The sequence below is a fragment of the Mauremys reevesii genome, linkage group 4 (assembly GCF_016161935.1).
Source record: "Mauremys reevesii isolate NIE-2019 linkage group 4, ASM1616193v1, whole genome shotgun sequence".
In the NCBI taxonomy this organism is placed as follows: Eukaryota; Metazoa; Chordata; order Testudines; family Geoemydidae; genus Mauremys; species Mauremys reevesii.
The window spans coordinates 141101010-141243841 of NC_052626.1; the positions used below are offsets into that span (position 1 = coordinate 141101010).

The 142832-nt window shown below is 49.5% G+C and overlaps 5 protein-coding genes and 3 pseudogenes across 10 annotated transcripts in view; 4 read left to right on the plus strand and 4 right to left on the minus strand.

Moving 5' to 3' along the window:
- Positions 1 to 26009: 26009 nt before the first annotated feature.
- LOC120404033 lies at positions 26010 to 28589 on the minus strand (annotated as a pseudogene).
- A 2162-nt stretch (positions 28590 to 30751) lies between these two features.
- LOC120404815 (mas-related G-protein coupled receptor member H-like) lies at positions 30752 to 43638 on the plus strand. Of its 2 annotated transcripts, none has more exons than XM_039537804.1 (2): positions 30752 to 30873; positions 42082 to 43638. In XM_039537804.1, exon 2 carries the CDS (start codon positions 42088 to 42090, stop codon positions 43090 to 43092), a length of 1005 nt encoding a protein of 334 aa, XP_039393738.1. In that variant the 5' UTR covers positions 30752 to 30873; positions 42082 to 42087; the 3' UTR covers positions 43093 to 43638. The 2 variants fall into 2 exon arrangements, with proteins under 2 accessions (XP_039393738.1, XP_039393739.1); XM_039537805.1 differs by lacking the exon at positions 30752 to 30873 and adding an exon at positions 32906 to 33065.
- A 7012-nt stretch (positions 43639 to 50650) lies between these two features.
- On the minus strand, positions 50651 to 51838 carry LOC120405182 (olfactory receptor 13-like). Its single transcript, XM_039538568.1, has one exon. It carries the CDS (start codon positions 51798 to 51800, stop codon positions 51438 to 51440), a length of 363 nt encoding a protein of 120 aa, XP_039394502.1. The 5' UTR covers positions 51801 to 51838; the 3' UTR covers positions 50651 to 51437.
- A 5184-nt stretch (positions 51839 to 57022) lies between these two features.
- LOC120405238 (mas-related G-protein coupled receptor member H-like) lies at positions 57023 to 73775 on the plus strand. Of its 2 annotated transcripts, none has more exons than XM_039538664.1 (2): positions 57023 to 57093; positions 72528 to 73775. In XM_039538664.1, exon 2 carries the CDS (start codon positions 72534 to 72536, stop codon positions 73536 to 73538), a length of 1005 nt encoding a protein of 334 aa, XP_039394598.1. In that variant the 5' UTR covers positions 57023 to 57093; positions 72528 to 72533; the 3' UTR covers positions 73539 to 73775. The 2 variants fall into 2 exon arrangements, with proteins under 2 accessions (XP_039394598.1, XP_039394597.1); XM_039538663.1 differs by lacking the exon at positions 57023 to 57093 and adding an exon at positions 71042 to 71218.
- Positions 72606 to 107625, plus strand: LOC120405239 (mas-related G-protein coupled receptor member H-like). 4 transcript variants are annotated; one of them, XM_039538669.1, is made up of 3 exons: positions 87001 to 87167; positions 104425 to 105215; positions 105305 to 105432. In XM_039538669.1, the coding sequence occupies exons 1-3, from the start codon at positions 87159 to 87161 to the stop codon at positions 105342 to 105344; spliced, it is 840 nt and encodes a 279-aa protein (XP_039394603.1). In that variant the 5' UTR covers positions 87001 to 87158; the 3' UTR covers positions 105345 to 105432. The 4 variants fall into 4 exon arrangements, with proteins under 4 accessions (XP_039394602.1, XP_039394603.1, XP_039394599.1 ...); XM_039538668.1 differs by lacking the exon at positions 87001 to 87167 and adding an exon at positions 72606 to 72634 and having other exon boundaries at positions 104425 to 107625; XM_039538665.1 differs by having other exon boundaries at positions 104425 to 107625.
- LOC120404035 lies at positions 82491 to 83345 on the minus strand (annotated as a pseudogene).
- A 10167-nt stretch (positions 107626 to 117792) lies between the features above and the next one.
- Positions 117793 to 118852, minus strand: LOC120404036 (annotated as a pseudogene).
- Positions 118853 to 136229: 17377 nt separating this feature from the next.
- LOC120405448 (mas-related G-protein coupled receptor member H-like) overlaps positions 136230 to 142832 on the plus strand; it is an 11021-nt gene continuing 4418 nt past the window's right edge. Inside the window, exon 1 of the mRNA XM_039539120.1 lies at positions 136230 to 136397. The gene's annotated coding sequence lies outside the window, so the exon portion shown is untranslated. The remainder of the gene's footprint in view (positions 136398 to 142832) is intronic.

Below are 142832 nucleotides of genomic sequence, written 5' to 3' on the forward strand. Positions count from 1 at the left end.
CTCCTGACAGGTAGGAAGGGACACTTTTCTCTCCTTGGTGTGCATTGTGTAATGTCTGCTTCACAATGGAGGCCTGTCTACAGACTGAGCCGAACGCTAATCAAGAGACGGTGCAATCGACAAGAAAGAGGCACACAGGGAAAAACAGCCAGTGGGAGGTGTCCAGTTTATGAATAAAGGCAATGGATTGGGGAGTGTAACTGGGACCACGGAGAGACATCCAGGATCTTTTCCACTGATGGGGCAAGCTGACAGTCTGACTTGCCTCCTGAACGGATGATCACAGCCAGGCCTGAGCTTTTGCTCTGTAAGATAGGCAGTAACTAGTTCAGTCCATCTAGGGTCTAGAATGAGACAAGCCACACAAGATCTGGTACATAGCCCTCTGGAACAGGGCGGGAGCAGACGTTATTCCGAAGGGTAGGCGACAGTATCAATAAAGCCTTTTATGAGTCAAAATAGTCAACAGCTCTTGGGACTTTTCATCATGGTGCATCTGTAAATATGCTTGACTCAGATCAATCTTACTGAACTTTTGTCCCCCAGCCAGGCCTGCGAGGAGGTCATCGATGCGGGGAAGCGGATATTGCTCTGCACACAACACTGGGTTGACAGTGACTTTAAAATCACCGCAAATCCAGAGGGAGCCATCTTTCTTCACTATTGGAACGATAGGAGTGGCCCATGGGCTATGGGTAACTGGTATTAGGACTCCATTGGTCACCAGGCGCTCCAGGTCCGCTTCAACTTTTGGCCTGATGGCATATGGCACAGTTTGGGCTTTCAGATATTTTGGTGGACTGTCAGGTTTAATGTTCAATATCACAGTGATTCCCATCATACTTCCCAGATCCTCTCCAAAAACAGCAGCATGTTTACTTAGTATAGGGGTTAGACTGGTTTCTTCTTTAGTCATTCGGTGCACTTCTGCCCTGTTCAGCTGAATCTTCCCAAGCCAAGACCTACCCATTAAGGCTGGGTAAGTACCTCTCACCACAAACAGTGGCAATTTTGCAGCCTGTCCATTGAGCTCCACCTTAACATCAATAGTGCCCAACATGGGCACAGTTTCTCCCGTATACGTCTTCAGAACAGTTTTTGTTGCTTTAAGCGGAAGATGCTGTAGCTTTTCTTTATACACAGTCTCGGAGACCTGCGAGATGGCTGCACCGGTGTCCAGTTCCATGCGTATAGGTTTGCCGTCCAACAACAGGGTTACCCAGTATTCATGTGAGCCCACTGCCAAAGACAAAACATGCAGTGGCACTTCCTCTTGCGATGAGGTGTCACCTTGATCATCCTGGGTCTGCTCTAGGGTATGCAGGGTCCCCTTTTTGTTGGCCAGACCACAGGCCTCTTTTTCTTTTGTTTACAGGCACACTCAATCTGTCCCTTTTTGCCACAGTGTCGACACACCAGGTCCTTACACCAGCATTCTGATGCCTGGTGACCCGGGTTACCACAGCAGTAACATTCCTGACTCTGCACAGATTTGTGGGTAGGTTCTTGTGACACTTTTTGCACCCTAGGGGATGCACCGATTTATTGCACCTCCTTTGTAGCCAGTTCCATGGAGACTGCAATATCAACAGCCTTCTGTAAGGTAAGCTGAGCGTCTATCAGTAGGCGCTTCCGTATAGCTTCACTGTACAGGCCACACACTAACCTGTCACGTAGGGCATCATTTAACATCTCTTTAAATTCACAGTGTTCTGCTAGTTTTTTTAAAAATTGCTACAAATTGTACAACTGTTTCATCTTCTTTTTGGTCTCTTTTGTGAAACCTATATCTTTCAGCAATTACCAGGGGTTTTGGGGAAAAATGGGACCCCAGGATTTCCACAATGTCACTGTAAGATTTGGTCTCAAGCTTAACAGGGTGTAGTAAGCTGCGTAGCAGGGAGTAGCTTTCAGCCCCTACAACACTTAAGAATATTGGCACCTTCTTCGCTTCTGTAATGTCATTTGCAATAACAAAAAGTTCAAAACGCTCAGTATACACATGCCACTGCATTATATTTTCATCAAAAGGTTCCAGTGGCCTGGTCAGAGTAGCCATGATTTTAGTTTCACTTTCACAGTCAGTACAAACAAGCAGTTTTTGTTTGTTTGTTTGTTTGTTCTTTATCTTGACTTCTACTTCCTTCTGTTGCTGGGGCAGCACCGGAATCCCATCCTCGTCGCCACTTGTTATATCCTTGAGGGCAGCCGGTTTAGGAAGAAATCACTTGAGGCCAGAGAGCAGACAGCTAACAAAGCTACCATTTATTTACAGACACGGAGCTCACCTGACCAGCTCAAGCTGGCTGGGCTATCCGCTAATAATCTAACTCAGTTGCCATAGGAACAAAAACCATGACAACCAAATACACAACAAGTAGCGCCAGCGTAGACGTGGAGGGCAGTGTGTGTGTTGCCTGTGGCCGGTGGAGTCGGGGGGATAACCCCCAGCAGGCACAGATACGGCTCCCTCACGCTAAGGGCAGGCAGTAGCAAAGTGCCTGACTGGCCTGGTTTCCCCAGGCAAAGGCGACTGGTGCTTGCCAACAGTGGGAAGGCAAAGTGAGGAAAGGCAGCTTGAGCGTTGTTACTGAGCATGCTCCATCCACATGAGTATGCTCAATACAAGCCAAGCAGCGGATCTGCGGGGGTGGGGCACATGACCCTGCATGCCCCCAATATGCATCATCTCTGTCCCCGGGGAAGCATCACAGCATTTTTTGTCAGTCCATCTGTAACAATGCGGCCACTGGCGGGACGCTACCGAGAGTGGACAAATTGCTTAGAGCAGGGCAGTCACAGGCATTGTTGCCACCAATGAGATGACAAACTACTTCCTTGCTGCTCAAGAGAAAGGTGAAATTGCACTGATGGACTTCTTGAACCAATGACAGCTTTTCTCCCATAAAAATGACAAGAAACTCTTTGCCAGCATTCTTGTCTTAGGTCTGTAGCCTACAGGTATAGGTATTGGCTAGGCAACACATAGGTATGAGGTAGGATATAGGTATAAAATAAAGCTGTAATGCAGGAAGCTTAGCATAAGGTCTTACCATAAATAAATAATCAAATGACCCTAAGTCACAAGATATAATGCTGTGATAAACAAAGCTGACTAAACTGCTGACAGGTCACCGCATAATGTCAGTTGACACTAGTGTAGATAATTTAGGATAAGAACATCAGCAGATGTTCAACCACAGAAGTGCCATGGTAACCAATTGATGTATATCCTAATAAGCTTACGATAATTCATATACTAGCCTACGAGAAGAGAGAACCCCGGAATTATCACCGTAAGGAAGTTTAGAAATAGACAGGGGACAGCTTCATGAATATTCATGATAGTCACAGAACCCTAGTCCACAGTCAGGGCTAAGCACAACCTAAGCTGCTGGGATCTTGGCACGCCAGGAACAGTACGACCACTTGTAGAGTGCCTATCTTGCCACGTTTGGGGTCTCCACAAGGGATGATGTGAGTATATGGACAGTCATGGGCTGGATGTACAGTCCTTTATTATCTCTATCTACTTGGCTGGGTTGGAGTATTTGTACTTCTGCTAACAAAAATATTACAAGGCTGTCATCCAAGTACTATGTGACATTCCTGCAGTATTTGCAAGCTTGCAGACATCATTTTAGGGTACCTGATTAAACGTGCAAGAAAATGCAAGTGGCCTCAGTGTAAGGGTATGTCTACACTACCAGATTAGTTCGGTTTAACTTAATTTGAATTTGTGGAATCGACCTTACAAAATCGAATTTGTGTGTCCACACTAAGGACACTAATTCGACTTTGTGAGTCCACACTAACGGGGCAAGCGTCAACATTGGAAGCGGTGCACTGTGGGAAGCTATCCCACAGTTCCCGCAGTCCCCGCTGCCCATTTGAATTCTGGGATTTCCCCACAATGCATGCTGGGGGGGAAAATGCGTCGAGGGTGGTCTTGGGTAACTGTCATCATTCAATGTGCTTTCGGACGTCTCACGGGGAGATGGAGGAGCTTACTGACTCGCTCGGATCTCAGCAAAACCAATATCCCCATTGTTATTGCAGCTTGCTGTGTGCTCCACAATCTCTGTGAGAGCAAGGGGGAGACCTTTATGGCGGGATGGGAGGTTGAGGCAAATCGCCTGGCTGCTGATTATGCTCAGCCAGACAGCCGTGCAATTAGAAGAGCCCAGCGGGAAGCGCTGTGCATCCGGGAGGCTTTGAAAGCTAGGTTCCTCAGGGAGCAGGGTAACCTGTGACTGTTCAGTTTCTTTAGAGAGAAGCTGAACCTGCCCCTGTTTCAGTTACTGTTGACTTTCTTCTACGGTTACATACCCCGTTCACCCCGTTTCCCCCCTTCCAACACACGTTTAAAAATAAAGTTAATGGAACATTGTTAATTAACAACATTTTCTTTATTAATGAATTTGCGTTAAAGGGTTGAAACAGGGACACAGACTGTGGTGGGTAGGGTGTGCAGTGATGTTAACACCGCTTCTACACTCGAGGAATGATAGGCTCCTGCTCCTAGAGCGGTCTGCAGTGCTGGACTGGTTGTTTCAACGGAGCCTGCCATCCCTCCTTTTCGGGACTCTGTGTGCGGGGGCTACGTGACCTTGTGGCGGGAGAGGACGGTTACAGATTCCCCTGCTGCGTGGCTCTGTGGTCCGGGACAAGGACTGCTGCATAAGTTCTGTAACCGTCCTCCCATGCCACAAAGTCACGTACCCCACACACACACAGAACATGGAAAACACCTCCCAGACCGACCAAAGTGAATTAAACTAAACTGAATTAAGGGCACTGTAAGCCGGGGCGGCCTTCGCTACCTCCGTCGGCGGTGGTGGAGGGGCCCGGGCACGCCCTTCTGGCACGAGCAGGCTGGCAATTGTCCACAGAGCGCCCCTCCGGCAGGGGCGCTGGTATGAGTCCCTAGCGCGCCCCTCTAGCAGGGGGACGCTGGCAGATGTCCGCCGGGCGCCCCTGGGGCAGGGGAACGCCGGCAAAAGTCTCTCGCGGGCCCCTCTAGCAGGGGACCGCTGGCACTGGTCCACAGCGCGCCCCTCAGGCAGGGGAACGCCGGTAAAGTCTCTAGCGGGCCCCTCTAGTAGGGGACCGCTGGCAATGGTCCACAGCGCGCCCCTCAGGCAGGGGAGCGCCGGCAAAAGTCTCTAGCGGGCCCCTCTAGCAGGGGGCCGCTGGCACTGGTCCACGGCGCGCCCCTCAGGCAGGGGAACGCCGGCAAAAGTCTCTAGCGGGCCCCTCTAGCAGGGGACCGCTGGCAAATGTCCGGATACACGAACCTCCTGCTCGGTCGGATAGACCGCTGCGGGCAGCTCCGGCTCCGCAAGGGGTTCCGGGTCCTCCGTTTCCCCGGAGTCAGCAGCTGGGTCGGGCGGAAGCAGTCCGGCGTCAGCCTTTGCCTCCGTCCGTGGCGCCGCCGCCACGGAGCAAAGGGCCCTGCCCTTTGTACTCTCCGCTCCGCCCCTCCCACAGCTGGGTACGGAGCGAACTTGCCCTGGCGCCGCCCTCTCCGGCGGAAAACGCGGCGCGTTCCGCCCCGCTCCGCCCCTCCCGCAGCTGGGGACGGAGCGAACTCGCCGTGGCCCCGCCCCGTCCAGCGGGGACCGCGGCGCGTCCCGGCCCGCTCCACCCCTCCCACCGCTGGGAGCGGAGCGAACTCGCCGTGGCCCCGCCTCCGCCGGCAGGGAACACGGCGCGTCCTGGTCCAGCTCGGTAGGGGGCCACCCTGGCTCCTTACAGGCACTTTAATTATGAATAAAGTGTCCATACAGGAATTGAATGTGGTTTAATTAATTCACTTTCAAAGTGAATTTGAATTAACTTTTCAGAGAATTCCTGTGTAGACAAGCCATGAGACTGTAAGGAGCAGGACCTGCCATGAGATTAACTGATGCAGGGATGGCTGCCTGGGTTGACAAAGAGCCTGAGACAGTCATTTTGTGATGAGGGGGAAATGCCCAACACATCTCAATGAGGTGTTAACTCTAAGATCCACTGTTCTGGAGGTCTTGGTAACACCATGGTGGGAGACTGGTGGGAGGAGCGTGCAAGGAGCCTGGCACCACAAACACACTCAAAGAGAGGGACCACTCCACTACCTCGCCTGCCTCTCTGTGGGGAGAAGGGAACTCTTGTCATTGCTTCTCTCCCACTGCCACCAAAATTCAAATGGAGGGGGTGGAGCCATAGACTGACAGGCATTTCCCCAAAGACCCTTCAAAGGGTCTGAACTCTGCAGCCAACAGGGAATCCCTAGCCTTGCCAAGTCTCACAGGGTAGCTCCAGTCTTGCCAAATCCCCAGATCCTGGAATCCTGTGACATCATGACAAGCTCAACTTTCCTTCACGGTAACCTGTTTCTTGCTCTTGTGGTTGTGGAGAAAATCTGGAAAACAAAGCCACGGAAGGATCCCAACCCAGCAGTCAAATTAAAAACACCAATGGGTTTTTTTCCCAAATCTCATGATTTTCAATCCAATCAGTTTTTGAAGCCTGACTCATGATTTTTGAACATTCCAATTTGACAACACTGAAAGTCCTTACGGAAGGCTTCATTTGGGATCAGTCCTGAGAGCCTCAGCCTTTGCCTTGCCCCTCTCTGTTCTTGAGATGGGGGATCCTGGTTTTGTTTCCAAATGTGCTGAGCATCCATTGGCTTCACTGGGAGTTGAGGGTACTCAACACTTCTAGCCATGAAGCATTGTAAGGCACCCAAGGTTGCAGTGCACCCAGCCCCCCACTAGTCTGGAAGGTACCCTATGTCACACTATCCCCATACGATCTCTCTCTCTCTCATCAAGCTATTTTCTGTCTACACATCCTAGTGTCTACCCCACCCATCCCTTCATCCCAATCTCTAATCCATCTTCCTGTTTTTCCATCCTTAGCTCTAAACCATCCATCTGTCCTTCTTTTTGAATAACTAATCTAATCCATCTATCTAATCTAATTTCTACTTCAATCACTCATTCCTTTATCTAATCTCTAAACTCACCTCTAGTCTCTTTGCCACCCTGTTGCTCTACCAACTAATCTCTGATCTAATCTAATCTAGGGTTTACTTTATTTTAGGGAGGTAATAATGTCAAGAGGGTGGAGGCCAACCTTATAATGGTGTGAGGGTGTTTGTGTAGGACAAGTATTAGTGGTGGAGGTCTGTGATGGGGTGGAATAGGCCCTGAGGAAGGGCCGCCCAGAGGGGGGGCAAGTGGGGCAATTTGCCCCAAGCCCCACAGGGGCCCCCATCAGAATATAGTATTCTCTAGTATTGCAACTTTTCTTATGGAAGGAGCCCCTGAAATTCCTTTGCTCCAGGCCCCCTGAGTCCTCTGGGTGGCTCTGCCCAGAGGCCCCCTGCTGGAGGCCTCAGCGTCCTGCCACATCCATCCCAGGAAAAGAGTAGTAGAGGAGTCCTCCAAGCTACATAGAGAGGCTGAGGGGGATGCAGCCAATCAGGGGGTTGCAGGCTAGTATAAAGGTGCTGCAGTGTAGACCAGAGTCAGTTGCTGCTCAGGACCTGAGGAGTGAAGCTGGTGCTCCTAGCAGACTGAAGTCTGCAGCACCATGGACAGCTCAGAGCTGGCAGGGATGGGGGAGTGAGGAAGAGCTCATGGTTGGCTGCTGGGACTGAACATAGAAGAGCCCTGAGGCAAGGGTGAAGCATTGGTAAAGGCTGGGGCCACGGGGAAGTGACACAGAGAACTGAAAGCAGTTTAGTTAAAGGGACACGGCAGCACATGGCTGCTATTCTTAGGGTCCCTGGGTGGGGACCCAGAGTAGTGGGCAGACCTGGGTCCCCTCCATAAGCCACTGGGGAAGTGGCCTGCAGTTGGACAGTGAAGGGGATCTGAATTGTTAAGAGGCTCAGGTGGATAGAACAGACCAGAGTGAGCGAAGAGTCTCCAGGGTGGAAGCCCTGGGATACAGTCTCCTACTAAGGCCAGAAGCACCTAAAGATTCAGTTGGTCTAATGCCTGTCTGAGTTCTGTACAGACTGTGACTTGGCCAGAGAGCTGAGTCACTAGAAACAGCCAGAAAAACTTCCAGAAGGAGTCACCACAGAGTGAAAGACACAGACACACACCTGAACAATGGGGTGCTTGCAAAAGGTGGGTGCCACCACATTGCAAGGTCCCAATCACAGCCAGGCTTCCTCTGGGATATGGGTTAGCAGGGCTGGGGTGTGAATGCATTGGATGCTAAACTCTTGATATGCGCCCATTACGTTGGGTGGGAGGTAGTGGAGGAGATGGGATGATTTTTGTGGCTGCTTAGATGGGTGGATAGAGGTGGATTGGGAAAGGATCATTTTCATCCCTTTGTCCTGCAGTCCTGGAGTCTTCAAACCTCCCCTTGCCCTGAAGAGTGAGAGCCACTGGATAATGGGTCAGTTCTGTAGTAACCTTAGACAAACCAGGTCGAGATGAAATAAGAATATGCTTGGATCCAAGCAATATGAATAAAGGGATATGAACGGAACATTTTCAATTGCCAAGAGGAGATGAAATCACCAACAAGTTGGCAAAAGCTGCACCTTTCACTGTCATAGAGGCCACTAATGGATTTAGGCAAATACAGCTGGATGACCAAAGTTCTGGACTCTGTATGTTCAGCACACCATTTGGCAGATACAAGTTCACCGGATTTCCTTCTGACATCTGTGCAGCTCCTGAAGGGTACTGAAGCGTGATCCAAGGTGCTGAATGTTACGTAGACGACAACCTGGTGTGAGGGAATTCCAGATGAGAACAGGATGAAAGGCTCAGAAGAGTTATAGACAGGTGTCATGACAGGACCCTGCAACGGAACAAGAACAAAAGCAAATTGGCTCAAACAAAGAGAAAATAATTGCGGCATCACTTGACAAAAGAAGGTCACACGAGTATCAGTGGGAACAGAGACCTCTGCCCAGTGACTCTGCTCCAGTGAAGGCCCCTCATTCAGAATGTCCCCATGTGCTGAACCTCTTCCATATTCCATAAATAACCACATCCAGATGATGGGGCATCTGCAGGAGAATGCAGAAGATGAGCTGAATGTACAGCCTTCACTTCAGCCCACAAGACCATACTACAGGGGCTGGGCATGACCAGATAGCTCTGCTGCACAGGCTAGCAGCCCAGGGCCTCTCTCCAAGGGAAATGGGTAAATGAGGGGTTACTAAATATTTGAATTTTTAACTCTTTCAATTGTCTCCCCTTCCCCATCCCCTGGGGTGTGTGGGTGTGTTCAATAAATGTGTAAAGGAGTTTTTGCTCCTCGGGTGATGCCCAGCAACCACAGCCAAGTTCCTAACTAATGTGGCATTAGTAGCTGCCCTAAAGGGTGAGATGGTGTCAGCCCCATCAGCAGTGTTTGCAGCTATTCCATGGACACAGAAGAGTCACACATACAAAATGTCTCCAGAGAACTCAGGAGGGCCAACAAAAGAGTGGAAACAACAAATTGCACCTGGACAGCAAGTCCATCTGGATGTGACACCTCCACCCATGTGACCCAAGGACCTCTTGATGCCAACAGGCAGAGGGTATATGGGGCACAGGGATCCCACTGGTTCACCAAAAGGGATCATCTGCTAAAAGCTTGTGTCACATTGGTCGTCATAACCATTGTGAGATGTATGTATAGAAAATATGTGAGGAGTAACGTATATCTACTCAAAATTATGTTCTCTGGGTCTGTAGTTAAAGACAGGTCACTCAAAGGTGACATACCTTGAGAACTCCTCCAGATGGGGGATGGGAGACACCTATCTCACTGGTGGACCATTGTGTGCCATACAATAGAAGAGTAGTAGCATGCTGAGTTAAATGCTAATGAAGAACTGAAGAAATTTCAGAAAGGAATTAACAGTAGGGTGGGAAGCCTATTTTCAGGTAAACACCACAGGTCTATTCTGGCACATTTGAAGAGGCAAAGAGACACCCTGTCTTCCTTCTGTCAGTGAAGATAAGCTGCCAGCAGGCTTGATATTATGAAAGTGGGATCTCAGCCCGCTTGGTTGAAAATGCTGGGAAAAATCAGAGAATCATAGAATATCAGGGTTGGAAGGGACCTTAGGAGGTCATCTGGTCCAACCCCCTGCTCAACACAGGACCAATCCCCAACTAATTCATTCAATCCCAACTAAATCATCCTGTGGATGTGGATTAAGCTATGGGAGACTGGGGAATGTCTTTTGTAAGCTAAATTTAGTCTCTAGAAAGCAGGTCATGATTTTGTTAATAAAATTCTTATTTGCTATCACTTGAATCTCTGTTCTTTGATAATAAACTTACTCTTGTTTTCACTATATCACTATATCTAAGTGCTGAGTGGGGATCCTGAATTGAATCTGACAAGCTGGTGTAGCCTATTCCTTGGTAAATAGCAGATCTAAGAATTCTGGGAGTGTTCAGTGGAACATGGGCTGAGCAGAGGGACACTCGGAGGACGGTGTCTGCCTATCAACCACCTGCGCAGAGTCAGGGAAGCCTGTAAGGCAGTGCTTGTGTTGCCAGAGACTGGTGGAATTGGGGAGCTGGTTCACAGCCAGCACAAACAAGACTTTCTTGCTGCATTCCTCTAAGGCGTGTTGCCTGAGAGGCCACGCAAGAGGGCATCATGGTCCGTGCACCTAATTAGTGGAGCCATGCTAGTGAGGCTCCACTAATTAGGTGGCTGGACCATGGAGAGGATGTACATATAAGAAGGTAAGGTGGTGGGAGGGGGAAAAGAGCTAGGTGGGGGGCTGTGGGGTGAGGTGGGGCGGGGAGTTTGGGCATGCAGGGCTGCAGTGGCCAGGGAGAGATGCCTCTCCCCTAGCCCCAGTTGGGCTGCAGGGTCCAGGGACTCGGGGAGAGACGTGTTTTCCTGAATCAACCTTCCTGAATACGCCTTACTGCATAACTTTCTGCTTCAATCACATAAACCCTTAGAAATGCTGGCTTCTTCTGCTCCTGACATTCCTAGCCATGTATTTGGGTTCCTGCCTTCTTCCTCACTGTCTCCATGCAGGGCCATCCTTAGGCACCCCTGGGCATAGGCACTGACTCCTGCTGAAGATTATAAAATCACATCTCTAAAAAATCCTTGCATAGATTTTTAGATCCACTATCTGAGTATTCATCTTTAGCCTTAAATGCTTGGATCTTCACAAATATAGGGTTTTTTTAAATAAATCCTTCAAAAAAACTCTTATCTAAAATACACATCTTAATTTTAATTACTTTAGTACAAAAAACTTGTTTCCAAAGTCTTTCTGTCCATCCCTTTCTTTCTTCACCCCCCTGTTGAAGAGAGGCTAGCCCTTAAAGGGACAACACCCCTTTCTTTCCAGATAGCTGGACAAACAAGTTTCCCTCTCTTTACTTCTGACTATTTGATGAACTAGTTTTAAAAGAACTCTCCAGCAAAATCAGTACCTTTGTAAGATAGAAAATCCTTTGTTATGCCTAAAATCTTTGGAAACATATTTTTTAAAGTTGGTAAATTTCATAAACATGTCTGTTATGGAGATTACACAAAGTAAATTAGTGTTGCCTTTTTCTAAAAGTAATGAACATTGTGATGAACACAGTAAACCTCTGACTGATTCATTTAAAATAATGTCTTTATTTCAGTGAGTTAAATACATAGTAATCTGGAATGATTACTTTATGAAGGCTGAAGAGTGCATTTAAAATATAAAAATCATCTTAGAAATACTGATTAAGAAAATGTAAAACAGAGAAGAGCTGCATCATGTATTCCATAATAATTAATGTTGTATTCAGCAGGGCAGCTGACTTGCCCTTACTGCAAATAAATCTCTGACAAACTTCAGGGTACAGTAACTCCTCACTTAATGTTGTAGTTATGTTCCTGAAAAATGAGACCTTACGCGAAACGTTGTTAAGCGAATCCAATTTCCCCATAAGAATTAATGTAAGGGGGGGCGGTTTATGTTCCAGAGAAATTATTTTCACCAGACAAAAGACATTATATACATACACTGCATAAGTTTTAAACAACCCGTTTAATATTGTACACAGCAATGAATGATTTTGAAGCTTGGTTGAGGTGGTGGAGTAAGAGGGTGGGATATTTCCCAGGGGATGCTTTGCTGCTAAATGATGAACTAGCACTCAGCTGAGCCCTCAAGGGTTAAGACGCTGTTGTTAATGTAGCATCACACTCTACAAGGCATCATGGACTGAGGCAGAAGGGAGGAAACACAATAGATGCAGGGAAGTAGCTGCAAACACTTCCCTGCAAAAACTGAACATGATGATGAGCCCACACTATCTAGCTGGAGCGCACCACTCCCTCCTCGTGACAGCACATGCACGGCTGCACAGGTGCTGACTTTCCAAAGTGCTGGGGGGTGCGGGCATGAGTGAGAGAGAGAGAGAGAGATGTGCATTGCCCCTTTAAGTACGCTGACACCACTTCAAGTATATTGCCCTTTTATGAAGATCCGCCCATTCAGAGAGGAAGCAACAGCTTCCAGCCAGCTCCCTCCTTTCTGTCCCTCTCCTCCGCTTTGTGGAGCGGGGGTACAGAGCTTGGGGGGCAGGAGCAGGGGGACATCCTGACATCAGCACCCCCTCCCCCAGCAAGCAGGAAGCTCCCGGGAACAGCTCCAGGGTAGAGGGCAGGGCAGGAGCAGCAGGGCAGTGGCGGGAGGGACAGCTGAACTGCTGCTGGGCAGCTGTCAAGCCAATACCTTACAGGGAATTTAGGGGAGCTGATGAGGGGTGCTTTCTCTAAGGACGGCCCTGTCTCCACGTCTCTTTTTTTTTCCCCTCACAAAGCAGAGCTCATTGGATTTCCTGTATTTCTTCTCAGTCCATTACCCTTAAAGTGACAGAGCCTGACAGCAATCAGGACCTCCCTCAAAATGAGGAAAGCAGTAGGGACAGGAGCAGTTACAGGCAGCCGGGGTCTTCTTTCAGAAATAGGCATTAGGGCTCTGACAGGGAAGGCATGCAGCAGCTTCTGAGCTGCTTACCAACCCCTTGCACTCCTCCGTCACAGAACCATAGAATATCAGGGTGGGAAGGGACCTGGAGGTCATCTAGTCCAACCCCCTGCTCAAAGCAGGACCAACCCCCAACTAAATCATCCCAGCCAGGGCTTTGTCAAGCCTGACCTTAAAAATGTCTAAGGAAGGAGATTCCACCACCTCCCTAGGTAACCCATCGAGAAGATCTGGGATTAGTCAATGCCTGGAACAAAGTACCAATGATGAAGACAATAGAGACACTTTTGAAGACTATTTATACAGTCTTCTGCAGATCCTCAGTCTGAAGAGGACAATTTGAGGAAATGGCAAATGTCACAGAAAATGAGACTATTGTTTAAACCTCTAAATGAAGTGAGGTGGCTATCGAGACATTTCACTGTAAGTGCTTTGATGTGTAATTACGAGACCCTTCTTAGATACTTGAACATGAAACCTCAGAAAACAATAACCCGATAGCAAAGTACTTCCCGACTATGCTCTCTGACAATAATTACCGTATCACTAACTGCGTGAAATGATGTCTTATATGAATTAGCAGAACCGACCAAATGCTTTCAGAAGAGCTCTTTAACAATAGTGGAAGCTGTACACTTAGCAAGGGCCAGGGTGACCACAATGGCGTAGCCAGGTTCTAACATCAGGGGAAGCGAACACATAAAAATAGGCGCCACCCGCCGCCATATCAAATTACTAGTTACATACTTTTACATTTGTAATACATATTTATTTTGTACTTAAAATAAAAACACAAGAATGATATTGTTTTATAAGTATGTGTGTTATTTTGCATTTAAAATATAAAAAAGGTTTACAGTATTGTATATAAAATCAAAACATAATAAAAACACGTGTTATTTACTTATTTTATATTTCATACTGTGAACCTATTTTAAATGCAAAATAACACATGTACTTATAAAACATCATTCTTGTGTGGCCCCTGAAAGCAGGCAGCACACAGGAGCAAGGCGGGGGGGGCACAGTCCCCCGGATGAGAGAGACAATTGGACAGAGGTGGGTAGGGTCTGTTGGGGGTTCGCATGGATGGCCCTGTCTCCACGTCTCTTTTTTGTGGGACACAAATAAAAGAGCAGTGAGTGAGGGAAATGTAATGGCTAGAGATCACCCAATAGCTATAAATAGGGGCCCTACCAAATTCACAGCTGTGAAAAACACGTCACAGAGGGTGAAATCTGGTCTTTTGTGTACTTTTACTCTATCCAATACATATTTCATGGGGGAGCCCAGCGTTTCTCAAACTGGGGGTCCCAACCAAAATGCGGTTCTGGGGAGTTGCAAGGCTGTTGTAGGGGGGGTCGCAGTAGTGCCATCTTTACTTCTGCATTGCTTTCAAAGCCGGGCACTGGAGAGCAGTAGATGCTGGATGGACGCCTAGCTCTAAAGGCAGTGCCACATTAAGCAGCAGCGCAGAGGTAACTGGGGCAATACCATATCGTGACACCCTTATTTCTGGACTGCTGCAGACAGTGGTGCTGCCTTCAGAGCTGGACTCCCAGCCAGCAGCTGCAGAGCTTCCTGCAGCTGGGGGAGGTTCCCGAAGGTAGGTCTGACACGGGAGCGGCACCTGCAAGGGAAGAGGAAGTCCCATCCCTCACCACGCTGGCCAGAACCAGCAGCTCTAGCTTGGCGTAAGGTAGGAGCCCTCGGCCAGGGCACCTCCAGCCCTGCCCCTCCTTGGCTCCAGCCCAGCGCCCTGGCACTCGGGAGTTAAAGGCACCTTGGGATGGCTGGGGGGGGAACCACGGAACCCCCCCAACCACAGTACCCTGGGCGGTCGCCCATCCATAAGGCCAGCCCTGCTCCTCCCCAACAGATTGCACCCAGCCAGCAGCTGCTGCTCTCTGGCCACCCAGCTCTGAAGGCAGCGCCACCACCAGCAACAGCGCAGAAGCAAAGGTGACAAGAGCATGAGCCCACTACAATCGCTTTGTTACCTCCCCCATAGCCTCCTTTTGCATTGGGACCCCCACAGTTATACCACCATGAAATTTCAAATGTAAGTATCTGAAACCATGAAATTTATGATTTTTTTAAATTCTATGACTGTGAAATTGACCAAAATTGACAGTGAATTTGGTAGGGCCCTGGCTATAAGAAAGGAAACAGATATGGAGTCCCAGTCCCACTCCACAGGCATATGGCTGTTTATATTTCAAATGTTTTCTCTCTTTTGGCCACCTTCTCTGTATCTTTAATCAAAGGATAAAAAGTGTTTTAATGGGAGATGCCAACAGTAACTTGAAATGAAACTGCTGGGCCACAGTCACCTATGTAATGTTGTAACAGTGTACAAAGATATTGATAACATCATCTCCCTTGTGGGCCCAAGACACCACAGAGCTACCCACACAACAGATGTTTAGCCATTTATCTCATGCTTGGCTAAAGTTCAAGGAAAGGAACTGGGCGGGGCTGGTACTTCCTATTGTTTCTGGTGTGAAGAGTGAAAGACACCATGTCATAAGTAGTTAGTAAAGGGTTAAAACATAGTACCTGGTAGGCACCTGACCTGAGGACCAATCAGGGAAGAGAATTTGAAACTCCTAGGAGGAATTTATTTCTGGTGGACACCAGGAGGGCTGGCATCCTCAAAAACGGTTGCTAGTTCCGACCAAGTACCGGGAAAAGCTCTTAAGCTTAGCCCATGATCTTCCTAGTGGCCATTCTGGGGTGACCCGAACCAAAGACAGGTTGGGAAGGTTCTTTGACTGGGAGGGGATGGGCAAGGCAGTAGCCACTTACGTCCGGTCTTGTAAGGTATGCCAAACGGTAGGAAAACCCCAAGACCAGGTCAAGGCCCCTCTCCAACCACTTCCCATAATGGAGGTCCCATTTCAGCGAGTAGCTGTGGATATTATGGGTCCTTTCCCAAAGAAGACCCCCAGAGGAAAGCAGTACATACTGACTTTTGTGGACTTTGCTACCAGATGGCCGGAAGCAGTAGCTCTAGGCAACACCAGGGCTAAAACTGTGTGCCAGGCCTTAGCTGACATTTTTACCAGGGTGGGTTGGCCCTCTGAAATTCTTACAGATTCGGGAACAAATTTCCTATCAGGGACCATGAAAGACCTGTGGGAAACTCATGGGGTGCACCACTTGGTGGCCACCCTGTACCACCACCAAACTAATGGCCTAGTGGAAAGGTTTAATGGAACTTTGGGGGCCACGATCCGTAAATTCGTAAATGAACATTCCAATAACTGGGATCTAGTGTTACAGCAGTTGCTGTTTGCCTACAGGGCTGTACCACATCCCAGTTTAGGATTCTCACCATTCGAGCTGGTGTATGGCCATGAGGTTAAGGGGCCATTACAGCTGGTGAAGCAGCAACGGGAGGGGTTTACGCCTCCTCCAGGAACTAACATTCTGGACTTTGTAAGCAACCTTCAAAACACCCTCCAAGACTCTTGGGCCCTTGCTCGAGAGAACTTAAAGGATGCTCAAGCGGAGCAAAAGGTCTGGTATGATAGACACACCAGAGAGCGTTCCTTCAAGGTTGGAGACCAGGTCATGGTCTTGAAGGCGCAGCAGGCCCATAAGATGGAATTGTCATGGGAAGGACCATACAAGGTCCAGGAGCGCCTGGGAGCTGTTAACTACCTCATAGCATTCCCTGATTCCTCTTTAAAGCCTAAAGTGTTTCATGTTAACTCTCTAAAGCCCTTTTATCCCAGAGAATTACAGGTCTGTCAGTTTACAGTCCAGGAAGGAGATGACACCGAGTGGCCTGAAGGTGTCTACTACGAAGGTAAAAGAAATGGTGGGGTGGAGGAGGTGACCCTCTCCACAACCCTGCAACGTCTACAGCGGCAACAGATCAAGGAGCTGTGCACTCAATTCGACACCTTGTTCTCAGCCAACCCAGGACGGACTGAGCAAACCTGCCACTCCATTGACACAGGTAATGCTCACCCGATTAGAACCCCACCCTACCGGGTGTCACCTCATGCCAAAGTTGCTATTAAACAGGAGATTGACAACATGTTGGAGATGGGTATCATCCGCCCTTCTACCAGTGCATGGTCATCTCCAGTGGTTCTGGTTCCCAAACCAGATGGGGAAATACGCTTTTGCGTGGACTACCGTAAGCTAAATGCTGTAACTCGTCCAGACAACTATCCAATGCCACGCACTGATGAGCTATTGGAAAAGTTGGGACGTGCTCAGTTCATCTCTACCATTGACTTAACCAAGGGGTACTGGCAAGTACCACTAGATGAACCCGCCAAGGAAAAATCTGCCTTCATCAACCATACAGGGGTGTATGAATTTAATGTGCTTCCGTTCGGACTGCGGAATGCACCTGCCACCTTCCAAAGGCTGGTCGATGGTCTACTAGCGGGATTGGGAGACTGTGCAGTTGCATACCTCGATGATGCAGCCATTTTCTCTGATTCATGGCCCGAACACCTAGAACATTTGAAAATGGTTTTTGAGCGCATCAGGCGGGCAGGACTAACTGTTAAGGCCAAAAAGTGTCAAATAGGCCAAAACAGAGTGACTTACCTAGGACACCAGGTGGGTCAAGGAACCATCAACCCCCTACAGGCCAAGGTGGAGGCTATCCAACAGTGGCCTATCCCAAAGTCAAAGAAGCAGGTCCAATCCTTCTTAGGTTTGGCCGGCTATTACAGGCGATTTGTACCACACTACAGCCAAATTGCTGCCCCACTAACTGATCTGACCAGGAAAACCCAGCCAAATGCAGTTAAGTGGACTGATGAGTGTCAGAAAGCCTTTACCCAGCTTAAGGCGATGCTCATGTCTGACCCTGTATTAAGGGCCCCGGACTTTGACAAACCCTTCCTAGTTACCACCGATGCATCTGAACGTGGGGTAGGAGCGGTACTAATGCAGGAAGGACCGGATCACAACTTCCATCCTGTCGTGTTTCTCAACAAGAAACTGTCTGAGAGGGAAAGCCACTGGTCCATCAGTGAAAAAGAATGTTACGCCATTGTATATGCCCTGGAAAAGCTACGCCCATACGTTTGGGGCCGGCAGTTCCAGCTACAAACTGACCATGCTGCGCTAAAGTGGCTTCACACCAACAAGGGAAACAACAAGAAACTTCTCCGCTGGAGCTTAGCTCTCCAAGACTTTGACTTTGACATTCAATACATTACAGGAGCTTCCAACAAAGTTGCTGATGCACTCTCTCGTGAAAGCAACAAAGAATCCTGTGGCACCTTATAGACTAACAGACGTTTTGCAGCATGAGCTTTCGTGGGTGAATACCCACTTCTTCTCTCGTGAAAGTTTCCCAGAATCAAGTGGCTAAAAACTGTTCTTAACATGTTTTCATGCTTAGTAGTCGATGTAATAGTGCATGTGTTTTATTACTCGGTTTGTTTTACAGTTCTAGGAGGAAATCACCGCCAGTGGATCCCACTGTGGCGATTTGGGGGGCGTGTCATAAGTAGTTAGTAAAGGGTTAAAACATAGTACCTGGTAGGCACCTGACCTGAGGACCAATCAGGGAAGAGAATTTGAAACTCCTAGGAGGGAACTTTTTCCCTCTGTTTCTGTGTGTGTTGTTCTTAGCCGTTTGGAGTTACAAGAGTCCAGATGTTTTAATCAAGTCTGCTACAAATTTCCATCTTTCTGAACTAATTTCTTCTAGTCAAAATAGTGAGTATTAGAAAGGTACTTTGTGTCCTCATCTAATAATCCTATGTTTGCAATTCTGTGTGTTTGCTATTGATTATTCTTAATTCTGCCTGTATTGTTTGTACTGAGAAGGAGAGAGGATTTTCTCCAGAACTTAGCAAGGTTATACCCTATGAGTGTCCAGCTTGGACTCATAGAGATTCTGTATTTTCTTGTTTTTCTTTTAATAAATTCTTTTTATAAAGATCTGATTAAATCCCTCTACTGTGGATACAGGGGGAGGGGCTAAGAAGCTCTCTCTCGGTGGTGAGACAGACTTATCTCCGGGCAGAGAGGGGAGGGGGAAGGTTTCTCTCTCTGTGAGTTGATCTGTGTTTCCCCAGGGAACGTCTTTGGAAAGAGGCAGGGGGAAAACAGGGGTGTCCCGGCCCACGTAATTGACCGGGTGGTGGCGGCAAAAAGGGGACCTACCCTAGGATTTTAGGGTGGGGGGATACATGCTGGTCCTCAACTTGAAACCCCCCAGTTTCAAGTGAGGGTAAAACCATGACACACCACAATTGGGATCCTCACCCAGAGATGCGGTGGCACAGAGAGCGACTGTTAGGCAAGTGAAAGTTAAATGGCAACTGCACCTCTTTCAGATTTGACAGAGATGCTAGTGCTTATGGTTTGGAGGCAGTATTGGCACAAGCACAAAGGATTTGAGAGGATGGTGGTTTTGTTCAGCAAAAGTCTAGTTCTGAGAGGGCACCACATGGAAGGAACTCCTGCAGTGGTTAAATCTAGAGAACATTTTCATCAGTATTTGTATGGGAGGAATTTTTGGTCAGGACAGACCATGCTTCCCTGCAATGGCTCTTTAGATTAAGGAATCCTGACGAACAGCTTGCCATGTGGTTGGGAAAACTGCAGTGCTGTGATTTCCCATTCATGCACAAGCCTGGCCATAAGCATAGCAATGCAGATGCCTTGTGCACATGGCCTTGTTGGAGAGACTAAACGCAAACATTCCCGTAGCAGAAGAGCAAACAATTGTTAGCTCACAGGGATGTGTGTACTAGGGAGTAGATGGTTGCCTCCTCTCATCCAATAATTTTCAGAATTGCACAAGTTCCTTGTTCATCCACTGGAATAATGGAAGTGGGGTTGCAGAAATGGATGCCAAAGCAACTAGAAACTTCCCAAAGAAAGGACCCTGATGTCAGAATAATGTGTGACTGACAAATCAATTTGCAAATAGAGCCACCCTGGAATGTAGTGGACCCTCACTATACCACTGTAAAAGCTTTCTGATTTGGAGGTGAAAGATGGAATATTGTATAGGTGATGGGAGAAGCCAGAAGGTGATGGGTACAGGTATCATATGGTTGCACCAAGTACATGGACAAAGGAGGAATTTTCATTGGACAAGTAGCATTTCTATTGGGCAATGTAGTGGTCCATGGCCGTCCAGCTCTGCCTCACTCCATAAAACAGCCAAGTCATAGGGGCTTGTGAGTCTTTGGCCTAGACTCCTGGCTAGGCAGACAACAAGTAACGGTCTATAGCTCAGGCCCTTTGAGTGCGACAGAATCAGAAACAGTCTTCAGTCTAGCCTCCCGGCTAGGGCAGGCAGTGACCACAGTCTGGGGTTCTGCCCCTCAGGGTGGGGCCACGTAATAAATAGTCTTTAGTCCAGGCCTCCTGGCTGGGCTGATGACCTGGACAGTCTCTTGGATCCTCCAGGTGGGGCACAGCAGGGAGCAGGCTATAGCCCAAAGCCTCCAGGCTAGGGCCAACAGCAAACAAGACAATATGGAGGGCTCACTACCTTCAGGCTGGGGCAAGCCACAGGTAAGGTGCAGGCCTTCCAGCCTAGTGAGTAGGCCACCACTTCAGGGGTGGGGTTGGCAGCAAGGGGTAGGGGCATCTGAGCCCATCCTACTCCACTGGGTCCCAGCCCAGGGCCCTAACAGTGGCGGATGATCCCGCCACTGGGTCAGTGGGGATCCTTCTGAAACATCTCTCAGCAATATAACGGGATTAATGTCTGAGTTCCCTGGGCTACTTCCTACCACCCTTCCTTGATGTGGCTCCATAGGTCCTCGGTCTCCTCGGGGGAGATAGCAGATAGCACTCCCAGCAATTCCTCACAGCAGTCAGTTTCCTTCGGGATCAGGGTGCTGCACAGCTCAATCCCTGATCCGGAGCTCCACAGCGAGGCAGAGACATCTGCCTCCTTCCCTGGCTCCAGCCCACCACTGTTCCCCCCCGGGGTTCCGCCCATTCCACCCCTCCCCCACTACAGCCCCTCAACCCCGTTTGCTCCTTTCTGCCCCCCACCCCCACCCCTCAACTGTGGCCCCAGGACAGAAACTCTGTCAGCAGGGAGTGAGAGCACCTCCAGTTCCAGGGCCACGGGGGGCGGGGGTCCAGGTGCTGGGGCTTCCCCCGTTACCCCCTGCACTTCTGTTGGGGACCAGGGTCGGGGTGCTGGGGCTTCTCCCACCCCACCCACCTGGCGGTTCTGCCAGAGAGCGGGGTTGGGCCCAGGGGCTTCCCCCGCCACTCCACAGCTTCTGCCAGGGACACATGGGGGTTGCTGGGGCTTCCGCCGGGGACAGTGTCAGGAGCTGCTGATGGGGAGGGGGAGCTTCCCCCATCCCATGGCTTCTGCCAGGGCTGGGGTCAGGCCTGGGCCACTGTTGGGGGAGCTTTTCTGTTGGGGACGGGGTCAGGGGCCACGGGTGGGGGGGGCGGTTCCACCTCCCCAGCATGGTCCTAGAGCCTGGGTAGGGTTGCCAAGTGCCCAGTTGCCAGAAAGCCCGGTCGAAAAGGGACCCTGGTGGCTCCAGTCAGCACTGCTGACTGAGCTGTTAAAAGTCTGGTTGGCAGCACAGCGGGGCTAAGGCAGGCTTCCTGCCTGCCCTGGCTCCACGCAGCTCCCGGAAGCAGCAGCATGTCCCCGCTCCAGCTCCTATGCATAGGGGCAGCCAGGGGGCTCTACTCGCTGCCCCTGCCCCAAGTGCCAGTTCCACAGCTCCCATTGGCTTGCCCAGCCCAGAGCCCCTCCCATACTCCAAATCTCTCAGCCCAGAGCCCCTCCTGCACCCCTCATCCCTGGCCCCACACCAGAGCCCACATCCCCAGTCTGAGCCCTCATCCCCCCCTACACTCCAGCCCCTGCCCCAACCTGGAGCCCCCTCCCTCACCCTGAACCCCTCATTTCTGGCCCCAACCCAGAATCCACACCCCCAGTCCAGTGCCCTTCTGCCTTCCCACACCCCAACCCCCTGCCTCAGCCTGGAGCCCCATCCCATACTCCAAACCCCACAGCCCCATCCCCCAGCCCAGATCCCCCTCCTTCACCCCAAACCCCTCATCCCTGGCCCCACCCCAGAGCCCACACCCCAAGCCGGAGCCCTCACCCCTTCCTACACCCCAACCCCCAGAGCCAGCCCAGTGAAAATGAGTGAGTGTGGGGAAAGCGCGTAACAGGGGGAGTGGGCGACAGAGTGAGTTGGGGGGGGGAAGGCTCAGAGAAGGGCAGGGCCTCAGATGAGAGGCAGGGGAGGGGGTGTTCGGTTTTGTGCAAGTAGAAAGTTGGCAACCCTGGGCCCAGGTCCTGAGTCAGACTGATTTGTGTATGGACGGGAAAGGGGGCTCGGGCTCAAATCTGAGTCAGACGCTGGGCTTAGCGTAGACCAGGGGTCTCCAACGTGGTGCCCGATTTTCGGCGGCATTTCGGCAGCGACGCCTCTCGATGACGCTGCTTGTCGGCGGCAACGCCTATTGACGTTGCCGCTTGGCAGCATTTCGGTGGATGCTCGTCTGCCGCCACGGTCCTCCGTTTCTCGTCGTCTGGCGCCCGCCAGACGAAAAAGGTTGGGGACCACTGGCGTAGACATACCCTGCCACAGCCAGGATGTCCATCGGGAACCATGTTTCAGACTTAAGGGAGCAAATCCTAACCTCCTGCATCGGTGCCATGGTCTCAGTCTCATCCCTTAGTTCACAGCAGCACCTGGTGGTGGCTTTCCATGTCATGTGCTCTAAGCAGCTACAGCTCCTAGTGGTATTTCCTGCCTGTGTTTAACCTCCCTGTGTGCCTTTGTGGTATTTCCCTTTTCTTACTGGTGTCAGGGGCCCTTTACAAGGCAAGAGCATCTGTGAACACCATTGAGAGGCTATTTGCTCCCTTTTGCAGCTCATTAAAAATGCTGTTCAACCAGAATGGGCCTAAACCTCTGGGGTGCCACCCCCTACAAGGCCATTTACCACCCTGTCGTCATACGGGGACAGGGCTTGCCAGGCTGAATCAGATCACATCCAGCCCAGTAACCTGGCTCCCCACAGCATCAGCTGCTTCAGCAGAAGGTCTCTAAACCTCTGCAGTGAGCAGTCATGGGATAATCTGCCTGATTCCAGGCTAAGGGTTTCTTTCCACACCCCAGCCTGTTAGAGGTCACTCATTCTCTGAAGCATGAGGATTTATAGCCTTAATAAAACTCTTGGTTTCTTAACCTCCCCTGCCACTCGCAATTCTCTCCTTGTCCCTACAACTGTCCTGTTCTGTTTGGAATCTGGCTAAGCGCTGGGCCCCAGGCGGCGGTGAGTCCCACAGATTATTATTGCTGCGTGTGTGGAAAAGCATTCCTTTTCTGTATTGCTTTGCTTTGTTTTGAATTTGATAGCAGCCTTCAACTACCTGAAGGGGGGTTCCAAAGTGGCTGTTTTCAGTGGTGGCAGATGACTGAACAAGGAGCAATGGTCTCAAGTTGCAGTGGGGGAGGTCGAGGTTGGATATTAGGGGGAAATTATTTCACTAGGAGGGTGGTGAAGCACTGGAATGTGTTACCTAGGAAGGTGGTGGAATCACCTTCCTTAGAGGTTTTGAAGGCCCGGCTTGACAAATCACAGAATCATAGACTATCAGGGTTGGAAGGGACCTCAGGGGTTCATCTAATCCAACCCTCTGCTCAAAGTAGGACCAATCCCCAACTAAATCACAAAGCCCTGGCTGAGATGATTTAGTTGGGGCTGGTCCTGCTTTGAGCTGGGGTTTGGACTAGATGACCTCCTGAGGTCTCTTCAACCCTAATCTTCTATGATTCTTCTATGAATCTCTTGGGTTTGGCTAGAGCATATCTTCTGGAGAGGCACTCACAAGCTGGAGCATCCACTACTTCCCTTGGAAGTTTGTCCCAAGGTTAATCACCCTCACTGTTAAAAAATTGGGCCATCATTTAATTCAAATGTGTTTGGCTTGAGCTGCCAGCCACTGGGTCTTGTTATGCCTTTCTCGGAAATTAATACATCGTGCGGTCTCACTGTTTTTGTAGTCCACCATCCCTCTGTGTTCTCCTGCTGTCTCTTAATTGAGTGTCAGCTCTTTGGGGAAGAGATTGTTTTTGTTGTGTGCTTGCACAGTGCCTAGCGCAATGGAGTCCTGGTCCAGGCTTGGCACTACGATCATACAAATGATTATGACTATATAATGATGCTGATGCTGATGCTAGAATCCCAGCCTCATTGTCTTATCAGTTGTTCAGATTAAATACCTTATGTGAAGAAGAGATTCAAGCCTTTTGCCTCGGTGTGATAATGAGTGCACTATCTCCAAGGGTTTGACCAATGTGAGAAAACAACCATGTCACAATCCATGATTTGAGCTGTGTGAATAACTCAGTCTGATTTTTTTGGACCACCGGCCAAATTGAAAAATCAAGGGGGAAAAATCATTTGGGGTGAACCAAAATGAATATTTTTCAAAGTAACAGAAAAGTCTAAAAACCTTAGCTTCAGGTCAAAAGAGACATTGTGTTTGACGGCCAACAACATGTTTCACGTGGGGAGTTTTTTTAAAACTCTTTTCAAAAATTAAAATTGAAGTAGAAGTCGAAACACAAAGTTGTTTCAAATTGAAAAATCGAAATGTTTCCTTTCAAAAATGTTCTGATTTGTTTCTGGGTTGGGGAGGGAGGGAATGTTTTGACCAAAACAGTTTGGCAAATTCAATACGAAATCGTGAAATTAATCTGCCTTTTTTAATTGAAACAAAAATTGAAAATGTTTTCCCTGCTCTAGCTACTATCTTGACAGAGCCCACAGCTATCAATATCCTCTGTTCCTTACACTTCCATAGCCACACTACCTTTCCTGGCCTTTAGCAAGGCCTGCAGGTTTTTCCAGGCTGGAGCTCCCCAGCTCCTCTGGCCTTCCCCCAGCCCTGCTGCACTCTAGGTACCCTGCTCAGCTCCCTGCAGCCAGGTCCATCTTTCTCTCTCAGCTCCTGGCTCACAGCCCTTTTATAGAGCCAGCTGTGGTCTAATTGGGGCGTGGCCCAACTGTGGCTGCTTCCCCCAATCAGCCTTTTCTTCTCGGCTTTCAGCCCCAGCCCTCTCCAAGGACCTTTAACCCTTTCACAGGAGTGGGGTTACTGCCCCGCTACAAATCCATTGACTTATTTCCCAGACAGAGCATCACGCGTTTATCAGCAATCAGCCTTGGCATTCCCTTTCCCATGGATCACTTCCATATCATAATCCTGGAGCACCAAACTCCATCTTGGCATCATGGTATTTGCCCCATTCATTTGATGTGGCCAAGAGAGTGGGGAGCGGTCAGCATCCACACTGAAATGTCCTCCAAAAAGGTAGGGCTGTCATTGGCTGAGAGCCCCCCCATGGCCAAACATTCATTTCCCCCGTCTCTCTTTTTGCTATACCTTTTCTGAAAGGGCATAAGACTTCACTCTACAATACTTAATTCAACTGCTGTGTTCTGGAAGGGGCTCTATTATAGGGGGGAGGGATAGCTCAGTGGTTTGAGCATTGGCCTGCTAAATCCAGAGTTGTGAGTTCAATACTTGAGGGGCCCATTTAGGGAACGGGGGCAAAAATATATTGGGGATTGGTCCTGCTTTGAGCAGGAGGTTGGACTAAATGATCTCCTGAGGTCCCTTCCAACCCTGATATTCTAGATATCTACCATAAGTAGCATATCTGGTACTCATCACCATAGTATCTAAGCATCTCCCCACATAAGGTGAGGAAGTACTTTTTCACATGTGGGGAATTCAGATACAATAAAGCTAAGTGACTCACTAAAGACCACACTGGGACACTGTGGTGGGAGCAGGAAATTGTATCCAGGTCCCCAAAGCCCTAGGCCACCACCCTAACCTCGGGCCCATCCTACCTGCCTGCTTTCACACTACTCTTCCAGACTGTTAAGTAACAGCAGACAATTCTGATGCAAGTGTCATAAGTCCCATTTATACCAGCCACCCTTGGAAGTGGGACCTGGCTTTGCCTCTATCCAGCCATAGACAGAGAACACCCTTATGTACTTCCAGGACAGAATCTCCTCCACCACCACCACCCCCCCATGATTATGGCCTTAGCCATGGTTCCCTGACTTCCTTGCTCCTCAGGCAGTAGATCAGGGATTCAGCATGGGGGTCACCACTGTGTAGAAGATGGAAACCATTTTGTCCTGCTCTGGAGAGTGGGCGGACCTGGGCCTCATGTACATGAAGATGGCCATCCCATAGAACAGGGCCATGGCCATCAGATGGGAGGCACAGGTGGAGAAGGCCGTCCACTAGCCCTGGAGGGAGCAGATCCTCAGCAGTGACGCATACATAGGTGGCCAGGATAAAGGAGAAGGGGATGAGCAGGGTGAAGACGTCCCCACTGAAGATAACAGGCCCGTTGTAGCTGGTGTCGGCACAGGCCAGCTGCATCACCGCCAGCATCTCGCAGAAGAAGGGGGTCTATCTGGTTGGGGCCTCAGAAAGGCACCGACAGGCTGAAGATAGGCACGACGGAGAGCAACAAGCCAACCAACCATGAGCAAGCCACCAAGGCGATGCAGGCCCTGAGGCTCATGACCTCCATGTAGTGCAATGGGAGGCACACCACCATGTAGCAATCGTAGGCCATGACAGCCAGCAAGAGGCACTCATTAATCCCGCAGGACAACGCCATGTACATCTGCCCCTTGCAGCTGATGTAGGAGATGGCCCTGTGCCAGACATCAGGCTGTGCAGCATGCCAGGCATAGTAGATGTCCAGGAAGGAGAGGCTGCTGAGGAAGAAGTACTTATGGGTGTGGAGGTGCAAATCGAGACGGATCACCCCAATGATCACCATGTTGCCAGGTGGGTGACCAGGTAGGAAGCAAGGAACAGAGCCAGGAGCATGGCCTGCACCATGGGCCAGCTGGAAAGGCCCAGCAGGATGAACTCGGTCACTAGTGTTTCGTTCCCCTTTCTCATGCTGCCAGTGGCCCACTGCCTGTGTGGAGGAAAGGGAAAGATGGAGAAACACTCTCAGGGGCCCTGTGCTGCTGCTGAATCCACACCTCACTCTGCACGATCTGAGCTCCCAAGTGGAAACAAAACATTCTCCAAGCCTTTGTATTTGCAGAGAAATTTTCCCACTATTAAACAGGGGAAGCCTGCCTGACTCTGCATATGGCCTTCCTTGATATTTATACATGATAATCATGCCAATCAATCCTAGCTCTTCTATCGTGCTTATGAGCCAGGGACATTTTGTTGCCAATTGGCAGACAGTGTAAATTTTTACAAGGATTCCCTGGGTCAGATGTATGGGTATTAAGTGGCATATGAGGTCTCTACCAAGAGCCAGTATTCCACTGATCATCATAAGCATTGCGGACTGTTTGTATGGATAATGTTTACGGAATATGTAGCTGTGCTGAAAATTAGGTTCTCAAGGTCTACGTTAAGGCAGATTCACCAGAAGATGGTAAACCTGCTCCTGACAGGTAGGAAGGGACACTTTTCTCTCCTTGGTGTGCATTGTGTAATGTCTGCTTCACAATGGAGGCCTGTCTACAGACTGAGCCGAATGCTAATCAAGAGACGGTGCAATCGACAAGAAAGAGGCACACAGGAAAAAAACAGCCAGTGGGAGGTGTCCAGTTTATGAATAAAGGCAATGGATTGGGGAGTGTAACTGGGGGCACGGAGAGACATCCAGGATCTTTTCCACTGATGGGGCAAGCTGACAGTCTGACTTGCCTCCTGAACGGACGATCACAGCCAGGCCTGAGCTTTTGCTCTGTAAGATAGGCAGTAACTAGTTCAGTCCATCTAGGTTCTAGAATGAGACAAGCCACACAAGATCTGGTACATAGCCCTCTGGAACAGGGCGGGAGCAGACGTTATTCCGAAGGGTAGGCGACAGTATCGATAAAGCCTCTTATGAGTCACAATAGTCAACAGCTCTTGGGACTTTTCATCAACGTGCATCTGTAAATATGCTTGACTCAGATCAATCTTACTGAACTTTTGTCCCCCAGCCAGGCCTGCGAAGAGGTCATCGATGCAGGGAAGCGGATATTGCTCTGCACACAACACTGCGTTGACAGTGACTTTAAAATCACCGCAAATCCGGAGGGAGCCATCTTTCTTCACTATTGGAACGATAGGAGTGGCCCATGGGCTATGGGTAACTGGTATTAGGACTCCATTGGTCACCAGGCACTCCAGGTCCGCTTCAACTTTTGGCCTGATGGCATATGGCACAGTTTGGGCTTTCAGATATTTTGGTGGACTGTCAGGTTTAATGTTCAATATCACAGTGATTCCCATCATACTTCCCAGATCCTCTCCAAAAACAGCAGCATGTTTCCTTAGTATAGGGGTTAGACTGGTTCCTTCTTTAGTCATTCGGTGCACTTCTGCCCTGTTCAGCTGAATCTTCCCAAGCCAAGACCTATCCATTAAGGCTGGGTAATTACCTCTCACCACAAACAGTGGCAATTTTGCAGCCTGTCCATTGAGCTCCACCTTAACCTCAATAGTGCCCAACATGGGCACAGCTTCTCCCGTGTACGTCTTCAGAACAGTTTTTGTTGCCTTAAGCGGAAGATGCTGTAGCTTTTCTTTATACACAGTCTCGGAGACCTGCGAGATGGCTGCACCAGTGTCCAGTTCCATGCGTATAGGTTTGCCGTCCAACAATAGGGTTACCCAGTATTCATGTGAGCCCACTGCCAAAGACAAAACATGCAGTGGCACTTCCTCTTGCGATGAGGTGTCACCTTGATCATCCTGGGTCTGCTCTAGGGTATGCAGGGTCCCCTTTTTGTTGGCCAGACCACAGGCCACTTTTTCTTTTGTTTACAGGCACACTCAATCTGTCCCTTTTTGCCACAGTGTCGACACACCAGGTCCTTACACCAGCATTCTGATGCCTGGTGACCCGGCTTACCACAGCGGTAACATTCCTGACTCTGCACAGATTTGTGGGTAGGTTCTTGTGACACTTTTTGCACCCTAGGGGATGCACCGATGTATTGCACCTCCTTTGTAGCCAGTTCCATGGAGACTGCAATATCAACAGCCTTCTGAAAGGTAAGCTGAGCCTCTGTCAGTAGGCGCTTCCGTATAGCTTCACTGTACAGGCTACACACTAACGTGTCACGTAGGGCATCATTTAACATCTCTTTAAATTCACAGTGTTCTGCTAGTTTTTTAAAAATTGCTACAAATTGTACAACTGTTTCTTCTTCTTTTTGGTCTCTTTTGTGAAACCTATATCTTTCAGCAATTACCAGTGGTTTTGGGGAAAAATGGGACCCCAGGATTTCCACAATGTCACTGTAAGATTTGGTCTCAAGCTTAACAGGGTGTAGTAAGCTGCGTAGCAGGGAGTAGCTTTTAGCCCCTACAACACTTAAGAATATTGGCACCTTCTTCACTTCTGTAATGTCATTTGCAATAACAAAAATTTCAAAACGCTCAGTATACACATGCCACTGCATTATATTTTCATCAAAAGGTTCCAGTGGCCTGGTCAGAGTAGCCCTGATTTTAGTTTCACAGTCAGTACAAACAAGCAGTTTTTGTTTGTTTGTTTGTTTGTTCTTTATCTTGACTTCTACTTCCTTCTGTTGCTGGGGCAGCACCGGAATCCCATCCTCGTCGCCACTTGTTATATCCTTGAGGGCATCCGGTTTAGGAAGAAATCACTTGAGGCCAGAGAGCAGACAGCTAACAAAACTACCATTTATTTACAGACACGGAGCTCACCTGACCAGCTCAAGCTGGCTGGGCTATCCCCTAATAATCTAACTCAGTTGCCATAGGAACAAAAACCATGACAACCAAATACAGAACAAGTAGGGCCAGTGTAGACGTGGAGGGCAGTGTGTGTGTTGCCTGTGGCCGGTGGAGTCGGGGCGATAACCCCCAGCAGGCACAGATATGGCTCCCTCACGCTAAGGGCAGGCAGTAGCAAAGTGCCTGACTGGCCTGGTTTCCCCAGGCAAAGACGACTGGTGCTTGCCAACAGTGGGAAGGCAAAGTGAGGAAAGGCAGCGTGAGCGGTGTTACTGAGCATGCTCCATCCACATGAGCATGCTCAATACAAGCCAAGCAGCGGATCTGCGGGGGTGGGGCACGTGACCCTGCATGCCCCCAATATGCATCATCTCTGTCCCCGGGGAAGCATCACACCACTTTTTGTCAGTCCATCTGTAACAATGCGGCCACTGGCGGGACGCTACCGAGAGTGGACAAATTGCTTCGAGCAGGGCAGTCGCAGGCATTGTTGCCACCAATGAGATGACAAACTACTTCCTTGCTGCTCAAGAGAAAGATGAAATTGCGCTGATGGACTTCTTGAACCAATGACAGCTTTTCTCCCATAATAATGACAAGAAACTCTTTGCCAGCATTCTTGTCTTAGTTCTGTAGCCTACAGGTATAGGTATTGGCTAGGCAACACATAGGTATGAGGTAGGATATAGGTATAAAATAAAGCTGTAATGCAGGAAGCTTAGCATAAAGTCTTACCATAAATAAATAATCAAATGACCCTAAGTCACAAGATATAATGCTGTGATAAACAAAGCTGACTAAACTGCTGACAGGTCGCCGCATAATGTCAGTTGACACTAGTGTAGATAATTTAGGATAAGAACATCAGCAGATGTTCAACCACAGAAGTGCCATGGTAACCAATTGATGTATATCCTAATAAGCTTACGATAATTCATATACTAGCCTACGAGAAGAGAGAACCCCGGAATTATCAGCATAAGGAAGTTTAGAAATAAACAGGGGACATCTTCATGAATATTCATGGTAGTCACAGAACCCTAGCCCACAGTCAGGGCTAAGCACAACCTAAGCTGCTGGGATCTTGGCACGCCGGGAACAGTACGACCACTTGTAGAGTGCCTATCTTGCCACGTTCGGGGTCTCCACAAGGGATGATGTGAGTATACGGACAGTCATAGGCTGGATGTGTTGACTGTCCTTTATTATCTCTATCTACTTGGCTGGGTTGGAGTATTTGTTCTTTTGCTAACAAAAATATTACAAGGCTGTCATCCAAGTACTATGTGACATTCCTGCAGTATTTATAAGCTTGCAAACATTATTTTAGGGTACCTGATTAAACGTGCAAGAAAATGCAAGTGGCCTCAGTATAAAAGAGGCAGTGAGGCCTGCCTTAATTCCAAAGTGAATTAAACTAAACTGAATTAAGGGCACTTGAATTATGAATAAAGTGTCCATACAGGAATTGAATGTGGTTTAATTAATTCACTTTCAAAGTGAATTTGAATTAACTTTCCAGAGAATTCCTGTGTAGACAAGCCATGAGTCTGTAAGGAGCAGGACCTGCCATGAGATTAACTGATTCAGGGATGTCTGCCTGGGTTGGGAAAGAGACTGAGACAGTCATTTTGTGATGAGGGGGAAATGCCCAACACATCTCAATGAGGTGTTAACTCTAAGATCCACTGTTCTGGGGGTCTTGGTAACACCATGGTGGGAGACTGGTGGGAGGAGCGTGCAAGGAGCCTGGCACCACAAACACACTCAAGGAGAGGGACCCCTCCACTACCTCGCCTGCCTTTCTGTGGGAAGAAGGGAACTCTTGTTGCTGCTTCTCTCTCACTGCCACCAAAATTCAAATCGAGGGGGTGGAGCCATAGACTGACAGGCATTTCCCCAAAGACCCTTCAAAGGGTCTGAACTCTGCAGCCAACAGGGAATCCCTAACCTTACCGAGTCTCACAGGGTAGCTCCAGTCTTGCCAAATCCCCAGATCCTGGAGTCCTGTGACATCATGACAAGCTCAACCTTCCTTCACGGTAACCTGTTTCTTGCTCTTGTGGTTGTGGAGAAAATCTGGAAAACAAAGCCACGAAAAGATCCCAAACCAGCAATCAAATTAAAAACCCCAATGGTTTTTTTTTGCAAATCTCATGATTTCCAATCCAATCAGTTTTTGAAGCCTGACTCATGATTTTGAACATTCCAATTTGACAACACTGAAAGTCCTTACGGAAGGCTTCATTTGGAATCCGTCCTGACAGCCTCAGCCTCTGCCTTGCCCCTCTCTGTTCTTGAGATGAGGGATCCTGGTTTTGTTTCCAAATGTGCTGAGCATCCATTGGCTTCACTGGGAGTTGAGGGTACTCAACACTTCTAGCCATGAAGCACTGTAAGGCACCCAAGGTTGCAGTGCACCCAGCCCCCCACTAGTCTGGATTGTACCCTATGTCACACTATCCCCATACGATCTGTCTCTCTCTCTCTTATCAAGCTATTTTCTGTCTACACATCCTAGTGTCTACCCCACCCATCCCTTCATCCCAATCTCTAATCCATCTTCCTGTTTTTCCATCCTTAGCTCTAAACCATCCATCTGTCCTTCTTTTTGAATAACTAATCTAATCCATCTATCTAATCTAATTTCTACTCCAATCTCTCATTCCTTTATCTAATCTCTAAACTCACCTCTAGTCTCCTGCCACCCTGTTGCTCTACCAACTAATCTCTGATCTAATCTAATGTAGGGTTTACTTTATTTTAGGGATGTAATAATGTCAAGAGGGTGGAGGCCAACATTATAATGGTACGAGGGTGTTTGTGTAGGACAAGTATTAGTGGTGGAGGTCTGTGATGGGGTGGAATAGGCCCAGAGGCAGGGCCGCCCAGAGGGGGGGCAAGTGGGGGAATTTGCCCCAGGCCCCAGGCCCCACAGGGGCCCCCACAAGAATATAGTATTCTCTAGTATTGCAACTTTTTTTATGGAACGAGCCCCTGAAATTCCTTTGCTCCAGGCCCCCTGAATCCTCTGGGCGGCTCTGCCCAGAGGCCCCCTGCTGGAGGCCTCAGTGTCCTGCCACATCCGTCCCAGGAAAAGAGTAGTAGAGGAGTCCTCCAAGCTACATAGAGAGGCTGAGGGGGTTGCAGCCAATCAGGGGGTTGCAGGCTAGTATAAAGGCACTGCAGTGTAGACCAGAGTCAGTTGCTGCTCAGGGCCTGAGGAGTGAAGCTGGTGCTCCTAGCAGACTGAAGTCTGCAGCACCATGGACAGCTCAGAGCTGGCAGGGATGGAGGAGTGAGGAAGAGCTCATGGTTGGCTGCTGGGACTGAACATAGAAGAGCCCTGAGGTAAGGGTGAAGCATTGGTAAAGGCTGGGGCCACGGGGAAGTGACACAGGGAACTGAAAGCAGTTTAGTTAAAGGGACACGGCAGCACATGGCTGCTATTCTTAGGGTCCCTGGGTGGGGACCCAGAGTAGTGGGCAGACCTGGGTCCCCTCCATAAGCCACTGGGGAAGTGGCCTGCAATTGGACAGTGAAGGAGATCTGAATTGTTAAGAGTCCCAGGTGGATAGAACAAACCAGAGTGAGCGAACAGACCAGAGTGAGCGAAGAGTCTCCAGGGTGGAAGCCCTGGGACACAGTCTCCTACTAAGGCCAGAAGCACCTAAAGACTCTGTTGGTCTAATGCCTGTCTGAGTTCTGTACAGACTGTGACTTGGCCGGAGAGCTGAGTCACTAGAAACAGCCAGAAAAACTTCCAGAACGGGTCACCACAGACTGAAAGACACAGACACACACCTGAACATGGCTAAGGGGTTCATGTTCATTAGGAACTGGGGAAACATCTGGGATGGGAAGGGCCAGGGTGACCACAATGGCGTAGCCAGGTTCTAACATCAGGGGAAGCGAACACATAAAAATAGGTGCCACCCGCCGCCATATCATAAATGGCTATTAGCCAGGATGGGTAAGAATGGTGTCCCTAGCCTCTGTTCGTCAGAGGATGGAGATGGATGGCAGGAGAGAGATCATTTGATCATTGCCTGTTAGGTTCACTCCCTCAGGGGCACCTGGCATTGGCCACTGTCGGTAGACAGATACTGGGCTAGATGGACCTTTGGTCTGACCCGGTACGGCCTTTCTTATGTTCTTATGTTCTTATGTTCACCCCCCTGTTGAAGAGAGGCTAGCCCTTAAAGGGACAACACCCCTTTCCTTCCAGATAGCTGGACAAACAAGTTTCCCTCTCTTTACTTCTGACTATTTGATGAACTAGTTTTAAAAGAACTCTCCAGCAAAATCAGTACCTTCGTAAGATAGAAAATCCTTTGTTATGCCTAAAATCTTTGGAAACATATTTTTTAAAGTTGGTAAATTTCATAAACATGTCTGTTATGGAGATTACACAAAGTAAATTAGTGTTGCCTTTTTCTAAAAGTAATGAACATTGTGATGAACACAGTAAACCTCTGTGACTGATTCATTTAAAATAATGTCTTTATTTCAGTGAGTTAAATACATAGTAATCTGGAATGATTACTTTATGAAGGCTGAAAAGTGCCTTTAAAATATAAAAATCATATTAGAAATACTGATTAAGAAAATGTAAAACAGAGAAGAGCTGCATCATGTATTCCATAATAATTAATGTTGTATTCAGCAGGGCAGCTGACTTGCCCTTACTGCAAATAAATCTCTGACAAACTTCAGGGTACAGTAACTCCTCACTTAATGTTGTAGTTATGTTCCTGAAAAATGAGACCTTACGCGAAACGTTGTTAAGCGAATCCAATTTCCCCATAAGATTAATGTAAGTAGGGGGGGTTATGTTCCAGAGAAATTCTTTTCACCAGACAAAAGACATTATATCCATACACTGTATAAGTTTTAAACAAACCGTTTAATATTGTACACAGCAATGAATGATTTTGAAGCTTGGTTGAGCTGGTGGAGTAAGAGGGTGGGATATTTCCCAGGGGATGCTTTGCTGCTAAATGATGAACTAGCACTCAGCTGAGCCCTCAAGGGTTAAGACGCTGTTGTTAATGTAGCATCACACTCTACAAGGCATCATGGACTGAGGCAGAAGGGAGGAAACACAATAGATGCAGGGAAGTAGCTGCAAACACTTCCCTGCACTAACTGAACATGATGATGAGCCCACGCTATCTAGCTGGAGCGCACCACTCCCTCCTCGTGACAGCACATGCATGGCTGCACAGGTGCTGACTTTCCAAAGTGCTGGGGGGTGCGGGCATGAGTGAGAGAGAGAGAGATGTGCATTGCCCCTTTAAGTACGCTGACACCACTTCTAGTATATTGCCCTTTTATGAAGATCCGCCCATTCAGAGAGGAAGCAACAGCTTCCAGTCAGCTCCCTCCTTTCTGTCCTTCTCCTCCGCTTTGTGGAGCGGGGGTACAGAGCTTGGGGGGCAGGAGCAGGGGGACATCCTGACATCAGCACCCCCTCCCCCAGCAAGCAGGAAGCTCCCGGGAACAGCTCCAGGGCAGAGGGCAGGGCAGGAGCAGCAGGGCAGTGGCGGGAGGGACAGCTGAACTGCTGCTGAGCAGCTGTCAAGTCACATACCTTACAGGGAATTTAGGGGAACTGATGAGGGGTGCTTTCTCTAAGGACGGCCCTGTCTCCACGTCTCTTTTTTTTTCCCCCTCACAAAGCAGAGCTCATTGGATTTCCTGTACTTCTTCTCAGTCCGTTACCCTTAAAGTGACAGAGCCTGACAGCAATCAGGACCTCCCTCAAAACGAGGAAAGCAGTAGGGACAGGAGCAGTTTAAGGCAGCCGGGGTCTTCTTTCAGAAATAGGCATTAGGGCTCTGACAGGGAAGGCATGCAGCAGCTTCTGAGCTGCTTACCAACCCCTTGCACTCCTCCGTCACAGAACCATAGAATATCAGGGTGGGAAGGGACCTGGAGGTCATCTAGTCCAACCCCCTGCTCAAAGCAGGACCAATCCCCAACTAAATCATCCCAGCCAGGGCTTTGTCAAGCCTGACCTTAAAAACGTCTAAGGAAGGAGATTCCACCACCTCCCTAGGTAACCCATCGAGAAGGTCTGGGATTAGTCAATGCCTGGAACAAAGTACCAATGATGAAGACAATAGAGACACTTTTAAAGACCATTTATACAGTCTTCTGCAGATCCTCAGTCGGAAGAGGACAATTTGAGGAAATGGCAAATGTCACAGAAAATGAGACTATTGTTTAAACCTCTAAATGAAGTGAGGTGGCTATCGAGACATTTCACTGTAAGTGCCTTGATGTGTAATTACGAGACCCTTCTTAGATACTTGAACATGAAATCTCAGAAAACAATAACCCGATAGCAAAGTACTTCCCGACTATGCTCTCTGACAATAATTACCGTATCACTAACTGCGTGAAATGATGTCTTATATGAATTAGCAGAACCGACCAAATGCTTTCAGAAGAGCTCTTTAACAAGAGTGGAAGCTGTACACTTAGCAAGGGCCAGGGTGACCACAATGGCGTAGCCAGGTTCTAACATCAGGGGAAGCGAACACATAAAAATAGGTGCCACCCGCCGCCATATCAAATTACTAGTTACATACTTTTACATTTGTAATACATATTTATTTTGTATTTAAAATAAAAACACAAGAATGATATTGTTTTATAAGTATGTGTGTTATTTTGCATTTAAAATATAAAAAAGGTTTACAGTATTGTATATAAAATCAAAACATAATAAAAACACGTGTTATTTACTTATTTTATATTTCATACTGTAAACCTATTTTAAATGCAAAATAACACACGTAGTTATAAAACATCATTCTTGTGTGGCCCCTGAAAGCGGGCAGCACACAGGAGCAAGGCGGGAGGGGGCACAGTCCCCCGCATGAGAGAGACAATCGGACAGAGGTGGGTAGGGTCTGTTGGGAGTTCGCATGGGGAAGAGGGGGTGGGGAGCTGCACTGGGAGACTCTCCTATGCAGCACCTAGCCATGCTGGCTTTGTGCATCATGAGGCACTCGGGAAAAGGAGGCAGCAAGAGAGAGAGGCGGAGGAGGAGATGCCCTTCCCCTCCCAACTGGGTCTATGAGTCCCTGATCTCACAGAGTCTCAGCGCTGCAGGCACCCAGCCCCCAGGTACTGGGCTGCAGTGCAAGCTAGAGGGGCTGATACAGAGAAGTCAGGACCAGTCAGAGCACTTCCCATGTCATCATGAAAACTCACTCCTGGAAAGCTGGGTGAGGTAATATGGAGGGGGGGATATATTTTATTGGACCAGCTTCTGTTGGAGAGAGAGACAAGCTTTTGAGCTTTCACAGAACTCTTCTTCAGGAAGAAGACAGGACTCCATGAAAGCTCAAAAGCTTCTCTGTCTCTCTCTCTCTCTCTCTCTCACCAACAAAAGTTGCTCCAATAAGAGATATTACCTCACCCACCTTGTGGCTCTAATTTCCTGGGAACAACAGGGCTACACCAACACCGCATACAAAAATGCAAGATTCACATGAACAGTAGAGTGACCCCCATCACACCAGGACACTATTTTCGCAATTCATCTCAGCATAATGTCATCATCACACCAAGGCAGTAGCACTGTCAGCACAAGCACACTGGGATCCACACAGCAGGACAGTCGTGTCAGTTTAGCTCAGTCTCTGAGTCCATCCCCACTAAGCTAAGTCCAAAGGTTCAGCTAAACACAAGGGTACCTGCAAAGAGCTGTACTAACAGCAGGATCTACACGGGCACAATAGGAGGAGTTGCATGTCAGGGCACTGATTCCCAAGCCCAGTGCAAGGCAATATGGGATCCAGGCACCAGGTCCTTAGAACCAGAATTTGTACTCACAGGAGAGCGGGATGAAATTAGAGAAGTTACAGAAGGCAACTCCCAAGAAATAAGGCATTGACCAAATGGCTGGGTGGATGTTAAACCACCATCACCAGCCATTGTGTGCAGCAAGTGAATGGCAATTAGTAACTTAATGACCACCATCCCCAGAGAATTACTCAGCCCTTGGACTCAGCAATGCCTCCCCCTCCTCCCCACATGATCAGAAGCCCTTCCCTTAGGAGACAATTCAGGTTTCTCCTGATAGGAGAGGGAAAATCAGGCTACCTCGCCCTGCCCCCCAACATGGTGCCTGGACTTGTGTTTGCCAGAGCACATGGACTAAACCAAACATACTACAACAGCAGATAGTTCGTTCCAGCCTTCCCTTGGGAGACGATTCCATCCACACCCCCAAGGCAGAGATTGTACTGCTATGACGTTTCCCCTGATAGTCTCAGTTTTCCTCTCCTACTCCCCCACCTCTATCCCTTCCCCACTGCCTCTTCCCTTCCACCCCTCACCCCCTAAGAGGCAGTCACTCAGATGCCAGGGAGGGGGAAACCAAGCACACTACATGGCCACTGTCTCTGAGAGGCAGGCGTCTCTGCCTGGGCAGGGAGGGCAAGCAGGGACACCACACCCCACAGGAGACCAGGAGATGCACCTCCCCTCCCACTAATGCCTGTCCTGGTCCAGCTGCCTGGGTGCAGGGGATGTTTTTGGAGATGCCTCTGGCTGAGCCCCCTGCCCCTCACCATGCAGATGGCCATCCCACCGGCAGCCAGGTGCTGGTTCTCACAGCCACCTGGGGGTTTTCCAGTCCCCCCTCCAAGCCACCCTCACCACAAGAAAGACCCCCCCTTTGAAATACTCTTACCAGCTGCTGCTATTGGCTGCCTTTAGTTGGGTGAGAGGTTAGGAGCTGCTGCTGCAGAGCCAGAGAAAGCACCCCTGCCACAGTGCCACAAGAAGCAGGAGGAGAAGGAGGTGGGGTGTCTCAGCTGCTCAGCCCCTTGCTCCAGGAGCAGTTCCCCTCGCTGATTAGCTGGTGGCCAAAAACCAGCTAAACAGCGAGCACTCGCACTCCCCTAGCTAGCTACCCTACTGCCCCCGCCCCCACCCAACAGCTGATGGCTTGTGGACCCCCACAGGCCCCATAAACTGTTGACTGGTGGGTGGGTGCCCCTGCCCCCTATAGGGACATGCCCCGACCGACCCCCTTCTTTCCCAAGGTCCCAGCCTCTCCTCCTCCCCAAGAGCCCAGCTTGCTAGAGCTCAGTTCTTTCCCCCTCCCCTCACTGATTACCTGTCTGTCTCCCTCCTGCTGGGAGACAGCTAATCGGCGAGGCAGGGAGGGGGCAGGGTTTATGCAGCACACTAGAGGAAGGAAGCAAAGCCTGCCTGCCTGCCTGCCAGAGCCCAGCTTGCTGGAGCTCAGTTCTTCCCCTCCCCTCCTGCTGGGAGACACAGCTGATCAGCGGAGGCGGGCTATGCAGCAAGCTGGGGGAAGCCGGGCAGGCCAAGCTTCAGAGCGGAGCGTGGGCCCCACCCCTGGTGCCATGGTAACCCCACCTAAGGCGGGGCTTTTTTGAAAATGTGCTGAGAGGAAGCTGCTGCTTCCCCTGCACCCCACTAGCTACGCTATTGGTTGACCAGACAGCGAATGCGAAAAATCAGGACTGGGGTTGGGGGGTAATAGGTGCCTATGTAAGAAGAAGTTCCAAAAATCAGGACTGTCCCTATAAAAGCAGGACCTCTGGTCACTCTAGGACCCAGATCCACAAGATGAGAGGACAGTATCGTGGAGAAACAGTCTCTTGGAGCAACAATGTGGAAAAATCTAATTGCATCGAGCACAAGAGATGAACAATTCAGCTGTGAATCTATTCTAAGTTTCATATCATTACTGTGTAATCATCTGAATGAAAGTTTTCCAGAAAAGCAACTCTATGAATGACAGGGGCGGCTCTAGGTATTTTGCCGCCCCAAGCACGGCAGGCAGGCTGCCTTCGGTAGCTTGCCTGCGGGAGGTCCCCGGTCCTGCGGATTCGGTGGCATGCATGCAGGAGGTATGCCGAAGCCACAGGACCAGTGGATCCTCCGCAGGCAGGCCGCCGAAGGCAGCCTGCCTGCCACCCTCGCAGCAACCGGCAGAGCGCCCCCCATGGCTTGCCGCTCCAGGCACGCGCTTGGCGTGCTGGTGCCTGGAGCCACCCCTGATGAATGGGCAGCTTTTCATTTTGCCTCACTTTCACCACAACAAATCAGTTATGAATTTGGTACTGAAAACATTAGCAAGCTAGTTGATAAATACAGAAAAATTTTGGACCTTAGTCAAGTGAAGTCATCTGCCCAAAACACCATGGAGGAGGAGGAGTTCATTGTGAACTATTACAATGATTACAAATACATAATTGCAGAGAAACATGAAGCAAAGATGATGACAAATTTCCAGGAAGTGGTGACTTTCAGTCTACAAAATCCAGAACAATCCAGTGTAGTTTCACAACTGGTGGATATATGTGCAACCTTTCAAGCTTCCAGTGCTGATTGTGAGTGCGGCTTTAACCTTACGAATAATATCAAAACTAAATCATGAAACAGACTGAAAGAAGATCACCTGGATATGCTAATGAGGATCAAATTTCACACTTCAAGTGGTGGAGAAGTAAACCTTTACCACTCTTCCAGTGTTTATATACAGCGTCAAGACAGAAGAGAAAAGGTTCATGATCAGTGGCAAGTATCTGCCCCATCATCTGGCTTGCCAACTACTGACTCAGGGTCTCATTCCAGTGATAGTGATTAGTGATCTCCTAAATCAAGAAAATAAATAAAGTTATTTCTTTCATGTGTCAAAACAAAATGTTTAATTTTATGTCACAAGTCACAACAAAAGTGTGTGTGTGTGTGTGTGTGTGTGTGTGTGTGTGTACACAATCCTACATAAAGGAACTAGATAAAAAGCTTTTTTTTGTCAAGCCAAGAAACATAATCTTTAATGTCAAGGATAAAGAAAGTGTAACAATTATTTTATTTCATGCATCAATACTAATGATAAAATATTTTGTTTCCAATGTCAAGAAAATAGCTAATTTTGTTTTATGCCTCAATGGAATAGATACATGTACGTTCCTAAAAGGCCACTGAATGCGTTCGATAAAGACCCAGCTCCCCTCCCTCATTTGCAGTTTCAGCTGGCCACTGGACCTACCAGGCAAGACGAAGGACTATAAGATCCAGCTGCAGAACCTTTTGGTGGCTGGGTGTGAATGGAAACATATGCTGATTTTAATGCTTAAATTGTACTCTCAATACACGCAGCATATTGCCTTATCCCCTTTAAAAAGATTCTGTGTGCTTCTTAGAAGCATAACAGTAGCAAGGTGCCACACAACCATGAGTACCCCTGGAAAACATCACAGTTATTAATGGGGGACTGAGTTAAGGTTGTGGATTTCCTGATTCCAGACCATGTCTGCCTAGCAGATACTTTGTCCTTCTTAATACAAACCTATTACCACAACAACAATTTTAAAATATACTCCCAGGAAATCTGTCTTTAGGGATATGTAGAACATACACCACGTACCAGACTCATGTGTTGAGGCCAATTCACACACTAGTTACCACAGTAACTATTACACCCTAAATACCCAAGAAGCCTTTCAGTTATAACTGGGCCATTTTGTGGTATCCATCCCTTGAGTTTTAAGCTTTGACGAGCCATTTCCTGTATGTTTAGGAGAGTGAAAACAATCACAGCAGTGAAACAGAATGCTAACGCTACCAGTTGTTATAAAGTGCTCAGTGCTTACCAGCAGTTTTGTGATCCCCATGTTCCCTTCCCGACCTCCCCCCCATGCCCAAAGTGGAAGGATATTTCCCAGACAGAGCCTGGCACATATTGTATGCCAAATGCTGCCTAGAGACAGTCAGATAAATTCTTAGTGCTTGTGGCACAGAAAATTTTCACAAGATCCTATGGGGAGGATCACAGTGACTGAGACACGGAGATTCTGAAGCAGACCCGCTCCTGCCCAGCTTTTGTAAACACAGTTCAGGTGCTGAGAGGGGTAAGAGAAGGGTTTGCTGGATAGATTCTTTGGGTTTTTGCATTCATCCAATGGGGCATACTTTATACTGAGAAATCTCTCCTCTGATCTCTACCCCACTATCCACAACCCTTTCCTCTGCCAGTCCTGTCCAGACAGGACTGATGGCCCCTACCAATTTCTCTTACTCTCTCCCTCTCCATATCTCCCTCTCTGTATCTCCCCTTCTCTCTGTGTGTGTCTCTGTCACTCTTCCTCTATCGAGGCTGGTCCCCACCCATTCCTCCTTCTCTGTGCCTCTCTCTGTCCCCACCTTCCCCCATGGCCATTATCTCCCTGGGTATTTCTCACTCATATTCCTTGGGATCTGGTAGTTCCAGGCCAGGAGGTTGGGGAGGGGCTGAAATGATCAGTGAAACTTTGTGCTGGGAATGTCAGAGTCACTGATTTCCACTCCCCCTTCTGCTCTCTGCTAACAGGTGCGCATGAAAGACAAGGAGACACTGGCATCCCTCAGCAGAGGTTTAATGATGACTGAGCTGAGCACAATGTCCCTGCTTCCGACAGAAACCAGCCCAGAGTATAGGTATAATAAGACTGGTTGCCAAATACACAGTTTAACTAATGTGATCCTTAATGGTGTCACTGTGCTCATCTGTCTCTTCGGGCTGGTGGGCAACGGGGTCATCCTCTGGCTCCTCAGCTTCTTCATTAAGAGGAATCCCTTCACCATCTACATCCTCAACCTGGCCGTAGCAGACTTAAGCTTCCTCCTCTGCCTGCTTGTTTGCTTCATACTTTATACTGTGGAATCTCTCTTCTGTTTCTATAAATTTCAGCAATTGCTGAGGTTTTTTCTCCCACTGGTTCTGTTCACCCACAATGCCAGCCTGTACTTCCTGACGGCCATCAGCGTTGAGAGGTGTCTGTCTGTCTTCTACCCCATCTGGTGCCGATGCCACCGCCCCAAGCACCTGTCTGCCCTTGTGTGTGCCCTGCTGTGGGCGCTCTCCTGCCTGGTAACCGGACTAATGTCTTATTTTTGTTATTTTCATGCAACTGAACACTGTCCGATGTCAGACATAGCCATGTATGTTCTGGATTTCCTGATTTTCGCTCCCATCATGGTTCTGTCCAACCTGATCCTGTTCATCAAGGTCCGACATAGCTCCCAACAACGTCAGCCTGGAAGGTTCTACATTGTTATCTTGCTCACCGTCCTCTTCTTCCTCGTCTTTGCTGTTCCCTTCGGTATCCAGCGCTTTTGCTTGGATTTTAATAATGTTAATATCCCCATTGAGATATGTAATGCACTGGCCTCTTTAAACAGCACCATTAACCCACTTATTTACTTTTTAGTTGGGAGCTACAGGAAGTGGTGGTTCAGGGGCTCTGTTAAGGTCGCACTCCAGAGGGTTTTTGAAGAGCATGCAGATTCCAGAGTAAACAGAGAAGCCACCAGGACAGACACAATGGAGATGGCTAATTAAATCCCTACAGCACCCAGCCTCAGAGACCTTATTGTGGATGTGGAGCTTTATTAATCAGTATGAAAATTAGCAGCTTCCTACTTGTTTAATTTTTCTCTAATTTTCCAAATACCATATTTGTTTGGCACTTGGTTATGATGTTATGTCTGTCTTGGAAAACTCGTCAGCATGGTCTCTGGGCCTATCAGATATATTTTACACATCCCCCAAGTTATATCTCCAGTGAGTGTATATGTATGCAAGGTGACAGTACATGATTTCTGCTTCTGACTACAAACCCATCTACTAGAAAGAGGGATTGGGGAAAAAAGGCATTTTGACAGGGTGGGCATGAGAGGAAATAACATACTGACATTAACATCGATGGCAACTTTATTATATTTGCCCAAAGCATAAGAACTAAAAAGAACAAAAGTTATTCTAAAGCACGAAATACATATAAATATCTATCTAATTAAACAGCATACACATTGCCCAATTCAGTATTAAGTATGATCATTAGAAAATTTAAATAAGTCCAGTGGGACACAAATAAAAGAGCAGTGAGTGAGGGAAATGTAATGGCTAGAGATCACCCAATAGCTATAAATAGGGGCCCTACCAAATTCACAGCTGTGAAAAACACGTCACAGAGGGTGAAATCTGGTCTTTTGTGTACTTTTACTATATCCAATACAGATTTCATGGGGGAGTCCAGCGTTTCTCAAACTGGGGGTCCCAACCAAAATGCGGTTCTGGGGAGTTGCAAGGCTGTTGTGGAGGGGGGGTCGCAGTAGCGCCATCTTTACTTCTGCATTGCTTTCAAAGCCGGGCACTGGAGAGCAGTGGATGCTGGATGGACGCCTAGCTCTAAAGGCAGTGCCACATTAAGTAGCAGCGCAGAAGTAAATGGGGCAATACCATATCGTGACACCCTTATTTCTGGACTGCTGCAGACAGTGGTGCTGCCTTCAGAGCTGGACTCCCAGCCAGCAGTCGCAGAGCTTCCTGCAGCTGGGGGAGGTTCCTGAAGGTGGGTCTGACACGGGACTGGCACCTGCAAGGGAAGAGGAAGTCCAATCCCTCACCACGCTGGCCAGAACCCAGCAGCTGGAGCTTGGCATAAGGTTGGAGCCCTCGGCCAGGGCATCTCCAGCCCTACCCCTCCTTGGCTCCAGCCCAGCGCCCCGGCACTCGAGAGTTAAAGGCACTTTGGGATGCTGTGGGGGGAACTACAGAAAATCCCCCCCACAACCACAGTACCCTGGGCAGTCGCCCACCCATAAGGCCAGCCCTGCTCCTCCCCAACAGAAAGCGCCCAGCCAGCAGCTGCTGCTCTCTGGCCACCCAGCTCTGAAGGCAGCGCCACCACCAGCAACAGCGCAGAAGCAAGAGTGACAAGAGCATGAGCCCACTACAATCGCTTTGTTACCTCCCCCATAGCCTCCTTTTGCATTGGGACCCCCACAGTTACACCACCATGAAATTTCAAATTTAAGTATCTGAAACCATGAAATTTATGATTTTTTAAAATTCTATGACTGTGAAATTGACCAAAATTGACAGTGAATTTGGTAGGGCCCTGGCTATAAGAAAGGAAACAGATATGGAGTCCTCCTCCACAGGCATATGGCTGAAGTTTATATTTCAAATGTTTTCTCTCTTTTGGCCACCTTCTCTGTATCTTTAATTGAAGGATAAAAAGTGTTTTAATGGGAGGTGCCAACAGTAACTTGAAATGAAACTGCTGGGCCACAGTCACCTATGTAATGTTGTAACAGTGTACAAAGGTATCGATAACATCGTCTCCCTTGTGGGCCCAAGACACCACAGAGCTACCCACACAACAGATGTTTAGCCATTTATCTCATGCTTGGCTAAAGTTCAAGGAAAGGAACTGGGCGGGGTCGGAACTTCCTATTGTTTCTGGTGTGAAGAGTGAAAGACACCACAACTGGTGACAAGGATGGGATCCTCACCCAGACATGCGGTGGCACAGAGAGCGACTGTTAGGCAAGTGAAAGTTAAATGACAACTGCATCTCTTTCAGATTTGACAGACATGCTAGTGCTTATGGTTTGGGAGCAGTATTGGCACAAGCACAAAGGATTTGAGAGGATGGTGGTTTTGTTCAGCAAAAGTCTAGTTCTTCTGAGAGGGCACCACATGGAAGAAACTCCTGCAGTGGTTAAATCTAGAGAACATTTTTAACAGTATTTCTATGGGAGGAATTTTTGGTGAGGACAGACCATGCTGCCCTGCAATTGCTCTTTAGATTCAGGAATCCTGACGAACAGCTTGCCATGTGGTTGGGAAAACTGCTGTGCTGTGATTTCCCATTCATGAACAAGCCTGGCCATAAGCATAGCAATGCAGATGCCTTGTGTACATGGCCTTGTTGGAGAGACTAAACGCAAACATTCCCTTAGCAGAAGAACAAACAATTGTTAGCTCACAGGGATGTGTGTACTAGGGAGTAGATGGTTGCCTCCTCTCATCCAATAATTTTCAAAATTGCACAAGTTCCTTGTTCATCCACTGGAATAATGGAAGTGGGGTTGCAGAAATGGATGCCAAAGCAACTAGAAACTTCCCAAAGAAAGGACCCTGATGTCAGAATAATGTGTGACTGAAAAATCAATTTGCAAATACAGCCACCCTGGAATGTAGTGGACCCTCACTATACCACTGTAAAAGCTTTCTGATTTGGAGGTGAAAGATGGAATATTGTATAGGTGATGGGAGAAGCCAGAAGGTGATGGGTACAGGTATCATATGGTTGCACCAAGTACATGGACAAAGGAGGAATTTTCATTGGACAAGTAGCATTTCTATTGGGCAATGTAGTGGTCCATGGCCGTCAGGCTCTGCCTCACTCCATCAAACAGCCAAGTCATAGGGGCTTGTGAGTCTTTGGCCTAGACTCCTGGCTAGGCAGACAACAAGTAACGGTCTATAGCTCAGGCCCTTTGAGTGGGACAGAATCAGAAACAGTCTTCAGTCTAGCCTCCTGGCTAGGGCAGGCAGTGACCACAGTCTGGGGTTCTGCCCCTCAGGGTGGGGCCACGTAATAAATAGTCTTTAGTCCAGGCCTCCTGGCTGGGCTGATGACCTGGACAGTCTCTTGGATCCTCCAGGTGGGGCACAGCAGGGAGCAGGCTATAGCCCAAAGCCTCCTGGCTAGGGCCAACAGCAAACGAGACAATATGGAGGGCTCACTACCTTCAGGCTGGGGCAAGCCACAGGTAAGGTGCAGGCCTTCCAGCCTAGTGAGTAGGCCACCACCTCAGGGGTGGGGTTGGCAGCAAGGGGTAGGGGCATCTGAGCCCATCCTACTCCACTGGGTCCCAGCCCAGGGCCCTAACAGTGGCGGATGATCCCACCACTGGGTCAGTGGGGATCCTTCTGAAACATCTCTCAGCAATATAACGGGATTAATGTCTGAGTTCCCTGGGTTACTTCCTACCACCCTTCCTTGATGTGGCTCCATAGGTCCTCAGTCTCCTCGGGGTAGATAGCAGATAGCACTCCCAGCAATTCCTCACAGCAGTCAGTTTCCTTCGGGATCAGGGTGCGGCACAGCTCAATCCCTGGTCCGGAGCTCCACAGTGAGGCAGAGACATCTGCCTCCTTCCCTGGCTCCAGCCCACCACTGTTTCCCCCCGGGTTCCGCCCATTCCACCCCTCCCCCACTACAGCCCCTCAACCCCTTTTGCTCCTTTCTGCCCCCCACCCCCACCCCTCAACTGTGGCCCCAGGACAGAAACTCTGTCAGCAGGGAGTGAGAGCACCTCCAGTTCCAGGGCCACGGGGGGCGGGGGTCGAGGTGCTGGGGCTTCCTCCGTTACCCCCTGCACTTCTGTTGGGGACCAGGGCCGGGGCGCGGGGGCTTCTCCCACCCCACCCGCCTGGCGGTTCTGCCAGAGAGCGGGGTTGGGCCCAGGGGCTTCCCCCGCCGCTCCACAGCTTCTGCCATGGACACATGGGGGTTGCTGGGGCTTCCCCCGCCCAGGGGCTTCTGCCGGGGACAGTGTCAGGAGCTGCTGGTGGGGAGGGGGAGCTTCCCCCATCCAATGGATTCTGCCAGGGCTGGGGTCAGGCCTCGGCCACTGATGGGGGAGCTTTTCTGTTGGGGACGGGGTCAGGGGGAGTGGGCGACAGAGTGAGTGGGGGGGGAAGGCTCAGAGAAGGGCAGGGCCTCAGAGGAGAGGCAGGGCAGGGGGTGTTCGGTTTTGTGCAAGTAGAAAGTTGGCAACCCTGGGCCCGGGTCCTGAGTCAGACTGATTTGTGTATGGATGGGAAAGGGGGCTCGGGCTCAAATCTGAGTCGGACGCTGGGCTTAGCGTAGACCAGGGGTCTCCAACGCGGTGCCCGATTTTCGGCGGCATTTCGGCAGCGACGCCGCTGGATGACGCTGCTTGTCGGCGGCGACGCCTTTTGACGTTGCCGCTTGGCAGCATTTCGGTGGATGCTTGTCCGCCGCCACGGTCCTCCGTTTCTCGTCATCTGGCGCCCGCCAGACGAAAAAGGTTAGGGACCACTGGCGTAGACGTACCCTGCCACAGCCAGGATGCCCATCGGGAACCATGTTTCAGACTTAAGGGAGCAAATCCTAACCTCCTGCATCGGTGCCATGGTCTCGGTCTCATCCCTGAGTTCACAGCAGCACCTGGTGGTGGCTTTCCATGTCATGTGCTCTAAGCAGCTACAGCTCCTAGTGGTATTTCCTGCCTGTGTTTAACCTCCCTGGGTGCCTTTGTGGTATTTCCCTTTTCTTACTGGTGTCAGGGGCCCTTTACAAGGCAAGAGCATCTGTGAACACCATTGAGAGGCTATTTGCTCCCTTTTGCAGCTCATTAAAAATGCTGTTCAACCAGAATGGGCCTAAACCTCTGGGGTGCCACCCCCTACAAGGCCATTTACCACCCTGCCGTCATATGGGGACAGGGCTTGCCAGGCTGAATCAGATCACATCCAGCCCAGTAACCTGGCTCCCCGCAGCATCAGCTGCTTCAGCAGAAGGTCTCTAAACCTCTGCAGTGAGCAGTCATGGGATAATCTGCCTGACTCCAGGCTAAGGGTTACTTTCCAGACCCCAGCCTGTTAGAGGTCAGCTCATTCTCTGAAGCATGAGGATTTATAGCCTTAATAAAACTCTTGGTTTCTTAACCTCCCCTGCCACTCGCAATTCTCTCCTTGTCCCTACGACTGTCCTGTTCTGTTTGGAAACTGGCTAAGCGCTGGGCCTCAGGCGGCGGTGAGTCCCACAGATTATTATTGCTGCGAGTGTGGAAAAGCATTCCTTTTCTGTATTGCTTTGCTTTGTTTTCAATTTGATTTGATAGCATCCTTCAACTACCTGAAGGGGGGTTCCAAAGTGGATGGAGCTTGGCTGTTTTCAGTTGTGGCAGATGACTGAACAAGGAGCAATGGTCTCAAGTTGCAGTGGGGGAGATCGAGGTTGGATATTAGGGGAAAATTATTTCACTAGGAGGGTGGTGAAGCACTGGAATGCGTTGCCTAGGAACGCATGGTGGTGGAATCACCTTCCTTAGAGGTTTTGAAGGCCCGGCTTGACAAATCACAGAATCATAGACTATCATGGTTGGAAGGGACCTCAGGAGTTCATCTAATCCAACCCTCTGCTCAAAGTAGGACCAATCCCCAACTAAATCACAAAGCCCTGGCTGAGATGATTTAGTTGGGGCTGGTCCTGCTTTGAGCTGGGGTTTGGACTAGATGACCTCCTGAGGTCTCTTCCAACCCTAGTCTTCTATGATTCTTCTATGAATCTCTTGGGTTTGGTAGAGCATATCTTCTAGAGAGGCACTCACAAGCTGGAGCATCCACTACTTCCCTTGGAAGTTTGTCCCAAGGTTAATCACCCTCACTGTTAAAAAATTGGGTCATCATTTAATTCAAATGTGTTTGGCTTGAGCTGCCAGCCACTGGGTCTTGTTATGCCTTTCTCTTAAATTAATACACCGTGCGGTCTCACTGTTTTTGTAGTCCACCATCCCTCTGTGTTCTCCTGTTGTCTCTTAATTGAGTGTCAGCTCTTTGGGGAAGAGGTTGTTTTTGTTGTGTGCTTGCACAGTGCCTAGCGCAATGGAGTCCTGGTCCAGGCTTGGCACTACGATCATACAAATGATTATGACTATATAATGATGATGATGCTGATGCTAGAATCCCAGCCTCATTGTCTTATCAGTTGTTCAGATTAAATACCTTATGTGAAGAAGAGATTCAAGCCATTTTGTTGGTAACCCCCAGGCAAGACACAGAGAGGCTGACCTAGTCAATGAGACTGTAGGAAATTTGCCTGTCACATCTCTCCGCTAAAGAACTGAACATAACTAGGCTGCTTGACCGGCATGCTAGTGGTATCCTGTGGCGGGGTGATGACTCACCGGTATGGTGCCTCCTGCTGGTCATCCTGGGAATTAGCTCTTTCAGTCCAGAACGCCCTCTGCAGACCAGTGTCTCACCTGCCGCTGGCTCCCGTGTCCCTCCCAGACCCCGGTGCCCCTCTACATCAGGGTCCTGTCCCCAGCAGCAACGCAGGGGAACCCCCAACCCTCTATCCCCACCTCACCTCAGTGGCTACTGCCAGTCGCCATCGAGCCCCTGCTCCCTGGGGCAGACTGCAGTCTGTAAACCACTCATCATCAGCAAGGGGGGTTGGACCAGCTGCTTCTGCCTACTCCCAGGCTACACTTCCATAGCCACACTACCTTTCCTGGCCTTTAGCATGGCCTGCAGGTTTTTCCAGGCTGGAGCTCCCCAGCTCCTCTGGCCTTCCCCCAGCCCTGCTGCATTCTAGGTACCCTGCTCAGCTCCCTGCAGCCAGGCTCATCTTTCTCTCAGCTCTTGGCTCACAGCCCTTTTATAGGGCCAGCTGTGGCCTAATTGGGGTGTGGCCCAACTGTGGCTGCTTCCCCCAATCAGCCTTTTCTTCTCGGCTTTCAGCCCCAGCCCTCTCCAAGGACCTTTAACCCTTTCACAGGAGCAGGGTTACTGCCCCGCTACAAATCCATTGACTTATTTCCCAGACAGAGCATCACGCGTTTATCAGCAATCAGCCTTGGCATTCCCTTTCCCATGGATCACTTCCATATCATAATCCTGGAGCACCAAACTCCATCTTGGCATCGTGGTATTTGCCCCATTCATTTGATGTGGCCAAGAGAGTGGGGAGCGGTCAGCATCCACAGTGAAATGTCCTCCAAAAAGGTAGGGCTGTCATTGGCTGAGAGCTCCCCCATCGCCAAACATTCATTTCCCCCGTCTCTCTTTTCGCTATACCTTTTCCGAAAGGGCATAAGACTTCACTCTACAATACTTAATTCAACTGCTGTGTTCTGGGAGGGGCTCTATTATAGGGGGGAGGGATAGCTCAGTGGTTTGAGCACTGGCCTGCTAAATCCAGGGTTGTGAGTTCAATGCTTGAGGGGCCCATTTAGGGAACTGGGGCAAAAATCTATCAGGGGATTGGTCCTGCTTTGAGCAGGAGGTTGGACTAAATGAGGTCCCTTCCAACCCTGATATTCTAGATATCTACCATAAGTAGCATATCTGGTCCTCATCACCATAGTATCTAAGCATCTCCCCACATGAGGTGGGGAAGTACTTTTTCACATGTGGGGAATTCAGATACAATAAAGCTAAGTGACTCACTAAAGACCACACTGGGACACTGTGGTGGGAGCAGGAAATTGTATCCAGGTCCCCAAAGCCCTAGGCCACCACCCTAACCTCAGGCCCATCCTACCTGCCTGCTTTCACACTACTCTTCCAGACTGTTAAGTAACAGCAGACAATTCTGATGCAAGTGTCATAAGTCCCATTTATACCAGCCACCCTTGGAAGTGGGACCTGGCTTTGCCTCTATCCAGCCATAGACAGAGAACACCCTTATGTACTTCCAGGACAGAATCTCCTCCACCACCACCCCCCGCATGATTATGGCCTTAGCCATGGTTCCCTGACTTCCTTGCTCTTCAGGCAGTAGATCAGGCATTCAGCATGGGGGTCACCACTGTGTAGAAGATGGAAACCATTTTGTCCTGCTCTGGAGAGTGGGCGGACCTGGGCCACATGTACATGAAGATGGCCATCCCGTAGAACAGGGCCATGGCCATCAGATGGGAGGCACAGGTGGAGAAGGCCGTCCACTAGCCCTGGAGGGAGCAGATCCTCAGGACAGCAGTGACGCATACATAGGTGGCCAGGATAAAGGAGAAGGGGATGAGCAGGGTGAAGATGTCCCCACTGAAGATAACAGGTCCGTTGTAGCTGGTGTCGGCACAGGCCAGCTGCATAACCGCCAGCATCTCGCAGAAGAAGGGGTCTATCTGGTTGGGGCCTCAGAAAGGCACCGACAGGCTGAAGATAGGCACGACGGAGAGCAACAAGCCAACCAACCATGAGCAAGCCACCAAGGTGATGCAGGCCCTGAGGCTCATGACCTCCATGTAGTGCAATGGGAGGCACACCACCATGTAGCAATCGTAGGCCATGACAGCCAGCAAGAGGCACTCATTAATCCCGCAGGACAACGCCATGTACATCTGCCCCTTGCAGCCGATGTAGGAGATGGCCCTGTGCCAGACATCAGGCTGTGCAGCATGCCAGGCATAGCAGATGTCCAGGAAGGAGAGGCTGCTGAGGAAGAAGTACTTATGGGTGTGGAGGCGCAAATCGAGACGGATCACCCCAATGATCACCATGTTGCCAGGTGGGTGACCAGGTAGGAAGCAAGGAACAGAGCCAGGATCATGGCCTGCACCATGGGCCAGCTGGAAAGGCCCAGCAGGATGAACTCGGTCACGAGTGTTTCGTTCCCCTTTCTCATGCTGCCAGTGGCCCACTGCCTGTGTGGAGGAAAGGAAAGATGGAGAAACACTCTCGGGGCCCTGTGCTGCTGCTGAATCCACACCTCGCTCTACACGATCTGAGCTCCCAAGTGGAAACAAAACATTCTCCAAGCCTTTGTATTTGCAGAGAAATTTTCCCACTATTAAACAGGGAAAGCCTGCCTGACTCTGCAGATGGTCTTCCTTGATATTTATACATGATAATCATGCCAATCAAACCTAGCTCTTCTATCGTGCTTATGAGCCAGGGACATTTTGTTGCCAATTGGCAGACAGTGTCAAGTTTTACAAGGATTCCCTGGGTCAGATGTATGGGTATTAAGTGGCATACGAGGTCTCTACCTAAACCATGGGCTCCACCTAAACCAAAGTGGAACCAGACTGCTGGCACTAAACATTAAAAAGGTTGTAGAGCAGTTTTTAAACTAGGAGATGGGGGAAAGCCGACTGCTGCAGAGGAGCGTGTGGATCGGACACAGACTTCTCTTAGGGGAGAGTCTGATGATAGAGAATCTCCAGGTTATAGTCAGGAGCAGAGGAATGAGAAGTATAATGTAAGGGCCGGATCAGATGATAAACAGTCACTTAAAAAAGAATCTGGCACATCAGAAAAAGGCAGGCTAATAAACAGGGACAAGTTTTTAAAGTGCTTGTACACAAATGCCAGAAGTCTAAATAATAAGATGGGTGAACTAGAGTGCCTTGTGATAAAGGAGGATATAGATATAATAGGCATCACAGAAACCTGGTGGACTGAGAGCAATCAATGGGACACAATCATTCCGGGGTACAAAATATATCGGAAGGACAGAACAGGCCGTGCAGGGGGAGGAGTGGCACTATATGTTAAAGAAAGTGTAGATTCAAATGAAGTAAAAATCTTAAGCGAATCCACAGGTTCCATAGAGTCTCTATGGATAGAAATTTCATGCTCTAGTAAAAATATAACAGTAGGGATCTATTATCGACCACCTGACCAGGACAGTAATAGTGATGATGAAATGCTAAGGGAAATTAGAGAGGCTATCAAAATTAAGAACCCAATAATAGTGGGGGATTTCAATTATCCCCATATTGACTGGGAACATTTCACTTCAGGACAAAATGCGGAGATAAAATTTCTCTATACTTTAAATGACTGCTTCATGGAGCAGCTGGTACGGGAACCCACAAGGGGAGAGGCGACTCTAGATTTAATCCTGAGTGGAGCGCAGGAGCTGGTCCAAGAGGTAACTATAGCAGGACCGCTTGGAAATAGTGACCATAATACAATAGCATTCAACATCCCTGTGGTGGGAAGAATATCTCAACTGCCCAACACTGTGGCCTTTAATTTCAAAAGGGGGAACTATACAAAAATGAGGGGGTTAGTTAGACAAAAGTTAAAAGGTACAGTGACTAAAGTGAAATCCCTGCAAGTTGCGTGGTCCCTTTTTAAAGACACCATAATAGAGGCCCAACTTCAATGTATACCCCAAATTAAGAAAAACAGTAAAAGAACTAAAAAAGAGCCACCGTGGCTTAACAACCATGTAAAAGAAGCAGTGAGAGATAAAAAGACTTCCTTTAAAAAGTGGAAGTCAAATCCTAGTGAGGCAAATAGAAAGGAGCACAAACACTGCCAACTTAAATGCAAGAGTGTAATAAGAAAAGCCAAAGAGGAGTTTGAAGAACGGCTAGCCAAAAACTCCAAAGGTAATAACAAAATGTTTTTTAAGTACATCAGAAGCAGGAAGCCTGCTAAACAGCCAGTGGGGCCCCTTGATGATCAAAATTCAAAAGGAGTGCTTAAAGACGATAAAGTCATTGTGGAGAAACTAAATGGATTCTTTGCTTCAGTCTTCACGGCTGAGGATGTTAGGGAGATTCCCAAACCTGAGCTGGCTTTTGTAGGTGACAAATCTGAGGAACTGTCACAGATTGAAGTGTCACTAGAGGAGGTTTTGGAATTAATTGATAAACTCAACATTAACAAGTCACCGGGACCAGATGGCATTCACCCAAGAGTTCTGAAAGAACTCAAATGTGAAGTTGCGGAACTATTAACTAAGGTTTGTAACCTGTCCTTTAAATCGACTTCGGTACCCAATGACTGGAAGTTAGCTAATGTAACGCCAATATTTAAAAAGGGCTCTAGGGGTGATCCCGGCAATTACAGACCGGTAAGTCTAACGTCGGTACCGGGCAAATTAGTTGAAACAATAGTAAAGAATAAAATTGTCAGACACATAGAAAAACATAAACTCTTGAGCAATAGTCAACATGGTTTCTGTAAAGGGAAATCGTGTCTTACTAATCTATTAGAGTTCTTTGAAGGGGTCAACAAACATGTGGACAAGGGGGATCCGGTGGACATAGTGTACTTAGATTTCCAGAAAGCCTTTGACAAGGTCCCTCACCAAAGGCTCTTACGTAAATTAAGCTGTCATGGGATAAGCTGTCATGGGATAAAAGGAAAGGTCCTTTCATGGATTGAGAACTGGTTAAAGGACAGGGAACAAAGGGTAGGAATTAATGGTAAATTCTCAGAATGGAGAGGGGTAACTAGTGGTGTTCCCCAAGGGTCAGTCCTAGGACCAATCCTATTCAATTTATTCATAAATGATCTGGAGAAAGGGGTAAACAGTGAGGTGGCAAAGTTTGCAGATGATACTAAACTACTCAAGATAGTTAAGACCAAAGCAGATTGTGAAGAACTTCAAAAAGATCTCACAAAACTAAGTGATTGGGCAACAAAATGGCAAATGAAATTTAATGTGGATAAATGTAAAGTAATGCACATTGGAAAAAATAACCCCAACTATACATACAATATGATGGGGGCTAATTTAGCTACAACGAGTCAGGAAAAAGATCTTGGAGTTATCGTGGATAGTTCTCTGAAGATGTCCACGCAGTGTGCAGAGGCAGTCAAAAAAGCAAACAGGATGTTAGGAATCATTAAAAAGGGGATAGAGAATAAGACTGAGAATATATTATTGCTCTTATATAAATCCATGGTATGCCCTCATCTCAAATACTGTGTACAGATGTGGTCTCCTCACCTCAAAAAAGATATTCTAGCACTAGAAAAGGTTCAGAAAAGAGCAACTAAAATGATTAGGGGTTTAGAGAGGGTCCCATATGAGGAAAGATTAAAGAGGCTAGGACTCTTCAGTTTGGAAAAGAGAAGACTAAGGGGGGACATGATAGAGGTATATAAAATCATGAGTGATGTTGAGAAAGTGGATAAGGAAAAGTTATTTACTTATTCCCATAATACAAGAACTAGGGGTCACCAAATGAAATTAATAGGCAGCAGGTTTAAAACAAATAAAAGGAAGTTCTTCTTCACGCAGCGCACAGTCAACTTGTGGAACTCCTTACCTGAGGAGGTTGTGAAGGCTAGGACTATAACAATGTTTAAAAGGGGACTGGATAAATTCATGGTGGCTAAGTCCATAAATGGCTATTAAGATGGGAAAGAATGGTGTCCCTAGCCTCTGTTCGTCAGAGGATGGAGATGGATGGCAGGAGAGAGATCACTTGATCATTGCCTGTTAGGTTCACTCCCTCGGGGGCACCTGGCATTGGCCACTGTCGGTAGACAGATACTGGGCTAGATGGACCTTTGGTCTGACCCAGTACGGCCATTCTTATGTTCTTATGTTCTTACCAAGAGCCAGTATTCCACTGATCATCATAAGCATTGCGGACTGTTTGTATGGATAATGTTTACGGAATATGTAGCTGTGCTGAAAATTAGGTTCTCAAGGTCTAAGTTAAGGCAGGTTCACCAGAAGATGGTAAACCTGCTCCTGACAGGTAGGAAGGGACACTTTTCTCTCCTTGGTGTGCATTGTGTAATGTCTGCTTCACAATGGAGGCTTGTCTACAGACTGAGCCGAATGCTAATCAAGAGATGGTGCAATCGACAAGAAAGAGGCACACAGGAAAAAACAGCCAGTGGGAGGTGTCCAGTTTATGAATAAAGGCAATGGATTGGGGAGTGTAACTGGGACCACGGAGAGACATCCAGGATCTTTTCCACTGATGTGGCAAGCTGACAGTCTGACTTGCCTCCAGAACGGATGATCACAGCCAGGCCTGAGCTTTTGCTCTGTAAGATAGGCAGTAACTAGTTCAGTCCATCTAGGTTCTAGAATGAGACAAGCCACACAAGATCTGGTACATAACCCTCTGGAACAGGGCGGGAGCAGACGTTATTCCGAAGGGTAGGCGACAGTATCGATAAAGCCTCTTATGAGTCACAATAGTCAACAGCTCTTGGGACTTTTCATCAACGTGCATCTGTAAATATGCTTGACTCAGATCAATCTTACTGAACTTTTGTCCCCCAGCCAGGCCTGCGAAGAGGTCATCGATGCGGGGAAGCGGATATTGCTCTGCACACAACACTGGGTTGACAGTGACTTTAAAATCACCGCAAATCCGGAGGGAGCCATCTTTCTTCACTATTGGAATGATAGGAGTGGCCCATGGGCTATGGGTAACTGGTATTAGGACTCCATTGGTCACCAGGCGCTCCAGGTCCGCTTCAACTTTTGGCCTGATGGCATATGGCACAGTTTGGGCTTTCAGATATTTTGGTGGACTGTCAGGTTTAATGTTCAATATCACAGTGATTCCCATCATACTTCCCAGATCCTCTCCAAAAACAGCAGCATGTTTACTTAGTATAGGGGTTCGACTGGTTTCTTCTTTAGTCATTCGGTGCACTTCTGCCCTGTTCAGCTGAATCTTCCCAAGCCAAGACCTACCCATTAAGGCTGGGTAATTACCTCTCACCACAAACAGTGGCAATTTTGCAGCCTGTCCATTGAGCTCCACCTTAACATCAATAGTGCCCAACATGGGCACAGCTTCTCCCGTATACGTCTTCAGAACAGTTTTTGTTGCCTTAAGCGGAAGATGCAGTAGCTTTTCTTTATACACAGTCTCGGAGACCTGCGAGATGGCTGCACCGGTGTCCAGTTCCATGCGTATAGATTTGCCGTCCAACAACAGGGTTACCCAGTATTCATGTGACCCCACTGCCAAAGACAAAACATGCAGTGGCACTTCCTCTTGCGATGAACGCCGGGAACAGTACGACCACTTGTAGAGTGCCTATCTTGCCACGTTCGGGGTCTCCACAAGGGATGATGTGAGTATATGAACAGTCATAGGCTGGATGTGTTGACGGTCCTTTATTATCTCTATCTACTTGGCTGGGTTGCAGTATTTGTACTTTTGCTAACAAAAATATTACAAGGCTGTCATCCAAGTACTATGTGACATTCCTGCAGTATTTTTAGGCTTGCAAACATCATTTTAGGGTACCTGATTAAAAGTGCAAGAAAATGCAAGTGGCCTCAGTATAAAAGAGGCAGCGAGGCCTGCCTTAATTCCAAAGTGAATTAAACTAAACTGAATTAAGGGCGCTTGAATTATGAATAAAGTGTCCATACAGGAATTGAATGTGGTTTAATTAATTCACTTTCAAAGTGAATTTGAATTAACTTTCCAGAGAATTCCTGTGTAGACAAGCCATGAGTCTGTAAGGAGCAGGACCTGCCATGAGATTAACTGATTCAGGGATGTCTGCCTGGGTTGGGAAAGAGCCTGAGACAGTCAATTTGTGATGAGGGGGAAATGCCCAACACATCTCAATGAGGTGTTTACTCTAAGATCCACTGTTCTGGGGGTCTTGGTAACACCATGGTGGGAGACTGGTGGGAGGAGCATGCAAGGAGCCTGGCACCACAAACACACTCAAGGAGAGGGACCCCTCCACTACCTCGCCTGCCTTTCTGTGGGAGAAGGGAACTCTTGTTGCTGCTTCTCTCTAACTGCCACCAAAATTCAAATCAAGGGGGTGGAGCCATAGACTGACAGGCATTTCCCCAAAGACCCTTCAAAGGGTCTGAACTCTGCAGCCAACAGGGAATCCCTAACCTTGCCGAGTCTCACAGGGTAGCTCCAGTCTTGCCAAATCCCCAGATCCTGGAGTCCTGTGACATCATGACAAGCTCAACCTTCCTTCACGGTAACCTGTTTCTTGCTCTTGTGGTTGTGGAGAAAATCTGGAAAACAAAGCCACGGAAGGATCCCAAACCAGCAATCAAATTAAAAACCCCAATGGTTCTTTTTTTCCAAATCTCATGATTTTCAATCCAATCAGTTTTTGAAGCCTGACTCATGATTTTTGAACATTCCAATTTGACAACACTGAAAGTCCTTACGGAAGGCTTCATTTGGAATCCGTCCTGACAGCCTCAGCCTCTGCCTTGCCCCTCTCTGTTCTTGAGATGGGGGATCCTGGTTTTGTTTCCAAATGTGCTGAGCATCCATTGGCTTCACTGGGAGTTGAGGGTACTCAACACTTCTAGCCATGAAGCACTGTAAGGCACCCAAGGTTGCAGTGCACCCAGCCCCCCACTAGTCTGGATTGTACCCTATGTCACACTATCCCCATACGATCTGTCTCTCTCTCTTATCAAGCTATTTTCTGTCTACACATCCTAGTGTCTACCCCACCCATCCCTTCATCCCAATCTCTAATCCATCTTCCTGTTTTTCCATCCTTAGCTCTAAACCATCCATCTGTCCTTCTTTTTGAATAACTAATCTAATCCATCTATCTAATCTAATTTCTACTCCAATCTCTCATTCCTTTATCTAATCTCTAAACTCACCTCTAGTCTCCTGCCACCCTGTTGCTCTACCAACTAATCTCTGATCTAATCTAATCTAGGGTTTACTTTATTTTAGGGAGGTAATAATGTCAAGAGGGTGGAGGCCAACATTACAATGGTGCGAGGGTGTTTGTGTAGGACAAGTATTAGTGGTGGAGGTCTGTGATGGGGTGGAATAGGCCCAGAGGCAGGGCCGCCCAGAGGGGGGGCAAGTGGGGCAATTTACCCCAGGCCCCAAGCCCCGCAGGGGCCCCCACGAGAATATAGTATTCTCTAGTATTGCAACTTTTTTTATGGAAGGAGCCCCTAAAATTCCTTTGCTCCAGGCCCCCTGAATCCTCTGGGCGGCTCTGCCCAGAGGCCCCCTGCTGGAGGCCTCAGTGTCCTGCCACATCCGTCCCAGGAAAAGAGTAGTAGAGGAGTCCTCCAAGCTACATAGAGAGGCTGAGGGGGATGCAGCCAATCAGGGGGTTGCAGGCTAGTATAAAGGCGCTGCAGTGTAGACCAGAGTCAGTTGCTGCTCAGGGCCTGAGGAGTGAAGCTGGTGCTCCTAGCAGACTGAAGTCTGCAGCACCATGGACAGCTCAGAGCTGGCAGGGATGGGGGAGTGAGGAAGAGCTCATTGTTGGCTGCTGGGACTGAACATAGAAGAGCCCTGAGGTAAGGGTGAAGCACTGGTAAAGGCTGGGGCCACGGGGAAGTGACACAGGGAACTGAAAGCAGTTTAGTTAAAGGGACACGGCAGCACATGGCTGCTATTCTTAGGGTCCCTGGGTGGGGACCCAGAGTAGTGGGCAGACCTGGGTCCGCTCCATAAGCCACTGGGGAAGTGGCCTGCAATTGGACAGTGAAGGAGATCTGAATTGTTAAGAGTCCCAGGTGGATAGAACAAACCAGAGTGAGCGAACAGACCAGAGTGAGCGAAGAGTCTCCAGGGTGGAAGCCCTGGGACACAGTCTCCTACTAAGGCCAGAAGCACCAAAAGACTCTGTTGGTCTAATGCCTGTCTGAGTTCTGTACAGACTGTGACTTGGCCAGAGAGCTGAGTCACTAGAAACAGCCAGAAAAACTTCCAGAAGGGGTCACCACAGACTGAAATGCACAGACACACACCTGAACAATGGGGTGCTTGCAAAAGGTGGGTGCCACCACATTGCAAGGTCCCAATCACAGCCAGGCTTCCTCTGGGATATGGGTTAGCAGGGCTGGGGTGTGAATGCGTTGGATGCTAAACTCTTGATATGCGCCCATTACGTTGGGTGGGAGGTAGTGGAGGAGATGGGATGATTTTTGTGGCTGCTTAGATGGGTGGATAGAGGTGGATTGGGAAAGGATCATTTTCATCCCTTTGTCCTGCAGTCCTGGAGTCTTCGAACCTCCGCTTGCCCTGAAGAGTGAGAGCCACTGGATAATGGGTCAGTTCTGTAGTAACCTTAGACAAACCAGGTCGAGTGAAATAAGAATATGCTTGGATCCAAGCAATATGAATAAAGGGATATGAACGGAACATTTTCAATTGCCAAGAGGAGATGAAATCACCAACAAGTTGGCAAAAGCTGCAACTTTCACTGTCATAGAGGCCACTAATGGATTTAGGCAAATACAGCTGGATGACCAAAGTTCTGGACTCTGTATGTTCAGCACACCATTTGGCAGATACAGGTTCACCGGATTTCCTTCTGACATCTGTGCAGCTCCTGAAGGGTACTGAAGCGTGATCCAAGGTGCTGAATGTTACGTAGATGACAACCTGGTGTGAGGCAATTCCAGATGAGAACAGGATGAAAGGCTCAGAAGAGTTATAGGCAGGTGTCATGACAGGACCCTGCAACTGAACAAGAACAAAAGCAAATTGGCTCAAACAAAGAGAAAATGATTGCGGCATCACTTGACAAAAGAAGGTCACACGAGTATCAGTGGGAACAGAGACCTCTGCCCAGTGACTCTGCTCCAGTGAAGGCCTCTCATTCAGAATGTCCCCATGTGCTGAACCTCTTCCATATTCCATAAAGAACCACATCCAGATGATGGGGCATCTGCAGGAGAATGCAGAAGATGAGCTGAATGTACAGCCTTCACTTCAGCCCACAAGACCATACTACAGGGGCTGGGCATGACTAGATAGCTCTGCTGCACAGGCTAGCAGCCCAGGGCCTCTCTCCAAGGGAAATGGGTAAATGAGGGGTTACTACATATTTGAATTTTTAACTCTTTCAATTGTCTCCCCTTCCCCATCCCCTGGGATGTGTGGGTGTGTTCAATAAATGTGTAAAGGAGTTTTTGCTCCTTGGGTGATGCCCAGAAACCACAGCCAAGTTCCTAACTAATGTGGCATTAGTAGCTGCCCTAAAGGGTGAGATGGTGTCAGCCCCATCAGCAGTGTTTGCAGCTATTCCATGGACACAGAAGAGTCACACATACAAAATGTCTCCAGAGAACTCAGGAGGGCCAACAAAAGAGTGGAAACAACAAATTGCACCTGGACAGCAAGTCCATCTGGATGTGACACCTCCACCCATGTGACCCAAGGACCTCTTGATGCCAACAGGCAGAGGGTATATGGGGCACAGGGATCCCACTGGTTCACCAAAAGGGATCATCTGCTAAAAGCTTGTGTCACATTGGTCGTCATAACCATTGTGAGATGTATGTATAGAAAATATGTGAGGAGTAACGTATATCTACTCAAAATTATGTTCTCTGGGTCTGTAGTTAAAGACAGGTCACTCAAAGGTGACATACCTTGAGAACTTCTCCAGATGGGGGATGGGAGACACCTATCTCACTGGTGGACCATTGAGTGCCATACAATAGAAGAGTAGTAGCATGCTGAGTTAAATGCTAATGAAGAACTGAAGAAACTTCAGAAAGGAATTAACAGTAGGGTGGGAAGCCTATTTTCAGGTAAACACCACAGGTCTATTCTGGTACATTTGAAGAGGCAAAGAGACACCCTGTCTTCCTTCTGTCAGTGAAGATAAGCTGCCAGCAGGCTTGATATTATGAAAGTGGGGTCTCAGCCCGCTTGGTTGAAAATGCTGGGAAAAATCAGAGAATCATAGAATATCACAGTTGGAAGGGATCTTAGGAGGTCATCTAGTCCAACCCCTTGCTCAACACAGAACCAATCCCCAACTAATTCATTCAATCCCAAATAAATCATCCTGTGGATGTGGATTAAGCTATGGGAGACTGGGGAATGTCTTTTGTAAGCTAAATTTAGTCTCTAGAAAGCAGGTCATGATTTTGTTAATAAAATTCTTATTTGCTATCACTTGAATCTCTGTTCTTTGATAATAAACTTACTCTTGTTTTCACTATATCACTATATCTAAGTGCTGAGTGGGGATCCTGAATTGAATCTGACAAGCTGGTGTAGCCTATTCCTTGGTAAATAGCGGATCTAAGAACTCTGGGAGTGTTCAGTGTAACATGGGCTGAGCAGAGGGACACTCGGAGGACGGTGTCTGCCTATCAACCACCTGCGCAGAGTCAGGGAAGCCTGGAAGGCAGTGCTTGTGTTGCCAGAGACTGGTGGAATTGGGGAGCTGGTTCACAGCCAGCACAAACAAGACTTTCTTGCTGCATTCCCTCTAAGGCGTGTTGCCTGAGCGACCATGCAAGAGGGCATCAAGGGCCGTGCACCTAATTAGTGGAGCCATGCAAGTGAGGCTCCACTAATTAGGTGCCTGGACCATGGAGAGGATGTACATATAAGAAGGTGAGGTGGTGGAGGGGGAATAGAGCTAGGTGGGGGGCTGTGGGGTGAGGTGGGGCGGGGAGTTTGGGCATGCAGGGCTGCGGTGGCCAGGGAGAGATGCCTCCCTAGCCCCAGTTGGGCTGCAGGGTCCAGGGACTCGGGGAGAGAAGTGTTTTGCTGAATCAACCTTCCTGAATACGCCTTACAGCATAACTTTCTGCTTCAATCACATAAACCCTTAGAAATGCTGGCTTCTTCTGCTCCTGACATTCCTAGCCATGTATTTGGGTTCCTGCCTTCTTCCTCACTGTCTCCATGCAGGGCCATCCTTAGGCACCCCTGGGCATAGGCACTGACTCCTGCTGAAGATTATAAAATCACATCTCTAAAAAATCCTTGCATAGATTTTTAGATCCACTATCTGAGTATTCCTTTACAGCCTTAAATGCTTAAATCTTTAGCCTTAAATGCTTGGATCTTCAGACATATACGTTTTTTTTAAATAAATCCTTCAAAAAAACTCTTATCTGAAATACACATCTTAATTTTAATTACTTTAGTACAAAAAACTTGTTTCCAAAGTCTTTCTGTCCATCCCTTTCTTTCTTCACCCCCCTGTTGAAGAGAGGCTAGCCCTTAAAGGGACAACACCCCTTTCCTTCCAGATAGCTGGACAAACAAGTTTCCCTCTCTTTACTTCTGACTATTTGATGAACTAGTTTTAAAAGAACTCTCCAGCAAAATCAGTACCTTCGTAAGATAGAAAATCCTTTGTTATGCCTAAAATCTTTGGAAACATATTTTTTAAAGTTGGTAAATTTCATAAACATGTCTGTTATGGAGATTACACAAAGTAAATTAGTATTGCCTTTTTCTAAAAGTAATGAACATTGTGATGAACACAGTAAACCTCTGTGACTGATTCATTTAAAATAATGTCTTTATTTCAGTGAGTTAAATACATAGTAATCAGGAATGATTACTTTATGAAGGCTGAAGAGTGCCTTTAAAATATAAAAATCATCTTAGAAATACTGATTAAGAAAATGTAAAACACAGAAGAGCTGCATCATGTATTCCATAATAATTAATGTTGTATTCAGCAGGGCAGCTGACTTGCCCTTACTGCAAATAAATCTCTGACAAACTTCAGGGTACAGTAACTCCTCACTTAATGTTGTAGTTATGTTCCTGAAAAATGAGACCTTACGCGAAACGTTGTTAAGCGAATCCAATTTCCCCATAAGATTAATGTAAGTAGGGGGGGTTATGTTCCAGAGAAATTCTTTTCACCAGACAAAAGACATTATATCCATACACTGTATAAGTTTTAAACAAACCGTTTAATATTGTACACAGCAATGAATGATTTTGAAGCTTGGTTGAGCTGGTGGAGTAAGAGGGTGGGATATTTCCCAGGGGATGCTTTGCTGCTAAATGATGAACTAGCACTCAGCTGAGCCCTCAAGGGTTAAGACGCTGTTGTTAATGTAGCATCACACTCTACAAGGCATCATGGACTGAGGCAGAAGGGAGGAAATACAATAGATGCAGGGAAGTAGCTGCAAACACTTCCCTGCTCTAACTGAACATGATGATGAGCCCACGCTATCTAGCTGGAGCGCACCACTCCCTCCTCGTGACAGCACATGCACGGCTGCACAGGTGCTGACTTTCCAAAGTGCTGGGGGGTGCGGCCATGAGTGAGAGAGAGAGAGATGTGCATTGCCCCTTTAAGTACGCTGACACCACTACTAGTATATTGCCCTTTTATGAAGATCCGCCCATTCAGAGAGGAAGCAACAGCTTCCAGTGAGCTCCCTCCTTTCTGTCCCTATCCTCCGCTTTGTGGAGCGGGGGTACAGAGCTTGGGGGGCAGGAGCAGGGGGACATCCTGACATCAGCACCACCTCCCCCAGCAAGCAGGAAGCTCCCGGGAACAGCTCCAGGGCAGAGGGCAGGGCAGGAGCAGCAGGGCAGTGGGGGGAGGGACAGCTGAACTGCTGCTGAGCAGCTGTCAAGTCACATACCTTACAGGGAATTTAGGGGAGCTGATGAGGGGTGCTTTCTCTAAGGACGGCCCTGTCTCCACGTCTCTTTTTTTTTCCCCCTCACAAAGCAGAGCTCATTGGATTTCCTGTACTTCTTCTCAGTCCGTTACCCTTAAAGTGACAGAGCCTGACAGCAATCAGGACCTCCCTCAAAACGAGGAAAGCAGTAGGGACAGGAGCAGTTACAGGCAGCCGGGGTCTTCTTTCAGAAATAGGCATTAGGGCTCTGACAGGGAAGGCATGCAGCAGCTTCTGAGCTGCTTACCAACCCCTTGCACTCCTCCATCACAGAACCATAGAATATCAGGGTGGGAAGGGACCTGGAGGTCATCTAGTCCAACCCCCTGCTCAAAGCAGGACCAATCCCCAACTAAATCATCCCAGCCGGGGCTTTGTCAAGCCTGACCTTAAAAACGTCTAAGGAAGGAGATTCCACCACCTCCCTAGGTAACCCATCGAGAAGATCTGGGATTAGTCAATGCCTGGAACAAAGTACCAATGATGAAGACAATAGAGACACTTTTAAAGACCATTTATACAGTCTTCTGCAGATCCTCAGTCGGAAGAGGACAATTTGAGGAAATGGCAAATGTCACAGAAAATGAGACTATTGTTTAAACCTCTAAATGAAGTGAGGTGGCTATCGAGACATTTCACTGTAAGTGCCTTGATGTGTAATTACGAGACCCTTCTTAGATACTTGAACATGAAATCTCAGAAAACAATAACCCGATAGCAAAGTACTTCCCGACTATGCTCTCTGACAATAATTACCGTATCACTAACTGCGTGAAATGATGTCTTATATGAATTAGCAGAACCGACCAAATGCTTTCAGAAGAGCTCTTTAACAAGAGTGGAAGCTGTACACTTAGCAAGGGCCAAGGTGACCACAATGGCGTAGCCAGGTTCTAACATCAGGGGAAGCGAACACATAAAAATAGGCGCCACCCGCCGCCATATCAAATTACTAGTTACATACTTTTACATTTGTAATACATATTTATTTTGTACTTAAAATAAAAACACAAGAATGATATTGTTTTATAAGTATGTGTGTTATTTTGCATTTAAAATATAAAAAAGGTTTACAGTATTGTATATAAAATCAAAACATAATAAAAACACGTGTTATTTACTTATTTTATATTTCATACTGTAAACCTATTTTAAATGCAAAATAACACACGTACTTATAAAACATCATTCTTGTGTGGCCCCTGAAAGCGGGCAGCACACAGGAGGGGGCACAGTCCCCCGCATGAGAGAGACAATCGGACAGAGGTGGGTAGGGTCTGTTGGGAGTTCGCATGGGGAAGAGGGGGTGGGGAGCTGCACTGGGAGACTCTCCTATGCAGCACCTAGCCATGCTGGCTTTGTGCATCATGAGGCACTCGGGAAAAGGAGGCAGCAAGAGAGAGAGGCGGAGGAGGAGGTGCCCTTCCCCTCCCAACTGGGTCTATGAGTCCCTGATCTCACAGAGTCTCAGCGCTGCAGGCACCCAGCCCCCAGGTACTGGGCTGCAGTGCAAGCTAGAGGGGCTGATACAGAGAAGTCAGGACCAGTCAGAGCACTTCCCATGTCATCATGAAAACTCACTCCTGGAAAGCTGGGTGAGGTAATATGGCGGGGGGGATATATTTTATTGGACCAGCTTCTGTTGGAGAGAGAGACAAGCTTTTGAGCTTTCACAGAACTCTTCTTCAGGAAGAAGACAGAACTCCATGAAAGCTCAAAAGCTTCTCTCTCTCTCTCTCTCTCTCTCTCTCTCTCTCTCTCTCACCAACAAAAGTTGCTCCAATAAGAGATATTACCTCACCCACCTTGTGGCTCTAATTTCCTGGGAACAACAGGGCTACACCAACACCGCATACAAAAATGCAAGATTCACATGAACAGCAGAGTGACCCCCATCACACCAGGACACTATTTTCACAATTCATCTCAGCATAATGTCATCATCACACCAAGGCAGTAGCACTGTCAGCACAAGCACACTGGGATCCACACAGCAGGACAGTCGTGTCAGTTTAGCTCAGTCTCTGAGTCCATCCCCACTAAGCTAAGTCCAAAGGTTCAGCTAAACACAAGGGTACCTGCAAAGAGCTGTACTAACAGCAGGATCTACACGGGCACAATAGGAGGAGTTGCATGTCAGGGCACTGATTCCCAAGGCCAGTGCAAGGCAATATGGGATCCAGGCACCAGGTCCTTAGAACCAGAATTTGTACTCACAGGAGAGTGGGATGAAATTGGAGAAGTTACAGAAGGCAACTCCCAAGAAGCAAGGCATTGACCAAATGGCTGGGTGGATGTTAAACCACCATCACCAGCCATTGTGTGCAGCAAGTGAATGGCAATTAGTAACTTAATGACCACCATCCCCAGAGAATTACTCAGCCCTGGGACTCAGCAATGCCTCCCCCTCCTCCCCACATGATCACAAGCCCTTCCCTTAGGAGACAATTCAGGTTTCTCCTGATAGGAGAGGGAAAATCAGGCTACCTCGCCCTGCCCCCCAACATGGTGCCTGGACTTGTGTTTGCCAGAGCACATGGACTAAACCAAACATACTACAACAGCAGATAGTTCATTCCAGCCTTCCCTTGGGAGACGATTCCATCCACACCCCCAAGGCAGAGATTGTGCGGCTATGACGTTTCCCCTGATAATCTCAGTTTTCCTCTCCTACTCCCCCACCTCTATCCCTTCCCCACTGCCTCTTCCCTTCCACCCCTCACCCCCTAAGAGGCAGTCACTCAGATGCCAGGGAGGGGGAAACCAAGCACACTACATGGCCACTGTCTCTGAGAGGCAGGCGTCTCTGCCTGGGCAGGGAGGGCAAGCAGGGACACCACACCCAACAGGAGACCAGGAGATGCACCTCCCCTCCCACTAATGCCTGTCCTGGTCCAGCTGCCTGGGTGCAGGGGATGTTTTTGGAGATGCCTCTGGCTGAGCCCCCTGCCCCTCACCATGCAGATGGCCATCCCACCGGCAGCCAGGTGCTGGTTCTCACAGCCACCTGGGGGGTTTCCAGTCCCCCCTCCAAGCCACCCTCACCACAAGAAAGACCCCCCCTTTGAAATACACTTACCAGCTGCTGCTATTGGCTGCGTTTAGTTGGGTGAGAGGTTAGGAGCTGCTGCTGCAGAGCCAGAGAAAGCACCCCTGCCACAGTGCCACGAGAAGCAGGTAGGAGAAGGAGGTGGGGTCTCTCAGCTGCTCAGCCCCTTGCTCCAGGGGCAGTTCCTCTCGCTGATTAGCTGGTGGCCAAAAACCAGCTAAACAGCGAGCACTCGCACTCCCCTAGCTAGTTACCCTACTGCCCCCGCCCCCACCCAACAGCTGATGGCTTGTGGACCCCCACGGGCCCCATAAACTGTTGACTGGTGGGTGGGTGCCCCTGCCCCCTATAGGGGCATGCCACGACCGACCCCCTTCTTCCCCAAGGTCCCAGCCTCTCCTCCTCCCCAAGAGCCCAGCTTGCTGGAGCTCAGTTCTTTCCCCCTCCCCTCACTGATTAGCTGTCTGTCTCCCTCCTGCTGGGAGACAGCAATCGGCGAGGCAGGGAGGGGACAGGGTTTATGCAGCACACTAGGGGAAGCCAGCAAAGCGTGTCTGCCTGCCGGAGCCCAGCTTGCTGGAGCTCAGTTCTTCCCCTCCCCTCCTGCTGGGAGACACAGCCGATCAGCGGTGGCGGGGTATGGAGCAAGCTGGGGGAAGCTGGGCAGACCAAGCTTCAGAGCGGAGCGTGGGCCCCACCCCTGGTGCCATGGTAACCCCACCTAAGGCGGGGCTTTTTTGAAAATGTGCTGAGAGGAAGCTGCTGCTTCCCCTGCACCCCACTAGCTACGCTACTGGGTGACCAGACAGTGAATGCGAAAAATCAGGGCTGGGGGTGGTGGGTAATAGGTGCCTATGTAAGAAGAAGTTCCAAAAATCAGGACTGTCCCTATAAAATCAGGACCTCTGGTCACTCTAGGACCCAGATCCACAAGATGAGAGGACAGTATCGTGGAGAAACAGTCTCTTGGAGCAACAATGTGGAAAAATCTAATTGCATCGAGCACAAGAGATGAACTATTCAGCTGTGAATCTATTCTAAGTTTCACATCACTACTGTGTAATCATCTGAATGAAAGTTTTCCAGAAAAGCAACTCTATGAATAACAGGGGCGGCTCTAGGTATTTTGCCGCCCCAAGCATGGCAGGCAGGCTGCCTTCGATGGCTTGCCTGCGAGAGGTCCCCGGTCCTGCAGATTCGGTGGCATGCCTGCAGGAGGTCCGCCGAAGCCACGGGACCAGCGGATCCTCCGCAGGCAGGCCGCCGAAGGCAGCCTGCCTGCCACCCTCACAGCGACCGGCAGAGCGCTTCCCGTGGCTTGCCGCCCCAGGCACGCACTTGGCGTGCTGGTGCCTGGAGCCACCCCTGATGAATGGGCAGCTTTTGACTTTGCCTCACTTTCACCACAACAAATCAGTTATGAATTTGGTACTGAAAACATTAGCAAGCTAGTTGAGAAATACAGAAAAATTTTGGACCTTAGTCAAGTGAAGTCATCTGCCCAAAACACCATGGAGGAGGAGGAGTTCATTGTGAACTATTACAATGATTACAAATACATAATTGCAGAGAAACATGAAGCAAAGATGATGACAAATTTCCAGGAAGTGGTGACTTTCAGTCTACAAAATCCAGAACAATCCAGTGTAGTTTCACAACTGGTGGATATATGTGCAACCTTTCAAGCTTCCAGTGCTGATTGTGAGTGTGGCTTTAACCTTATGAATAATATCAAAACTAAATCATGAAACAGACTGAAAGAAGATCACCTGGATATGCTAATGAGGATCAAATTTCACACTTCAAGTGGTGGAGAAGTAAACCTTTACCACTCTTCCAGTGTTTATATACAGCGTCAAGACAGAGGAGAAAAGGTTCATGATCAGTGTCAAGTATCTGCCCCATCATCTGTCTTGCCAACTACTGACTCAGGGTCTCATTCCAGTGACAGTGATTAGTGGTCTCCTAAATCAAGAAAATAAATAAAGTTATTTCTTTCATGTGTCAAAACAAAATGTTTAATTTTATGTCACAAGTCACAACAAAAGTGTGTGTGTGTGTGTACACAATCCTACATAAAGGAACTAGATAAAAAGCTTTTTTTTGTCAAGCCAAGAAACATAATCTTTAATGTCAAGGATAAAGAAAGTGTAACAATTATTTTATTTCATGCATCAATACTAATGATAAAATATTTTGTTTCCTATGTCAAGAAAATGGCTAATTTTGTTTTATGCCTCAATGGAATAGATACATGTACGTTCCTAAAAGGCCACTGAAAATTTTGCAGTGTTAATTTTCTTTTTATTTGATTTCATATTAAATAAACATCTTAAGCAGTGCACCTTGTTAATTATCCCTCGTTTTAATATTCTTCCATACCTATGAACTTTTTAAAAACAATATATTATATCTAGGGTTTTTGTTTGTACTGGTGGCGCACATCTGCATATTACCAAATATTAGTGGTGCACATAAAATTAATTCCACACGTGGATGGAAAAAATTAGAGGGAACATTGCTCCCTTGTGCTGAGGACAGTGGTAGCCAGGGACACTGGAATGAGGGGTAGGGGGCCATGCACCCCCCCCCCACACACACACACACTTTTTACCGGCCATAAGGGTGAGCGTGGTAGTGGGGCCTCAAGGGAAGAAGTGGTATGAGGGCGAGCAGGGGCGGCTCTAGGAATCCCGCCGCCCCAAGCAGGGCGGCGCGCCGCGGGGCGCGCTCTGGCGGTCGCCGGTCCCGCGGCTCTGGGGGACCTCCTGCAGACGTGCCTGCGGAGGTTCCGCTGGTCCCGCGGCTCCGGTGGAGCATCCGCTGGCGTGCCTGTGGGAGGTCCACCCGAGCCGCAGGACCAGCGAACCCTCCGCAGGCATGATTGCGGAAGGTCCGCCGGAGCCGCCTGCTGCCCTGCCGGCAAATGCCGCCCCAAGCACGCGCTTGGTGCGCTGGGGTATGGAGCCGGCCCTGAGGGCGAGGGCTTGGGGGCGGGGGATGGGAGCCATAGTTCAGGCAAGTTCAGGCACCTGTGGGCCCCACACTTTCAGGGCTCTTCTGCCACTCCTGGTGGTAGTTCAGGCCAAAAGCCTAATGGGGAAAAATTGTCTTGAGTAAATTGTACTCTATTTTGCTTTATACTCCATTTTGCTAGCTTTGAATTAGTAAGAAGAAATTTAGCCTTGAAGTAGCAAGAAGAAATTGTTCTGAGTTTATCCTTTGCAGATTGTGTTGATTGTTCTTAGAAGGATAGAAGTTTTATGGTTGTAATTCTTGCCTTTGAAATCATTTACTGTGTTGTGTGTGAGTGAAGAACGTATGCTATGAGGATGAAAAGAATAGAGACAGGAGGCACAATACTAATTGAGTCCGGATGGTCGAAAGGGGAGTGGAGGAGTCAAGAGGCCCCAACTTTATTATCAGAATCACCCAGCTGGCAAACTGATGACCCTAAAGCAAAGGCATACACCCCAATGACAAGATAAGGAGTTGAGCCAGAGGGCCGAGATAAGAAACAGCTGCAGATCTTCCTGGTAACGCTGATTAAGAGCAACCTTAAATACCTCATGATTGATAGCTCCACTGTGACACAGGAAGGTCCATAGACTTGTATGGGAACTTATTACTATAAAAGAAGGGTGTATTGCCGTGGGATTTTGGGTTCACTCTGCATCAACATCAGAGCTTTGAATGCGTTCGATAGAGACCCAGCTCCCCTCCCTCGTGTGCAGTTTCAGCTGGCCACTGGACCTACCAGGCAACACGAAGGACCGGTAACTATAAGATCCAGCTGCAGAACCTTTTGGTGGGTGGGTGTGAATGGAAACATATGCTGATTTTAGTGCTTAAATTGTACTTTCAATACACGCAGCATATTGCCTTATCCCCTTTAAAAAGATTCTGTGCGCTTCTTAGAAGCATAACAGTAGCAAGGTGCCTCACAACCATGAGTACCCCTGGAAAACATCACAGTTATTAATGGGGGACTGAGTTAAGGTTGTGGATTTCCTGATTCCAGACCATGTCTGCCGAGTAGATAGTTTGTCCTTCTTAATACAAACCTATTTACCACAACAACAATTTTAAAATATACTCCCAGGAAATCTATCTTTAGGGATATGTAGAACATACACCACGTACCAGACTCGTCTGTTGAGGCCAATTCACACACTAGTTACCACAGTAACTATTACACCCTAAATACCCAAGGAGCCTTTCAGTTATAACTGGGCCATTTTGTGGTATCCATCCCTTGAGTTTTAAGCTTTGACGAGCCATTTCCTGTATGTTTAGGAGAGTGAAAACAATCACAGCAGTGAAGCAGAATGCTAATGCTACCAGTTGTTATAAAGTGCTCAATGCTCACCGGCAGTTTTGTGATCCCCATGTTCCCTTCCCGCCCTCCCCCCCATGCCGAAAGTGGAAGGATATTTCCCAGACAGAGCCTGGCACATATTGTATGCCGAATGCTGCCTAGAGATAGTCAGATAAATTCTTAGTGCTTGTGGCACAGAAAATTTTCACAAGATCCTATGGGGAGGATCACAGTGTCTGAGACATGGAGATTCTGAAGCAGACCCGCTCCTGCCCAGCTTTTGTAAACACAGTTCAGGTGCTGAGAGGGGTAAGAGAAGGGTTTGCTGGATAGATTCTTTGGGTTTTTGCATTCATCCAATGGGGCATACTTTATACCGAGGAATCTCTCTTCTGATCTCTGCCCCACTATCCACAACCCTTTCCTCTGCCAGTCCTGTCCAGACAGGACTGATGGCCCCTACCAATTTCTCTTACTCTCTCCCTCTCCATAGCTCCCTCTCTGTAGCTCCCCTTCTCTCTGTGTGTGTCTCTGTCACTCTTCCTCTATCGAGGCTGGTCCCCACCCATTCCTCCTTCTCTGTGCCTCTCTCTGTCCCCACCTTCCCCCATGGCCATTATCTCCCTGGGTATTTCTCACTCTTATTCCTTGGGATCTGGTTGTTCCAGGCCAGGAGGTTGGGGAGGGGCTGAAATGATCAGTGAAACTTTGTGCTGGGAATGTCAGAGTCACTGATTTCCACTCCCCCTTCTGCTCTCTACTAACAGGTGCGCATGAAAGACAAGGAGACACTGGCATCCCTCAGCAGAGGTTTAATGATGACTGAGCTGAGCACAACGTCCCTGCTTCTGACAGAAACCAGCCCAGACTATAGGTATAATGAGACTGGTTGCAAAATACACAGTTTAACTAATGTGATCCTTCATGGTGTCACTGTGCTCATCTGTCTCTTCGGGCTGGTGGGCAATGGGGTCGTCCTCTGGCTCCTCAGCTTCTTCATTAAGAGGAATCCCTTCACCATCTACATCCTCAACCTGGCCGTAGCAGACTTAAGCTTCCTCCTCTCCCTGCTTGTTTGCCTCATACTTTCTACTGTGGAATCTCTCTTCTGTTTCTATGAATTTGCGCAATTTCTGGGGGTTTTTCTCCTGCTGCTTCTGTTCACCCACAATGCCAGCCTGTACTTCCTGACGGCCATCAGCGTTGAGAGGTGTCTGTCTGTCTTCTACCCCATCTGGTTCCGATGCCACCGCCCCAAGCACCTGTCTGCCCTTGTGTGTGCCCTGCTGTGGGCACTCTCCTGCCTGGTAATTGGACTAGTGTCTTATTTTTGTGTTTTTCATGGAACTGAACACTGTCGGATGTCACACATAGCCATGTATGTTCTGGATTTCCTGATTTTCGGTTCCATCATGGTTCTGTCCAACCTGATCCTGTTCATCAAGGTCCGACATAGCTCCCAACACCATCAGCCTGGAAGGTTCTACATTGTTATCTTGCTCACCGTCCTCTTCTTCCTCGTCTTTGCTGTTCCCTTCAGTATCCAGCGCATTGGCTGGTATTTTTATTATGTTAATATCCCCTCTGAGATATGTAATGCACTGGCCTCTTTAAACAGCAGCATTAACCCACTTATTTACTTTTTAGTTGGGAGCTACAGGAAGTGGCGGTTCAGGGGCTCTGTTAAGGTCGCACTCCAGAGGGTTTTTGAAGAGCATGCAGATTCCAGAGAAAACAGAGAAGCCACCAGGACAGACACAATGGAGATGGCTAATTAAATCCCTACAGCACCCAGCCTCAGAGACCTTATTGTGGTTGTGGAGCTTTATTAATCAGTATGAAAATTGGCAGCTTCCTACTTGTTTAATTTTTCTCTAATTTTCCAAATACCATATTTGTTTGGCATTTGGTTATGATGTTATGTCTGTCTTGGAAAACTTGTCAGCATAGTCTCTGGGCCTATCAGATATATTTTACACATCCCGCAAGTTATATCTCCAGTGAGTGTATATGTATGCAAGGTGACAGTAAATGATTTCTGCTTCTGACTACAAACCCATCTACTAGAAAGAGGGATTGGGGAAAAAAGGCATTTTGACAGGGTGGGCATGAGAGGAAATAACATACTGACATTAACATCGATGGCAACTTTATTATATTTGCCCAAAGCATATGAACTAAAAAGAACAAAAGTTATTCTAAAGCACAAAATACATATAAATCTCTATCTAATTAAACAGCATACACATTGCCCAATTCAGTATTAAGTATGATCATTAGAAAATTTAAATAAGTCCAGTGGGACACAAATAAAAGAGCAGTGAGTGAGGGAAATGCAATGGCTAGAGATCACCCAATAGCTATAAATAGGGGCCCTACCAAATTCACAGCTGTGAAAAACACATCATGGATGGTGAAATCTGGTCTTTTGTGTACTTTTACTCTATCCAATCCAGATTTCATGGGGGAGACCAGCGTTTCTCAAACTGGGGGTCCCAACCAAAAGGCGGTTCTGGGGAGCTGCAAGGCTGTTGTAAGGGGGGGTCGCAGTAGTGCCATCTTTACTTCTGCATTGCTTTCAAAGCCGGGCACTGGAGAGCAGTGGATGCTGGATAGGCGCCTAGCTCTAAAGGCAGTGCCACATTAAGCAGCAGCGCAGAAGTAACTGGGGCAATACCATATCGTGACACCCTTATTTCTGGACTGCTGTGGACAGTGGTGCTGCCTTCAGAGCTGGACTCCCAGCCAGCAGCCGCAGAGCTTCCTGCAGCTGGGGGAGGTTCCCGAAGGTGGGTCTGATACAGGAGCGGCACCTGCAAGGGAAGAGGAAGTCCCATCCCTCACCACGCTGGCCAGAACCAGCAGCTGGAGTTTGGCGTAAGGTAGGAGCCCTCGGCCAGGGCACCTCCAGCCCTGCCCCTCCTCGGCTCCAGCCCAGCGCCCTGGCACTCGGGAGTTAAAGCACTTTGGGATGCTGTTGGGGGAACTATGGAAAATCCCCCCCACAACCACAGTACCCTGGGCGGTCGCCCATCCATAAGGCCAGCCCTGCTCCTCCCCAACAGAAAGCGCCCAGACAGCAGCTGCTGCTCTCTGGCCACCCAGCTCTGAAGGCAGCTCCACCACCAGCAACAGCACAGAAGCAAAGGTGACAAGAGCATGAGCCCACTACAATCGCTTTGTTACCTCCCCATAGCCTCCTTTTGCATTGGGACCCCCACAGTTATACCACCATGAAATTTCGAATTTAAGTATCTGAAACCATGAAATGTATGATTTTTTTAAATTCTAAGACTGTGAAATTGACCAAAATTGACAGTGAATTTGGTAGGGCCCTGGCTATAAGAAAGGAAACAGATATGGAGTCCCAGTCCCACTCCAAAGGCATATGGCTGTTTATATTTCAAATGTTTTCTCTCTTTTGGCCACCTTCTCTGTATCTTTAATCAAAGGATAAAAAGTGTTTTAATGGGAGGTGCCAACAGTAACTTGAAATGAAACTGCTGGGCCACAGTCACCTATGTAATGTTGTAACAGTGTACCAAGTTATCGATAACATCGTCTCCCTTGTGGGCCCAAGACACCACAGAGCTACCCACACAACAGATGTTTAGCCATTTATCTCATGCTTGGCTAAAGTTCAAGGAAAGGAACTGGGCGGGGTCGGTACTTCCTATTGTTTCTGGTGTGAAGAGTGAAAGACACCACAACTGGTGACAAGGCTGGGAGCCTCACCCAGAGATGCGGTGGGACAGAGAGTGACTATTAGGCAAGTGAAAGTTAAATGACAACTGCACCTCTTTCAGATTTGACAGAGATGCTAGTGTTTATGGTTTGGGGGCAGTATTGGCACAAGCACAAAGAATTTGAGAGGATGGTGGTTTTGTTCAGCAAAAGTCTAGTTCTTCTGAGAGGGCACCACATGGAAGGAACTCCTGCAGTGGTTAAATCTAGAGAACATTTTCATCAGTATTTCTATGGGAGGAATTTTTGGTGAGGACAGACCATGCTGCCCTGCAATGGCTCTTTAGATTCAGGAATCCTGACAAACAGCTTGCCATGTGGTTGGGAAAACTGCAGTGCTGTGATTTCCCATTCATGCACAAGCCTGGCCATTAGCATAGCAAGGCAGATGCCTTGTGTAGATGGCCTTGTTGGAGAGACTAAATGCAAACATTCCCGTAGCAGAAGAGCAAACAATTGTTAGCTCACAGGGATGTGTGTACTAGGGAGCAGATGGTTGCCTCCTCTCATCCAATAAGTTTCAGAATTGCACAAGTTCCTTGTTCATCCACTGGAATAATGGAAGTGGGGTTGCAGAAATGGATGCCAAAGCAACTAGAAACTTCCCAAAGAAAGGACCCTGATGTCAGAATAATGTGTGACTGAAAAATCAATTTGCAAATAGAGCCACCCTGGAATGTAGTGGACCCTCACTATACCACTGTAAAAGCTTTCTGATTTGGAGGTGAAAGATGGAATATTGTATAGGTGATGGGAGAAGCCAGAAGGTGATGGATACAGGTATCATATGGTTGCACCAGGTACATGGACAAAGGAGGAATTTTCATTGGACAAGTAGTATTTCTATTGGGCAATGTAGTGGTCCATGGCCGTCCAGCTCTGCCTCACTCCATCAAACAGCCAAGTCATAGGGGCTTGTGAGTCTTTGGCCTAGACTCCTGGCTAGGCAGACAACAAGTAACGGTCTATAGCTCAGGCCCTTTGAGTGCGACAGAATCAGAAACAGTCTTCAGTCTAGCCTCCCAGCTAGGGCAGGCAGTGACCACAGTCTGGGGTTCTGCCCCTCAGGGTGGGGCCACGTAATAAATAGTCTTTAGTCCAGGCCTCCTGGCTGGGCTGATGACCTGGACAGTCTCTTGGATCCTCCAGGTGGGGCACAGCAGGGAGCAGGCTATAGCCCAAAGCCTCCTGGCTAGGGCCAATAGCAAACGAGACAATATGGAGGGCTCACTACCTTCAGGCTGGGGCAAGCCACAGGTAAGGTGCAGGCCTTCCAGCCTAGTGAGTAGGCCACCACCTCAGGGGTGGGGTTGGCAGCAAGGGGTAGGGGCATCTGAGCCCATCCTACTCCACTGGGTCCCAGCCCAGGGCCCTAACAGTGGCGGATGATCCCGCCACTGGGTCAGTGGGGATCCTTCTGAAACATCTCTCAGCAATATAACGGGATTAATGTCTGAGTTCCCTGGGCTACTTCCTACCACCCTTCCTTGATGTGGCTCCATAGGTCCTCAGACTCCTCAGGATAGATAGCAGATAGCACTCCCAGCAATTCCTCACAGCAGTCAGTTTCCTTCGGGGTCAGGGTCCTGCACAGCTCAATCCCTGATCCGGAGCTCCACAGCGAAGCAGAGACATCTGCCTCCTTCCCTGGCTCCAGCCCACCACTGTTCCCCCCGGGGTTCCGCCCATTCCACCCCTCCCCCACTACAGCCCCTCAACCCCTTTTGCTCCTTTCTGCCCCCCACCCACACCCCTCAACTGTGGCCCCAGGACAGAAGCTCTGTCATCAGGGAGTGAGAGCACCTCCAGTTCCAGGGCCACGGAGGGGGGGGGACTTCCCCTGCTACCCCCTGCACTTCTGTTGGGGACCAGGGTCGGGGCGTGGGGGCTTCTCCCACCCCACCCGCCTGGTGTTTCTGCCAGAGAGCAGGGTTGGGCCCAGGGGCTTCCCCCGCCGCTCCACAGCTTCTGCCAGGGACACATGGAGGTTGCTGGGGCTTCCCCTGCCCAGGGGCTTCTGCCGGGGTCAGTGTCAGGAGCTGCTAGTGGGGAGGGGGAGCTTCCCCCAACCCATGGCTTCTGCCAGGGCTGGGGTCAGGCCTGGGCCACTGTTGGGGGAGCTTTTCTGTTGGGGACGGGGTCAGGGGCCGCGGGTGGAGGGGGGGTTCCACCTCCCCAGCATGGTCCTAGAGCCTGGGTAGGGTTGCCAAGTGCCCAGTTGCCAGAAAGCCCAGTCGAAAAGGGACCCTGGTGGCTCCAGTCAGCACTGCTGACCGAGCCATTAAAAGTCCGGTTGGCAGCACAGCAGGGCTAAGGCAGGCTTCCTGCCTGCCCTGGCTCCACGCAGCTCCCGGAAGCAGCAGCATGTCCCCCCCCCTCCAGCTCCTATGCATAGGGGCAGCCAGGGGGCTCCACACGCTGCCCCTGCCCCAAGTGCCAGTTCCACAGCTCCCATTGGCTTGCCCAGCCCAGAGCCCCTCCCATACTCCAAATCTCTCAGCCCAGAGCCCCTCCTGCACCCCTCATCCCTGGCCCCACACCAGAGCCCACATCCCCCGTCGGAGCCCGCAGCCCCCCCCCTACACTCCAGCCCCCTGCCCCAACCTGGAGCCCCCTCCCTCACCCTGAAACTCTCATTTCTGGCCCCAACCCAGAATCCACACGCCCAGTCCAGAGCCCTTCTGCCTTCCCACACCCCAACCCCCTGCCTCACCTGGAGCCCCATCCCATACTCCAAACCCCTCAGCCCCATCCCCCAGCCCAGATCCCCCTCCTTCACCCCAAACCCCTCATCCCTGGCCCCACCCCAGAGCCCACACCCCAAGCCGGAGCCCTCACCCCTTCCTACACCCCAACCCCCAGAGCCAGCCCAGTGAAAATGAGTGAGTGAGTGAGGGTGGGGAAAGCGAGCAACAGGGGGAGTGGGTGACAGAGTGAGTTGGGGGGGGGAAGCTCAGAGAAGGGCAGGGTCTCAGAGGAGAGGCACGGCAGGGGGTGTTCGGTTTTGTGCAAGTAGAAAGTTGGCAACCCTGGGCCCGGGTCCTGAGTCAGACTGATTTGTGTATGGACGGGAAAGGAGGACCTCCTGCATCGGTGCCATGGTCTCGGTCTCATCCCTGAGTTCACAGCAGCACCTGGTGGTGGCTTTCCATGTCATGTGCTCTAAGCAGCTACAGCTCCTAGTGGTATTTCCTGCCTGTGTTTAACCTCCCTGGGTGCCTTTGTGGTATTTCCCTTTTCTTACTGGTGTCAGGGGCCCTTTACAAGGCAAGAGCATCTGTGAACACCATTGAGAGGCTATTTGCTCCCTTTTGCAGCTCATTAAAAATGCTGTTCAACCAGAATGGGCCTAAACCTCGGGGGTGCCCCCCCCTACAAGGCCATTTACCACCCTGCCGTCATACGGGGACAGGGCTTGCCAGGCTGAATCAGATCACATCCAGCCCAGTAACCTGGCTCCCTGCAGCATCAGCTGCTTCAGCAGAAGGTCTCTAAACCTCTGCAGTGAGCAGTCATGGGATAATCTGCCTGACTCCAGGCTAAGGGTTTCTTTCCAGACCCCAGCCTGTTAGAGGTCAGCTCATTCTCTGAAGCATGAGGATTTATAGCCTTAATAAAACTCTTGGTTTCTTAACCTCCCCTGCCACTCGCAATTCTCTCCTTGTCCCTACGACTGTCCTGTTCTGTTTGGAAACTGGCTAAGCGCTGGGCCCCAGGCGGCGGTGAGTCCCACAGATTATTATTGCTGCGTGTGTGGAAAAGCATTCCTTTTCTGTATTGCTTTGCTTTGTTTTGAATTTGATTTGATAGCATCCTTCAACTACCTGAAGGGGGGTTCCAAAGTGGATGGAGCTTGGCTGTTTTCAGTGGTGGCAGATGACTGAACAAGGAGCAATGGTCTCAAGTTGCAGTGGGGGAGGTCGAGGTTGGATATTAGGGGAAAATTATTTCACTAGGAGGGTGGTGAAGCACTGGAATGCGTTGCCTAGGAAGGTGGTGGAATCACCTTCCTTAGAGGTTTTTAAGGCCCGGCTTGACAAATCACAGAATCATAGACTATCAGGGTTGGAAGGGACCTCAGGAGTTCATCTAATCCAACCCTCTGCTCAAAGTAGGACCAATCCCCAACTAAATCACAAAGCCCTGGCTGAGATGATTTAGTTGGGGCTGGTCCTGCTTTGAGCTGGGGTTTGGACTAGATGACCTCCTGAGGTCTCTTCCAACCCTAATCTTCTATGATTCTTCTATGAATCTCTTGGGTTTGGCTAGAGCAGGGGTGTCCAAAGTTTTTTGGGGGAGGGCCAAATATAGAAAAATAAGCAAAGGCCCGGGCCACACACAAGAGGTGCGGGCCGGGGCGGCGGACCTGCCGCAGGCATGACTGCGGCGGGTCCGTCTTCCAGCGGCTCGGTTGAGCTCCGCCCGGCATGCCTGCGGCAGGTCCACGGAGCCGGGGCGGCGAACCTGCGCAGTCATGCCTGCGGGAGCTCAACGAGCCGCGGGAAGCGGGACCCGCCGCAGTCATGCCTGCGGCAGGTCCCGCCTTCCCAGCTCGGTTGAGCTCCGCAGGCATGACTGCGGCAGGTTCGCTCGTCCCGGGCTCCGGTGGACCTGCCGCAGGCATGCCGGCGGGAGCTCAACCGGAGCCGCTGCGGGCCAATAAAAACTGACCCGCGGGCCGCAGTTGGCCCGCGGGCCGTAGTTTGGACACCCCTGGGCTAGAGCATATCTTCTGGAGAGGCACTCACAAGCTGGAGCATCCACTACTTCCCTTGGAAGTTTGTCCCAAGGTTAATCACCCTCACTGTTAAAAAATTGGGTCATCATTTAATTCAAATGTGTTTGGCTTGAGCTGCCAGCCACTGGGTCTTGTTATGCCTTTCTCAGAAATTAATACACCGTCGGTCTCACTGTTTTTGTAGTCCACCATCCCTCTGTGTTCTGCTGTTGTCTCTTAATTGAGTGTCAGTTCTTTGGGGAAGAGGTTGTTTTTGTTGTGTGCTTGCACAGTGCCTAGCGCAATGGAGTCCTGGTCCAGGCTTTGCACTATGATCATACAAATGATTATGACTATATAATGATGATGATGATGATGCTAGAATCCCAGCCTCATTGTCTTATCAGTTGTTCAGATTAAATACCTTATGTGAAGAAGAGATTCAAGCCTTTTGCCTCGGTGTGATAATGAGTGCACTATCTCCAAGGGCATTTTGTTGGTAACCCCCAGGCAAGACACAGAGAGGCTGACCTAGTCAATGAGACTGTAGGAAATTTGCCTGTCACATCTCTCCGCTAAAGAACTGAACATAACTAGGCTGCTTGACCGGCATGCTAGTGGAATCCTGTGGCGGGGTGATGACTCACCGGTGTGGCGCCTCCTGCTGGTCATCCTGGGAATTAGCTCTTTCAGTCCAGAACGCCCTCTGCAGACCAGTGTCTCACCTGCTGCTGGCTCCCATGTCCCTCCCAGACCCCGGTGCCCCTCTACATCAGGGTCCTGTCCCCAGCAGCAACCCAGGGGAATCCCCAACCCTCTATCCCCACCTCACCTCAGTGGCTACTGCCAGTCACCATCGAGCCCCTGCTCCCTGGGGCAGACTGCAGTCTGTAAACCACTCATCATCGGCAAGGGGGGTTGGACCAGCTGCCTCTGCCTACTCCCAGGCTACACTTCCATAGCCACACTACCTTTCCTGGCCTTTAGCATGGCCTGCAGGTTTTTCCAGGCTGGAGCTCCCCAGCTCCTCTGGCCTTCCCCCAGCCCTGCTGCACTCCAGGTACCCTGCTCAGCTCCCTGCAGCCAGGTCCATCTTTCTCTCTCAGCTCCTGGCTCACAGCCCTTTTATAGGGCCAGCTGTGGCCTAATTGGGGCATGGCCCAACTGTGGCTGCTTCCCCCAATCAGCCTTTTCTTCTCGGCTTTCAGCCCCAGCCCTCTCCAAGGACCTTTAACCCTTTCACAGGAGCGGGGTTACTGCCCCACTACAAATCCATTGACTTATTTCCCAGACAAAGCATCAGGCATTTATCAGCAATCAGCCTTGTCATTCCCTTTCCCATGGATCACTTCCATATCATAATCCTGGAGCACCAAACTCCATCTTGGCATCGTGGTATTTGCCCCATTCATTTGATGTGGCCAAGAGAGTGGGGAGCGGTCAGCATCCACAGTGAAATATCCTCCAAAAAGGTAGGGCTGTCATTGGCCAAACATTCATTTCCCCCGTCTCTCTTTTCACTATACCTTTTCCGTAAGGGCATAAGACTTCACTCTACAATACTTGCTTCAACTGCTGTGTTCTGGGAGGGGCTCTATTATAGGGGGGAGGGATAGCTCAGTGGTTTGAGCATTGCCCTGCTAAATCAAGGGTTGTGAGTTCAATGCTTGAGGGGCCCATTTAGGGAACTGGGGCAAAAATCTATCAGGGGATTGATCTTGCTTTGAGCAGGAGGTTGAACTAAATGATCTCCTGAGGTCCCTTCCAACCCTGATATTCTAGATATCTACCATAAGTAGCATATCTGGTCCTCATCACCATAGTATCTAAGCATCTCCCAACACCCCACATGAGGTGAGGAAGTACATTTTCACATGTGGGGAATTCAGATACAATAAAGCTAAGTGACTCACTAAAGACCACACTGAGAGACTGTGGTGGGAGCAGGAAATTGTATCCAGGTCCCCAAAGCCCTAGGCCACCACCCTAACCTTGGGCCCATCCTACCTGCCTGCTTTCACACTACTCTTCCAGACTGTTAAGTAACAGCAGAAAATTCTGATGCAAGTGTCATAAGTCCCATTTATACCAGCCACCCTTGGAAGTGGGACCTGGCTTTGCCTCTATCCAGCCATGGACAGAGAACACCCTTATGTACTTCCAGGACAGAATCTCCTCCACCACCACCCCTCACATGATTATGGCCTTAGCCATGGTTCCCTGACTTCCTTGCTCCTCAGGCAGTAGATCAGGGATTCAGCATGGGGGGTCACCACTGTGTAGAAGATGGAAACCATTTTGTCTGCTCTGGAGAGTGGGCGGACCTGGGCCACATGTACATGAAGATGGCCATCCCGTAGAATAGGGCCATGGCCATCAGATGGGAGGCACAGGTGGAGAAGGCCGTCCACTAGCCCTGGAGGGAGCAGATCCTCAGGACAGCAGTGACGCATACATAGGTGGCCAGGATAAAGGAGAAGGGGATGAGCAGGGTGAAGACGTCCCCACTGAAGATAACAGTCCCATTGTAGCTGGTGTCGGCACAGGCCAGCTGCATCACCGCCAGCATCTCGCAGAAGAAGGGGTCTATCTGGTTGGGGCCTCAGAAAGGCACCGACAGGCTGAAGATAGGCACGACGGAGAGCAACAAGCCAACCAACCATGAGCAAGCCACCAAGGCGATGCAGGCCCTGAGGCTCATGACCTCCATGTAGTGCAATGGGAGGCACACCACTATGTAGCAATCGTAGGCCATGACACCCAGCAAGAGGCACTCATTAATCCCGCAGGACAATGCCATGTACATCTGCCCCTTGCAGCCGATGTAGGAGATGGCCCTGTGCCAGACATCAGGCTGTGCAGCATGCCAGGCATAGCAGATGTCCAGGAAGGAGAGGCTGCTGAGGAAGAAGTATTTATGGGTGTGGAGGTGCAAATCGAGACGGAAAGGCCCAGCAGGATGAACTCGGTCACTAGTGTTTCGTTCCCCTTTCTCATGCTGCCAGTGGCCCACTGCCTGTGTGGAGGAAAGGGAAAGATGGAGAAACACTCTCAGGGCCCTGTGCTGCTGCTGAATCCACACCTCGCTCTGCACGATCTGAGCTTCCAAGTGGAAACAAAACATTCTCCAAGCCTTTGTATTTGCAGAGAAATTTTCCCACTATTTAACAGGGGAAGCCTGCCTGACTCTGCAGATGGCCTTCCTTGATATTTATACATGATAATCATGCCAATCAAACCTAGCTCTTCTATCGTGCTTATGAGCCAGGGACATTTTGTTGCCAATTGGCAGACAGTGTAAAGTTTTACAAGGATTCCCTGGGTCAGATGTATGGGTATTAAGTGGCATATGAGGTCTCTACCAAGAGCCAGTATTCCACTGATCATCATAAGCATTGTGGACTGTTTGTATGGATAATGTTTACGGAATATGTAGCTGTGCTGAAAATTAGGTTCTCAAGGTCTAAGTTAAGGCAGATTCACCAGAAGATGGTAAACCTGCTCCTGACAGGTAGGAAGGGACACTTTTCTCTCCTTGGTGTGCATTGTGTAATGTCTGCTTCACAATGGAGGCCAGTCTACAGACTGAGCCGAATGCTAATCAAGAGACGGTGCAATCGACAAGAAAGAGGCACACAGGAAAAAAACAGCCAGTGGGAGGTGTCCAGTTTATGATTAAAGGCAATGGATTGGGGAGTGTAACTGGGACCACAGAGAGACATCCAGGATCTTTTCCACTGATGGGGCAAGCTGACAGTCTGACTTGCCTCCTGAACGGACGATCACAGCCAGGCCTGAGTTTTTGCTCTGTAAGATAGGCTGTAACTAGTTCAGTCCATCTAGGTTCTAGAATGAGACAAACCACACAAGATCTGGTACATAGCCCTCTGGAACAGGGCAGGAGCAGACGTTATTCCGAAGGGTAAGCGACAGTATCGATAAAGCCTCTTATGAGTCACAATAGTCAACAGCTCTTGGGACTTTTCATCAACGTGCATCTGTAAATATGCTTGACTCAGATCAATCTTACTGAACTTTTGTCCCCCAGCCAGGCCTGCAAAGAGGTCATCGATGCGGGGAAGCGGATATTGCTCTGCACACAACACTGGGTTGACAGTGACTTTAAAATCACCGCAAATCCGGAGGGAGCCATCTTTCTTCACTATTGGAATGATAGGAGTGGCCCATGGGCTATGGGTAACTGGTATTAGGACTCCATTGGTCACCAGGCGCTCCAGGTCCGCTTCAACTTTTGGCCTGATGGCATATGGCACAGTTCGGGCTTTCAGATATTTTGGTGGACTGTCAGGTTTAATGTTCAATATCACAGTGATTCCCTTCATACTTCCCAGATCCTCTCCAAAAACAGCAGCATGTTTCCTTAGTATAGGGGTTAGACTGGTTCCTTCTTTAGTCATTCGGTGCACTTCTGCCCTGTTCAGCTGAATCTTCCCAAGCCAAGACCTACCCATTAAGGCTGGGTAATTACCTCTCACCACAAACAGTGGCAATTTAGCAGCCTGTCCATTGAGCTCCACCTTAACATCAATAGTGCCCAACATGGGCACAGCTTCTCCCGTGTACGTCTTCAGAACAGTTTTTGTTGCCTTAAGCGGAAGATGCTGTAGCTTTTCTTTATACACAGTCTCAGAGACCTGCGAGATGCCTGCACCGGTGTCCAGTTCCATGCGTATAGGTTTGCTGTCCAACAACAGGGTTACCCAGTATTCATGTGAGCCCACTGCCAAAGACAAAACATGCACTGGCACTTCCTCTTGCGATGAGGTGTCACCTTGATCATCCGGGGTCTGCTCTAGGGTATGCAGGGTTCCCTTTTTGTTGGCCAGACCACAGGCCTCTTTTTCTTTTGTTTACAGGCACACTCAATGTGTCCCTTTTTGCCAGAGTGTTGACACACCAGGTCCTTACACCAGCATTCTGATGCCTGGTGACCCGTCTTACCACAGCGGTAACATTCCTGACTCTGCACAGATTTGTGGGTAGGTTCTTGTGACACTTTTTGCACCTTTGTAGCCAGTTCCATGGAGACTGCAATATCAACAGCCTTCTGTAAGGTAAGCTGAGCCCTTAGTCAGTAGGCGCTTCCATATAGCTTCACTGTAGAAGCCACACACTAACCTGTCACGCAGGGCATCATTTAACATCTCCTTAAATTCACAGTATTCTGCTAGTTTTTTTAAAAATTGCTACAAATTGTACAACTGTTTCATCTTCTTTTTGGTCTCTTTTGTGAAACCTATATCTTTCAGCAATTACCAGTGGTTTTGGGGAAAAATGGGACCCCAGGATTTCCACAATGTCACTGTAAGATTTGGTCTCAAGCTTAACAGGGTGTAGTAAGCTGCGTAGCAGGGAGTAGCTTTTAGCCCCTACAACACTTAAGAATATTGGCACCTTCTTCACTTTTGTAATGTCATTTGCAATAACAAAAAGTTCAAAACGCTCAGTATACACATGCCACTGCATTATATTTTCATCAAAAGGTTCCAGTGGTCTGGTCAGAGTAGCCATGATTTTAGTTTCACTTTCACAGTCAGTACAAACAAGCAGTTTTTGTTTGTTTGTTTGTTCCTTTCCTTGACTTCTACTTCCTTCTGTTGCTGGGGCAGCACCGGAATCCCATCCTCGTCGCCACTTGTTATATCCTTGAGGGCAGCCGGTTTAGGAAGAAATCACTTGAGGCCAGAGAGCAGACAGCTAACAAAGCTACCATTTATTTACAGACACGGAGCTCACCTGGCCAGCTCAAGCTGGCTGGGCTATCCCCTAATAATCTAACTCAGTTGCCATAGGAACAAAAACCATGACAACCAAATACAGAACAAGTAGGGCCAGCGTAGACGTGGAGGGCAGTGTGTGTGTTGCCTGTGGCCGGTGGAGTCAGGGAGATAACCCCCAGCAGGCACAGATACGGCTCCCTCACGCTAAGGGCTGGCAGTAGTAAAGTGCCTGACTGGCCTGGGTTCCCCAGGCAAAGACGACTGGTGCTTGCCGACAGTGGGAAGGCAAAGTGAGGGCAGGCAGCTTCAGCGGTGTTACTGAGCATGCTCCATCCACATGAGCGTGCTCAATACAAGCCAAGCAGCGGATCTGCGGGGGTGGGGCACGTGACCCTGCATGCCCCCAATATGCATCATCTCTGTCCCCGGGGAAGCATCACACCATTTTTTGTCAGTCCATCTGTAACAATGTGGCCACTGGCGGGACACTACCGAGAGTGGACAAATTGCTTAGAGCAGGGCAGTCACAGGCATTGTTGCCACCAATGAGATGACAAACTACTTCCTTGCTGCTCAAGAGAAAGGTGAAATTGCACTGATGGACTTCTTGAACCAATGACAGCTTTTCTCCCATAATAATGACAAGAAACTCTTTGCCAGCATTCTTGTCTTAGGTCTGTAGCCTACAGGTATAGGTATTGGCTAGGCAACACATAGGTATGAGGTAGGATATAGGTATAAAATAAAGCTGTAATGCAGGAAGCTTAGCATAAGGTCTTACCATAAATAAATAATCAAATGACCCTAAGTCACAAGATATAATGCTGTGATAAACAAAGCTGACTAAACTGCCGACAGGTCACCGCATAATGTCAGTTGACACTAGTGTAGATAATTTAGGATAAGAACATCGGCAGATGTTCAACCACAGAAGTGCCATGGTAACCAATTGATGTATGTCCTAATAAGCTTACGATAATTCATATACTAGCCTATGAGAAGAGAGAACCCCGGAATTATCAGCATAAGGAAGTTTAGAAATAGACAGGGGACATCTTCATGAATATTCATGGTAGTCACAGAACCCTAGTCCACAGTCAGGGCTAAGCACAACCTAAGCTGCTGGGATCTTGGCACGCCGGGAACAGTACGACCACTTGTAGAGTGCCTATCTTGCCACGTTCGGGGTCTCCACAATGGATGATGTGAGTATATGGACAGTCATGGGCTGGATGTATTGACAGTCCTTTATTATCTCTATTTACTTGGCTGGGTTGGAGTATTTGTACTTCTGCTAACAAAAATATTACAAGGCTGTCATCCAAGTACTATGTGACATTCCTGCAGTATTTGCAAGCTTGCAGACATCATTTTAGGGTACCTGATTAAACGTGCAAGAAAATGCAAGTGGCCTCAGTGTAAGGGTATGTCTACACTACCAGATTAGTTCGATTTAACTTAATTTGAATTTGTGGAATTGACCTTACAAAGTCGACTTTGTGAGTCCACACTAACGGGGCAAGCGTCGACATTGGAAGCGGTGCACTGTGGGAAGCTATTCCACAGTTCCCGCAGTCCCCGCTGCCCATTTGAATTCTGGGATTTCCCCACAATGCATGCTGGGGGGAAAAATGTGTCGAGGGTGATCTTGGGTAACTGTCATCATTCAATGTACTTTTGGACATCTCACGGGGAGATGGAGAAGCTTACTGACTCGCTCAGATCTCAGCGAAACCAATATCCCCATTGTTATTGCAGCTTGCTGTGTGCTCCACAATCTCTGTGAGAGCGAGGGGGAGACCTTTATGGCGGGATGGGAGGTTGAGGCAAATCGCCTGGCTGCTGATTACGCTCAGCCAGACAGCCGTGCAATTAGAAGAGCCCAGCGGGAAGCGCTGTGCATCCGGGAGGCTTTGAAAGCTAGGTTCCTCAGGGAGCAGGGTAACCTGTGACTGTTCAGTTTCTTTACAGAGAAGCTGAACCTGCCCCTGCTTCAGTTACTGTTGACTTTCTTCTGCGGTTACATACCCCGTTCACCACGTTTCCCCCCTTCCAACAAACATTTAAAAATAAAGTTAATGGAACATTGTTAATTAACAAAATTTTCTTTATTAATGAATTCACGTTAAAGGGTTGAAACAGGGACGCAGACTGTGGTGGGTAGGGTGTGCAGTGATGTTAACACCGCTTCTACACTCGAGGAATGATAGGCTCCTGCTCCTAGAGCGGTCTGCAGTGCCGGACTGGTTGTTTCAACGGAGCCTGCCATCCCTCCTTTTCGGGACTCTGTGTGCGGGGGCTACGTGACCTTGTGGCAGGAGAGGACGGTTACAGATTCCCCTGCTGCGTGGCTCTGTGGTCCGGGACAAGGACTGCTGCATAAGTTCTGTAACCGTCCTTCCATGCCACAAAGTCACGTACCCCCCACCCACACAGAACATGGAAAACACCTCCCAGACCGACCAGGGTGCCTACTGACTGCACTGTGTGTGTGACCTGCTGTTGATCCTGCCCCCGTGTCCGTACCCTGGTAAAGTGACTGTCCTATGCAATTAACAACCCCCTTCCCCTCCCCCTTCACAGACAGTCTTCTGTAGAAAAACTTGACGGAAATAGTAATTAACAGCAAACTACTTTTAATAATCAACTACACAGTTAGGGGATGAAACTGGGATTGGGGCTTCGGTGAGCCAGGAAGGGAAGGACTTCTCAACATTTAGGGAATGAGAGCCTTCTTGTATTTGTGCACTCTGCAGGGGTGCAGTGACAGTTTTCACGGCCTCTGTCGCCCCTCCATCATGTTACTTTGGGTGAGGGGGGTTTGGGACTTTGTGGCGGGGGAGGGCGGTTGCAGATACAGTGCAGGGGGGCTCTGTCCTCCTGCCTGCGGTCCTGCAGAACATCCACAAGGCGCCGGAGCGTATCAAATTTTCCATGGGCATTTCCTGTGTGGCTGGTCAGAACATCCAAGCTTGGACTGCTGTCCAGAGCGTCAACAGAGTGGTGCACTGTGGGATAGCTCCCGGAGCAACTAAGGTCGATTTCCGTCCACACATAGCCTAGCGCTACTCCCCTCGTCGGGGAGGAGTACAGAATTCGAACTAAAGAGCCCTCTAGGTCGAACTAATTAGCTTCCTGTTGTGGACGGGTGCACGGTTAAGTCGAATTAACACTGCTAAATTCAACATAAACTCCTAGTGTAGACCAGGCCTAAAAGGGGCAGTGAGGCCTGCCTTAATTCCAAAGTGAATTAAACTAAACTGAAGTAAGGGCACTTTAATTATGAATAAAGTGTCCATACAGGAATTGAATGTGGTTTAATTAATTCACTTTCAAAGTGAATTTGAATTAACTTTTCAGAGAATTCCTGTGTAGACAAGCCATGAGACTGTAAGGAGCAGAACCTGCCATGAGATTAACTGATGCAGGGAAGGCTGCCTGGGTTGACAAAGAGCCTGAGACAGTCATTTTGTCATGAGGGGGAAATGCCCAACACATCTCAATGAGGTGTTAACTCTAAGATCCACTGTTGGTAACATCATGGTGGGAGACTGGTGGGAGGAGCGTGCAAGGAGCCTGGCACCACAAACGCACTCAAAGAGAGGGACCCCTCCACTACCTCGCCTGCCTCTCTGTGGGGAGAAGGGAACTCTTGCCACTGCTTCTCTCCCACTGCCACCAAAATTCAAATGGAGGGGGTGGAGCCATAGACTGACAGGCATTTCCCCAAAGACCCTTCAAAGGGTCTGAACTCTGCAGCCAACAGGGAATCCCTAGCCTTGCCAAGTCTCACAGGGTAGCTCCAGTCTTGCCAAATCCCCAGATCCTGGAATCCTGTGACATCATGACAAGCTCAACTTTCCTTCACGGTAACCTGTTTCTTGCTCTTGTGGTTGTGGAGAAAATCTGGAAAACAAAGCCACGGAAGGATCCCAAACCAGCAGTCAAATTAAAAACCCCAATGGGTTTTTTCCCCAAATCTCATGATTTTCAATCCAATCAGTTTTTGAAGCCTGACTCATGATTTTTGAACATTCCAATTTGACAACACTGAAAGTCCTTACAGAAGGCTTCATTTGGGATCAGTCCTGAGAGCCTCAGCCTTTGCCTTGCCCCTCTCTGTTCTTGAGATGGGGGATCCTGGTTTTGTTTCCAAATGTGCTGAGCATCCATTGGCTTCACTGGGAGTTGAGGGTACTCAACACTTCTAGCCATGAAGCATTGTAAGGCACCCAAGGTTGCAGTGCACCCAGCCCCCCACTAGTCTGGATTGTACCCTATGTCACACTATCCTCATACAATCTCTCTCTCTCTCTCTCTCTCTCTCTCTCTCTCATCAAGCTATTTTCTGTCTACACATCCTAGTGTCTACACCACCCATCCCTTCATCCCAATCTCTAATCCATCTTCCTGTTTTTCCAACCTTAGGTCTAAACCATCCATCTGTCCTTCTTTTTGAATAACTAATCTAATTCATCTATCTAATCTAATTTCGACTCCAATCTCTCATTCCTTTATCTAATCCCTAAACTCACCTCTGGTCTCCTTGCCACCCTGCTGCTCTACCAACTAATCTCTGATCTAATCTAATCTAATCTAGGGTTTACTTTATTTTAGGGAGGTAATAATGTCAAGAGGGTGGAGGCCAACCTTATAATGGTGTGAGGGTGTTTGTGTAGGACAAGTATTAGTGGTGGAGGTCTGTGATGGGGTGGAATAGGCCCAGAGGCAGGGCCACCCAGAGGGGGATCAAGTGGGGCAATTTGCCCCAGGCCCCGGGCCCCACAGGGGCCCCCACGAGAATATAATATTCTCTAGTATTGCAACTTTTTTTAGGGAAGGGGGCCCTGAAATTCCTTTGCTCCAGGCCCCCTGAATCCTCTGGGTGGCTCTGCCCAGAGGCCCCCTGCTGGAGGCCTCAGTGTCCTGCCACATCCATCCCAGGAAAAGAGTAGTAGAGGAGTCCTCCAAGCTACATAGAGAGGCTGAGGGGCATGCAGCCAATCAGGGGGTTGCAGGCTAGTATAAAGGCGCTGCAGTGCAGACCAGAGTCAGTTGCTGCTCAGGGCCTGAGGAGTGAAGCTGGTGCTCCTAGCAGACTGAAGTCTGCAGCACCATGGACAGCTCAGTGCTGGCAGGGATGGAGGAGTGAGGAAGAGCTCATGGTTGGCTGCTGGGACTGAACATAGAAGAGTCCTGAGGTAAGGGTGAAGCACTGATAAAGGCTGGGGCCACGGGGAAGTGACACAGGGAACTGAAAGCAGTTTAGTTAAAGGGACATGGCAGCACATGGCTGCTATTCTTAGGGTCCCTGAGCCCTGGGCAGGGACCCAGAGTAGTGGGCAGACCTGGGTCCCCTCCATAAGCCACTGGGGAAGTGGCCTGCAATTGGACAGTGAAGGGGATCTGAATTGTTAAGAGGCCCAGGTGGATAGACCAGACCAGAGTGAGCGAACAGACCAGAGTGAGTGAAGAGTCTCCAGGGTGGAAACCTGGGACACAGTCTCCTACTAGGGCCAGGAGCACCTAAAGACTCTGTTGGTCTAATGCCTGTCTGTTTGAGTTCTGTACAGACAGTGACTTGGCCAGAGAGCTGAGTCACTAGAAACAGCCAGAGAAACTTCCAGAAGGGGTCACCACAGAGTGAAAGACACAGACACTCACCTGAACAATGGGGTGCTTGCAAAAGGTGGGTGCCACCACATTGCAAGGTCCCAATCACAGCCAGGCTTCCTCTGGGATATGGGTTAGCAGGGCTGGGGTGTGAATGTGTTGGATGCTAAACTCTTGACATGCGCCCATTACGTTGGGTGGGAGGTAGTGGAGGAGATGGGATGATTTTTGTGGCTGCTTAGGTGGGTGGATAGAGGTGGATTGGGAAAGGATCATTTTCATCCCTATGTCCTGCAGTCTTCAAACCTCCCCTTGCCCTGAAGGGTGAGAGCCACTGGATAATGGGTCAATTCTGTAGTAACCTTAGACAAACCAGGTCGAGATGAAATAAGAATATGCTTGGATCCAAGCAATATGAATAAAGGGATATGAACGGAACATTTTCAATTGCCAAGAGGAGATGAAATCACCAACAAGTTGGCAAAACCTGCAACTTTCACTGTCATAGAGGCCACTAATGGATTTAGGCAAATACAGCTGGATGACCAAAGTTCTGGACTCTGTATGTTCAGCACACCATTTGGCAGATACAGGTTCACCGGATTTCCTTCTGACATCTGTGCAGCTCCTGAAGGGTACTGAAGCGTGATCCAAGGTGCTGAATGTTACGTAGACGACAACGTGGTGTGAGGGAATTCCAGATGAGTACAGGATGAAAGGCTCAGAAGAGTTATAGACAGGTGTCATGACAGGACCCTGCAACTGAACAAGAACAAATGCAAATTGGCTCAAACAAAGAGAAAATAATTGCGGCATCACTTGACAAAAGAAGGTCACACGAGTATCAGTGGGAACAGAGACCTCTGCCCAGTGACTCTGCTCCGGTGAAGGCCCCTCATTCAGAATGTCCCCATGTGCTGAACCTCTTCCATATTCCATAAAGAACCACATCCAGATGATGGGGCATCTGCAGGAGAATGCAGAAGTTGAGCTGAATGTACAGCCTTCACTTCAGCCCACAAGACCATACTACAGGGGCTGGGCATGACCAGATAGCTCTGCTGCACAGGCTAGCAGCCCAGGGCCTCTCTCCAAGGGAAATGGGTAAATGAGGGGTTACTAAATATTTGAATTTTTAACTCTTTCAGTTGTCTCCCCTTCCCCATCCCCTGTGTTCAATAAATGTGTAAAGGAGTTTTTGCTCCTCGGGTGATGCCCAGCAACCACAGCCAAGTTCCTAACTAATGTGGCATTAGTAGCTGCCCTAAAGGGTGAGATGGTGTCAGCCCCATCAGCAGTGTTTGCAGCTATTCCATGGACACAGAAGAGTCACACATACAAAATGTCTCCAGAGAACTCAGGAGGGCCAACAAAAGAGTGGAAACAACAAATTGCACCTGGACAGCAAGTCCAAGTGGATGTGACACCTCCACCCATGTGACCCAAGGACCTCTTGATGCCAACAGGCAGAGGGTATATGGGGCACAGGGATCCCACTGGTTCACCAAAAGGGATCATCTGCTAAAAGCTTGTGTCACATTGGTCGTCATAACCATTGTGAGATGTATGTATAGAAAATATGTGAGGAGTAACGTATATCTACTCAAAATTATGTTCTCTGGGTCTGTAGTTAAAGACAGGTCACTCAAAGGTGACATACCTTGAGAACTCCTCCAGATGGGGGATGGGAGACACCTATCTCACTGGTGGACCATTGTGTGCCATACAATAGAAGAGTAGTAGCATGCTGAGTTAAATGCTAATGAAGAACTGAAGAAATTTCAGAAAGGAATTAACAGTAGGGTGGGAAGCCTATTTTCAGGTAAACACCACAGGTCTATTCTGGCACATTTGAAGAGGCAAAGAGACACCCTGTCTTCCTTCTGTCAGTGAAGATAAGCTGCCAGCAGGCTTGATATTATGAAAGTGGGATCTCAGCCCGCTTGGTTGAAAATGCTGGGAAAAATCAGAGAATCATAGAATATCAGGGTTGGAAGGGACCTTAGGAGGTCATCTGGTCCAACCCTGCTCAACACAGGACCAATCCCCAACTAATTCATTCAATCCCAACTAAATCATCCTGTGGATGTGGATTAAGCTATGGGAGACTGGGGAATGTCTTTTGTAAGCTAAATTTAGTCTCTAGAAAGCAGGTCATGATTTTGTTAATAAAATTCTTATTTGCTATCACTTGAATCTCTGTTCTTTGATAATAAACTTACTCTTGTTTTCACTATATCACTATATCTAAGTGCTGAGTGGGGATCCTGAATTGAATCTGACAAGCTGGTGTAGCCTATTCCTTGGTAAATAGCAGATCTAAGAATTCTGGGAGTGTTCAGTGGAACATGGGCTGAGCAGAGGGACACTCGGAGGACGGTGTCTGCCTATCAACCACCTGCGCAGAGTCAGGGAAGCCTGTAAGGCAGTGCTTGTGTTGCCAGAGACTGGTGGAATTGGGGAGCTGGTTCACAGCCAGCACAAACAAGACTTTCTTGCTGCATTCCCTCTAAGGCGTGTTGCCTGAGAGGCCACGCAAGAGGGCATCAAGGTCCGTGCACCTAATTAGTGGAGCCATGCTAGTGAGGCTCCACTAATTAGGTGGCTGGACCATGGAGAGGATGTACATATAAGAAGGTAAGGTGGTGGGGGGGGAAAAGAGCTAGGTGGGCGGCTGTGGGGTGAGGTGGGGCGGGGAGTTTGGGCATGCAGGGCTGCAGTGGCCAGGGAGAGATGCCTCTCCCCTAGCCCCAGTTGGGCTGCAGGGTCCAGGGACTCGGGGAGAGACGTGTTTTCCTGAATCAACCTTCCTGAATACGCCTTACTGCATAACTTTCTGCTTCAATCACATAAACCCTTAGAAATGCTGGCTTCTTCTGCTCCTGACATTCCTAGCCATGTATTTGGGTTCCTGCCTTCTTCCTCACTGTCTCCATGCAGGGCCATCCTTAGGCACCCCTGGGCATAGGCACTGACTCCTGCTGAAGATTATAAAATCACATCTCTAAAAAATCCTTGCATAGATTTTTAGATCCACTATCTGAGTATTCATCTTTAGCCTTAAATGCTTGGATCTTCAGACATATAGGTTTTTTTTAAATAAATCCTTCAAAAAAACTCTTATCTAAAATACACATCTTAATTTTAATTACTTTAGTACAAAAAACTTGTTTCCAAAGTCTTTCTGTCCATCCCTTTCTTTCTTCACCCCCCTGTTGAAGAGAGGCTAGCCCTTAAAGGGACAACACCCCTTTCCTTCCAGATAGCTGGACAAACAAGTTTCCCTCTCTTTACTTCTGACTATTTGATGAACTAGTTTTAAAAGAACTCACCAGCAAAATCAGTACCTTCGTAAGATAGAAAATCCTTTGTTATGCCTAAAATCTTTGGAAACATATTTTTTAAAGTTGGTAAATTTCATAAACATGTCTGTTATGGAGATTAAACAAAGTAAATTAGTGTTGCCTTTTTCTAAAAGTAATGAACATTGTGATGAACACAGTAAACCTCTGACTGATTCATTTAAAATAATGTCTTTATTTCAGTGAGTTAAATACATAGTCATCTGGAATGATTACTTTATGAAGTCTGAAGAGTGCCTTTAAAATATAAAAATCATCTTAGAAATACTGATTAAGAAAATGTAAAACACAGAAGAGCTGCATCATGTATTCCATAATAATTAATGTTGTATTCAGCAGGGCAGCTGACTTGCCCTTACTGCAAATAAATCTCTGACAAACTTCAGGGTACAGTAACTCCTCACTTAATGTTATAGTTATGTTCCTGAAAAATTAGACCTTACGTGAAACGTTGTTAAGCTAATCCAATTTCCCCATAAGAATTAATGTAAGTGGGGGGGGGGGTTATGTTCCAGAGAAATTCTTTTCACCAGACAAAAGACATTATATACATACACTGTATAAGTTTTAAACAAACCGTTTAATATTGTACACAGCAATGAATGATTTTGAAGCTTGGTTGAGGTGGTGGAGTAAGAGGGTGGGATATTTCCCAGGGGATGCTTTGCTGCTAAATGATGAACTAGCACTCAGCTGAGCCCTCAAGGGTTAAGACGCTGTTGTTAATGTAGCATCACACTCTACAAGGCATCATGGACTGAGGCAGAAGGGAGGAAACACAATAGATGCAGGGCAGTAGCTGCAAACACTTCCCTGCAAAAACTGAACATGATGATGAGCCCACGCTATCTAGCTGGAGCGCACCACTCCCTCCTCATGACTTCACATGCACGGCTGCACAGGTGCTGATTTTCCAAAGTGCTGGGGGGTGCGGGCATGAGTGAGAGAGAGAGAGAGATGTGCATTGCCCCTTTAAGTACGCTGACACCACTTCAAGTATATTGCACTTTTATGAAGATCCGCCCATTCAGAGAGGAAGCAACAGCTTCCAGCCAGCTCCCTCCTTTCTGTCCCTCTCCTCCGCTTTGTGGAGCGGGGATACAGAGCTTGGGGGGCAGGAGCAGGGGGACATCCTGACATCAGCACCCCCTCCCCCAGCAAGCAGGAAGCTCCCGGGAACAGCTCCAGGGCAGAGGGCAGGGCAGGAGCAGCAGGGCAGTGGGGGGAGGGACAGCTGAACTGCTGCTGGGCAGCTGTCAAGCCACATACCTTACAGGGAATTTAGGGGAGCTGATGAGGGGTGCTTTCTCTAAGGACGGCCCTGTCTCCACGTCTCTTTTTTTTTCCCCTCACAAAGCAGAGCTCATTGGATTTCCTGTACTTCTTCTCAGTCCATTACCCTTAAAGTGACAGAGCCTGACAGCAATCAGGACCTCCCTCAAAATGAGGAAAGCAGTAGGGACAGGAGCAGTTACAGGCAGCCGGGGTCTTCTTTCAGAAATAGGCATTAGGGCTCTGACAGGGAAGGCATGCAGCAGCTTCTGAGCTGCTTACCAACCCCTTGCACTCCTCCGTCACAGAACCATAGAATATCAGGGTGGGAAGGGACCTGGAGGTCATCTAGTCCAACCCCCTGCTCAAAGCAGGACCAATCCCCAACTAAATCATCCCAGCCAGGGCTTTGTCAAGCCTGACCTTAAAAATGTCTAAGGAAGGAGATTCCACCACCTCCCTAGGTAACCCATCGAGAAGATCTGGGATTAGTCAATGCCTGGAACAAAGTACAAATGATGAAGACAATAGAGACACTTTTGAAGACCATTTATACAGTCTTCTGCAGATCCTCAGTCTGAAGAGGACAATCTGAGGAAATGGCAAATGTCACAGAAAATGAGACTATTGTTTAAACCTCTAAATGAAGTGAGGTGGCTATCAAGACATTTCACTGTAAGTGTTTTGATGTGTAATTACGAGACCCTTCTTAGATACTTGAACATGAAATCTCAGAAAACAATAACCCGATAGCAAAGTACTTCCCGACTATGCTCTCTGACAATAATTACCGTATCACTAACTGCGTGAAATGATGTCTTATATGAATTAGCAGAACCGACCAAATGCTTTCAGAAGAGCTCTTTAACAAGAGTGGAAGCTGTACACTTAGCAAGGGCCAGGGTGACCACAATGGCGTAGCCAGGTTCTAACATCAGGGGAAGCGAACACATAAAAATAGGCGCCACCCGCCATATCAAATTACTAGTTACATACTTTTACATTTGTAATACATATTTATTTTGTACTTAAAATAAAAACACAAGAATGATATTGTTTTATAAGTATGTGTGTTATTTTGCATTTAAAATATAAAAAAGGTTTACAGTATTGTATATAAAATCAAAACATAATAAAAACACGTGTTATTTACTTATTTTATATTTCATACTGTAAACCTATTTTAAATACAAAATAACACATGTACTTATAAAACATCATACTTGTGTGGCCCCTGAAAGCAGGCAGCACACAGGAGCAAGGCGGGGGGGCCACAGTCCCCCGCATGAGAGAGACAATCGGACAGAGGTGGGTAGGGTCTGTTGGGGGTTCGCATGGGGAAGAGGGGGTGGGGAGCTGCACTGGGAGACTCTCCTATGCAGCACCTAGCCATGCTGGCTCTGTGCATCATGAGGCACTCGGGAAAAGGAGGCAGCAAGAGAGAGAGGCGGAGGAGGAGGTGCCCTTCCCCTCCCAGCTGGGTCTATGAGTCCCTGATCTCACAGAGTCTCAGCGCTGCAGGCACCCAGCCCCCAGGTACTGGGCTGCAGTGCAAGCTAGAGGGGCTGATACAGAGAAGTCAGGACCAGTCAGAGCACTTCCCATGTCATCATGAAAACTCACTCCTGGAAAGCTGGGTGAGGTAATATGGCGGGGGGGATATATTTTATTGGACCAGCTTCTGTTGGAGAGAGAGACAAGCTTTTGAGCTTTCACAGAACTCTTCTTCAGGAAGAAGACTGAACTCCATGAAAGCTCAAAAGCTTGTCTGTCTCTCTCTCTCTCTCTCTCTCACCAACAAAAGTTGCTCCAATAAGAGATATTACCTCACCCACCTTGTGGCTCTAATTTCCTGGGAACAACAGGGCTACACCAACACCGCCTACAAAAATGCAAGATTCACATGAACAGCAGAGTGACCCCCATCACACCAGGACACTATTTTCACAATTCATCTCAGCATAATGTCATCATCACACCAAGGCAGTAGCACTGTCAGCACAAGCACACTGGGATCCACACAGCAGGATAGTCGTGTCGGTTTAGCTCAGTCTCTGAGTCCATCCCCACTAAGCTAAGTCCAAAGGTTCAGCTAAACACAAGGGTACCTGCAAAGAGCTGTACTAACAGCAGGATCTACACGGGCACAATAGGAGGAGTTGCATGTCAGGGCACTGATTCCCAAGCCCAGTGCAAGGCAATATGGGATCCAGGCACCAGGTCCTTAGAACCAGAATTTGTACTCACAGGAGAGCGGGATGAAATTAGAGAAGTGACAGAAGACAACTCCCAAGAAACAAGGCATTGACCAAATGGCTGGGTGGATGTTAAACCACCATCACCAGCCATTGTGTGCAGCAAGTGAATGGCAATTAGTAACTTAATGACCACCATCCCCAGAGAATTACTCAGCCCTGGGACTCAGCAATGCCTCCCCCTCCTCCCCACATGATCAGAAGCCCTTCCCTTAGGAGACAATTCAGGTTTCTCCTGATAGGAGAGGGAAAATCAGGCTACCTCGCTCTGCCCCCCAACATGGTGCCTGGACTTGTGTTTGCCAGAGCACATGGACTAAACCAAACATACTACAACAGCAGATAGTTCGTTCCAGCCTTCCCTTGGGAGACGATTCCATCCACACCCCGAAGGCAGAGATTGTGCGGCTATGACGTTTCCCCTGATAGTCTCAGTTTTCCTCTCCTACTCCCCCACCTCTATCCCTTCCCCACTGCCTCTTCCCTTCCACCCCTCACCCCCTAAGAGGCAGTCACTCAGATGCCAGGGAGGGGGAAACCAAGCACACTACATGGCCACTGTCTCTGAGAGGCAGGCGTCTCTGCCTGGGCAGGGAGGGCAAGCAGGGACACCACACCCCACAGGAGACCAGGAGATGCGCCTCCCCTGCCACTAATGCCTGTCCTGGTCCAGCTGCCTGGGTGCAGGGGATGATTTTGGAGATGCCTCTGGCTGAGCCCCCTGCCCCTCACCATGCAGATGGCCGTCCCACCGGCAGCCAGGTGCTGGTTCTCACAGCCACCTGGGGGGTTTCCAGTCCCCCCTCCAAGCCACCCTCACCACAAGAAAGACCCCCCCTTTGAAATACACTTACCAGCTGCTGCTATTGGCTGCCTTTAGTTGGGTGAGAGGTTAGGAGCTGCTGCTGCAAAGCCAGAGAAAGCACCCCTGCCACAGTGCCATGAGAAGCAGGTAGGAGAAGGAGGTGGGGTCTCTCAGCTGCTCGTCCCCTTGCTCCAGGGGCAGTTCCCCTCGCTGATTAGCTGGTGGCCAAAAACCAGCTAAACAGCGAGCACTCGCACTCCCCTAGCTAGCTACCCTCCTGCCCCCGCCCCCACCCAACAGCTGATGGGTTGTGGACCCCCACGGGCCCCATAAACTGTTGACTGGTGGGTGGGTGCCCCTGCCCCCTATAGGGGCATGCCCCGACCGACCCCCTTCTTCCCCAAGGTCCCAGCCTCTCCTCCTCCCCAAGAGCCCAGCTTGCTGGAGCTCAGTTCTTTCCCCCTCCCCTCACTGATTACCTGTCTGTCTCCCTCCTGCTGGGAGACAGCTAATCGGTGAGGCAGGGAGGGGGCAGGGTTTATGCAGCACACTAGGGGAAGCCAGCAAAGCCTGCCTGCCTGCCGGAGCCCAGCTTGCTGGAGCTCAGTTCTTCCCCTCCCCTCCTGCTGGGAAACATAGCTGATCAGCGGTGGCGGGGTATGCAGCAAGCTGGGGGAAGCCAGGCAGGCCAAGCTTCAGAGCGGAGCGTGGGCCCCACCCCTGGTGCCATGGTAACCCCATCTAAGGCGGGGCTTTTTTGAAAATGTGCTGAGAGGAAGCTGCTGCTTCCCCTGCACCCCACTAGCTACGCTACTGGGTGACCAGACAGTGAATGCGAAAAATCAGGGCTGGGGGTGGGGGGTAATAGGTGCCTATGTAAGAAGAAGTTCCAAAAATCAGGACTGTCCCTATAAAATCAGGACCTCTGGTCACTCTAGGACCCAGATCCACAAGATGAGAGGACAGTATCGTGGAGAAACAGTCTCTTGGAACAACAATGTGGAAAAATCTAATTGCATCGAGCACAAGAGATGAACAATTCAGCTGTGAATCTATTCTAAGTTTCATATCATTACTGTGTAATCATCTGAATGAAAGTTTTCCAGAAAAGCAACTCTGTGAATGACAGGGGCGGCTCTAGGTATTTTGCCGCCCCAAGCACAGCAGGCAGGCTGCCTTCGGTGGCTTGCCTGCGAGAGGTCCCCGGTCCTGCAGATTCGGTGGCATGCCTGCAGGAGGTCCGCCGAAGCCACGGGACCAGCGGATCCTCCACAGGCAGGCCGCCGAAGGCAGAATGCCTGCCACCCTCGCAGCGATCGGCAGAGTGCCCCCCGTGGCTTGCCGCTCCAGGCACGCGCTTGGTGTGCTGGTGCCTGGAGCCACCCCTGATGAATGGGCAGCTTTTCACTTTGCCTCACTTTCACCACAACAAATCAGTTATGAATTTGGTACTGAAAACATTAGCAAGCTAGTTGATAAATACAGAAAAATTTTGGACCTTAGTCAAGTGAAGTCATCTGCCCAAAACACCATGGAGGAGGAGGAGTTCATTGTGAACTATTACAATGATTACAAATACATAATTGCAGAGAAACATGAAGCAAAGATGATGACAAATTTCCAGGAAGTGGTGACTTTCAGTCTACAAAATCCAGAACAATCCAGTGTAGTTTCACAACTGGTGGATATATGTGCAACCTTTCAAGCTTCCAGTGCTGATTGTGAGTGCGGCTTTAACTTTATGAATAATATCAAAACTAAATCATGAAACAGACTGAAAGAAGATCACCTGGATATGCTAATGAGGATCAAATTTCACACTTCAAGTGGTGGAGAAGTAAACCTTTACCACTCTTCCAGTGTTTATATACAGCGTCAAGACAGAAGAGAAAAGGTTCATGATCAGTGGCAAGTATCTGCCCCATCATCTGGCTTGCCAACTACTGACTCAGGGTCTCATTCCAGTGATAGTGATTAGTGGTCTCCTAAATCAAGAAAATAAATAAAGTTATTTCTTTCATGTGTCAAAACAAAACGTTTAATTTTATGTCACAAGTCACAACAAAAGTTTGTGTGTGTGTGTGTGTGTGTGTGTGTGTACACAATCCTACATAAAGGAACTAGATAAAAAGCTTTTTTTTGTCAAGCCAAGAAACATAATCTTTAATGTCAAGGATAAAGAAAGTGTAACAATTATTTTATTTCATGCATCAATACTAATGATAAAATATTTTGTTTCCTATGTCAAGAAAATGGCTAATTTTGTTTTATGCCTCAATGGAATAGATACATGTACGTTCCTAAAAGGCCACTGAAAATTTTGCAGTGTTAATTTTCTTTTTATTTGATTTCATATTAAATAAACATCTTAAGCAGTGCACCTTGTTAATTATCCCTGGTTTTAATATTCTTCCATACCTATGAACTTTTTAAAAATAATATATTATATCTAGGTTTTTTGTTTGTACTGGTGGCGCACATCCGCATATTACCAAATATTAGTGGTGCACATAAAATTAATTCCACACGTGGATGGAAAAAATTAGAGGGAACATTGCTCCCTTGTGCTAAGGATAGTGGTAGCCAGGGACACTGGAATGAGGGGTAGGGGGCCATGCACCCCCCCCCATACACACACACACTTTTTACCGGCCATAAGGGTGAGCGTGGTAGTGGGACCTCAAGGTAAGAAGTTTTATGAGGGCGAGCAGGGGCGGCTCTAGGAATCCCGCCGCCCCAAGCAGGGTGGCGCGCCACAGGGCGCGCTCGGGCGGTCGCCGGTCCCGCGGCTCCGGGGGACCTCCTGCAGACGTGCCTGCGGAGGTTCCGCTGGTCCCACGGCTCCGGTGGAGCATCCGCTGGCGTGCCTGCAGGAGGTCCACCCGAGCCGCGGGACCAGCGAACCCTCCACAGACATGCCTGCGGGAGGTCCACCGAAGCCGCAGACCAGCGGACCCTCCGCAGGCATGACTGCGGAAGGTCCGCCAGAGCCGCCTGCCGCCCTGCCGGCAAAATGCTGCCCCAAGCGCGCGCTTGGCGCGCTGAGGTCTGGAGCCGGCCCTGAGTGTGAGGGCTTGGGGGCGGGGCATGGGGTAGAGTTCAGGCAAGTTCAGGCACCTGTGGCCCCCACACTTTCAGGGCTCTTCTGCCACTCCTGGTGGTAATGTAGGCCAAAAGCCTAATGGGGAAAAATTGTCTTGAGTAAATTGTACTCTATTTTGCTTTATACTCCATTTTGCTAGCTTTGAATTAGTAAGAAGAAATTGTAGCCTTGAAGTAGCAAGAAGAAATTGTTCTGAGTTTATTCTTTGCTGATTGTGTTGATTGTTCTTAGAAGGATAGAAGTTTTATGGCTGTAATTCTTGCCTTTGAAATCATTTACTGTGTTGTGTGTGAGTGAAGAACGTATGCTATGATGATGAACAGAACAGAGACAGGAAGCACCATACTGATGGAGCCCGGATGGTTGAAAGCGGGGTGGAGGAGTCAAGAGGCACCAACTTTATTATCAGACTCACCCAGCTGGCAAACTGACGACCCTAAAGAAAAGGCATACACCCCAAGGACAAGATAAGGAGTTGAGCCAGTGGGCCGAGATAAGAAACAGCTGCAGATCCTCCTGGTAACCTTAAATATCTCATGATTGATAGCTCCAGTGTGACACAGCAAGGTCCATAGACTTGTATGGGAACTTATTACTATAAAAGAAGGGTGTATTGCCATGGGATTTTGGGTTCACTCTGCATCAACATCAGAGCTTTGAATGCATTCGATAGAGACCCAGCTCCCCTCCTTTGTGTGCAGTTTCAGCTGGCCACTGGACCTACCAGGCAACACGAAGGACCGGTAACTATAAGATCCAGCTGCAGAACCTTTTGGTGGATGGGTGTGAATGGAAACATATGCTGATTTTAATGCTTAAATTGTACTCTCAATACACGCAGCATATTGCCTTATCCCCTTTAAAAAGATTCTGTGCGCTTCTTAGAAGCATAACAGTAGCAAGGTGCCTCACAACCATGAGTACCCCTGGAAAACATCACAGTTATTAATGGGGGACTGAGTTAAGGTTGTGGATTTCCTGATTCCAGACCATGTCTGCCTAGCAGATAGTTTGTCCTTCTTAATACAAACCTATTTACCACAACATCAATTTTAAAATATACTCCCAGGAAATCTATCTTTAGGGATATGTAGAACATACACCACGTACCAGACTCATGTGTTGAGGCCAATTCACACACTAGTTACCACAGTAACTATTACACCCTAAATACCCAAGGAGCCTTTCAGTTATAACTGGGCCATTTTGTGGTATCCATCCCTTGAGTTTTAAGCTTTGATGAGCCATTTCCTGTATGTTTAGGAGAGTGAAAACAATCACAGCAGTGAAGCAGAATGCTAACACTACCAGTTGTTATAAAATGCTCAATGCTTACCGGCAGTTTTGTGATCCCCATGTTCTCTTCCCGCCCTCCCCGCCATGCCCAAAGTGGAAGGATATTTCCCAGACATAGCCTGGCACATATTGAATGCCGAATGCTGCCTAGAGACAGTCAGATAAATTCTTAGTGCTTGTGGCACAGAAAATTTTCACAAGATCCTATGGGGAGGATCACAGTGACTGAGACACGGAGGTTCTGAAGCAGACCCGCTCCTGCCCAGCTTTTGTAAACACAGTTCAGGTGCTGAGAGGGGTAAGAGAAGGGTTTGCTGGATAGATTATTTGGGTTTTTGCATTCATCCAATGGGGCATACTTTATACTGAGAAATCTCTCCTCTGATCTCTACCCCACTATCCACAACCCTTTCCTCTGCCAGTCCTGTCCAGAGAGGACTGATGGCCCCTACCAATTTCTCTTACTCTCTCCCTCTCCATATCTCCCTCTCTGTATCTCCCCTTCTCTCTGTGTGTGTCTCTGTCACTCTTCCTCTATCGAGGCTGGTCCCCACCCATTCCTCCTTCTCTGTGCCTCTCTCTGTCCCCACCTTCCCCCATGGCCATTATCTCCCTGGGTATTTCTCACTCTTATTCCTTGGGATCTGGTTGTTCCAGGCCAGGAGGTTGGGGAGGGGCTGAAATGATCAGTGAAACTTTGTGCTGGGAATGTCAGAGTCACTGATTTCCACTCCCCCTTCTGCTCTCTGCTAACAGGTGCGCATGAAAGACAAGGAGACACTGGCATCCCTCAGCAGAGGTTTAATGATGACTGAGCTGAGCACAACGTCCCTGCTTCCGACAGAAACCAGCCCAGACTATAGGGATAATGAGACTGGTTGCCAAATACACAGTTTAACTAATGTGATCCTTGATGGTGTCACTGTGCTCATCTGTCTCTTCGGGCTGGTGGGCAACGGGGTCGTCCTCTGGCTCCTCAGCTTCTTCATTAAGAGGAATCCCTTCACCATCTACATCCTCAACCTGGCCATAGCAGACTTAAGCTTCCTCATCTGCCTGCTTGTTTGCCTCATACTTTTGACTGTGGAATCTCTCTTCTGTTTCTATGAAGTTGGGCACTTTCTGGTGGTTTTTCTCCCGCTGGTTATGTTCACCCACAATGCCAGCCTGTACTTCCTGACGGCCATCAGCGTTGAGAGGTGTCTGTCTGTCTTCTTCCCCATCTGGTGCCGATGCCACCGCCCCAAGCACCTGTCTGCCCTTGTGTGTGCCCTGCTGTGGGCGCTCTCCTGCCTGGTAACCGGACTAATGTCTTATTTTTGTGTTCTTGATGCAACTGAACGCTGTCCGATGTCACTCATAGCCATGTATGCTCTGGATTTCCTGATTTTCGGTCCCATCATGGTTCTGTCCAACCTGATCCTGTTCATCAAGGTCCGACATAGCTCCCAACAACGTCAGCCTGGAAGGTTCTACATTGTTATCTTGCTCACCATCCTCTTCTTCCTCATCTTTGCTGTTCCCTTCGGTATCCAGCACTTTGGCCGGTATTTTAATTATTTTTATATCCCCGTTCAGATATGTAATGCACTGGCCTCTGTAAACAGCAGCATTAACCCACTTATTTACTTTTTAGTTGGGAGCTACAGGAAGTGGCGGTTCAGGGGCTCTGTTAAGGTCGCACTCCAGAGGGTTTTTGAAGAGCATGCAGATTCCAGAGAAGACAGAGAACCCACCAGGACAGACACAATGGAGATGGCTAATTAAATCCCTACAGCACCCAGCCTCAGAGACCTTATTGTGGATGTGGAGCTTTATTAATCAGTATGAAAATTAGCAGCTTCCTACTTCTTTAATTTTTCTCTAATTTTCCAAATACCATATTTGTTTGGCACTTGGTTATGATGTTATGTCTGTCTTGGAAAACTCATCAGCATGGTCTCTGGGCCTATCAGATATATTTTACACATCCCCCAAGTTATATCTCCAGTGAGTGTATATGTATGCAAGGTGACAGTAAATGATTTCTGCTTCTGACTACAAACCCATCTTCTAGAAAGAGGGATTGGGGAAAAAAGGCATTTTGACAGGGTGGGCATGAGAGGAAATAACATACTGACATTAACATCGATGGCAACTTTATTATATCTGCCCAAAGCATAAGAACTAAAAAGAACAAAAGTTATTCTAAAGCACGAAATACATATAAATATCTATCTAATTAAACAGCATACACATTGCCCAATTCAGTATTAAGTATGATCATTAGAAAATTTAAATAAGTCCAGCGGGACACAAATAAAAGAGCAGTGAGTGAGGGAAATGCAATGGCTAGAGATCACCCAAAAGCTATAAATAGGGCCCTACCAAATTCACAGCTGTGAAAAACACATCACGGATGGTGAAATCTGGTCTTTTGTGTACTTTTTCTCTATCCAATCCAGATTTCATGGGGGAGTCCAGCGTTTCTCAAACTGGGGGTCCCAAACCAAAAGGCGGTTCTGGGGAGTTGCAAGGCTGTTGTAGGGGGGGTCGCAGTAGTGCCATCTTTACTTCTGCATTGCTTTCAAAGCCGGGCACTGGAGAGCAGTGGATGCTGGATGGACGCCTAGCTCTGAAGGCAGTGCCACATTAAGTAGCAGCACAGAAGTAAATGGGGCAATACCATATCGTGACACCCTTATTTCTGGACTGCTGCAGACAGTGGTGCTGCCTTCAGAGCTGGACTCCCAGCCAGCAGCCGCAGAGCTTCCTGCAGCTGGGGGAGGTTCCCGAAGGTGGGTCTGACATGGGAGCGGCACCTGCAAGGGAAGAGGAAGTCCCATCCCTCACCATGCTGGCCAGAACCAGCAGCTGGAGCTTGGCGTAAGGTAGGAGCCCTCGGCCAGGGCACCTCCAGCCCTGCCCCTCCTTGGCTCCAGCCCAGCGCCCTGGCACTCGGGAGTTAAAGGCACCTTGGGATGGCTGGGGGGGAAACCACGGAACCCCCCCAACCACAGTACCCTGGACGGACACCCATGTCGCCCACCCATAAGGCCAGCCCTGCTCCTCCCCAACAGAAAGCGCCCAGACAGCAGCTACTGCTCTCTGGCCACCCAGCTCTGAAGGCAGCGCCACCACCAGCAACAGCGCAGAAGCAAAGGTGACAAGAGCATGAGCCCACTACAATCGCTTTGTTACCTCCCCCATAGCCTCCTTTTGCATTGGGACCCCCCACAGTTATACCACCATGAAATTTCAAATTTAAATATCTGAAACCATGAAATTTATGATTTTTTTAAATTCTATGACTGTGAAATTGACCAAAATTGACAGTGAATTTGGTAGGGCCCTGGCTATAAGAAAGGAAACAGATATGGAGTCCCAGTCCCACTCCACAGGCATATGGCTGTTTATATTTCAAATGTTTTCTCTCTTTTGGCCACCTTCTCTGTATCTTTAATCAAAGGATAAAAAGTGTTTTAATGGGAGATGCCAACAGTAACTTGAAATGAAACTGCTGGGCCAGAGTCACCTATGTAATGTTGTAACAGTGTACAAAGATATCGATAACATCGTCTCCCTTGTGGGCCCAAGACACCACAGAGCTACCCACACAACAGATGTTTAGCCATTTATCTCATGCTTGGCTAAAGTTCAAGGAAAGGAACTGGGCGGGGCTGGTACTTCCTATTGTTTCTGGTGTGAAGAGTGAAAGACACCATGTCATAAGTAGTTAGTAAAGGGTTAAAACATCGTACCTGGTAGGCACCTGACCTGAGGACCAATCAGGGAAGAGAATTTGAAACTCCTAGGAGGGAACTTTTTCCCTCTGTTTCTGTGTGTGTTGTTCTTAGCCGTTTGGAGTTACAAGAGTCCAGATGTTTCAATTAAGTCTGCTACAAATTTCCATCTTTCTGAACTAATTTCTTCTAGTCAAAATAGTGAGTATTAGAAAGGTACTTTGTGTCCTCATCTAATAATCCTATGTTTGCAATTCTGTGTGTTTGCTATTAATTATTCTTAATTCTGCCTGTATTGTTTGTACTGAGAAGGAGAGAGGATTCTCTCCAGAACTTAGCAAGGTTATACCCTATGAGTGTCCAGCTTGGACTCATAGAGATTCTGTATTTTCTTGTTTTTCTTTTAATAAATTCTTTTTATAAAGATTTGATTAAATCCTCTACTGTGGATACAGGGGAGGGGCTAAGAAACTCTCTCGGTGGTGAGACAGACTTATCTCCGGGCAGAGAGGGGAGGAAGGTTTCTCTCTCTGTGAGTTGATCTGTGTTTCCCCAGGAACGTCTTTGGAAAGAGGCAGGGGAAAACAGGGGTGTCCTGCCCACGTAATTGACCGGGTGGTGGCGGCAAAAAGGGGACCTACCCTAGGATTTTAGGGTGGGGGGATACATGCTGGTCCTCAACTTGAAACCCCCCAGTTTCAAGTGAGGGTAAAACCATGACACACCACAAGGCTGGGATCCTCACCCAGAGATGCGGTGGCACAGAGAGCGACTGTTAGGCAAGTGAAAGTTAAATGGCAACTGCACCTCTTTCAGATTTGACAGAGATGCTAGTGCTTATGGTTTGGGGGCAGTATTGGCACAAGCACAAAGGATTTGAGAGGATGGTTGTTTTGTTCAGCAAAAGTCTAGTTCTGAGAGGGCACCACATGGAAGAAACTCCTGCAGTGGTTAAATCTAGAGAACATTTTCATCAGTATTTGTATGGGAGGAATTTTTGGTGAGGACAGACCATGCTTCCCTGCAATGGCTCTTTAGATTCAGGAATCCTGACGAACAGCTTGCCATGTGGTTGGGAAAACTGCAGTGCTGTGATTTCCCATTCATGCACAAGCCTGGCCATAAGCATAGCAATGCAGATGCCTTGTGTACATGGCCTTGTTGGAGAGACTAAACGCAAACATTCCCATAGCAGAAGAGCAAACAATTGTTAGCTCACAGGGATGTGTGTACTAGGGAGTAGATGGTTGCCTCCTCTCATCCAATAATTTTCAGAATTGCACAAGTTCCTTGTTCATCCACTGGAATAATGGAAGTGGGGTTGCAGAAATGGATGCCAAAGCAACTAGAAACTTCCCAAAGAAAGGACCCTTATGTCAGAATAATGTGTGACTGAAAAATCAATTTGCGAATAGAGCCACCCTGGAATGTAGTGGACCCTCACTATACCACTGTAAAAGCTTTCTGATTTGGAGGTGAAAGATGGAATATTGTATAGGTGATGGGAGAGGCCAGAAGGTGATGGGTACAGGTATCATATGGTTGCACCAAGTACATGGACAAAGGAGGAATTTTCATTGGACAAGTAGCATTTCTATTGGGCAATGTAGTGGTCCATGGCCATCCGGCTCTGCCTCACTCCATCAAACAGCCAAGTCATAGGGGCTTGTGAGTCTTTGGCCTAGACTCCTGGCTAGGCAGACAACAAGTAACGGTCTATAGCTCAGGCCCTTTGAGTGGGACAGAATCAGAAAAAGTCTTCAGTCTAGCCTCCCGGCTAGGGCAGGCAGTGACCACAGTCTGGGGTTCTGCCCCTCAGGGTGGGGCCACGTAATAAATAGTCTTTAGTCCAGGCCTCCTGGCTGGGCTGATGACCTGGACAGTCTCTTGGATCCTCCAGGTGGGGCACAGCAGGGAGCAGGCTATAGCCCAAAGCCTCCTGGCTAGGGCCAACAGCAAACGAGACAATATGGAGGGCTCACTACCTTCAGGCTGGGGCAAGCCACAGGTAAGGTGCAGGCCTTCCAGCCTAGTGAGTAGGCCACCACCTCAGGGGTGGGGTTGGCAGCAAGGGGTAGGGGCATCTGAGCCCATCCTACTCCATTGAGTCCCAGCCCAGGGCCCTAACAGTGGCGGATGATCCCGCCACTGGGTCAGTGGGGATCTTTCTGAAAAATGTCTCAGCAATATAACGGGATTAATGTCTGAGTTCCCTGGGCTACTTCCTACCACCCTTCCTTGAAGTGGCTCCATAGGTCCTCAGACTCCTCGGGATAGATAGCAGATAGCACTCCCAGCAATTCCTCACAGCAGTCAGTTTCCTTCGGGGTCAGGGTCCTGCACAGCTCAATCCCTGATCCGGAGCTCCACAGCGAAGCAGAGACATCTGCCTCCTTCCCTGGCTCCAGCCCACCACTGTTCCCCCCGGGGTTCCGCCCATTCCACCCCTCCCCCACTACAGCCCCTCAACCCCTTTTGCTCCTTTCTGCCCCCCACCCACACCCCTCAACTGTGGCCCCAGGACAGAAGCTCTGTCATCAGGGAGTGAGAGCACCTCCAGTTCCAGGGCCACGGGGGGGGGGACTTCTCCTGCTACCCCCTGTACTTCTGTTGAGGACCAGGGTCGGGGCGTGGGGGCTTCTCCCACCCCACCCGCCTGGTGGTTCTGCCAGAGAGCGGGGTTGGGCCCAGGGGCTTCCCCCGCCGCTCCACAGCTTCTGCCAGGGACACATGGGGGTTGCTGGGGCTTCCCCTGCCCAGGGGCTTCTGCCGGGGACAGTGTCAGGAGCTGCTAGTGGGGAGGGGGAGCTTCCCCCAACCCATGGCTTCTGCCAGGGCTGGGGTCAGGCCTGGGCCACTGTTGGGGGAGCTTTTCTGTTGGGGATGGGGTCAGGGGCCGTGGGTGGGGGGGCGGTTCCACCTCCCCAGCATGGTCCTAGAGCCTGGGTAGGGTTGCCAAGTGCCCAGTTGCCAGAAAGCCCAGTCGAAAAGGGACCCTGGTGGCTCCAGTCAGCACTGCTGACCGAGCCGTTAAAAGTCTGGTTGGCAGCACAGCGGGGCTAAGGCAGGCTTCCTGCCTGCCCTGGCTCCACGCAGCTCCCGGAAGCAGCAGCATGTCCCCCCTCCAGCTCCTATGCATAGGGGCAGCCAGGGGGCTCCACACGCTGCCCCTGCCCCAAGTGCCAGTTCCACAGCTCCCATTGGCTTGCCCAGCCCAGAGACCCTCCCATACTCCAAATCTCTCAGCCCAGAGCCACTCCTGCACCCCTCATCCCTGGCTGCACACCAGAGCCCACATCCCCAGTCTGAGCCCTCATCACCCCCCTACACTCCAGCCCCCTGCCCCAACCTGAAGCCCTCTCCCTCACCCTGAACCCCTCATTTCTGGCCCCAACCCAGAACCCACACCCCCAGTCCAGAGCCCTTCTGCCTTCCCATACCCCAACCCCCTGCCTCAGCCTGGAGCCCATCCCATACTCCAAACCCCTCAGCCCCATCCCCCAGCCCAGATCCCCCTCCTTCACCCCAAACCCCTCATCCCAAGCTGGAGCCCTCACCCCTTCCTACACCCCAACCCCCAGAGCCAGCCCAGTGAAAATGAGTGAGTGAGTGAGGGTGGGGAAAGCGCGCAACAGGGGGAGTGGGCGACAGAGTGAGTTGGGGGGGGGAAGGCTCAGAGAAGGGCAGGGCCTCAGAGGAGAGGCAGGGCAGGGGGTGTTCGGTTTTGTGCAAGTAGAAAGTTGGCAACCCTGGGCCCGGGTCCTGAGTCAGACTGATTTGTGTGTGGACGGGAAAGGGGGCTCGGGCTCAAATCTGAGTCAGACGCTGGGCTTAGCGTAGACCAGGGGTCTCCAACGCGGTGCCCGATTTTCGGCGGCATTTCGGCAGCGACGCCTCTGGATGACGCTGCTTGTCGGCGGTGATGCCTATTGGCGTTGCCGCTTCGCAGCATTTCGGTGGATGCTCGTCCGCCGCCACGGTCCTCCGTTTCTCGTCGTCTGGCGCCTGCCAGACGAAAAAGGTTGGGGACCACTGGCGTAGATGTACCCTGCCACAGCCAGGATGCCCATCGGGAACCATGTTTCAGACTTAAGGGAGCAAATCCTAACCTCCTGCATCGGTGCCATGGTCTCGGTCTCATCCCTGAGTTCACAGCAGCACCTGGTGGTGGCTTTCCATGTCATGTGCTCTAAGCAGCTACAGCTCCTAGTGGTATTTCCTGCCTGTGTTTAACCTCCCTGGGTGCCTTCGTGGTATTTCCCTTTTCTTACTGGTGTCAGGGGCCCTTTACAAGGCAAGAGCATCTGTGAACACCATTAAAAGGCTATTTGCTCCCTTTTGCAGCTCATTAAAAATGCTGTTCAACCAGTATGGGCCTAAACCTCTGGGGTGCCACCCCCTACAAGGCCATTTACCACCCTGCCGTCATACAGGGACAGGGCTTGCCAGGCTGAATCAGATCACATCCAGCCCAGTAACCTGGCTCCCCGCAGCATCAGCTGCTTCAGCAGAAGGTCTCTAAACCTCTGCAGTGAGCAGTCATGGGATAATCTGCCTGACTCCAGGTTAAGGGTTTCTTTCCAGACCCCAGCCTGTTAGAGGTCAGCTCATTCTCTGAAGCATGAGGATTTATAGCCTTAATAAAACTCTTGGTTTCTTAACCTCCCCTGCCACTCGCAAGTCTCTCCTTGTCCCTATGACTGCCCTGTTCTGTTTGGAATCTGGCTAAGCGCTGGGCCCCAGGCGGCGGTAAGTCCCATAGATTATTATTGCTGCGTGTGTGGAAAAGCATTCCTTTTCTGTATTGCTTTGCTTTGTTTTGAATTTGATTTGATAGCAGCCTTCAACTACCTGAAGGGGGGTTCCAAAGTGGATGCAGCTTGGCTGTTTTCAGTGGTGGCAGATGACTGAACAAGGAGCAATGGTCTCAAGTTGCAGTGGGGGAGTGTAAACTATTGGTCGGGGCTCAACCCTCCGGCTGGCGGGAGGGGAGTCACACCGACTCGCTCCTTGTCCCCTCTAACTGGCGGGCGGCAAGAAATCAGGGTTAGCACTGTCTCACGTCTCAGGCCCTCCGGATCAGGGGGGCTGAACAGCAATCAGTCTCAACACCTTCAGGCCCTCTGGATCAGGGGGGCTGGATAACAACAGTTCAATGTAAGCCCAGGCCCTCTGGAGCAGGGGGCTGGATAACAGCAGTTCCATACAAGCCCAGGCCCTCTGGAGCAGGGGGGCTGGGTAACAGCAGTTCAATATAAGCCCAGGCCCTCTGGAGCAGGGGGCTGGATAACAGCAGTTCCATACAAGCCCAGGCCCTCTGGAGCAGGGGGCTGGGTAACAGCAGTTCAATATAAGCCCAGGCCCTCTGGAGCAGGGGGCTGGGTAACAGCAGTTCCATACAAGCCCAGGCCCTCTGGAGCAGGGGGCTGGGTAACAGCAGTTCCATACAAGCCCAGGCCCTCTGGAGCAGGGGGCTGGGTAACAGCAATCAGTCTCAAGAAGGTTCACAGGTTCAGACCCTCAGGCAGGGGACAACCACAAGGCACACAGTCAATCAGTGTAAGCCCAGGCCCTCCATTAGGGCGGGGCAGCACAATAGCAGTTCTACGCCCAGATCCTTACAGCAGGAGCTGGGCAACACCAGTTCAATATAAACCCAGGCCCTCTGGAGCAAGGGGCTGGGCCACAGTAGTTTACTACAGCAGTTCAGTTTAGGGCTCAGGTCCTTGCCTCAGGAGCTGAGCAACTACATAGTCAGTAAGCCCAGACCCTCTGGTCAAGGTGGGGCAACAAACCATAGTCCACAGGACTCAGGTCCTGGTGTCAGGAGCTGGGCAATGACAGCAACTCAGATTAGTGCAGGCGTCTCTGTCTGCGCTGGGGTGAGGGGGAGACTGCCACCTGTGAGTGGGGTGGCAGGGGGGACACAGGCCCACCCACTCCACTGTGTCCCAGCCCGGGGCCCTATTAGCGGCTAGCACTGCCGCTGGTCAGTGGGGTCCTGACCGCAACACACTGACATGGGCACCTCGGTGCCTACAGCCTGACAGGGGTCGGCTATCCCCAGGCTACATTCCATTTCCCCCTCTATGGGTACCTGCTCCTCGGTCGCCGTGAGTTCGGACCAGTCCATCGGCATGGGGTCTGCAGGACCAGGGCTTGGGGGCAGGTCCGGCAACTCCTGCTGGAAGTCTGGCCCGGCTGCCTCCGATGGCTCCTCCGGATAACAGCAGGGCGGAAGCGGCGGCGGCGGCTCCTCCTCGTACCGGGCGTGAGGAAGTCCTAGCGGCTGCTCCGGGTTCCGATCCCGGGGAAGTTCCGCGGGTTCCTCGTCGTACCGGGCGCGGGGCAGTGGGGGCCAGTCCTGATCGCCGCCTCGCGTCCTGGAGGGTTCCCAGTCTGGAGCTCCCGCCGGCACATCTGCTCGCGGCGGTGGCTGGCACCTGACTGAGCTTTGGCGTTCTCCTTTTCTACTTCCTGTCCCGACCCTTGACTTCCGGGGGGCGGGAACAGGAAGTGGTGACTCAGCCCACTTGGGTGTCTGGGAGGGAGCTCCCTCTGCTGGGCAGGAGGGGAGCCACACCGACTCGCTACAGGGAGGTCGAGGTTGGATATTAGGGGAAAATTATTTCACTAGGAGGGTGGTGAAGCACTGGAATGCGTTGCCTAGGAAGGTGGTGGAATCACCTTCCTTAGAGGTTTTTAAGGCCCGGCTTGACAAATCACAGAATCATAGACTGTCAGGGTTGGAAGGGACCTCAGGAGTTCATCTAATCCAACCCTCTGCTCAAAGTAGGGCCAATCCCCAACTAAATCACAAAGCCCTGGCTGAGATGATTTAGTTGGGGCTGGTCCTGCTTTGAGCTGGGGTTTGGACTAGATGACCTCCTGAGGTCTCTTCCAACCCTAATCTTCTATGATTCTTCTATGAATCTCTTGGGTTTGGCTAGAGCATATCTTCTGGAGAGGCACTCACAAGCTGGAGCATCCACTACTTCCCTTGGAAGTTTGTCCCAAGGTTAATCACCCTCACTGTTAAAAAATTGGGCCATCATTTAATTCAAATGTGTTTGGCTTGAGCTGCCAGCCACTGGGTCTTGTTATGCCTTTCTCGGAAATTAATACACCATGCGGTCTCACTGTTTTTGTAGTCCACCATCCCTCTGTGTTCTCCTGCTGTCTCTTAATTGAGTGTCAGCTCTTTGGGGAAGAGATTGTTTTTGTTGTATGCTTGCACAGTGCCTAGCGCAATGGAGTCCTGGTCCAGGCTTGGCACTACAATCATACAAATTATTATGACTATATAATGATGATGATGCTGATGCTAGAATCCCAGCCTCATTGTCTTATCAGTTGTTCAGATTAAATACCTTATGTGAAGAAGAGATTCAAGCCTTTTGCCTCGGTGTGATAATGAGTGCACTATCTCCAAGGGTTTGTCCAATGTGAGAAAACAACCATGTCACAAAACCATGATTTGAGCTGTGTGAATAACTCAGTCTGATTTTTTGGACCACCGGCCAAATTGAAAAATCAAGGGGGAAAAATCATTTGGGGTGAACCAAAATGAATATTTTTCAATTTTTTTTCAGAGTAACAGAAAAGTCTAAAAACCTGAGCTTCAGGTCAAAAGAGACATTGTGTTTGACGGCCAACAACATGTTTCACGTGGGGAGTTTTTTTTAAACTCTTTTCAAAAATTAAAATTGAAGTAGAAGTCGAAACCCAAAGTTGTTTCAAATTGAAAAATCAAAATGTTTCCTTTCAAAAATGTTCTGATTTGTTTCTGGGTTGGGGAGGGAGGGAATGTTTTGACCAAAACAGTTTGGCAAATTCAATACGAAATCATGAAATTAATCTGCCTTTTTTAATTGAAACAAAAATTGAAAATGTTTTCCCTGCTCTAGCTACTATCTTGACACAGCCCACAGCTATCAACATCCTCTGTTCCCATCATCTTCACCCATCTGTCTTCCCGGATTGTGACCCCCCTCCAAGAGTGACGAGAAGATGATGAGGAATGAATGAATCTTGCTGGCCAACTTCTTAATCAATCCTTGGTTTGTCTAGGACAAGTCAAAAATAGACGTGCAAGAAGGGGGTGGGGGAAGGGGTTGGATGGAGAACTGCAGGATATTAAGTGTCTGCCCTTTGGGATGTCTGCATATAAAAGGTGATCACAGAGCAGCCTGATTGCAGTACTTGTGGCATCCACTTAGATCAGCCCCCATTATGGGCTGTGGACCAAATGCTTAACCCTCAAAGTTGCATGGCTCAGCCCCACTTCACAAAGCCTCTTATCCCTGGCTTCTCTGTGCTTCCTCACTTTGCTCCGTCTGTGCCTCAGTTTCCCCACTTGTAAAGTGGGTGAGGATAAAGCTCCCAACATTCATAGTAAGTGAATCTCAAAGGTGCCTGAGGGATAGTATTATGGGGCAGGGCACACAACATTACAGAAGTCCAATGCAAATTAACAAAAATACCAAACTCTAAATCTTTAGGAGCAACCTGCTAAGCATTCTCCTTGCTGAACAGAATCCCTCGCAAACTGAATACTATCAATAGATGTGTCTGCGTAATACAGTCAAAGTAAAACAAACAGTCTGATGCAATGGTCACAACAACTTACAACAAGGAGTACGGAGGAAGAGAGGGACATATTTGAGCTATCTTTAAAAATGCCCAATAATCGGCTACTTAAGCAAGCATTTTGTTGGTAACCCCCAGGCAAGACACAGAGAGGCTGACCTAGTCAATGAGACTGCAGGAAATTTGCCTGTTACATCTCTCCGCTAAAGAACTGAACATAACTAGGCTGCTTGACCGGCATGCTAGTGGAATCCTGTGGCGGGGTGATGACTCACCGGTGTGGCGCCTCCTGCTGGTCATCCTGGGAATTAGCTCTTTCAGTCCAGAACGCCCTCTGCAGACCAGTGTCTCACCTGCCGCTGGCTCCCGTGTCCCTCCCAGACCCCGGTGCCCCCCTACATCAGGGTCCTGTCCCCAGCAGCAACCCAGGGGAACCCCCAACCCTCTATCCCCACCTCACCTCAGTGGCTACTGCCAGTCACCATCGAGCCCCTGCTCCCTGGGGCAGACTGCAGTCTGTAAACCACTCATCATCAGCAAGGGGGGTTGGACCAGCTGCTTCTGCCTACTCCCAGGCTACACTTCCACGGCCACACTACATTTCCTGGCCTTTAGCATGGCCTGCAGGTTTTTCCAGGCTGGAGCTCCCCAGCTCCTCTGGCCTTCCCCAGCCCAGCTGCACTCCAGGTACCCTGCTCAGCTCCCTGCAGCCAGGCTCATCTTTCTCTCAGCTCTTGGCTCACAGCCCTTTTATAGGGCCAGCTGTGGCCTAATTGGGGTGTGGCCCAACTGTGGCTGCTTCCCCCAATCAGCCTTTTCTTCTCGGCTTTCAGCCCCAGCCCTCTCCAAGGACCTTTAACCCTTTCACAGGAGCGGGGTTACTGCCCCGCTACAAATCCATTGACTTATTTCCCAGACAGAGCATCACGCGTTTATCAGCAATCAGCCTTGGCATTCCCTTTCCCATGGATCACTTCCATATCATAATCCTGGAGCACCAAACTCCATCTTGGCATCGTGGTATTTGCCCCATTCATTTGATGTGGCCAAGAGAGTGGGGAGCGGTCAGCATCCACAGTGAAATGTCCTCCAAAAAGGTAGGGCTGTCATTGGCTGAGAGCCCCCCCATGGCCAAACATTCATTTCCCCCGTCTCTCTTTTCACTATACCTTTTCCGAAAGGGCATAAGACTTCACTCTATAATACTTGCTTCAACTGCTGTGTTCTGGGAGGGGCTCTATCATAGGGGGGAGGGATAGCTCAGTGGTTTGAGCATTGGCCTGCTAAATCCAGGGTTGTGAGTTTAATGCTTGAGGGGCCCATTTAGGGAACTGGGGCAAAAATCTATCAGGGGATTGGTCCTGCTTTGAGCAGGAGGTTGAACTAAATGATCTCCTGAGGTCCCTTCCAACCCTGATATTCTAGATATCTACCATAAGTAGCATATCTGTACCTCGTCACCATAGTATCTAAGCATCTCCCAACACCCCACATGAGGTGAGGAAGTACTTTTTCACATGTGGGGAATTCAGATACAATAAAGCTAAGTGACTCACTAAAGACCACACTGGGAGACTGTGGTCTTTAGTGAAATTGTATCCAGGAAATTGTATCCAGGTCCCCAAAGCCCTAGGCCACCACCCTAACCTCGGGCCCATCCTACCTGCCTGCTTTCACACAACTCTTCCAGACTGTTAAGTAACAGCAGACCATTCTGATGCAAGTGTCATAAGTCCCATTTATACCAGCCACCCTTGGAAGTGGGACCTGGCTTTGCCTCTATCCAGCCATAGACAGAGAACACCCTTATGTACTTCCAGGACAGAATCTCCTCCACCACCACCCCCCACATGATTATGGCCTTAGCCATGGTTCCCTGACTTCCTTGCTCCTCAGGCAGTAGATCAGGGATTCAGCATGGGGGTCACCACTGTGTAGAAGATGGAAACCATTTTGTCCTGCTCTGGAGAGTGGGCGGACCTGGGCCACATGTACATGAAGATGGCCATCCCATAGAACAGGGCCATGGCCATCAGATGGGAGGCACAGGTGGAGAAGGCCGTCTACTAGCCCTGGAGGGAGCAGATCCTCAGGACAGCAGTGACGCATACATAGGTGGCCAGGATGAAGGAGAAGGGGATGAGCAGGGTGAAGACATCCCCACTGAAGATAACAGTCCCATTGTAGCTGGTGTCGGCACAGGCCAGCTGCATCACCGCCAGCATCTCACAGAAGAAGGGGTCTATCTGGTTGGGGCCTCAGAAAGGCACCGACAGGCTGAAGATAGGCACGACGGAGAGCAACAAGCTAACCAACCATGAGGAAGCCACCAAGGCGATGCAGGCCCTGAGGCTCATGACCTCCATGTAGTGCAATGGGAGGCACACCACCATGTAGCAATCGTAGGCCATGACAGCCAGCAAGAGGCACTCATTAATCCCGCAGGGCAACGCCATGTACATCTGCCCCTTGCAGCCGATGTAGGAGATGGCCCTGTGCCAGACATCAGGCTGTGCAGCATGCCAGGCATAGCAGATGTCCAGGAAGGAGAGGCTGCTGAGGAAGAAGTACTTATGGGTGTGGAGGTGCAAATCGAGACGGATCACCCCAATGATCACCATGTTGCCAGGTGGGTGACCAGGTAGGAAGCAAGGAACAGAGCCAGGAGCATGGCCTGCACCATGGGCCAGCTGGAAAGGCCCAACAGGATGAACTCGGTCACTAGTGTTTCGTTCCCCTTTCTCATGCTGCCAGTGGCCCACTGCCTGTGTGGAGGAAAGGGAAAGATGGAGAAACACTCTCAGGGCCCTGTGCTGCTGCTGAATCCACAACTCGCTCTGCACGATCTGAGCTCCCAAGAGGAAACAAAACATTCTCCAAGCCTTTGTATTTGCAGAGAAATTTTCCCACTATTAAACAGGGGAAGCCTGCCTGACTCTGCAGCCGGTCTTCCTTGATATTTATACATGATAATCATGCCAATCAAACCTAGCTCTTCTATCGTGCTTATGAGCCAGGGACATTTTGTTGCCAATTGGCAGACAGTATAAAATTTTACAAGGATTCCCTGGATCAGATGTATGGGTATTAAGTGGCATATGAGGTCTCTACCAAGAGCCAGTATTCCACTGATCATCATAAGCATTGCGGACTGTTTGTATGGATAATGTTTACAGAATATGTAGCTGTGCTGAAAATTAGGTTCTCAAGGTCTAAGTTAAGGCAGATTCACGAGAAGATGGTAAACCTGCTCCTGACAGGTAGGAAGGGACACTTTTCTCTCCTTGGTGTGCATTGTGTAATGTCTGCTTCACAATGGAGGCCTGTCTACAGACTGAGCCGAACGCTAATCAAGAGACGGTGCAATTGACAAGAAAGAGGCACACAGGAAAAAACAGCCAGTGGGAGGTGTCCAGTTTATAAATAAAGGCAATGGATTGGGGAGTGTAACTGGGACCACGGAGAGACATCCAGGATCTTTTCCACTGATGGGGCAAGCTGACAGTCTGACTTGCCTCCTGAACGGATGATCACAGCCAGGCCTGAGCTTTTGCTCTGTAAGATAGGCAGTAACTAGTTCAGTCCATCTAGGGTCTAGAATGAGACAAGCCACACAAGATCTGGTACATAACCCTCTGTAACAGCGCGGGAGCAGACGTTATTCCGAAGGGTAGGCGACAGTATCGATAAAGCCTCTTATGAGTCACAATAGTCAACAGCTCTTGGGACTTTTCATCAACGTGCATCTGTAAATATGCTTGACTCAGATCAATCTTACTGAACTTTTGTCCCCCAGCCAGGCCTGCAAAGAGGTCATCGATGTGGGGAACCGGATATTGCTCTGCACACAACACTGGGTTGACAGTGACTTTAAAATCACCGCAAATCCGGAGGGAGCCATCTTTCTTCACTATTGGAACGATAGGAATGGCCCATGGGCTATGGGTAACTGGTATTAGGACTCCATTGGTCACCAGGCGCTCCAGGTCCGCTTCAACTTTTGGCCTGATGGCATATGGCACAGTTCGGGCTTTGAGATATTTTGGTGGACTGTCAGGTTTAATGTTCAATATAAGACGGTTACTCACCTGTAGTAACTGGTGTTCTTCGAGATGTGTTGCTCCTATCCATTCCATGTAGGTGTGTGCGCCGCGCGTGCACGGCTCTTCGGAACATTTTTAGCCTAGCAACTCCGGCCGGGCTGGCGCCCTGAGTGGCGCCGCCAGGGCGGCGTATATAGCCCCCAGCCGGCCCGTCCGCTCCTCAGTTCCTTCTTGCCGGCTATTCCGACAGTGGGGAAGGAGGGCGGGATTGGAATGGATAGGAGCAACACATCTCGAAGAACACCAGTTACTACAGGTGAGTAACCGTCTTTTCTTCTTCGAGTGATTGCTCCTATCCATTCCATGTAGGTGATTCCCAAGCCTTACCTAGGCGGTGGGGTCGGAATGAGACGTGGCGGAGTGTAATACCGCAGAGCCGAAGGCTGCGTCGTCTCTAGACTGCTGCACCAACGCGTAGTGGGAAGCGAAGGTATGGACTGAAGACCAGGTGGCCGCTCTACAGATGTCCTGGATGGGGACATGGGCCAGGAAAGCGGCCGATGAGGCGTGTGCCCTCGTGGAGTGGGCGGTGAGTCGGCACGGGGGAACGCGAGCAAGCTCGTAACACGTTCTGATGCAGGACGTCACCCAGGAAGAAATCCGCTGCGAGGAGACTGGCTCGCCTTTCATGCGGTCAGCTATCGCCACAAACAGCTGGGACGAACGCCGAAAGGGCTTCGTGCGGTCGATGTAGAACGCGAGCGCTCGGCGGACGTCGAGGGTATGCAGCTGCTGTTCCCGAGGCGAGGCATGCGGCTTCGGGAAGAAGACCGGGAGGAAGATCTCCTGGTTGAGATGGAAGGGCGACACCACCTTGGGGAGGAAGGCCGGGTGTGGTCGAAGCTGCACCTTGTCCCCGTGAAAGACGGTATATGGGGGACCCGCCGTCAGGGCGCGGAGCTCTGAGACCCGTCTGGCGGATGTGATCGCCACGAGGAAGGCCGTCTTACAGGTAAGATGGAGGAGAGAGCAAGTAGCAAGGGGCTCGAAGGGTGGGCCCATGAGCTGGGCGAGGACGAGGTTAAGATCCCATGTCGGAGCAGGAGGCCGCACCTGCGGGTATAGACGGTCTAACCCTTTAAGGAATCATGACACCATCGGGTTGGAGAAGATCGAGCGACCTCCTATAGCTGGTCGAAATGCTGACAGCGCTGCGAGGTGCACTCTGAGGGACGAGATTGCAAGACCTTGACCTTTGAGGTACCAAAGGTAGTCGAGGACAGCCTGGATGGGGGCCGAGAAAGGGTTGATGCCTCTCTGGTCGCACCAGAGGGCAAAGCGCTTCCACTTGGCGAGGTAAGTAGTTCGCGTTGAAGGCTTCCTGCTTTCGAGCAGCACTTGCTGCACCGCTGCGGAGCAATCCCTCTCTGCGTCGGTCAACCACTCAGGAACCAAGCTGTAAGATGCAACGATTGCAGGTTCGGGTGACGAAGCCTGCCGAGGTCCTGGGTAATGAGGTCCGGCCACAGCGGAAGGGGAATGGGTTCCCGAACCGACAGCTCGAGCAGCAGGGTATACCAGTGCTGTCTCAGCCAGGCCGGAGCGACGAGTATGATGCGGGCTCTGTCTCTCCGGATCTTGAGCAACACTCGGTGGACGAGCGGAAATGGAGGAAACGCGTAGAGAAGAGGCTCTGTCCATGACAGGAGAAACGCATCTGAGAGGGAGCCTGGAGCTTGGCCTTGGTAGGAGCAGAACCTGTGGCATTTGCGGTTGGTCCGGGAAGCAAAGAGGTCTATCTGGGGAAAGCCCCACCTCTGGAAGATGGAATAAGCCACATCTGGGCGAAGGGACCACTCGTGAGAGGCGAAGGACCTGCTGAGGCGGTCGGCCAACGTGTTCTGCGCTCCCGGCAGAAAAAACGCTTCAAGGCGAATCGAGTGGGCTACGCAGAAATCCCAGAGGAGCAATGCCTCGTTGCAAAGTGGGGAGGACCGCGCTCCACCCTGCCTGTTGACATAAAACATGGCTGTGGTGTTGTCCGTGTAGACCGCTACACAGCGGTTCTGCAGGTGAGCCCGAAAGGCGAGACAAGCTAAGCGGATCGCTCTCAGCTCTCGGACGTTGATATGGAGGGAGAGCTCCTGGGGTGACCAGAGACCCTGGGTGTGTTGGTCTCCTACGTGAGCCCCCCAGCCGAGCGCCGAGGCGTCCGTCGTCAGGGTGATTGATGGGCGAGGCGGGCGGAACGGAACTCCCTCGCAGACCGTTTCTGGGTCCAGCCACCAGGTGAGCGTCTGGAGAGCGGGCTCTGCCACCGTCACTACCATGTCTAGGGGATCGCGATGAGGGCGGTACACCGACGCCAGCCACATTTGGAATGGGCGAAGTCGGAGCCTGGCGTGGGCGGTCACAAATGTGGACGCTGCCATGTGACCGAGGAGGCGGAGGCAGGATCGCACCGTTGTCATCGGGAAAGCCTGCAGTGCCCGAATGAGGGAGGCCAACGTCTCGTGCCGAGTGCGAGGTAGGCACGCTCTGGCCAGATTGGAGTCTAGGACCGCTCCTATGAACTCCACTCTTTGCGCTGGAACTAGGAGGGACTTCTCGGTGTTGACAAGGAGGCCGAGAGACCGGAACAGATGTAGAATCTCGGTTACTTGATTCGCCACCAGTGCTTGGGAGCGGCCCCGAATCAGCCAGTCGTCGAGATATGGGTAGACGTGGATGCGACGACGGCGGAGGGCTGCGGCGACGACCGCCATGCACTTGGTGAATACCCTCGGCGCGGTGGAGAGGCCGAAGGGGAGCACTGCGAACTGGTAATGAGCTCCGTTGACCAGGAAGCGCAGGAAGCGTCTGTGGGGGGGGTAGATTGCCACATGAAAGTAGGCATCCCTCATGTCGAGGGCAGCAAACCAGTCTCCAGGATCCAGGGAAGGGATAATGGACCCCAAGGTCACCATCCGAAACTTGAGCTTGCACAGGTATCTGTTGAGCTCCCGGAGGTCTAAGATGGGACGAAGGCCTCCTTTCGCCTTGGGGATGAGGAAGTATCTGGAATAGAATCCCCTGCCTCGCCTGCTGGGAGGCACCTCCTCGATGGCACCCACGCTCAACAGAGACTGGACCTCCTGTAAGAGGACTTGCTCATGAGAGGGGTCCCTGAAGAGGGACAGGAGGGTGGGTGGGAGGAGGGGCGAAATGAACTGTAGGCGGTAGCCGTACTGGACCGTGCTGAGGACCCAGCTGTCTGATGTTACAGATGACCACGCCTGGAGGAAGCGGGAAAGGCGATCGGAAAACAGAAGGGGTGGATCCTGATTGGAGAGAGGTGAGCGGCCCTCGGGCGTCCCGTCAAAAGGCCGACTTTGGGCCCTGAGGGGCCTTGGACGATCCCTGGCTTTGGTTCCGCCGCCCGCCCGATGGTCTGCGGCGGAAGGGGGCCGAGCGCCGATTGTTAGGCGGGCGAGGTCTGTTGTATTGGAAGGGGCGATAAGGTTGCTGTCAGAAAGGACGCCTTTGGGTGGCCGGCGTGTGCATCCCTAATGTGCGGATCGCCACTCTGCCGTCCTTCAGGGTTTGAATGCGGGTATCAGTCTTTTCTGAGAATAGACCCTGCGTCTCGAAAGGAAGGTCCTGGAGCGTGTACTGGACCTCCGGCGGCAGAGTAGAGGACTGAAGCCATGCAATGCGTCGCATGGTTACCCCTGATGCTATGGTCCTGGCCCCCGAGTCCACTGCGTCTACCGCTGCCTTAATTAAGGTACGGGAAGCTAGCTTTCCTTCCTCCAGCAGTGCCGAGAACTCCCTGCGGGAATCCTGCGGGGTGAGCTCTGCAAATTTGGCTAGGCAGCCCAAGATGTTGAATGTATATCTGGAGAGCAAGGCCATTTGGTTGGCGATACGAAGTTGGAGGCCGCCCGCTGAGTAAATTTTCCGGCCTAACAGGTCCATGCGCTTGGACTCCTTCGCCTTTGGCGCCGCGGCGGGCTGGCCGTGTCGCTCCCGGTCATTGACAGTTTGGACAACTAGAGAGTCCGGAGCCGGGTGAACATACAGGTATTCGTAGCCCCTCGGGGGGACCGAGTACTTCCTCTCAACTCCGCGCGCTGTAGGCGGGACGGAGGACGGCGACTGCCAGATAGCGGCATTGTTTTTCTGTATTGTTCGAATGAAGGGGAGCGCTACCCTGACGGGGGCGTCCTCCCCCACCACGTCCGTGATGGGGTCCTCGACCTCCTGGACTTCTTCCACGGGTAGGTTGATGGCCTTAGCTACCCTTCTAAGAAGGTCCTGGTGAGTCTTGAGGTCGATCGGCGGGGGCTCCGACAGTGCCGCTCCTGCCACCGCCTCATCGGGGGAGGAGGATGAGGAAGGACCCGGTAGCACTTCCTCCGGTGCCTCCTCCGTGTCTGCGGGAACCGCGTCATGCCCCAAGTGCGTGCCGTGATCGGCGGGCTGAGGAGTGGGGGACGGAGGTGGCCTGCTGACAGTGGCTACCGGTACCGACCGCACCTAGCCTGGTTGTCGCGGCGGGAGGGGGGGCCCCTGTTCATGTTCGGCCCAAGGGACCCAGAATCCCCATTGCTGCGGTCCATGTTCTGGTGGGAGAGACCCCGCCCGGAAGTCAACTGCACTGCCCCCAGGGGAGGCGACGGAGGGCTCTCTTGATGGCCAGGGAGGAGCCGAAGCGGTGGCCGGGCGGACATCCGGTGCCGGAGTAAAGGGCCCCCGTGGTGCCGGCGGACGGTGCCGGTCGTCACGTGGTCTGGCCGGCGAACGGGACCTGCGCGTGTCGCGGTGCTGGGAGCTCGACCGGCGGTGCCAGGAGCTCGACCTTCGGCCCCGGGAGCTCGACCTTCGGCCCCGGGAGCTCGACCGGCGGCCCCGGGAGCTCGACCGGCGGCCCCGGGAGCTCGACCGGCGGCGTCGGGATCGCGACCGACGGTGCCGGGAGCTCGACCGACGGTGCCGGGATGCAGATCTGGACCGCGTGCGGCGGCGCCTGGAGCGACTACGCGACTCTCGACGCCTCTCGCGGTGCCTGGAGCCGGACCTGTTACGGTGCCGGCGACTCTGCGACCGGGACTTGGAACGCCGCCGGGAGTGCGACCGGTACCGCGACTGGGAGCGGTACCGGGACTGCGACCGGCGAGGAGACGGGGAGCGTCGTCGTGACGTGGATCGTCGTGCCCGGTGCTGCGGAGAGCGGTGCCGTGAGCGAGAACGGGACCGCGACCTGGCGGCGGTGCTGCGATCGGCTCGGGCGCCCGGGGACGGGGGTCGCATTGGAAGTGGCTTCCCAATAGACTTGAGAGTCCGCACCGGTAGCACCGGCCGCTGAGCGCTTGCATCAGCGGTAAGTTCGATTAAATGTCTTGCCGTCGCGAACGCTTCGGGCGTGGACGGCAGCCTCAGCTCCTCGTCGGTGGGCACCGGGGAGCTGGGCAGTGCCGGAGTCGACGGGCCTTGCGGCGCCGGAGTCGACGGCACGGTGCACGTTTTGTGCACAGCCTCAGCCTGCACCGTTACAGTCGGAGGCGGCTGGGCTAACGGTCTCTTTTGCTTGTCCGAGACCGTCTTCGGCACTTTGCGCTTCTTTCCCGGGGAGACGGAGCGGTGCCGGGTCTTCGGTGCCGGGTGCCGAGCTGCATCCTCGGCACCGGGGCGGCTGGGTGCGGTCGGCGCGCCGCTAGTCAAGGCAGTCTTTGGCGCCGCCGGTGCTGGTGCCGGAGGTTGGAGGGCCGACTCCATGAGGAGTTGCTTCAACCGCGAGTCCCGCTCCTTCCTCGTGCGAGGCTTAAAAGCGACGCAGATGGGGCACTTGTCCGACCGGTGAGCCTCTCCAAGACAGCGGAGGCAGGCGTCGTGCGGGTCACTCACCGGCATAGACCGCTGGCAAGCCGCGCAGGGCTTGAAACCCGCCGGTCCGGGCATAAGCCCGCACCGGGGCGGAAGAAGAGGGCTAACCCCTCTAACTCCCTAATGAATTATAACACTAACTATAGAACTATTAACAAACTTTAACAACTATGATAACTATATACAGTAACTAACGGAGAACGCTAAGCTGTGGAGGACAGGAGAGCACTCCACTGTTCCTACTAGCCGTCACGGGCGGAAAGAAGGAACTGAGGAGCGGACGGGCCGGCTGGGGTATATATACGCCGCCATGGCGGCGCCACTCCAGGGGGCGCCAGCCGGCCCGCCGGAGTTGCTAGGCTAAAAATGTTCCGAAGAGCCGTGCACGCGCGGCGCGCACACCTACATGGAATGGATAGGAGCAATCACTCGAAGAAGAACACAGTGATTCCCATCATACTTCCCAGATCCTCTCCAAAAACAGCAGCATGTTTACTTAGTATAGGGGTTAGACTGGTTTCTTCTTTAGTCATTCGGTGCACTTCTGCCCAGTTCAGCTGAATCTTCCCAAGCCAAGACCTACCCATTAAGGCTGGGTAATTACCTCTCACCACAAACAGTGGCAATTTTGCAGCCTGTCCATTGAGCTCCACCTTAACATCAATAGTGCCCAACATGGGCACAGTTTCTCCCGTATACGCCTTCAGAACAGTTTTTGTTGCCTTAAGCGGAAGATGCTGTAGCTTTTCTTTATACACAGTCTCGGAGACCTGTGAGATGGCTGCACCGGTGTCCAGTTCCATGCGTATAGGTTTGCCGTCCAACAATAGGGTTACCCAGTATTCATGTGAGCCCACTGCCAAAGACAAAACATGCAGTGGCACTTCCTCTTGCGATGAGGTGTCACCTTGATCATCCTGGGTCTGCTCTAGGGTATGCAGGGTCCCCTTTTTGTTGGCCAGACCACAGGCCTCTTTTTCTTTTGTTTACAGGCACACTCAATATGTCCCTTTTTGCCACAGTGTCAACACACCAGGTCCTTACACCAGCATTCTGATGCCTGGTGACCCGGCTTACCACAGCGGTAACATTCCTGACTCTGCACAGATTTGTGGCTAGGTTCTTGTGACACTTTTTGCACCCTAGGGGATGCACCGATGTATTGCAACTCCTTTGTAGCCAGTTCCATGGAGACTGCAATATCAACAGCCTTCTGTAAGGTAAGCTGAGCCTCTATCAGAAGGCGCTTCCGTATAGCTTCACTGTACAGGCCACACACTAACCTGTCACATAGGGCATCATTTAACATCTCTTTAAATTCACAGTGTTCTGCTAGTTTTTTTAAAAATTGCTACAAATTGTACAACTGTTTCATCTTCTTTTTGGTCTCTTTTGTGAAACCTATATCTTTCAGCAATTACCAGTGGTTTTGGGGAGAAATGGGACCCCAGGATTTCCACAACGTCACTGTAAGATTTGGTCTCAAGCTTAACAGGGTGTAGTAAGCTGCATAGCAGGGAGTAGCTTTTAGCCCCTACAACACTTAAGAATATTGGCACCTTCTTCGCTTCTGTAATGTCATTTGCAATAACAAAAAGTTCAAAACGCTCAGTATACACATGCCACTGCATTATATTTTCATCAAAAGGTTCCAGTGGCCTGGTCAGAGTAGCCATGATTTTAGTTTCACTTTCACAGTCAGTACAAACAAGCAGTTTTTGTTTGTTTGTTTGTTCTTTTCCTTGACTTCTACTTCCTTCTGTTGCTGGGGCAGCACCGGAATCCCATCCTCGTCGCCACTTGTTATATCCTTGAGGGCAGGCGGTTTAGGAAGAAATCACTTGAGGCCAGAGAGCAGACAGCTAACAAAGCTACCATTTATTTACAGACACAGAGCTCACCTGGCCAGCTCAAGCTGGCTGGGCTATCCCCTAATAATCTAACTCAGTTGCCATAGGAACAAAAACCATGACAACCAAATACAGAACAAGTAGGGCCAGCGTAGATGTGGAGGGGGGTGTGTGTGTTGCCTGTGGCCGGTGGAGTCGGGGCGATAACCCCCAGCAGGCACAGATACGGCTCCCTCACGCTAAGGGCTGGCAGTAGCAAAGTGCCTGACTGGCCTGGTTTCCCCAGGCAAAGACGACTGGTGCTTGCCAACAGTGGGAAGGCAAAGTGAGGAAAGGCAGCGTGAGCTGTGTTACTGAGCATGCTCCATCCACATGAGCGTGCTCAATACAAGCCAAGCAGCGGATCTACGGGGGTGGGGCACATGACCCTGCATGCCCCCAATATTCATCATCTCTGTCCCCGAGGAAGCATCACACCACTTTTTGTCAGTCCATCTGTAACAATGCGGCCACTGGCGGGACGCTACCGAGAGTGGACAAATTGCTTAGAGCAGGGCAGTCACAGGCATTGTTGCCACCAATGAGATGACAAACTACTTCCTTGCTGCTCAAGAGAAAGGTGAAATTGCACTGATGGACTTCTTGAACCAATGACAGCTTTTCTCCCATAATAATGACAAGAAACTCTTTGCCAGCATTCTTGTCTTAGTTCTGTAGCCTACAGGTATAGGTATTGGCTAGCAACACATAGGTATGAGGTAGGATATAGGTATAAAATAAAGCTGTAATGCAGGAAGCTTAGCATAAGGTCTTACCATAAATAAATAATCAAATGACCCTAAGTCACAAGATATAATGCTGTGATAAACAAAGCTGACTAAACTGCAGACAGGTCACCGCATTCTGTCAGTTGACACTAGTGTAGATAATTTAGGATAAGAACATCAGCAGATGTTCAACCACAGAAGTGCCATGGTAACCAATTGATGTATATCCTAATAAGCTTACGATAATTCATATACTAGCCTACGAGAAGAGAGAACCCCGGAATTATCAGGGTAAGGAAGTTTAGAAATAAACAGGGGACATCTTCATGAATATTCATGGTAGTCACAGAACCCTAGCCCACAGTCAGGGCTAAGCACAACCTAAGCTGCTGGGATCTTGGCACGCTGGGAACAGTACGACCACTTGTAGAGTGCCTATCTTGCCATGTTCGGGGGCTCCACAAGGGATGATGTGAGTATATGGACAGTCATAGGCTGGATGTGTTGACGGTCCTTTATTATCTCTATCTACTTGGCTGGGTTGGAGTATTTGTACTTTTGCTAACAAAAATATTACAAGGCTGTCATCCAAGTACTATGTGACATTCCTGCAGTATTTGTAAGCTTGCAAACATCATTTTAGGGTACCTGATTAAACGTGCAAGAAAATGCAAGTGGCCTCAGTATAAAAGAGGCAGTGAGGCCTGCCTTAATTCCAAAGTGAATTAAACTAAACTGAATTAAGGGCACTTGAATTATGAATAAAGTGTCCATACAGGAATTGAATGTGGTTTAATTAATTCACTTTCAAAGTGAATTTGAATTAACTTTCCAGAGAATTCCTGTGTAGACAAGCCATGAGTCTGTAAGGAGCAGGACCTGTCATGAGATTAACTGATTCAGGGATGTCTGCCTGGGTTGGGAAAGAGCCTGAGACAGTCATTTTGTGATGAGGGGGAAATGCCCAACACATCTCAATGAGGTGTTAACTCTAAGATCCACTGTTCTGGGGGTCTTGGTAACACCATGGTGGGAGACTGGTGGGTGGAGCGTGCAAGGAGCCTGACACCACAAACACACTCAAGGAGAGGGACCCCTCCACTTCCTCGCCTGCCTTTCTGTGGGGAGAAGGGAATTCTTGTTGCTGCTTCTCTCTAACTGCCACCAAAATTCAAATCGAGGGGGTGGAGCCATAGACTGACAGGCATTTCCCCAAAGACCCTTCAAAGGGTCTGAACTCTGCAGCCAACAGGGAATCCCTAACCTTGCCGAGTCTCACAGGGTAGCTCCAGTCTTGCCAAATCCCCAGATCCTGGAGTCCTGTGACATCATGACAAGCTCAACCTTCCTTCACGGTAACCTGTTTCTTGCTCTTGTGGTTGTGGAGAAAATCTGGAAAACAAAGCCATGGAAGGATCCCAAACCAGCAATCAAATTAAAAAACCCAATGGTTTTTTTTTCCAAATCTCATGATTTTCAATCCAATCAGTTTTTGAAGCCTGACTCATGATTTTTGAACATTCCAATTTGACAACATTGAAAGTCCTTACGGAAGGCTTCATTTGGAATCCGTCCTGACAGCCTCAGCCTCTGCCTTGCCCCTCTCTGTTCTTGAGATGGGGGATCCTGGTTTTGTTTCCAAATGTGCTGAGCATCCATTGGCTTCACTGGGAGTTGAGGGTACTCAACACTTCTAGCCATGAAGCACTGTAAGGCACCCAAGGTTGCAGTGCACCCAGCCCCCCACTAGTCTGGATTGTACCCTATGTCACACTATCCCCATACGATCTGTCTCTCTCTCTTATCAAGCTATTTTCTGTCTACACATCCTAGTGTCTACCCCACCCATCCGTTCATCCCAATCTCTAATCCATCTTCCTGTTTTTCCATCCTTAGCTCTAAACCATCCATCTGTCCTTCTTTTTGAATAACTAATCTAATCCATCTATCTAATCTAATTTCTACTCCAATCTCTCATTCCTTTATCTAATCTCTAAACTCACCTCTAGTCTCCTGCCACCCTGTTGCTCTACCAACTAATCTCTGATCTAATCTAATGTAGGGTTTACTTTATTTTAGGGAGGTAATAATGTCAAGAGGGTGGAGGCCAACATTATAATGGTGTGAGGGTGTTTGTGTAGGACAAGTATTAGTGGTGGAGGTCTGTGATGGGGTGGAATAGGCCCAGAGGCAGGGCCGCCCAGAGGGGGGGCAAGTGGGGCAATTTGCCCCAGGACCCACAGGGGCCCCCACGAGAATATAGTATTCTCTAGTATTGCAACTTTTTTTATGGAAGGAGCCCCTGAAATTCCTTTGCTCCAGGCCCCCTGAATCCTCTGGGTGGCTCTGCCCAGAGGCCCCCTGCTGGAGGCCTCAGTGTCCTGCCACATCCGTCCCAGGAAAAGAGTAGTAGAGGAGTCCTCCAAGCTACATAGAGAGGCTGAGGGGGATGCAGCCAATCAGGGGGTTGCAGGCTAGTGTAAAGGCACTGCAGTGTAGACCAGAGTCAGTTGCTGCTCAGGGCCTGAGGAGTGAAGCTGGTGCTCCTAGCAGACTGAAGTCTGCAGCACCATGGACAGCTCAGAGCTGGCAGGGATGGAGGAGTGAGGAAGAGCTCATGGTTGGCTGCTGGGACTGAACATAGAAGAGCCCTGAGGTAAGGGTGAAGCACTGGTAAAGGCTGGGGCCACGGGGAAGTGACACAGGGAACTGAAAGCAGTTTAGTTAAAGGGACACGGCAGCACATGGCTGCTATTCTTAGGGTCCCTGGGTGGGGACCCAGAGTAGTGAGCAGACCTGGGTCCCCTCCATAAGCCACTGGGGAAGTGGCCTGCAATTGGACAGTGATGGAGATCTGAATTGTTAAGAGTCCCAGGTGGATAGAACAAACCAGAGAGAGCGAACACACCAGAGTGAGCGAAGAGTCTCCAGGGTGGAAGCCCTGGGACACAGTCTCCTACTAAGGCCAGAAGCACCTAAAGACTCTGTTGGTCTAATGCCTGTCTGAGTTCTGTACAGACTGTGACTTGGCCAGAGAGCTGAGTCACTAGAAACAGCCAGAAAAACTTCCAGAAGGGGTCACCACAGACTGAAATGCACAGACACACCCCTGAACAATGGGGTGCTTGCAAAAGGTGGGTGCCACCACATTGCAAGGTCCCAATCACAGCCAGGCTTCCTCTGGGATATGGGTTAGCAGGGCTGGGGTGTGAATGCGTTGGATGCTAAACTCTTAATATGCGCCCATTACGCGTGGAGGAGATGGGATGATTTTTGTGGCTGCTTAGATGGGTGGATAGAGGTGGATTGGGAAAGGATCATTTTCATCCCTTTGTCCTGCAGTCCTGGAGTCTTCAAACCTCCCCTTGCCCTGAAGAGTGAGAGCCACTGGATAATGGGTCAATTCTGTAGTAACCTTAGACAAACCAGGTCGAGATGAAATAAGAATATGCTTGGATCCAAGCAATATGAATAAATGAATATGAACGGAACATTTTCAATTGCCAAGAGGAGATGAAATCACCAACAAGTTGGCAAAAGCTGCAACTTTCACTGTCATAGAGGCCACTAATGGATTTAGGCAAATACAGCTGGATGACCAAAGTTCTGGACTCTATATGTTCAGCACACCATTTGGCAGATACAGGTTCACCGGATTTCCTTCTGACATGTGTGCAGCTCCTGAAGGGTACTGAAGCGTGATCCAAGGTGCTGAATGTTACGTAGACGACAACCTGGTGTGAGGGAATTCCAGATGAGAACAGGATGAAAGGCTCAGAAGAGTTATAGACAGGTGTCATGACAGGACCCTGCAACTGAACAAGAACAAAAGCAAATTGGCTCAAACAAAGAGAAAATAATTGCGGCATCACTTGACAAAAGAAGGTCACACGAGTATCAGTGGGAACAGAGACCTCTGCCCAGTGACTCTGCTCCAGTGAAGGCCCCTCATTCAGAATGTCCCCATGTGCTGAACCTCTTCCATATTCCATAAAGAACCACATCCAGGTGATGGGGCATCTGCAGGGGAATGCAGAAGATGAGCTGAATGTACAGCCTTCACTTCAGCCCACAAGACCATACTACAGGGGCTGGGCATGACCAGATAGCTCTGCTGCACAGGCTAGCAGCCCAGGGCCTCCCTCCAAGGGAAATGGGTAAATGAGGGGTTACTAAATATTTGAATTTTTAACTCTTTCAATTGTCTCCCCTTCCCCATCCCCTGGGGTGTGTGGGTGTGTTCAATAAATGTGTAAAGGAGTTTTTGCTCCTCGGGTGATGCCCAGCAACCACAGCCAAGTTCCTAACTAATGTGGCATTAGTAGCTGCCCTAAAGGGTGAGATGGTGTCAGCCCCATCAGCAGTGTTTGCAGCTATTCCATGGACACAGAAGAGTCACACATACAAAATGTCTCCAGAGAACTCAGGAGGGCCAACAAAAGAGTGGAAACAACAAATTGCACCTGGACAGCAAGTCCATGTGGATGTGACACCTCCACCCATGTGACCCAAGGACCTCTTGATGCCAACAGGCAGAGGGTATATGGGGCACAGGGATCCCACTGGCTCACCAAAAGGGATCATCTGCTAAAAACTTGTGTCACATTGGTCGTCATAACCATTGTGAGATGTATGTATAGAAAATATGTGAGGAGTAATGTATATCTACTCAAAATTATGTTCTCTGGGTCTGTTGTTAAAGACAGGTCACTCAAAAGTGACATACCTTGAGAACTTCTCCAGATGCGGGATGGGAGACACCTATCTCACTGGTGGACCATTGTGTGCCATACAATAGAAGAGTAGTAGCATGCTGAGTTAAATGCTAATGAAGAACTGAAGAAACTTCAGAAAGGAATTAACAGTAGGGTGGGAAGCCTATTTTCAGGTAAACACCACAGGTCTATTCTGGTACATTTGAAGAGGCAAAGAGACACCCTGTCTTCCTTCTGTCAGTGAAGATAAGCTGCCAGCAGGCTTGATATTATGAAAGTGGGATCTCAGCCCGCTTGGTTGAAAATGCTGGGAAAAATCAGAGAATCATAGAATATCAGGGTTGGAAGGGACCTTAGGAGGTCATCTAGTCCAACCCCCTGCTCAACACAGGACCAATCCCCAACTAATTCATTCAATCCCAACTAAATCATCCTGTGGATGTGGATTAAGCTATGGGAGACTGGGGAATGTCTTTTGTAAGCTAAATTTAGTCTCTAGAAAGCAGGTCATGATTTTGTTAATAAAATTCTTATTTGTTATCACTTGAATCTCTGTTCTTTGATAATAAACTTACTCTTGTTTTCACTATATCACTATATCTAAGTGCTGAGTGGGGATCCTGAATTGAATCTGACAAGCTGGTGTAGCCTATTCCTTGGTAAATAGCGGATCTAAGAATTCTGGGAGTGTTCAGTGGAACATGGGCTGAGCAGAGGGACACTCGGAGGACGGTGTCTGCCTATCAACCACCTGCGCAGAGTCAGGGAAGCCTGGAAGGCAGTGCTTGTGTTCCCAGAGACTGGTGGAATTGGGGAGCTGGTTCACAGCCAGCACAAACAAGACTTTCTTGCTGCATTCCCTCTAAGGCGTGTTGCCTGAGCGGCCACGCAAGAGGGCATCAAGGGCCGTGCACCTAATTAGTAGAGCCATGAAAGTGAGGCTCCACTAATTAGGTGCCTGGACCATGGAGAGGATGTACATATAAGAAGGTAAGGTGGTGGTGGGGGAATAGAGCTAGGTGGGGGGCTGTGGGGTGAGGTGGGGCGGGGAGTTTGGGCATGCAGGGCTGCAGTGGCCAGGGAGAGATGCCTCTCCCCTAGCCCCAGTTGGGCTGCAGGGTCCAGGGACTCTGAATCAACCTTCCTGAATACGCCTTACTGCATAACTTTCTGCTGCAATCACATAAACCCTTAGAAATGCTGGCTTCTTCTGCTCCTGACATTCCTAGCCATGTATTTGGGTTCCTGCCTTCTTCCTCACTGTCTCCATGCAGGGCCATCCTTAGGCACCCCTGGGCATAGGCACTGACTCCTGCTGAAGATTATAAAATCACATCTCTAAAAAATCCTTGCATAGATTTTTAGATCCACTATCTGAGTATTCATCTTTAGCCTTAAATGCTTGGATCTTCAGACATATAGGTTTTTTTTAAATAAATCCTTCAAAAAAACTCTTATCTAAAATACACATCTTAATTTTAATTACTTTAGTACAAAAAACTTGTTTCCAAAGTCTTTCTGTCCATCCCTTTCTTTCTTCACCCCCCTGTTGAAGAGAGGCTAGCCCTTAAAGGGACAACACCCCTTTCCTTCCAGATAGCTGGACAAACAAGTTTCCCTCTCTTTACTTCTGACTATTTGATGAACTAGTTTTAAAAGAACTCTCCAGCAAAATCAGTACCTTCGTAAGAGAGAAAATCCTTTGTTATGCCTAAAATCTTTGGAAACATATTTTTTTAAAGTTGGTAAATTTCATAAACATGTCTGTTATGGAGATTACACAAAGTAAATTAGTGTTGCCTTTTTCTAAAAAGTAATGAACATTGTGATGAACACAGTAAACCTCTGTGACTGATTCATTTAAAATTAATGTCTTTATTTCAGTGAGTTAAATACATAGTCATCTGGAATGATTACTTTATGAAGGCTGAAGAGTGCATTTAAAATATAAAAATCATCTTAGAAATACTGATTAAGAAAATGTAAAACAGAGAAGAGCTGCATCATGTATTCCATAATAATTAATGTTGTATTCAGCAGGGCAGCTGACTTACCCTTACTGCAAATAAATCTCTGACAAACTTCAGGGTACAGTAACTCCTCACTTAATGTTGTAGTTATGTTCCTGAAAAATTAGACCTTACGCGAAACGTTGTTAAGCAAATCCAATTTCCCCATAAGAATTAATGTAAGTGGGGGGGGGGTTATGTTCCAGAGAAATTCTTTTCACCAGACAAAAGACATTATATACATACACTGTATAAGTTTTAAACAAACCGTTTAATATTGTACACAGCAATGAATGATTTTGAAGCTTGGTTGAGGTGGTGGAGTAAGAGGGTGGGATATTTCCCAGGGGATGCTTTGCTGCTAAATGATGAACTAGCACTCAGCTGAGCCCTCAAGGGTTAAGACGCTGTTGTTAATGTAGCATCACACTCTACAAGGCATCATGGACTGAGGCAGAAGGGAGGAAACACAATAGATGCAGGGCAGTAGCTGCAAACACTTCCCTGCAAAAACTGAATATGATGATGAGCCCATGCTATCCAGCTGGAGCGCACCACTCCCTCCTCGTGACAGCACATGCACGTCTGCACAGGAGCTGACTTTCCAAAGTGCTGGGGGGTGCGGGCATGAGTGAGAGAGAGAGAGAGATGTGCATTGCCTCTTTAAGTACGCTGACACCACTTCAAGTATATTGCCCTTTTATGAAGATCCGCCCATTCAGAGAGGAAGCAACAGCTTCCAGCCAGCTCCCTCCTTTCTGTCCCTCTCCTCCGCTTTGTGGAGCGGGGGTACAGAGCTTGGGGGGCAGGAGCAGGGGGACATCCTGACATCAGCACCCCCTCCCCCAGCAAGCAGGAAGCTCCCGGGAACAGCTCCAGGGCAGAGGGCAAGGCAGGAGGAGCAGGGCAGTGGCGGGAGGGACAGCTGAACTGCTGCTGGGCAGCTGTCAAGCCACATACCTTACAGGGAATTTAGGGGAGCTGATGAGAGGTGCTGCTGGCCCCCCCTGGTTCTAATCCCCACAAGGAGGGGCTGCTCTTCCAGAGAATCCTGCAAGCAGAGGACAAAGCGGCAGCTGCCAAACGATGCTATAAGGGAGCATTGCGCAACTTTAAACGAGCTTGTTCCCTAATAGATCAGCAACGGAACAACGTTATCCGGGACAACGGTAAGTGAGGAGTTACTGTATATCAAAATACCTGTGACTAACATTTTTTATTCCTAAATTTAGTGCTTTTAATTAGGTACCTTCTATATGTCCAGTCGTCACCTTCTGGCATGCAGTGGAAAACGTGCTCCATTTTCCTTGAAAAAACCCACCCTTCTGCAATTTCTTTCTGTCATTTGCTTCATTTGGGTTCAGGGATTTGGCTGGAAGGGGGTGAGCAGGGAAGGGGAGGGAAGAGAGGAGGGAGACAGTGGGGCAGGGCCTGGGGCAGAGCAGGGGTGGAGTATGGGCAGGGCCACAGGCAGAAGAGTTGGGGAGCCAGCCTCCCCAAGCGGCAGCTTCTTCCACCACCCATGACCGCAGGTAAGAGCAGATCAGCTCCCGCACACCCAGCATGCGCTGCAGTGTCTTTAGGCAGGGGCCACATTCACAGAGCCGAATGCGCCGGTGCTGTGCATTCTGTGTGAGGGAGAGGGCACGGGGGTCTCTGCGGGATACTGTGACTCTCCGCCACTGTGAGGTGTGCCGGATGGCTCGGTATCCTTTGCTGCCTCGTCCCTCCCATCCTGGGCTGCGAGCCCAGGCTGCCGTCGGGCATAGGGGCACCAGTTTAATAATACTGCGTAGGGCCCCATAAATCCTAAGGACGGCCCTGTCTCCACGTCTCTTTCCCCCCCCCCTCACAAAGCAGAGCTCATTGGATTTCCTGTACTTCTTCTCAGTCCGTTACCCTTAAAGTGACAGAGCCTGACAGCAATCAGGACCTCCCTCAAAATGAGGAAAGCAGTAGGGACAGGAGCAGTTACAGGCAGCCGGGGTCTTCTTTCAGAAATAGGCATTAGGGCTCTGACAGGGAAGGCATGCAGCAGCTTCTGAGCTGCTTACCAACCCCTTGCACTCCTCCGTCACAGAACCATAGAATATCAGGGTGGGAAGGGACCTGGAGGTCATCTAGTCCAACCCCCTGCTCAAAGCAGGACCAATCCCCAACTAAATCATCCCAGCCAGGGCTTTGTCAAGCCTGACCTTAAAAACGTCTAAGGAAGGAGATTCCACCACCTCCCTAGGTAACCCATCGAGAAGATCTGGAATTAGTCAATGCCTGGAACAAAGTACCAATGATGAAGACAATAGAGACACTTTTGAAGACCATTTATACAGTTTTCTGCAGATCCTCAGTCTGAAGAGGACAATTTGAGGAAATGGCAAATGTCACAGAAAATGAGACTATTGTTTAAACCTCTAAATGAAGTGAGGTGGCTATCGAGACATTTCACTGTAAGTGCTTTGATGTGTAATTACGAGACCCTTCTTAGATACTTGAACATGAAACCTCAGAAAACAATAACCCGATAGCAAAGTACTTCCCGACTATGCTCTCTGACAATAATTACCGTATCACTAACTGCGTGAAATGATGTCTTATATGAATTAGCAGAACCGACCAAATGCTTTCAGAAGAGCTCTTTAACAATAGTGGAAGCTGTACACTTAGCAAGGGCCAGGGTGACCACAATGGTGTAGCCAGGTTCTAACATCAGGGGAAGTGAACACATAAAAATAGGCGCCACCCGCCGCCATATCAAATTACTAGTTACATACTTTTACATTTGTTATACATATTTATTTTGTACTTAAAATAAAAACACAAGAATGATATTGTTTTAAAAGTATGTGTGTTATTTTGCATTTAAAATATAAAAAAGGTTACAGTATTGTATATAAAATCAAAATATAATAAAAACACGTGTTATTTATTTATTTTATATTTCATACTGTAAACCTATTTTAAATGAAAAATAACACATGTACTTATAAAACATCATTCTTGTGTGGCCCCTGAAAGCAGGCAGCACACAGGAGCAAGGTGGGGGGGGCACAGTCCCCCGCATGAGAGAGACAATCGGACAGAGGTGGGTAGGGTCTGTTGGGGGTTCGCATGGGGAAGAGGGGGTGGGGAGCTGCACTGGGAGACTCTCCTATGCAGCACCTAGCCATGATGGCTTTGTGCATCATGAGGCACTCGGGAAAAGGAGGCAGCAAGAGAGAGAGGCCGAGGAGGAGGTGCCCTTCCCCTCCCAACTGGGTCTATGAGTCCCTGATCTCACAGAGTCTCAGCGCTGCAGGCACCCAGCCCCCAGGTACTGGGCTGCAGTGCAAGCTAGAGGGGCTGATACAGAGAAGTCAGGACCAGTCAGAGCACTTCCCATGTCATCATGAAAACTCACTCCTGGAAAGCTGGGTGAGGTAATATGGCGGGGGCGGATATATTTTATTGGACCAGCTTCTGTTGGAGAGAGAGACAAGCTTTTGAGCTTTCACAGAACTCTTCTTCAGGAAGAAGACAGAACTCCATGAAAGCTCAAAAGCTTGTCTGTCTCTCTCTCTCTCTCTCACCAACAAAAGTTGCTCCAATAAGAGATATTACCTCACCCACCTTGTGGCTCTAATTTCCTGGGAACAACAGGGCTACACCAACACCGCCTACAAAAATGCAAGATTCACATGAACAGCAGAGTGACCCCCATCACACCAGGACACTATTTTCACAATTCATCTCAGCATAATGTCATCATCACACCAAGGCAGTAGCACTGTCAGCACAAGCACACTGGGATCCACACAGCAGGACAGTCGTGTCAGTTTAGCTCAGTCTCTGAGTCCATCCCCACTAAGCTAAGTCCAAAGGTTCAGCTAAACACAAGGGTACCTGCAAAGAGCTGTACTAACAGCAGGATCTACACGGGCACAATAGGAGGAGTTGCATGTCAGGGCACTGATTCCCAAGCCCAGTGCAAGGCAATATGGGATCCAGGCACCAGGTCCTTAGAACCAGAATTTGTACTCACAGGAGAGCGGGATGAAATTAGAGAAGTTACAGAAGGCAACTCCCAAGAAACAAGGCATTGACCAAATGGCTGGGTGGATGTTAAACCACCATCACCAGCCATTGTGTGCAGCAAGTGAATGGCAATTAGTAACTTAATGACCACCATCCCCAGAGAATTACTCAGCCCTGGGACTCAGCAATGCCTCCCCCTCCTCCCCACATGATCAGAAGCCCTTCCCTTAGGAGACAATTCAGGTTTCTCCTGATAGGAGAGGGAAAATCAGGCTACCTCGCCCTGCCCCCCAACATGGTGCCTGGACTTGTGTTTGCCAGAGCACATGGACTAAACCAAACATACTACAACAGCAGATAGTTCGTTCCAGCCTTCCCTTGGGAGACGATTCCATCCACACTCCGAAGGCAGAGATTGTGCGGCTATGACATTTCCCCTGATAGTCTCAGTTTTCCTCTCCTACTCCCCCACCTCTATCCCTTCCCCACTGCCTCTTCCCTTCCACCCCTCACCCCCTAAGAGGCAGTCACTCAGATGCCAGGGAGGGGGAAACCAAGCACACTACATGGCCACTGTCTCTGAGAGGCAGGCGTCTCTGCCTGGGCAGGGAGGGCAAGCAGGGACACCACACCCCACAGGAGACCAGGAGATGCACCTCCCCTGCCACTAATGCCTGTCCTGGTCCAGCTGCCTGGGTGCAGGGGATGATTTTGGAGATGCCTCTGGCTGAGCCCTCTGCCCCTCACCATGCAGATGGCCATCCCACCGGCAGCCAGGTGCTGGTTCTCACAGCCACCTGGGGGGTTTCCTGTCCCCCCTCCAAGCCACCCTCACCACAAGAAAGACCCTCCCCCCTTTGAAATACTCTTACCAGCTGCTGCTATTGGCTGCCTGTAGTTGGGTGAGAGGTTAGGAGCTGCTGCTGCAGAGCCAGAGAAAGCACCCCTGCCACAGTGCCACAAGAAGCAGGAGGAGAAGGAGGTGGGGTCTCTCAGCTGCTCAGACCCTTGCTCCAGGGGCAGTTCCCCTCGCTGATTAGCTGGTGGCCAAAAACCAGCTAAACAGCAAGCACTCGCACTCCCCTAGCTAGCTACCCTACTGCCCCCACCCCCACCCAACAGCTGATGGCTTGTGGACCCCCACAGGCCCCATAAACTGTTGACTGGTGGGTGGGTGCCCCTGCCCCCTATAGGGGCATGCCCCGACCGACCCCCTTCTTTCCCAAGGTCCCAGCCTCTCCTCCTCCCCAAGATTCCAGCTTGCTGGAGCTCATTCTTTCCGCCTCCCCTCACTGATTAGGTGTCTGTCTCCCTCCTGCTGGGAGACAGCTAATCGGCGAGGCAGGGAGGGGGCAGGGTTTATGCAGCACACTAGGGGAAGCCAGCAAAGCCTGCCTGCCTGCCGGAGCCCAGCTTGCTGGAGCTCAGTTCTTCCCCTCCCCTCCTGCTGGGAGACACAGCTGATCAGTGGTGGCGGGGTATGCAGCAAGCTGGGGGAAGCCGGGAAGGCCAAGCTTCAGAGCGGAGCGTGGGCCTCGCCCCTGGTGCCATGGTAACCCCACCTAAGGCGGGGCTTTTTTGAAAATGTGCTGAGAGGAAGCTGCTGCTTCCCCTGCACCCCACTAGCTACGCTATGGGGTGACCAGACAGCGAATGCGAAAAATCAGGCCGGGGGTGGGGGGTAATAGGTGCCTATGTAAGAAGAAGTTCCAAAAATCAGGACTGTCCCTATAAAATCAGGACCTCTGGTCACTCTAGGACCCAGATCCACAAGATGAGAGGACAGTATCGTGGAGAAACAGTCTCTTGGAGCAACAATGTGGAAAAATCTAATTGCATCGAACACAAGAGATGAACAATTCAGCTGTGAATCTATTCTAAGTTTCATATCATTACTGTGTAATCATCTGAATGAAAGTTTTCCAGAAAAGCAACTCTATGAATGACAGGGGCGGCTCTAGGTATTTTGCTGCCCCAAGCACAGCAGGCAGGCTGCCTTCGGTGGCTTGCCTGCGGGAGGTCCCTGGTCCTGCAGATTCGGTGGCATGCCTGCAGGAGGTCCGCCAAAGCCACGGGACCAGCGGATCCTCGGCAGGCAGGCCGCCAAAGGCAGCCTGCCTGCCACCCTCGCAGCGACCGGCAGAGCGCCCCCCGTGGCTTGCCGCCCCAGGCACGGGCTTGGCGTGCTGGTGCCTGGAGCCACCCCTGATGAATGGGCAGCTTTTGACTTTGCCTCACTTTCACCACAACAAATCAGTTATGAATTTGGTACTGAAAACATTAGCAAGCTAGTTGATAAATACAGAAAAATTTTGGACCTTAGTCAAGTGAAGTCATCTGCCCAAAACACCATGGAGGAGGAGGAGTTCATTGTGAACTATTACAATGATTACAAATACATAATTGCAGAGAAACATGAAGCAAAGATGATGACAAATTTCCAGGAAGTGGTGACTTTCAGTCTACAAAACCCAGAAAAATCCAGTGTAGTTTCACAACTGGTGGATATATGTGCAACCTTTCAAGCTTCCAGTGCTGATTGTGAGTGCAGCTTTAACCTTATGAATAATATCAAAACTAAATCATGAAACAGACTGAAAGAAGATCACCTGGATATGCTAATGAGGATCAAATTTCACACTTCATGTGGTGGAGAAGTAAACCTTTCTTTCATGTGTCACAACAAAATGTTTAATTTTATGTCACAAGTCACAACAAAAGTGTGTGTGTGTGTGTGTGTGTGTGTGTGTGTGTGTGTGTGTGTGTGTGTGTGTGTGTGTGTGTGTGTGTAGACAATCCTACATAAAGGAACTAGATAAAAAGCTTTTTTTTGTCAAGCCAAGAAACATAATCTTTAATGTCAAGGATAAAGAAAGTGTAACAATTATTTTATTTCATGCATCAATACTAATGATAAAATATTTTGTTTCCTATGTCAAGAAAATGGCTAATTTTGTTTTATGCCTCAATGGAATAGATACATGTACGTTCCTAAAAGGCCACTGAAAATTTTGCAGTGTTAATTTTCTTTTTATTTGATTTCATATTAAATAAACATCTTAAGCAGTGCACCTTGTTAATTATCCCTGGTTTTAATATTCTTCCATACCTATGAACTTTTTTAAAACAATATATTATATCTAGGTTTTTTGTTTGTACTGGTGGCGCACATCCGCATATTACCAAATATTAGTGGTGCACATAAAATTAATTCCACACGTGGATGGAAAAAATTAGAGGGAACATTGCTCCCTTGTGCTAAGGACAGTGGTAGCCAGGGACACTGGAATGAGGGTAGGGGCCATGCACCCACACACACACACACACACTTTTTACCATTAAGGGTGAGCGTAGTGGGTGGGAAGGGAAGAAGTGGTATGAGGGCGAGCAGGGGCGGCTCTAGGAATCCCGCCGCCTAAGCAGGGTGGCGCGCTGCGGGCGCTCTGGCGGTCGCCGGTCCGCGGCTCCGGGGACCTCCTGCAGACGTGCCTGCGGAGTTTCTGCTGGTCCCGCGGCTCTGGTGGAGCATCCATGGCGTGCCTGTGGGAGGTCACCCGAGCCGCTGGACGAGCGAGCCCCCGCAGGAGGTCCCA

What these genes read in the sequence shown, in the direction of transcription:
- LOC120404815 (XM_039537804.1), top strand. Translation starts at nt 42,088, where the DNA reads ATGAAAGACAAGGAGACACTGGCATCCCTCAGCAGAGGTTTAATGATG.
- LOC120405238 (XM_039538663.1), top strand. Translation starts at nt 71,057, where the DNA reads ATGGGAACTTATTACTATAAAAGAAGGGTGTATTGCCGTGGGATTTTG. An exon ending in CCAGGCAACACGAAGGACCG is followed by an intron (nt 71,219 to 72,527) that starts GTAACTATAAGA and finishes CTCTACTAACAG; the next exon opens with GTGCGCATGAAAGACAAGGA.
- LOC120405182 (XM_039538568.1), bottom strand. Translation starts at nt 51,800, where the DNA reads ATGGTGATCATTGGGGTGATCCGTCTCGATTTGCGCCTCCACACCCAT.